The sequence below is a fragment of the Nesoenas mayeri genome (assembly GCF_963082525.1).
Source record: "Nesoenas mayeri genome assembly, chromosome: 1".
In the NCBI taxonomy this organism is placed as follows: Eukaryota; Metazoa; Chordata; class Aves; order Columbiformes; family Columbidae; genus Nesoenas; species Nesoenas mayeri.
In genome coordinates, this window is record NC_137541.1 from 127202420 (window position 1) to 127346598 (window position 144179).

A 144179-nucleotide genomic window follows, 5' to 3' on the forward strand; every position below is an offset into this window, starting at 1 on the left:
ATCCTTAGTGCTTTTATAGGATTTTCAGAAGTGGCACTTAGCTTGCTCTAGATCGGTTTTTATTAGACTATTTTTTAATTTGACTGCTGAACTGAAGTAATAATTTACACAGTTCTTCTGATAGAATGGCATATTCCCACAGTTAGTCACACATATCCCCCTAAGCGATGCAAAACCAAGATACATTCTGATAATAAGATTAAAAAATGTTTCCTTATGATTAAACAGAATTTCCTGCATTTCAATTTGTATTTCACAAAATTTGTGTCCATTGCCTCCCATCCTGTCACTGGGAAGCACAGAGGAGGGCCTGACTTCCTCATTTTACTCTCCCCATCAGGTACGTATAGAAATTTATAATAAACCCCAGAGCCTTCTTTGCCCCAGGCTGAACAGTCCCAGCTCTCTCAGGCTCTCATTACATGAGATATGCTCTGGTCCCTTCATCATCTGTGTGAACCTTCACTGGTCTCACTCTGGCATGTCCCTGTTTCTCTTGTATTGCAGACCATATATCTGGATATGATTAGATTGCAGGTGGTGTCTCAAAGACCCATCCATCCTTTTTCTTACCAAAGGACTAAACAGATACCTGATGGTTGAAAAAGAGACATTAAAAAGCAGGGGGCAGGGTGAGGCAAAGAAGGGGCAATCATAATCGTTAACCAGTGGGATTTTTTTGGATGACTGAACACTTTGCATGAAGATTTTTTCTGTTCTCCCATAAGCACACAGAAACATTCACATACAGACACTCCTACACTTGATTAAAGCTTGGATTAGCACTTTAATACACTGAAATGAATTAATGCAAAAGGTGAGCTTATGTAATATGACATAAAGTATTTCTAAGTAGTAGGCTTTCCCTGAGGACAAAGTTGAAAGTACTACATTATTTAAAAGATATAAAAAGAGTGTGAGACTCATGAAAGAAAATAAGACAAAAGATTTTCCTTAACATAAGGATGGAAGTAATAGAGCATTTGCAGAAACAGGTGTTTGCTTTCTTCACCCAAGTGACATCTTATATTCCACTCTTCTACTCTTCAGAACTACTGATCAAAGTGTGGACTATTGAAATTGATCTGTCTGTAGGATTCAGAATCTGCTACATTGGTTGTGCTGTGTAACAGGACACACATTGAGAATGCATACGTGCAGATACTGTAGGCCAGAAAGAAAGTGATCTGAATATTAGATGCACTTTAGTAGCCAAAACATTTCTTTCTCTGCTGGGAAGCCAGCTGGATGATCAGTGTGTTTAGCAGTACAGAATATGCTTTCCTACTGAGAATATACCAGCTGTTCTGTGCTAGTGGTAGGTCCACCTAACTCTTGCTATGACAGGTTGTGTTTCCATGTGTAATATCTAGGTTATGATAAGCTTTAGAGTCAGATCATCCACACCTTGAGTATAAGTCATCTGTCCGTGCTTTTTGCCAGAAATGTGCCAGGGGCGTAAGTCTGAATAAAAGATGTGGTAAACAATGGTGTTTAGATGTTGCTACTTATGCTTTCCTTCTGTTAAGACAGGAGTTTTAATTTATCTCAGTTTGTTGAGTCACAAATAAATGTGTGACAATTGTCCAGAATGTATATACATACAGCTGTTCCATTTGCTGCAAGCCTCCTATAATATTGGTTTAATTTTATGAACAGCTTGAGGCATTTGTTTAAATGTCTGATACTTACTTTTAGGTTCATATGACAGGGGAAATTTTTTAGTGGAAATTCTGAAGTACTAGTATTAGTTGCTGGGATACAGTTGGCTTGTAATGACTGGTAGGACTTTCCAGGTTCCAGTATAGGTTGGGAAATTACATATTAGAGAGCGGTGTAGGGGAAAGGGACCTGGGGGTCCTGTTGGACAACAGGATGACCATGAGCCAACACTGTGCCCTTGTGGCCAGGAAAGCCAATGGCATACTGGGGTGTATTACAAGGGGGGTGGTTAGTAGATCAAGAGAGGTCCTCCTTTCCCTCTACTCCACCCTGGTGAAACCACATCTAGAATGTTGTGTCCAGTTCTGGGCCTCTCAGTTCAAGAAGGACAGGGAACTGCTGGAGAGGGTCCAATGTAGGGCAACAAAGATGATTAAGGGAGTGGAGCACCTCCCTTATGAAGAAAGGCTGAGGGAGCTGGGTCTCTTTAGTTTGGAGAAGAGGAGACTGAGGGGCGACCTTATTGATGTTTACAAATATATAAAGGGTGAGTGCCACGAGGATGGAGCCAGGCTCTTCTTGGTGGCAAACAATGATAGGACAAGGGTTAATGGGATCAAGCTGGAACACAAGAGGTTCCACTTAAATTTGAGAAGAAACTTCTTCTCGGTGAGGATGACAAAGCACTGGAACAGGCTGCCCAGGGGGGTTGTGGAGTCTCCTTCACTGGAGACATTCAAAACCTGCCTGGACATATTCCTGTGCGACCTCACCTAGGCATTCCTGCTCCAGCAGGGGGATTGGACTAGATGATCTTTTGAGGTCCCTTCCAATCCCAAACATACTGTGATTCTGTGATACATATATGCATTATGTTGTCATAGCATCAACCAGGCATTGCCTGGGGTTGTTATGACCCATATGCAGGACCTAGCACTTGGCCTCAGCCCATTGATCCAGCCTATCCAGATCCCTCTGTATGGCCTTTCTACCCTCCAGAAGATCAACACTCCACCCAATTTGGTGTCATTTGCAAACTTACTGATGGTGCACTCAATCACCTCATTCAGATCATTAATAAAGATATTAAAAAGAGCTGGCCCAAATTCTGAGCCCTAGGGAACACCACTTGTGACCGGTAAACAACTGGATTTGACTCCATTCACCATGACTCTTTGGGAACCTTTGGGCCTAGCCATCCAGCCAATTTTTTGCCCAGCAAAGAGTATGCCCATCGAAACCATGTCGAAACAGTTCCTCCAGGATAATGCTGTGGGAAACAGTGTCAAAGGCTTTACTGAAGTTTAAGTACACAACATCCACAACCTTTTCTTTATCCACTAAGCAGGTCATCTTGTCATAGAAGGAGATCAGGCTGGCCAAGCAGGACCTGCCTTTCATAAACTCATTTTGACTGGGCCTGATCACTTGATTGTCCTGTGTGTGCGACATAATGGCACTCAGGATGATCTGCTCCATAATCTCCCCCGGCACTGAGGTCATACTGACAGGCCAAAGAGTCCTTTAGAAGTGTGAATGAGATGACAAATTTATGAAACAGACACCTCTGCAAGAAAATAGAGGAGTGAACCAGTTTTATTTGTCACTGATAAATGTTCATCTTTCAGAGCTGGAGCACCATACTGTGATTGCAAGACTCTGCCTGGGCTACAGTATTTTAGCAGACAGGATCAAAGTGTGGCTGAGGTTTTTACCAGTAGGAAACACTGTGATAAACATGAGTAGGGCAAAGATGTATATTCAATCATGCAGATGTACTGCGGAAATCAGAAGATGGCACTCTTCACTCACTGTTGAAATTGCAGCATAGCTAACCCTAATGATGTGAACACTTGAGAAGTGAAGAGTATCATGAATATGCATATTCCTCTGTATTTTTAGTTGTTAAATTTTAATCTCAAGAGCATCCTGAGATTGCAAAAATGACAGCTCTTTTTTTTTTTCTCTGAAATTGTTCATGATGAGGGCAACTGAAATATTAGTTAATATTATCTGATTCAAATGAGAACAAAAAATATTTTTAGCATAAGTAAGGTCCTAAAAACTGTCTAAAACATCTGAAAAAAAAGGCATAGGTGAGCATAGACAAACGAGTCCAAAAAGAGGAATGACAGAAGCTGTTCAGCAATTGTGTATGCCAGGAGGCACCTAAACCTCAAAACCTGATTGCATTCTCCTTCTGTTCATGTCAAAAATCTCCTCATGTAAGCGGCAAAGAATTTAATACCTTTTCAAACCACATTGTTATCCAGGAATTAGGAAGAAATGGATCACCATTCCCTGAAAACTTGATCCAATTTGTGAATGTTGCACATGCCTGGTATGCACAGTACAGTCTGTAATGTCAGCTGCTTGTTATACCCTACTGATCGGTGCCGAAATTTAGCCTTAAGTTGCCTTGACACCGAGGGGAACTAAGCTTTTATCCTATCTGTCCCAAGATGCAAAGTAAGAAGGTGCAAGCAGCTCTACACTCCCTGATTAAGGCAGTCCATCATCCATATGAGTTTTTCTTCTGGAGTTTTATCACAAGAAACCAGAATGTCTTCTTACTTTATAAAATTCTAATTTTGATGAAGCTAAATGCATAAATTTCTTGCAACAAACTTTGAAAAGTAAGAAATCACTCTACCACCTGAGGGTCTTATCCAGTAGGACATAGAGACACATTAATTTTCTTACTCCTCTTCTGGTACAGAAATTTTGAATGTTTTCTTTCCAGGCAGCAAGGTGTCTCCTGTTTCTCAAGTAGCTGATAGTCTCTCCTATAAGGCAAAAGATGTGAATGGGAAGGGAACAGAATTTGGATTTTGTGTGAGTTCCCTGACCATTAGACTACTGTAGCCCTCTGTTTTCTTTCAGCATCCCGTCAAGCCTTTTCCAGCTATATGTATAAAAAACTTCATTTTTTTATAACAGGACTGAGAGTTTGAACACTATGTGGGTCCTTTACAGCACACACATGGTGTACCTGCACTAGTGATTTAGCACTGGGGGGTTCCTTTTTGGCACAAATTCTTATTATATATGGATTGGGAATCTCACAGTATCCCTTTGAGGACACCATGGGTGAGATTTAAACAGCTTCCTTCCTGAGGGTACCAAGGCTGAAGGGATGCTTGACTTTATCAAACACAGAGGGGACATGTCAGAAACCATCACCTACAGCAGGAAGGCAAATCTCTTCTGCAGCACTCCAAGCATGCACCACACGTGCCTAGAGCCAGCCACACTGCTGGTCAAGATGTGATGTGGATGTGCAGTCCTAGGATCACAGCGAGCCATACCTCATTCAACTTTGGTCCTTCCCTCTTGTGCCTCAACTGTCAGTAACATATGGAGACCTATCCTCCTAAAACCAGTTGGTTTTCACTTCTTTCTTTTAAGTCTTTTTATCTCAGCTAGAATTCTTCCTATCCATCAGAATGTTTTGTCTTCTCATTATTGACACACATAAATGTAAGCAGATAATGTACAGTCAAGCTCTTGGTTTTGTATTCCTATCTCACATTGAAGCATTTAAAAACTTAGGTTCAAAAGGGCTTAGATTTGAAAATGTTGATTCTGCTCCTAGTTTATATGAACCAAACAGCCACATCTCTGTTTTTAATTTGTAATTTTAGTTCTACAAAGACTTGATTAGAAACTTAATTTTAAATACAGGAAGACTGCTTACATATTAAGCTAAAGGGGCTATCTGAACACATTTAGCTAAATTGTGAGGCCTTCCTCAAGCTTACAGCCTCCAGTTGGCACTTTTAGAAATTGGATGAATAGCTATTGAAATTCAGCTGCATTGACTTCAGCAGAGACACAATAATTTTAATCAGCCAAATATCCCAGATGTCAGATGGTACAAGGTGCTGTGTTTTTTTAAAACAGTTTAATATTAAATATTAAGAAGTTTGCTATGTCTAATGTTGAGAAAATGAACAAGCATACCTTCCGTACGGTAACATTTTGATTATTGAAAGTACCTGTGGTAACTAATAATCTCACTATGGTTCTTATACAGACTTAGCTTTGCTTGCAAACAAAACCAGAAAGATAATAACTTTAGGTCTGAGAAAAACTGAAGTTAGAAAAACAATATTTTCTTGAAAATTCTGTTAATTCTTAGTATCAATATCCAAAACATGGTACACAATGCCCTGTCCAAAGAGGGTTACAGTGTTTCACTTGTAAAACTTTGGTAGCAACATTATTCGCTATTATATTTTTTCTTTTTTTAATCCCTCTTGAACACAAAGAATATAGGGGGGAAAAAAAAAAAAAAAAAAAAAAGGTAAAGGAACTCTCTTATTTCTCATACAAATATTATTTTATAAAAATCTGAACTCATTTAGCAATGAAGCGCAAATAGTAGTAGGTAACATTTTTAACTAGAAAATTAGTAGCATAAAGGAAAAAAATAATATCTGGTGGAAAATATATGCATGTTTTCAAAAACATATTTGTATGTTTTATTCTAAATAAAATGATATCTATTAAAAAGCACAAACAAACAAAAACCAATAACAGTTTAAGATTGCTTTTAGCTACTACTCAGATTAAATATTTATTACTTCATATGAGTCAACTAATGTTCCTAGGCAAGTAGCTATGAGCCACAGAAAGTATTTTATTCCATAAAAATGTTTCACTTTCGTGTTTAAAATCCAGCTTTCTAATTTCTTATTTTTAATTGATTTTTCATAAAGAGACAGTCTAAAAACATTTTTAAAAGTCATCCTGAAGAGAAAAATGGAAAACTTCATTTAGACAATTTGAGAACTTGAAGAGCCTCCCACTGTCCTTATTAAACAACTGAAACCTTTTCTCATAAATTTTACGTTTTCCAACATATAATTCTAAAAAATATTGTTGAACAAACACAGTGGAAACTGTCATTCTTATGCGACTGCAGAATATGTAAATAGATACCATATAAGTGCTTAAGTAAAGAACTTTGATTTCAGTGTTATGACTTAATGATATGGACCTATGTTGGAAAGTAAAATGTGGGAAAGCAAGATGTGTGGTTCCAGCCACTTGGATGATAAAGGAAGATCAATACTGACATGACTATCTGGATGGTCAAAGACATAATACTAACATAATAATATACAAAGGGCCTTGGACAGATTATTTTGAAGTACATTTCTCATAATTGTAAAACGTTATAGCCCAGACTTGCGAGAATAGTATCTCAGGCCAGATAACTGCCCCTAAGTGCATGGGATGTGTGAATGTCCTTGAGCCTGGTCTGTGAATGAGTGGAAAAACAAGTGAGACAAACATCACATGAGTTTAGTGTGTTTTTAATAACAATTAGTGGAAAACCACCTTTTGTAAACATCCTAGTCCAGGCCTGTACCTGTAAATCCTATAAATTGTCAATGGTGAATAAAGAAGGGGCCCAGGTCAGCTCTCTGCTTGGCCAGGCTCTGTGCTTTTTTTCCAGAACAAGATCTCTGACTGTACATGCATCTCTGTCTGCATCCCGGTATGCGTCATTTCTAATCGCCGCAGACCTATGATGAGCTTTTTTAACACTGGATCATTGTTCCTATGGGATTTTTTTGTGGTTTGTCTTTTATGGTTCAGCTATGCTTTTACAGTTCAACACTCACACATCTAGCCCACCACGCATCTAGTTCAAAAGGTCAGAGGTTTCAGTTTTAACCCTATTAGGACAACCACTTTTGAGTGACAGTACGCCTTGAAATACTAGGAATTGGCACCCTCAGACAACTTCTTTTTTTTTTTTTCTGAGCTCTACTGGTGACTATTTCATAATAGATGAACACGTAGCATTATTGCCCTACAGAGCTGAGCTAGCTGCTTTGCTAAGATAAAATATTTTCTAACTTGTTCTTTTACTCACCTCTAAAACCCAAGTACATTTTTGAAGTTGGTAAGTTCCATTAACTATTAATCTTCCAGTTTTTGCCCTCTTATTATTGGAGAGAGTGTATCTTCTTGCCTGATTCTGCTATCTGAAGCATCCTTGTTATACAGCTGGACTCCAGTGTGTTGAGGAAGCTTGGAGCACCACTAGAGGACAAGAGTGCAATTTTGGTTAAGAGTGGTAAAATAATTAATGACTGTGACTGCCCATAGTAAAATTTCAAACACCCTGAGGGTTATTTCTGCCGTCAGCCACAAAAGGATGCTGTTTCAGGGTAAGAGAAAGACATAGACGGAATTATCATCTTTGAAGGTTTTTGTAACACAAAGAAGAGTCAGATAATCACACAAAATCTTGTGAGGAAGACATATGTCAAGACCCTCCAAAACCCTAACATTCTTCATGTAATGATACTTTACAGTGGATATTATCCCTCTTATTTTAATACTTTCTTGTTCAAAATAGCTGGTTTATTTTTAAATATCTACTTTAAAGTGAAAAAATCTATGACTGCTCATCTGATTCACAGAAACCTCAATTCAGAATACCTTGAAATGGGTAGCACCATGTCCTAACTGGCAGTTCCTCCCATTATAATTTTATTTAGTGTTTAAAACTGTAAAAACTACACATCATGTTTTTTCCTTTAGTCGGCTGGTTGGTTTGGTTTGTTTTTATGTGGGTTTGTTTGGTTGGTTGGTTAGGCTTTTTTTGTTTGTTTTCCCTCCACTTTACGAACTTTTGGAACTAAACTTGAATTCTAAAAATTGCAATGAATAATTTGGGGAACTCTTTTAAATTAAAAAAAAAAAATAAAATCTAAGATTATTTAAAATTTTTTTCCATGACTAACATTTTCTAAATTAAATTCCTCTGTCGTGTGAGATATTTCTGGTTATAAATTGTGTTTCTTATTTGAGTCAGTTATGGATATAGAACATCATATTTCCAGAATTTGTTGTCTGGAGTTATATTACAGTACTTTTAAGAGTTCATCTTACGCGACTGTACTATCAATGATTTTTTTTTTTCCCAAAGCGAATGTGCAGTAATTTACAAGAACTGCATTTGTTGTATTTTGATTTTGTTGTTGTTGCAAATAAACTGCACACAGATAAACAGATTAAGTTTTCATTAAATATTTTTTTTGGTTGACTGGTATATTCCATTACAAAATTCCCCATCAAACTAGATTTTCCTGATTAGGTAGTCTTGTACCATATTGATAAACAGTGCATAAACACAGTGATAGATCTGAGATCAGGGAGACTGACTACCAGTTCATTGATCAGATTTTACATTGCTAAAACTCTATTGATGTAGTCGCTTTGTTTGGAAGTGACGTGTAGTAGATGTTCAAGAGACTTGAATTTCAAGGGCAGAGATTTTTGCTATATTCAACAGAACATATTGTCAAGGTCTAAGTAACGTTTGACAAAAACTCTGCCAATCAGCTCAGCCACCAAACAGAAGGCAAGAAAGGTCAATAGACTGACATAAAATCTCTCTTGTATCTGTGACGAAAGAATAAAGTGCTCATTACAGTTGCAATACTTTTTAATTGGTATTTACGGATCTTAGCTTGTTCCAATGAAAATAACTTGGAAACCACCTGCCAGTACATAGTATCTTTTTTGACTTCTTTTAATGTCAGAGGTCATATAACGTTTTTGTTTGTTTGTTTGTTTGTTTTGTTTTGTTTTGTTTTGTTTTTTGTCCACAACATGATTTAAAACATGATTTAGAGCACATTTTGCAGGATTAAGCACAATTGTGCAGTAACTACAGAAAGTTCATCATTTTCCCATTCAGCCCTTCCTATTGTATTCTATCTTTATATCTTTTAAATTCAGTGGTGCTAAGACCCAAACCAAATGCGATCCCCAAGGCAATGAGATTCCTGTCTTCAGGTAGGTGACCCACCACTTGTCCATGCACTGAACTAGCTAAAATTAGCCACCATTTGATGGCATGCTGAAAGGGAACATAACTTGCCTTACCTACACCAGATAGAAGGATTACAGATCTTAGTATGATAGATAAGAAACAATTTTTCCAGTCCATCTCCCTCCTCAATATTTTCACTTCCCCTCCCTTCTGGTGCACTAGGTGAAACTGAAAGTTGTTGTTTAAAGTTGTTGTTTATAGAACCTTTTTGCATCTTGGCAAGTTTAGTGGGGGCAAAGAGAGACAATGATCAGTTGACAAAGCTTCTTCCTTACAGGATGGTAAACAACTTAATGTAGATGTCCCTTTCCCATGATGTAGTGGGTGTGCACTTAAATCTGTATTCTGCCTTTTCTTCATATCCTTGGTACCTATCCAAACCACTTGGCCATTGTCACTTAGTTGTAGAAAAGGGTTTTCTGCTCTGTAGAAGTAATTAAATCCCATTTGGAAACAGAATATTTAAAAATAAAGCCACATTTTTCTGCCACTTTGAAATTCTCTATCCTCTTGGCTTGTGGCCTATGCCTAGTAGGAATTTAATTGGTTACATAATACTGTCAAAAAACAGGCAAGTCAAATTATTAAATATGTTCCCTAGTACTAGGCCACTCTGGCATTTTTATCAAATCTCGGTTTCACGATGAATTGTCTTTTTAAACTAGGAGTCTCACAAAAAGGGTGTGTGTATGAAAAATTGTCATTTTCCTCCCCAAAAAAGCCTACACCACAAAGCTCTCAATGCCTCTAAAAGAACAGGAAAAATATGTGTTCTCAGTCATATTAAATTTGAGAAGTTTCACTCTAAAGAAGTTCAGTTCTCTAGATTCACACTGCAGAAACTTGGCCTAAGTTTGCTAGCAATTTGACTTTGCTGATTTGATTTTCTGGCTATGACATCTTCATATATCTTGTTTGTTTGTTTGTTTGTTTGTTTGTTTGTTTGTTTTGCTTGCCTGCTTCTTGGTGTTAAGTATTATGAACAGCATGCCAGTAATACTTTGTAGCTGACAAGTATGTGTATCTTCGATTCTCGAGTCAGATAAGTACATACGGCATACAAGTATGATGGTAAGGAATACTTACCAATGGAATTCCCTTTCCAAAGCAAAGGAAAACTATCGCGGAAGCGATATCCCATGTTGAAAATTAAAACACAATTAACATGCTAACTATGTCTTTTACAATCATAGAATCATAGATTAGCACTATTTAGTACTATGAAGTACAATTTAATACTAAATAAAGTTGGGAAAAATTATTGAGATACCACCCCACCCCCCATGTTTATCAAAGAAAAAATGTCTTGATTCCTTTTAGACAGGTAACCAAATACAATCCAAAAAGATAAAAAATAATTAATAGCTGGTCCACCAAAATTAAATGAGACGTATTTGGAGACAACATGCAATATTTGGATCAGCATTGCTACATGATGCTGATTTATGAAAACCCACTAAAATTACGGCAAGAAATTATAAAGTTATTTGCTTATGTACTTTCATATGTTTTTGCATGTTTCCTAAATACAAAATAACCATCGGCATATAAGCATAGGCTAATAGTATGAGAATAACTTAAGGTAAACATGCAAAAGAGGATAAGTGACAGTCCACTCCCACTATCTAATTCTGGCTATTCCATGCCTTGGTCTCTATAAAACTAAAGTCTTTATTAATGTGATCACCCACTACTTCTAAAACAATGCAAAGCATGACACAGCTGATAAAGAACAGGCAATTATTCAAATAGCAGCTGTCTTTTACTTAACCACCTTTTATCCAATTCTAAAAAAGGAAAAGTAGCATGTTACTAGCTTTAAGAGTTATGACTACAAATGTAGGAAATAGTAAGAGATTTTTGGCAACATGAATTTTTTATTGGTTTACTATTCATGCAAAATCAAATACATTTTTATTGTTTCCCCTCTCTGCTGACTATAACTTGTTGTTTGAAACAGAAAATCCAGTTACGTGATCAAAATTTTTCTGGCACATTTTGCCTTGGTTTAGGGCATGTTAATTTAATCCTCTTATCAAGACAGATACAATGATGCCCATTCACAATGTATTCATTTAATATACTTCCAAAACATCTATCTGCTCACTGAAAAACTTCTGTAAATATTGTGTTTATTCAAAGTGGTGTTGAAAGATACAGTCTCATTCCAAAGTCTGTAATGAAATAAGATATATTTAAGTCTTTTGTAAGAACAATCTTTGAAACTCTTCTCATGTCTTGAGATCACACATTCAAGTATCTTCTTCAATAATACAGTAAGATTTATCTTTTAAAAATAAAATTTTGCAGTTTATTAATTGCCAGTATATCTTGTCTTTATTTCAAAACTGTCTTTCATTCATCAACTATTAACAACATTTTACAAGCTTAGATGTTACTTCTTAAACCATAAAAGTAGAAGAAAGAACATTCAGATACATAAGCTGATTAAATTTCACAGATTTTTTTGATGTTACATTTTCAGTGCAGCTCTCTGCTACTTAAACAATCAACAGCACTCCTGATGATGTGCAAAAATAAAGTTAATGTTCTTACACTAACTCTCTGATTTTTTGGAACTTTCCAAACTTCAGTAAGACAAGCACAGCTGATTTTGTTCACTAGAGCATATGAAGAAGTGTGAAAAAGATATAATAGGCAGATAAGCCTAGTTATAAGGCAAATCCAAGTTTTCCTTGACTGAAAATGTATGTTGTCTTGCCAAAGCCTGATTTACAAATGAACAGGCTTAGACAAATGAAACACACCAATAGCATAAAGCTTATGCTTTTTTTTTTTATGCTTTTATGCAAAAGCATAAAAAATCACTGATGTTTAAAATGATTATTTGAAATAATCTGTGAATCTTCAATGAAAAGATGTAACTCTGAAACACAAAAGGTTCCACTTAAATTTGAGAAGAAACTTCTTCTCAATGAGGGTGCCAGAGCACTGGAACAGGCTGCCCAGGGGGGTTGTGGAGTCTCCTACTCTGGAGACATTCAAAACCTGCCTGGACGCCTTCCTGTGTAACCTCACCTAGGCATTCCTGCTCTGGCAGGGGGATTGGACTAGATGATCTTTCAAGGTCCCTTCCAATCTCTAACATTCTGTGATTCTGTGAAAGCTCTATTATAGTTCTAACTGATACAATTATCTATTTCCTGAAAGAAGTCACTGAACATGCACACTTCCAAGGACAATAATATGTAAGAGTTTCTAAGCCGTTATTTGTTTGCATACATTTCTCAGTCTTTGCATTAATGTGCAATGCCATACTTGATAAAGAATTTCTATGTCTATTTTATTCTTGATGAAAAAAAGGTTTCATTTTCCTGAAGAATATGCTTTAACATTTTATGTTATTTTTCTCATCTGCCTAGTATTTGGTAGAAATGTGATGCAAGACTTAAGCTGGTCTGGTTAGGAATATTTGGAGCTGGGAGTTCAACTAATGACGTCATCTTAACTTCAAGAAGAATATCTAGTTTCTGTCTAAACTATGCAATTCAATTGCAAAATAATTTCTATCTGCACTGTAGAATATGTTTCATTTTAACACTGTTACTCAATAACCTACTTCATAGCATGAGATACAGTTAAGGACACCATTTTACTGGTAAAACTAAAATCTTCACTATTTCAGCTTTAAGGGACAAGAAAGCTTGTCTTGTCTCATCAATATTCTTGTTCTCTCTGAAATTGTTAAGATAATGAGGCTGAACTAATAAAGATCCTATTTAACATCATGGTAATACTGTCTGCATTGTAAGTGAGTTAATAGTTGCTATTTATAAACATGTACATATGGTTTTCAGTGCCACCATGCTATTAAAACAATAACCTATAATACCAACATCTAATTAGTGTTTAAGTTGTATTTATTTGCATGCGTAATAATAGCAATAATAATACTATATGCCAGAATTATGCAAAAAGTGGCTTTTGAAAATGAAATTTTTGACAGCCCACTTTGAGTAATTTCATGCTGAACCTTCTATCTTGAAAGTTAACAGGAATTTAAACACTAATGACATAATAGTGAGTTTGTTCTGCAGACTTATTTAGCTCTATTTGCTATTCTACACACTAGATGAGAAGTAGTGAAGGAATGAAGAAGGAAGGTCTCCTGCACAAAGGAGAAACAGGTGAAAGTAAAGCAAAAAGGAATGAATACCCACTCAACATATGTCCAGGAAGGTTAAGAAAAAGCCATTCTCCTACCCTCAATTATTTGCAGAATGAGCTTCCCCTGTGCAAATTTGAGACTTATAATTTTAGACAGGGTAGCAGGTTTTCCTACTGAAATGCATGTATTTAAAAAAAAAAAAAAAAAAAAATCTAGTGTTTGCTGGACCCACTCCACCAGTTGCAGTCTTTGAACTGAATCATATTTAGGAATTTTCCTTCTCACTTCCTTCAAATAATAGTAAAAAATTGTCATGGAAATAACCCCATAAATTAATGTGACAAATCAATACAGTTTCTCATGGTAGTGCCAATCCACAATCAACATTCTGCAAATCCATTCTCTGTAATGCTTTTAAGTGCATTTTAATTTCATGAGTCAATAGCAGAAACAGTAGTTGTAAGTGATACCACTGCTGAGTAGAGTCTGAAACTTTAAAGCTAATGACACTGTTGAGGAGATGTGAGTCAAAAATAGTACGGAAATTTTTAAATTGGCTCACAATATGTTCTCTGTGGTAGCATGTAGGTATCTGCCCAATATCAGCTCTCAGTCATGGTGCCTGCAGTAACAACAGTGGGAACTGTTCAATCCCTCGCTTTATCTCTTCTGCTAAATTAATTCTCACTTCTGCATCTGTACATGGTCAGGGCTCTATCTCTGGCTTTCTGTTTACCTATGCTTAATATGTACACAGTTAATCTAACATACTAGACTAGAATTCAGGAAAAAAAAATCAAAAACTAAAGCAAAACAGAGACACAACTTCAATTTGCATAAATCGATCATATTTTCTGAAGCTAAAGAAATTTAAACTATTGTAGGATTCTGCCTATCCTTCCACCAACCCATCCATTCATCTATCCATCAATTTTCTGTTGTCTGTCCCAAAGTTTCTAAGCTGTTTCTTAGTAAAATCAACAGGAAATTCTCCATTGAGGTTTCTGGAGCATCTGACTTTTTTAGAGTCCTTTTCACATTTTGGAGGATAGAGTAGTGAGAACAAACTTTTGAATTCATGGCACAAGGTAGATAAAAAACATCCTTAAACTGAAGAAAATCCCCTGTTTCCCATATAAAGCTGAAAAGTATAAATACTGCTCAGTTTCTTAGGAAAAGAAATTCAAGATCCAACTCCAGAACAGGACTTGTATTTCTAAGAATAAGTACTGAGGAAAAAAGATCACAATGTCACCACATAAACTCCACTGTGAATATTCCTAGCAATTCTGCTGTTTCTCACCTCTTCTCACTCAAATGCAGATGTCTGCATTTCTTGCAGCTAAATTTGTACAGGAGAAAGTGTCACCCTGTCCTTCATGTTTTCCTCTGTTCATGCACACTAAATCCACCAAGATTCAACAGATATGTTTAGGTCTTTCTTTAATAGGGAAGGTACAATATTGGATTGCTTGAAGTTAGAAAGAACAAGCAGAGAAACCATACATAAATGTTTAAATATGGTGAGTCAAGTGGATAACCAGTGTAACACATTAAACTTGTTAAAGGCCTTGGGCAATGTTTGTGATTGCATTCGCCTAGAGAAGTATAAGGAAGTAACCCTTGGCTGACTGCATGTGAGCTGGTGGTGACTCTTGGTCAAAGCTTTAAAATCAAATTCATTCGAAGTTTGAGCAACCTTAGAAAATCTGGTTGCAAACTATGTATTTTTTACACATCTTTCATGTTAACAGGAGCAGCCAGAGAAAGCTGACTGAGGCACTTCATGAAAGGGCTGGAGAATTCTGAAAACATAAAATGACTCTTATTGTAAATGTAGTTTATGAAACATTATTGCAAGACCATCATAGCAAAATGGATCTGTTATATTTACCATATTCAGAGATGAATTCCTCACTGTTTCTATAAAAATAACCTTTAAACCAAGGTATGCAGAAGGATTTCCCTTGCAGAAATGTGATTTTCAGAATTACTATAATTCTACTGACTTGCTTAAAACTGAACACATAACAAGAAATGTTGCCAGAATAGAATTATAAATTGCAAGCAATAACAAAAGTCACAAATATGGCTTCCTGATCATCTCCAAAACCAAGTCAGAGCTAAATTCTGTGACCATATTCAAATAAAAATAATAGTTATTCCCAAAAATTTCATTTATTTTGTTTCACATTAATTATGTGCAGATAGATGAACTGCTATCCTCTCATTATAGTATTTTTTTAATCTTAAATTTGCTCTCTTTTTTTTCCTTTTTTAAAAAGTAAAGTACATACTCCTATGTTTTTCAGTCTATGTGGAGCAGCTAATTTTGTGTAAATATTTTGTTTTTCTAATCACTGGTCCTTTTCTACTTCTTCTGATGTTTTCCACTGTCTTCCTCTCACAGTTTTTGCCTCACAGTTCCAATGCTTATTTCCCAGTTATTTAGAATGTACCCCAGAATAAATTCACAGACGGTTTCTAAGGGATTTATAGCAGATGACTTGAAGTAAGAATTCATGTCACAGTGAGGAGTCCAGAAAAAAGTCAAGTTAATCTGAAAGACATTTATATCCCTGTTTCCTATTTCATTACATTAATCTTTTTAGCTATTACTAATTTTTCACAATTAACCGAAGAACTTCTGCAAAAATGTATTGAGAAAATCAATACTGTTTAATGTTGACTACAAGTAAGATTGACTCTTCAGATTTGTAATAATCTTGGTTTTATTTTCATAATAATACTTATGCATGTTTCTCCCATGTACATTTAATTTTAAATTGCAAAGGAAAAAGATGCATTAATAGAATAACATGGGGTAAAATCTGTTTATAAATTATCTAAGCCTGTAGCAACAGATTGAAATCATGGCAAGATGATTAACTGCTAAATGATTGTTGCAGCAAATGCATATGTCTAAATAATGTAATAAAAAGTGTAATTTATATTTTCATGCTAATTCATGTTTGAGCTTTATAGGTTATAAAACTCTTCAGTCCAGGATATATTGCTCAGGTATAAAATTGGTATTTATTTTTAGGATGAATGTAGAGCTAAAGTGTATGTTCTTCACTCTTGTATAAACAAGACCAAGATTTTTGATATCATACAGTAATGTCATCAAGATCCCCTTGGGAAACTCCACTTCTGATTCTTCCATTGATCCAATTGTTGTAAGAATTTTCACAAAATCAGCTATTTCTGAATATTTTAAGGTCAATGTAATAGTCATGAAGTCAGTTTCTCCTCCGATAAACCTCATCTTTAGCCATAATTAATTAGATGCCCTGACTTATTAATGGTTGTGTTATCTAGACTTGGAAAATAGTTAATCCCTTCAGGTCTGTTTTGCTGCTACCAACATAACATTCCTGGCTGCAGGCAAAGTGCTGATTTTTCTCCAATGAGATCCACAAAGCAAAAAGATATGTCTACCCACCAACCCCCTCTGCTGATAGCATGGAGTGTGGAGATTTCTTCAGCTTTCCAACCCAGGCACCACAAACAGCTCTGACAGGGTGGCATGGCCTTCAGCACCGCCTCTAACAGCTAGCTCCAGCTTGTCTGCTTAGACTTCAACCATGCTTCAGACCACAGCATGACATCATGCTAAGCTTCTGGCCCATAATTTTCACACTGGGACAGTGAATGGACCTCCTTCAGTGCCATTTGTCGGCCTTGAAGCTGGACACATTCACTCTCCTGATGCAGTTGTTGGAGCTCCAATCCACGTAGCAAACACCACCAGGCATGGCTGTGGGACCTCTGCCCCAGCACTCTCGCTCTGCTGGGCAGGGAAGCGCCAAAGATGAGTTTGCACTTGCACAGCGATTCTGCTGCTATGTCACTGGAAGGAGAAGGTGAACTTCAGTCTCCTTCCTCCATTACATCTCACATTTTGTGATCTATATGATATGGGCTTTTGTGTCTGATAAAGTATTCACAGTTGAGCATCTTCCTCTGTCTGCAAACTGTTGTGATCAGGGATGCTTATTATTGTGTTGTGTTGTGAGATGTAGAGACTTCCACTGCAGAAAAGTGAATCTTGGTCTACAGAAGTGCCTCAGTTCTATAACAATCACCTTATTTTACAATTTCCTTAACATTTCTCACCATTTTGCTCACCTTATCTCTTAAAATTGTATGTTTACAAATGCCATTTCTTAGCTTTTATTTTAACAGTCAAGGTCCTATATGCTGAATAAATCTATATTTAGCATAGGCAGACATTGTCGTAAAGCTTGCAGTACATGTCTGCATACAGGTGAGACTTCAGTTGCCTTCAAAATCCTGTATGTTCTCTTTCTGGATGTTGCTGCTGAATTTTAGTGCCCTTCAGTTTGGTCTAAACAGTAATCCTTTAGAGTTAAATTACAGCTATCTACTCATATACATAACATGTTCGTATTCTTCATGTTTTTTAAGAAAAAGAGAACATTTCAGGGGGAAAAAAAAGATTTGGGGATTGAAAATATGAAAAAAAACCAAAACAAAACAAAACAAAACCAAAACCCAAAAATTCAATTTAATAAATAAAAATCCAAATATGAAGACATGAAGAAAAATTTTCTTTATAATTAAGCATTCTTAAGATAAGTCATTTGGAATAATAATAATAAAAAATACAGTTTCTAACTGTGCAGCCACAATTTATGGTTTTAATTTTCTGAAGACTGAAAGAAGCTTATCAACTGAAAATCAATATTGAGCTGAATTGAAGATTTTGTAACTTGGGACTTCTAAAGTTTATTGAAAATGTGCCATAAAAATGTGGATGCTTGCCTAAATTATTTATCAGATAGCAGTTTCTTTATGTTCTTTTAAGTATGGTTGTCTAAAACAGATCAACAACTACATTTTTATTATGCATTTTTAACAGCAGTTCTAAAACACGTTTTGTACACAACTCCAGATAAGACAAAAAATACATATCCTTAACTTTACTGACTAGTTTGAACCTTATTGTATGCACATCTTTTTAGAACCAGGTCCATAATTTGGAGATACCAAGTTAAGGTTACAAAACTGAGCTGAATTCAAGATACATTCACAGCAAAGTATTTGTCTTTAATCAGGTGAACTTCAGACTGAGTGCTGATAGTGACGTATCTATGGTCAAACACATCTATATAACATGTCAATAATGTGAAGTGACTGCATATTGTGACAATACTCCATGAAGGGCACATAGAGCAAGTGTGTCAGCACCCCTGATCCTACATGACAAAACATACAAGTAGCAGAGTGATATGTCGCATACCTTTGAGAGAAGATACGCGGAGGGCATACTACTCAGAGAAGTAAGACTGAAAGCTCAGAGGTTCCATTTCTCCCACTCAGGGTAGGGCTAAGTTAGTCATACAACTGATTGTCAGCACAACCTGCTATAGTGAGCTTTCAAAGCATCATTTCGCTCCACAGATGGAAATTTGGGTATGCAAGCACAGCTTTAGTGCTGATCTCGTGGAACATCTCAGCAATAGCAGCCGTATTTCATCCATTCCCTGGGTGTATGCAAAACAAAAGCTGTTCCAGCTAATATTTTATCAAGAATCATGCTAGAAACTGTTGTACTCACAGTAGCTGTAAACAAAATTTCAACTCAGTTCCAGGACTGAGTTAATTACTGTCTTCCCATGGATTTGCATGGAGTCAGGAAATAATTCCAAAGGGTAAGGTGTTTTGGAAGGATCCTTAGTAATGTTTTATTGTCCTCTTAGGCAATATGCCTTGCAGAAGCACAAAGCTGTTTTGAGGTCTCAGCATTAACATTTAAAAGTTATAGTCACAAGACTGGTTAAATGAGGACTGCTCTTTGAAAGTTTTATTTAATAATTATCAATTGTCCAATAGTGTGATTTTTTATCTGTCTAAAATGATTACATGACATTGGTTTATATAAGTGGTGAAATGAGAGTAATGCAAGAAATCTCATGAATGCTTTATACTGTTGAGCACAGACAGGAATTTCTTATCTGCCTTTGAAAATCCTAGCATTTTGATCAAATAGCTAGAATCATCTCTGTAACAGCACACACTTTCTAACAATTTAGATGATAAGCTCTCTGGGGAAAAGAGAATCTTTTTATCCCACATGTGTACAGGACCTAGCACAATGAGACAGTAAGATTTAATTTTCGCTAAATTCTATTCAGAAAAAATAATTCTTAAAATCATGTGTAGTGCACGTCTGTGAATTTGGATAGGAAAATGTCTAACTAAAAAATAGCAGTATGCTGAAATGTTGTGCGTACTATCAAAGTCAAAAAGTCTGACTCTTTTACAATTGCTATATGCCCTACAGAGGTTTTACTGATTTTATTTTCTTCTGAGTATGCTGTACTGTCTTTAAAGGGTCACAGTGATGCCAGAGAGGGAAAACCACTTTGTAGCAACTCCCAGTTCTCACGGGTAATGCCAATATAGCCAGCCTCCCATCCCTGTGAGGACAGCAAGTACAGGGGACATACAATGGCAAGTGCATGCAGGTTCTGTGGCAGTGAGGTCAGGTGGCACAGTTCTGTTTCATACAACCTGTGAGAAAGGAATTGTTAGGGAATGAGTGCAGAAGGCTAAGGCTTGGCCAGTAGCTACACTAGCAAGGTGAAAAATTGCAAGGTATCATGTAGTGGGTTGACCCTGGCTGGATGCCGTGTGCCCACTGTGACAACCTTGAAACACTCCCCCTATCCTTAGCAGAACAAGCTATGTTATGCCTTAATTGTCTGCTTTTTGTTACTTTGGGAGGAAAAGATAGAAGTCTGTGTAGGCAGACACCTTGTCTTATCTTTCCCAAGGTTTTATGGCCATGGAGGAAGACATCCTGTAAGATAAAGGCAATTAATAGTGTTGTTGTGAAAGGCCTCATGGCCTAATTTGGATGATACAGATGAACCATCTGTCAGACAACCAGCTACCAGAAGAAACCATGAACCAACAGCTACCCCTGACAGGCAAAACAACTCACTTCCAATCAGTACTGTGAACTTTCCACTAGTTTGAAGACCTCAGACCCATTTCCAGAAGAATCTTCCTAATTATCATGAATAGTGAACAGAGGGAGGAGACAAACTGCCCTCTCCTATCTCACATGTAAATCAACTGGGTTATAAAAAGACCTCACACATGATATGGGGTGGTGGCATGTAAATCTTCAACATGTCCCCCCTTCCAGAGATCATCACAGGACCGATGTACCTGTGGAGTGGTGATATCTTACTCTCTCTCTCTTTTTCTGATATCTTAATTTTCCTTATATCTCTCTCTCTTCCTTTTTCTTGAACATATAAAAGCAATATCGTTATAAGTTCTGCTGCTAAAGTCTTGTTAAGTTTTGAATTATAGTTACAAATTGTTGCCAGTCCACCATTTTTAGAAGAGCTTTTTGCTGTCAATGTATCGATAAGTTTTGTGATATTATAACATACTTTTGCCACGTCACTAATCACTGTGATTTGTATTCTTCCATATGCTCTTAGCTTCCATTGTGATGGAAGATATTATACTAGACAATGATATAAAAAAATGTGTATTTACGATATAAATATGCTCTTCATTTTAGTTTTACAGTCTTGTATTTCTGTTGGCCTTGGGAGAGCTGTTTATATTTTACAGTGTTGTGAACAAAACCAGGATGTGTTAACAGTTTAATCATAAATATAGCAACTCACATTCCTTGGTGTAAGTATTACCAGAGGCATATTGTGTGGCAGAAGAGCCTAGCATGTTTTCACTTCACTGCCAAGAAGAGTGCAAGAGGCCAAGGAGGGACAAGAGCTACTGAGCAGTTATCATTTGTAATTGGAATTGCCTGGGAAAACATTATTTTCCCACAAAGTGTTTTCATGAGGACAAGGCCTTTCCTTTTATTTTAGGGTCTGTCAATAACCAACTTGTTTACTACAATGAAGTCATTCAATAATAAACATCATAGGTGTGAGTGTTTTTGTTTGTTTGGTTTTGAAGTTTCAAGGGGGTTGTGGTTTTTGTTTGTTGGTTTGGAGTTTGTTTGTTTGTTGCTGTTGTTTGTTTGGTTTTGTGGGTTTTTGTTTGTTTGTTTTTTCTTTTTTCCTTTCATTAAAATCAATGATCAATGACCAACAAAGTTTCAAGTCTTGTTTTGTGAAACATTACTATCTTGTAACTTTTCAACAAAAGTCTCATGTTTCAAAGGAAAATAGAAACAGCGGGTTCTTTAGAAACTTGGATTTTTCATTTACATAAAATACTGTATGATTTCTCTCCAACACATGACCAAGTACCAGGAAAAAGGTAGGAAACCTACAGAATCCAAATTCAATTAAATTTCCAGCCAAGTTCATAGTCCCAAAATGTGTAGATAGAATGCACTGGAGAAATCTTTCAAAGAAATTGCAGATTAATTCATCAGGCTAGAAGGAACTTATGCAACTCAGTTTTTAAGTAAGTGTGGCTCTCCACCTGGTGAGCAAGAGGTGCATCCCTTGTTAATTAGATTATCATGAAATTTCATGTGTACTGTTTGCATGAATCTCAACATAATGAATGAAAAGCAACTCCTTGTAATTTTCATAATATGAACACAAGCACACTATTTTTCCCTGGGATTTTAGACTTTTGTTTTAATTGCATTAACTTTTTTAATTTCCTGTTCAGGAGTACATAGTACTGTTGGGGTTAGATTCAGCATCCAGATTCCTTTCTGTTGTCGTGGTTATTTCAACATACTTATTGATCCTGGAGACACAGGCAACAGGTGCTGTAAGAGTTGTGTTAGTGACCTCATCTACATATTGTCTGTTATTTTAATTTTGAATGAAGGAACAGAACTGGAAAACATTTTAACAAAACACTATCAGTTTAATATTTCTGTAGACCTTGCTGTATCTGTAAACTGTGAAGTATCTTATAATAGTTGGAGTACAAATCTTAGCCTTGCAGTGTTTAAATTCAGTGTACAAAACTCTCTACAGTTTAGTGATTAATTTGAAAACCACTCAGATGGAAGTTTTAGCTGCCCCAGCAGCCTCTATACCAACATTTCTGTGTTCTTCAGCCCAGGTGGGATCCCTGAGGCACTGATCGGACAAGGGATTATAAGGAACCTCATGAAATTTACAGAGAGTTGCATATAGAAATGCCAGCAATGCACGGCTGGAAAACATCCAAGGTTTCTTTTCTTCTTGATATTTGGAAATAAAAGCAATATTAACAGGCAAACTTATACTACATAAAAATATGTCAGCTGCAGTTTATAAGTAAAAAGATGGAATTTTGAATCAGTACATTTAATTATTTATGGAATCAAAACAGTCTAGATTGATTTTTCAATAATGTATTAACTTACCTGAATGCCAAGAAGAGGAAATGGACCATTCTGCTGTGAAGAAAGCCTTTATTCAATGTCTTAAATGCAACCTTTTATGTTACAGAATACATTTTAATTAGTAACTTCCAAACATATTGTGCATGTGTATTCCACATGACAAATGTGGAAATTAGAGTTTCTTTGTTATGTCAAAGTTTTTTTTTTTTTCCTTTTTCTCCAGCAACTGACAGCTCTAAAATTCATGAGATTGGAAACTCTACCTTATAAAATGTTGTTGTCAGATCATATTAATCAAGTTCACCAATGTAAAAATATACACTCATACTGACACATTTGAGTTTTATTTTTAGATCATCATATGGTAATATAGAAAAAGAAAATAATCTCTTCAATTATCTGTAGATTTATTTATGGATTACTTGAGTCCTTTTAAGAGCAGAATTGAAGAAAAAAACTTTGATTCCAATACCCAAGTATCCTAAGCCAATTCTTGCATCCAACAAATCAAAACCAGCTTAATGCAGTAGAATTTATAGAAAGACAGCATACACTTTAAATTTTCATTCCTTATGCTTGAACCTTATTTGAGTTTGCACAGTCTGCTACAAAATTCTAATGTGATATAAGAGCCTCCTTCTCTTTATGGGTACTAGGAGGCCACAGGTGCATTACGAGTGTGTTTGCCATAGGTAAACATGTTTGTTATGGTTTGAGAGAACTTCATTTCAGGGAATTAGGTACAGATCAGGTACCTGATTTCAGTTGAAGTTAGTTGACCTGGTTGCTTCAGTGGTTACTACACAAGAACACAAGGTAAACCCATTTAAAAAATGCTCGTTTTGATATTTTTTGATCTGAACTTTTCTTTTGTAGTACTAACTATAGTCAGTAAACTTTGAGATTATTAAAATTAAGCAAGAGATCTATCTTCTTCCTGTTCACAATTTCCTGAGAAGAAGTATGATTCTTCAGGGTCTAGTTGTTTTCTTTGCTTTATTATTAATTGAAATATTGTGATAGAAGTAGCCTAGCTTGGAGAAATCTATTCTGTTTCTATATCTAAGCTTTCTAACTACCACTGATTTTATTTAAATTATTTGTATTTGCTGCATTTCAATGGGACTTGTGAAAAATAAATGTTTGTGCTTCCAGACTGACATTAAGACCTGACAAATTTGCAAGTATCCCAAGAATCAAGCTTAAATCCCTCATATGTTGAGATATTCAGGAAAATTTAGGATTTATAAACAACACTGAATTATTCAACTTTTTTATCACTTTTCAGAATGCTCATTCTGATGATGTACATCAGGGGTGTCAAACTCATTTTCACTGGTAGCCACATTTGGCCCTTTGGAGGCAACCACAAGGCTGATGTGTCCCCCACTGAAAATGAGTTTAACAGCCCTCATGTAGAGCTTTCTGAAATGTTGCAACCTCAACTCATTCCTTTAGAATAAGGATGGGTCACATTAATGGTCTTTAGAAGACATTTCTGATGGGATCACCTTGGTCCTATGGTGGAATTCCACTCTCTTTTAATGATGTGTCAGAAGGGGCATATTTTGATCTTCACTCATTCTCTATGTGACAAATGCTGCATTTTATCAGAGAAATCCGAAGGATATCATATATAAGTATAGTAATTCTGGAAACTATGCCACATATTTGCATACAAGGAAACAGGAAACAGAAAACTGAAGCTTCTGATGTTTTATTTCATACCTTGTGATTTTAATCACTGTAATTATATAATAGAAACCATTATTTTCTGTGTTATTTAAAAAAAAAATAAAAATGTTTGCTATTGTTCTTGAGGAAGAAAGTTACATGCCGTTAAGAACTTACATGACCTCTGCACAAGGAGAATTGACAAATTACTGATCAAATAAACAACAGAAAAAAGTTAGTACAAACACTGGCATTTAATTCATCTGTTTCTAAAAATGGTGATTGTAGTCTCTTTTTGTAGTCGTTACCACTAAAAGGAATTAATCCTGTTGCCAATTGCTAACCTAAATATGTGTAAATCCTTTCAGTTTTAGGTCAGTCTGCTCCTCTAACAAAGATAAGAGTGACTTGCAAAACACCTAATCAGAAACTACAGAGACTACTGACCTTGCAGCTTTGACATTTTGAAGGTCACACAATTAGTTGATTCTTGCTTTCACACATACCTTGAGACTGTTGGATGAAGTGTCCTTTAGTGGAAGTTGCTCATTATATACGAAAATGATTATGTAACCAGTATGCAAATGTGAAACCAATTGGCTCTGTAGGGTGTGAATGTAGTGATAAGATTTTGTAGACAATGGCTGTTACTTTTTTTTCTAGCATGCTGGCTTTATTCCAGCATCCAGACTTGCTCAACTCTGTAACAAACAGTATCTCATTTCTATGTGTAAATTTAGCCCATTTACATGCACACCAGGAAAAGAACTCTGGATTTGGGAGAACATTTTTACCTTTTTAAACTCTAATGTTTAACTATTTTGTTAGTTTTATTTGTTCAGAAAATATTGTAAAATCTTATTATAAGATGCATCATGCTTTTTCATAAATAAATGAATATCTGAAATGTTGCTAGATGGTTTATAATGTTTAATCTCTTAGATGAATTGTCAGTGACCTTCACACATGGTCTATTTTCCTGCACTTCAGCTTAAAATCAAAATGTCATATTCTGGAGTAGCTTCTGAGCTACTTCAGTCAGAGAATATTAAGAAGCTGAATTGATTTATTTATAAACTACAGAAACATTGTCCATCAGAATGAGGAGTTACTTTGTCAACCATAGGTAGATTTTTAACCTCTAATACTTTTCTAAATTAATGTACTCTTAACAGCCCAAAGACAAGGTTGCATTTCAAATATGCTGAAAAAGGAGAAAAAAACATAGTATATGCGCATTCTTGTGCTCTGTACTATCAGTACAATTAATATTGTCTTCAGTCTGCAATATGTTACTTACTGGTGCTAAAGAAAATTATGCCTTTAAAATTTTCTCCACTATATATTGCTAAATTGACAATTTGAGGTGATGTTTCTCTACTGGTTTAGATCAGCTACAACTTTATCTGTATTGTTAGCTATTTAGATTTATGAGAAACACAGAAAGTTTCCAATGCCTAGTGCAACTCAACTGATCATTAAATCATACCTCCTACTGAAAACACAAGCTCTCTATCTGCTTTTTTTAACCTCATAAAGTCTGGTATTCACATGATATAAAACCTTTCATGGATATTTGAATATAGAGTATCAAAAGCTTGCTGTTTTTAATATTAATGGACTCTAAACACATACATACCCACTGTATAGTTTGTCTGAGAAAAGTAACTAAGAATCAACTGCTTAGTCCTAGCCTTTGATTCAAAGAAAGGATCTATATTTCATATATATGTATTTCATTAACTTGCTAAGTTTTCATTTTTCGTTTTACTCTTTTGCCACCTTTTATTTCATTCCCACCAATATTTCATCCCTACTCACTCAGGAACCGCGTCTGTCTCATTCCGTGTCTGAATTTCACATAGTACTTGTTGTCTCTACCTGTCTGCCTCCAAGAGTATCTGGAGTGTGAGACAGTATTTACCATTCAGAGAAATAGTGACTATAGAGCACTTTGGAGAGAGTTGGTGTCTATTCATTAGCATGATGGTAAGATTCACACTTAAATAAAAAGGAATTAAAGTCAAAGCATGTTTTTAAAGAGTCTTCACTCATATCTGGATGGTTTAACCATTATGATCTCCAGCCAGCCTTTACTCTGAAACAGGTCTAATCCTGCAGGATTTGTTATCTCAGGCATGTTGGTGAATCAATGCACTTCTCTTTCAAGGACCAGCAGAGCAGTTCTGCCACTTCCCAGCTGCACACAGAAGTGAGGATGTGCCTGGCCCTCAGCTTTCTCCAGACAGCTTGTCTCTGTCCTACATTTTCTAGGGCTCTCACCTGAGAGGGTATATTTTGGGTAGTGGTGTTGAGCTGGCTTCACATTGTGTCCATCAAGATGGATGCCTTGTTGTGGTGTGTCCCAGCAGAGACTCATGGAAGCAAGCCCTATGGGGCACATCATGAACATTGATGTGACTCTGTAGGAGCCAAGCTGCACTCAGGAAGACTGTGGTGCTACATGGCAAATGTTGGTCTTCTAATTACATTGAGACTTACTACTCTGTACCCTTCACCATGCTCACTAGCATGCCCTAGAGTGACTGTAATATCCAGATTCATTCATCTTTTGGGATTTCACTATGTTTAGTATCAGAAAGGCCTATAACATTCATTTTGGAGAGAACAAATTGGGTTGTTAATATTCTCAGACTCTTGGGTTTTTGGATTGGTCTATGGATGTCTTTGTAGAACATTATGTTTCCTCAACAATTACCAATCAAGGCCAATTAGAAATACATTGCTGTGGCTATGTTCCTAATATGAACAGTCACAGCTACAGACTGTTAAGCTGACTATTAAGTGACTATGAAGTGTAATGAGTGACTATTAAGTAGTTTCCATTTTAAGAGTGCTCTTTTTGTCGTGTATTGTTCCCTACCCAACTTTTGTTAATACAATTTATAAAGTTTTTATTTTTGTTATTAGAAAACCAATGTCACTGGATTTTTCAAGATAAACTTATCCAAGACTTTAGTCTCAAAATACATCCTGTAATCTAATACAATAATTGCAAATGTTTCAACCCGTAATCATTACTAGCTAATTATCCAGAAAGCTATGCCTATTATTAAGCTAGTTAATAAACTTTTGCTTTTCAAGTTACAATATTTCTGAAAAGATAAAGAGGAGATCACTTGTCAGTTACATCCATGGGAAAAGTACAATCGACATGTGGAAAAATAAGTTATTGCTAGTTAAAATAGATTTATGTGGTGATAAGCAAAGAAGAATTAAAACCACACCTTCCTTCTTCCTCAGTTTTCCCAGGCTCAACTTCACTTTTTCATCCCACACTCTTCTGCCTCCCCATCCTTGAGCAGTGCATGGGGATGGGAAATGTGTTGTTGTGGACAGTCCATGACAGTTCCTTTCTACCTCTCTTTCCTCTCCATACTTTCCACTGCTCCCGCATGAGTCATCTCCACAAGCTGTAGGTCCTTCATGACATATCCACTTGCTCTTGTGCGGAGTCTTCCATGGGCTGCAGGGTGACAACCTGCCTCACCATGGTCTCCTCCAGAAGCTGCAGGGGAATCTCTGCTCAGGCACCTGGAACACCTCCTCTCCTCCTTCTTCTCTCCCCTCAGAGCTCACAGGGCTGTTTTACATACTTTTCCCCTCACAGTCAGGCAGCATTTTTCCTTTCCTTACACAGACTCTCTCTGAGGTGCTGTCCTCCTGATAGTCCTTGGACACAGGAAAATAATGAGTAAAGTAGAAAGCAGTAGGTATATACTATTTTATGCTGTTAAAATAAAATTAGTCTTTTGAGGCAAAAGGAAGTTTCACCACTCACGGAAGATGCATCTAAGAAGTGTTACACAAAACTGGATAACGACCTGTTCAGGATGAACGAGACTCTTTCTCAGTGTTTGAAGTCTGACGATGAGCTAACAACCATGACAGGTTGGTGTTATGTTACCAGTTATCTGTCCAGCAGCATAATTTTCTAATTCAGTTGCTTTTTCTGTGATATTGAAAAGAATAAAATATTTTTGCCAACTTAAGTTACATTTGGGAAGTTTACGGTCAGAAGTATATTGTAGAAGAATGCTTAAGCAATGTTTAGGAGTTCAATGTTATGTGCCCATTCTAAAAATCATACATGGAAGGGAAAATGACCTCATGAGATCACATATCCCCATTTCCTGCACATCACCAAGGCCATAGGTGTCTAACTAAGCTGGACGACCTATGGTGGTGGGCAGCTGCCTGAGAAGTTCCTGAACTCTATGTCCTCCAGGTGAAAGGAGAGCTGGCCCTTCCCTCATGGTGGCACAGTGCCCCTCATGAAGCTACAAGAGGCTGCCATCAACAGTTCATTGCCTTTACCACAAAATAACATGTCATATTCCAGGTTCATTCTAAGACTAAACTATTTTTCCTACTTACAAATCATAAGACTCATATTTGTAAGAGTCACTACAGCTACAGTATCTTGTCAGTTATGCTGACATTTTTCTAAGAGTTAGAGGACTGTATTTTATATTTCATTAATAAACAGACACTTAGGATAAACAAGGTGTATTTGACAATGTGCAATTTGACTTTATGGAATGATATTGTACTGCAGTTGTAGACTTTACATGAAATTAACACCCATGTAAGAAGAGAAAAACTGCACAGTCATCTGGTGATCTCCATCAAGCACTGACTGAATTTTAGTGTTCCTACTACCTGAGCAAGTTAGAGATTTTCCATCTGTAAAATTCAGAGCAGGATTACTTAGCATAATTCAAACACAATATTCTCCATTTTTATTTATCTGTTTGTTGTTTATCTTTGCTGTGTACTTTGTCCACTCTTGCTTGTCAGACTGATAAATTGGATCTTGATTTCTTCTCTCCACCCTCACTTGAACCAGTTCCAAATGAATAAATCCCTAATCAGGCACCAACTATCAGCAGATTGATGTTCTTCCAACAGCCTACACAGAATAAAGTTCCTAGTCAAGAAATTACAGAAAGGTCTAACACAACTGTACACCAAAAGTAATATTGTTTATATTGTCTGATCTGAAACCTGATTGCGCCTGACATGAACATGAGATAGTTGGCCAGAATTATAATGAAATATTTTAACATAAATAAAATTGTGATTTTCTTGTTATGGTACACTTCAGTGATATAACTGCTCTGACACACATATCAGGAACCATATCTTAAGTTGTCTCAAAGTCTGTTTGCTCCTGCCTCTGCCACAAACGATGACATCGCTCTCCAGAAGCCTCCCCAGCTATGAGCCATGGGAAGCCTGCCTAGCTACAGGCAATCGGGGACCTGTCCTGGGAGGGATCCTGCCTGGCTACAGGCAACGGCATATTTTCCTGGCCACAAGCAAATCACATGCCCCCACCAGAGAATGCGTGGTGCCACACAGAACGAACGTTTTGGGACAGGGAGTATGTGCGAAGGTGTGAACCAAGCACTATAAAAGACCATATGATCACACAGCATGTGTGTGCGAGCCAGAGACCCCTGCCACTGACCGGCCCCATGTGTATACCTCTCAGAGATGTAAGTGGTGGTCACCTTGTGAGTAATGGATGAATTGCTGCCCTGAGATGCACCGCCCCGCCTACCAGAGAAGCAAATCTCCCTACTGCTTGCTATGTTTCCTGCTTTCCTACTGTCCTATTGCTATCTTCTTTACCAGTGTTCAGTAAAGTTCCTGAGTTAAGTGGCTTCTGAACTCACTTGTGTCTTTATCTCACTCCAGGCAATATTAAAGAATCTCTCCAACTCGGGGTTTCCTGGACCAGACCCTAACAACATGCCAGAACAAATAAAATAGCAAAGTTCCTTTGGCTATTGATAAAGTCTGGCTCACAGGTAGACATACCTGAATAATGTAATTATAATGTTTTATCAGGAAAATATAACAGATCAGGTTGGGTAAAGTATCCATTGCCTTTTACAGTATGCATGATGGTTTATGGATCACAAATATGAATTCACAGCTTTTCTTGCAGAATAGTAATAACGATGTATTAAGGTGGCAATAAGGTAAAAATGAGCTCATAATAACAGAGTAATTTGCAGATCATGTAGATAATTATTAAATACGTTAGTCTTGAATTTCTAAGGTAAAAACTACTGTGAGTGCAAATGGTGGTATTGTTATGGTAGGAAGAAACTTCATAAGGTCACAATCATTCTAGCATAGATATTGTATGTATTGTTTAAGAATGGATTATAATGCTTCTCAGTAAAGTGAGGCCAAGATGATTGTTGATCTTTGCTTGACTGAGTTAATGAAAGTAAATCTGAAAATGATTTGCTGAAATTATGCCTGGAAGGTACATTGCTGTGTTGCTTGTCCATTGGTAGCTCATATTGCTTTAGTGCTCTAGAAGTTTTTATGGCTAATGATACAGCAAAGTTGTAGCTAAATGTATATTTATGTGTAGACCATCACTGATATATGTTATCATAATCATTTGGCATATGTATGAGATGTAAGTACATTGGATAAAAAATATGTGCCTATTTTATTACAACTATTGGAACATAAATTGTGCACAAACTAGCTCACATCTTGGTTAATGATAGTGTTATTGCACAATGTAACACAATGAAGAGAAGATGATAAGGGTCAATAGAAGTCTATGGCATTTCATTGCCACTTATCACAGCAATATTTGGCAAGATTCCTTTAATCAATTTGCATGCTCTGTGCCTTCACATATTGCAATGACTGACATATTTTCTGCTCTTAATCCAATATGAGAGGTAAGCTAGAGTTGAAAGAATAGGAATCTGATATGCCTTAATTGTTAGCAACAGTAATTAAAAATTGAAAATATTAAGACTAACATGCAGACTACCATTAATATAGCTTGTTGGAAGTAAAAGTTTGTGAAGCCTTCTAGGGAAATGCAAATGTTCTCTGGAAAAAGAAAGGTCAAAAATGCAGATTTTGTCAGTAAAAGTTATCTTGAATTTTTCACCTTTTTTTCCTGAAAAGATCTACAATATGTTTAATAGTCAATAAGTGTGTTTATTTGTGTAGTTGTTGTAGTAATGAGATTGATTATAGGATAATGTAGGGTAAAGACATGTAGTTGTGGGAAGATAGGGACCTCACAAACTGCCAGAAATATTTCAGTAGTCACAAGGAAGAGCACAAGTGGCATAAAAGAAAAGCAATAAACAACAACATGTTTGTGAAAAAAAAAAAAGTAGATTTTTTCTACCGTTTATACAAATTGAATTTTCTAGGGTTCCTCAGCAGTAGGAATAGATACTTTAAAATAAAAAAATAATGTATCATAGGATGAAAAGTGAAGCTAATATGTCTCAAATCCCTTTTAATATGAACTCCATTAAAATGCATTGTGAATTGCAGTAACAAACCTGGTGAATTTGCTATTTTTTTATCAAAATCAAGAAATATGATATGATTTGCAATTTTCTTTAGAAACAGCTAAAAAAGGCTTTGTTAAAAAAAAAAAAAAAATTCTCAGTACACTACTTACAAGAGTATAACATGCCCTGTAGTAAAACAATGAAGGCAGTATTATTGTATAGGATTTTAAAAGGAAGGATTTCCTTCTCTTGATGTACCACACAAGAGGTTTTAAAGTATAATTTTCCTCAGTCTTATTAATTATTTTTTGATGTCTTCAGAGGACAAAGCAATTCTAATAATAGAGGATGTAATTACGTGTTCAGTGACTATATAATAAGATTGCAGCTTAGGTAAATTTAGGTTATATACAGTTTCTACTTATGAGGACTATTACATTGAGTTGCTCTTTTTCTGGAAAGTCTTTTGCAGAATTTGATGATTCCAAATGTATAAGACGCTCAGATAGTAATTAATTCTAAAATATATTGATTATTGATATTTATATCAGTATCAATAAGATATTAAAAGATTTTATTAAACAATATTGGTTAAATAGTCTTTTTAAGGTTGCTTCCATGATTCTGATGTTACAGTGATCTTTGTATTCATTATATGTAACCAATAAGACTGTTGTAAAAAAAAAAAAAGTATTTGATCAGCTAGAGAAGACTATGCATCAGGGCCTATTAAAAAAAAAAAAAAAAAAAAGTATGGTAATGGAATATCACAATATTAAAAATAAAACACAAGTGAATATTCCAAACCTAGTTGTTATCTTTGATAAATCTGTGTGTCTTACTTTTTTACATGATGTTTCGCAGAATATTTATTTTATATGTGAAATTCAATATTGCTAATATTGGCATTTAAAAATTTAAAATAAATTTTAAAAGAAATAACCCAAATACAAAGTATTTGCCAAATACTAGTATAAAAATTGTTCTGAGAGGTAATCTCTGTTGTTGTGAAACTCCCTATGCAGATCTGTACATAAAGGCAAAGTAATGTCTCTATGTTCTGTTTTGTTAAAAAATCATATAGATGCAGTGACGATTCTCCAGTGTTTAAATGATATAAAAAATAAATTGACTGGGCCAGCAAATACCTTTATGCATGAACAGACATTTTAGGAATCCTCCAAAAGTCAGGTGGAAACCTTAAAATTGAAGCATTCCATCCAGAAGTTTCCTCTTCCATTATATAAAGTCTGATGACACGAAGCTGGGAGGAGTGGCTGATATGCCAGAAGGCTGTGCCGCCATCCAGCGAGACCTGGATAGACTGGAGAGTTGGGCGGGGAAAAATGTAATGAAATATAACAAGGGAAAGTGTAGAGTCTTGCATCTGGGTAGGAAGAACCCCAGGTTCCAGTATAAGTTGGGGAATGACCTATTAGAGAGCAGTGTAGGAGAAAGGAACCTAGGGGGTCCTGGTGGACAACAGGATGACCGTGAGCCAGCACTGTGCCCTTGTGGGCAGGAAGGCCAATGGCATCCTGGGGTGTATTAGACGGGGGGTGGTTAGTAGATCGAGAGAGGTTCTCCTTCCCCTCTACTCTGTCCTGGTGAGACTGCATCTGGAATATTGTGTCCAGTTCTGGGTCCCTCAGTTCCAGAAGGACAGGGAACTGCTGGAGAGAGTCCAACTTCTGGAGAGGGGGACAAACTGGAACACAAAAGGTTCCACTTAAATTTGAGAAGAAACTTCTTCTCAGTGAGGGTAACAGAACACTGGAACAGGCTGCCCAGGGAAGCTATGGAGTCTCCTACTCTGGAGGCATTCAAGACCTGCTTGGATGCCTTCCTGTGTAACCTCATCTAGGTGTTCCTGCTCCGGCAGGGGGATTGGACTAGATGATCTTTCGAGGTCCCTTCCAATCTCTAACATTCTGTGATTCTGTGATTCTGTGAAAGTCACTTACAAATTGTAGGTGTTGCTATGGGTTGACACTATTCTAAGATTTACATATGTACACTCTTTATATGATTCATCTTAATATCACATTGTGAATTCTTCTCTTGATTTTGCAGGATCTCACCTCAAATTTTAGTTCCCTTTTCAGCATCTTTTCTTTATAAAACCTTTTTCATAGCCAGTCCCAATATGCAGTCCTTGAATGATAGCTTTAAATTGCACTAATAACTCTCAGCTAAGACAACAGATAAAAGCTTAAATTATAAATGGGTAAAAGTAATGCATATTGTGAAATTTTCACCTTCCTTAATACACTTTTACTGCTGTAAGTAGCTATTAACTTCACTTTCTTACTTGTAAATGGGTTGTGCAGACTGAACATGAGAAAAACATTTTCCAGGATATTTGTCTGTAAGAAAAGGTTCTGTTGAGTGTATGTGTTTATTTTATTTAAACAATAAACTAATAGCAGTTTCCTGTCTGTACAAAAAATAGGTCAATTATTTTGTTCTTTTAAAAATACAGAAATGTGTAAGTAAATAAAAATGATTCCCAGACCTATAGAGGATATTCTTTTCATATGATCCCATTTTTTGTATTCGGACTCTGAAATACAAAACTGTCTCAAATACCAATACAGTGCACAAGCACTAGATAAGTAGACCCTGAAATACTCACTTACAATTATGAGGTTTGGAATAATTTTGCTGATAATAAAATGCCTCTTTCATCTTTCATTTAATCTGTATCTCTAAAAGCGACAACAAAAAGTCTGCTCAATGGAAAGCATTCTGCCTCCATAGACTAACTATAACTGTTATGTCGTGCCTTATAATTTTAACAAGAATGCAAGAGTGTTGTTTACGTGCAAATTTCTGTTTGTTAATGAAGCAATATGGACGTATTTTCCAGTTTCATTTTTCTTTCAGTTTCATTTTTCTTCCAGTTTCATTTGTCTTCCAGTTTCATTTGTCATGTGAGTTTTTGCTGAGATAGAGAGTATAAAATGTGGCCGAAATGTGAAAATACTTCTGAATATCTGAGACAAACCTACAATGCAAACTTAGTCATTGAAAGAAGAATAATATGTTAGGCCGCGGTCGATGGGGTTGGCTGAAATTAAAAAAAAAAAAAAAAAAAGCCTGATAAAATAAAGCTAGCATCTAGAAAGCAAGAAATAACTCAGCAGAAAAGATGGAATGCCTTATTTTATCAGCATTAGAAACATGGCACTGGAACTTTCTGTGGCAAAACAGACGAACCTGAAGCTTCTTCTTTGGCTACAAAACACCCCACCTTTTCACCCTTTTACTTTTTAACTAGAATAAAGATGCTGTGACTGCAGATTAGATATTGATTACTGAAATAGTTCAAGTTGAGATGTTTTATTTGCTGCTAGAACAGCAATTTCAGGATTTCTTTTTCTCTAAAATTGTCTAGGTTAAGGTGGACTGCCTCATCTTGAAGCATCTTGCTGAGTTGTAATAATCCATTATCTGTCTCTAACCAAAAAGAAAACCCTAATACATGTTCTTGTTGCCATTCTTTTTAGAGCCAGAGAATGTGACATATTGAACAACCAACACTTGTATGAAAGGGTCTAGGAGTAAAATACCTCAGCAATACCTTTTGAAGCTGGGTCAGTTATTTCATTGAAATTGCTTCGCCTCATTAGCATTAAAAAATAATAGAGCTCTTAATGATTGCTTTAGTGAGGTTTTATGTCCCTTCAAGATGTGTCTTAAATATCTTGTATGTGCCACTGTTTATTTTGCACTATAATGGTGGATCTACAAAGTGGAAAGCAGAGGATTCTGAGTAATTTTCTTATTGAAAAGAACTGCCTTGCACTTGCTTCATTAATCCAACAAGAAAGCAGAGAAATAAGATTAATATAAACAATGAGATGGCATTCTAAAATGTAAAATTAGGATTGAAGAGCTATTTGTCAGTCTCTTTCTCCCAGAATGATCCTGGGTTTTGGATGAGAAAGACAGGTATTGCAGTACTTCCACCAAATCATAAAGCCGCTAATGACTGATTGGTACAAGTGCAAACCACATTATCTCGGATTATAAGTGCATTTTTACTGACATACCTCACTGAATCGATCCCTGTACAGAATCTTCAGGAATTCTGCCTTAGTAAGCCTCATCAGATAAGACCAACTATGGATAAGATTGACAACCTGAGAGGGTAATTGGTTAAGTAGTTCCTATAATCTACTTCTTGCAAATCCTTTTTTTTTTTTTTGCCCCAGGATTTTTTTTTTTTTTTTAATGAAATAACTTTACAACTTTTCACAGAGGCCTCATGATGAGGACTACCAGATAATTAATGTGAAAGTTTTAATAAACAAATGTATTTTCATGTGACATATAGGATGCTGGTACCCCTAAAATATTTTCATGAATAATAGTGTCTTCTTTCTGCCAACAAAAGCTTCACATTTTTGTACACTTTAAAGGTCTTGGTGTCTTTAAGCTACTGACATTTACAACTAGTAATACAAACGCTGGGGAAAAAAACATACTGTCAAATCTCAGAGAATGTGGGAATTTAGTTTGACTGTTTTATAATACAAATCAAACTTATTAGCCTTGGATTACATTGTTTAAATAAAATTGAGAAATACAAATAAATAAATGTGACAATGAGAAAGAAATTAATTAAAAACTATTTCACAGTAAACGTATTTAGACAATATAATTTGGGACCTTTATCCAATATAATTGATAGAAAGGATAGGTGGTGTCATAGATAGAGAATATCATGAGGATTTTTCAGTGAAAAAGTAATATTGTTAGTATACATTAAGTGGAAACTTATTTTATTTATATTCCATGTTGTATGTAAAAACAATAGAACAAAGCCCTGAAAAAGCATGGCATGACAGGGAATAGTTAACAGTTTCAATAATCACGGTATGAATTTTAACTTAAAGATATTCTGAAAAAAACAGTCTTTAAAAAATAGCATCTTGCATGAAATACTAGAAAATATTAGGCACTTAAATACTGTGTGTGGTAATACTGAACAAATGAGTTTTCACATCTGATGGGTTTAGAAACATAAGTCCTAGTTCTGCTGTGCATCATTCTCTAGCTCTACTTTATCATATCTAAATTGAGATCTGGTAGTTTAAGTCCAGGTGACTGAACCTGATGACGACAACATTGTTTACTTGAATACTAGTAAACATGTCACACTCATCTGCTGGCAGGCCACAGGGAACACACCATATGTATAGAACCAAGAATTCACTGTTTGCTCAAGTAATGTTTCAGCTCTAACAGTCCTTCTTATTCCATTAAGAAAAGTTGCAGCAACGACACAGTTAAATTCACTACCAAGCCTCAGCAAATCTTCCCAGTACTTATACCTTGCCTCTGGTACTGTGGTCCAATGTTCCCACGGTTTGAAGCTGAAGCTAATGCTTCTGTCTCCTACAGAAAGACCTGGGAGGGATGGCCACATTATCTCCATGGCCATCACTTGCCAGAAGGAGCATGACACTGGTGGCAGTGTCCCTTCCTCCTCAGTCCTGGGGTCCTTTTGGCTTTCTTTTTTAATACATTTTCCTTTAATTTCATATATCCCTGCCTTATCCCTTTTCCCTAGCTACCTGGGGAGAGGTAGAAGATACCAAAAGCCCTCCAATGTCCCTCCACAGCCATTTGCCCAACAGGCACAGTCTAGGTCTGTCATCCCCTTCACCAGTGGCGGTCACGGAGCTCAAGCTCAGACAGGCTTGGACAATGGGCACTTGGCCATGGGGCACCTGGTAAAGCCAGCTCAGCCCCGCTCAGGCCAAGGGTAGCCCAGGCACCCCTGAGACCTGCCACAGCCCAATACCTCCCCCCAGTGATGGCAAGTATAATCATATTTACTGGGCCACAGCCATAAAAGCTAATATGATTTAACCTAATTAGGCTTAGCAATATCTTTGATCTATGGAATTACTGAAATTAAAATATTTGCAATTCTCAACAGTATGTGTTTAGGTTATTATAAATTATTTTAATTAGTCCAAACATTTGAAAATATATACAGCCTTTGATTAATGGCAAATATTGAATATCAATTTTTACATTTCTGTGGAGAGAAAGCTGGAAGAGCAATTTACATATTCATAGAAACTTGCAGCTTTACAGCCTCATTTAAATTTTTACTCAGAAATTACAGGTTGACCCCTGTTTATTTCTTTCAAAGCATGTTTGAGGATGATGATAAGAAGGGGGGAAAGGTACAAAACTGAAGCATCCAAATGGTGAACAATGCATTTATTATTAATTGCATCTCCTGGGACATATACATGATATGTAAATAAGGCTTGTTTAAGTGCTTTATAGACAACAGTTGCAAATATAAGCATCCAGAGTTCTTGCTCCAAGAGTTTTACCTAAGGTCAAACAAGATTTAATCTAGGTTTAATTGCTAAAAAAATAGACCACATGCATTTACCTCTCAGTAGATCTTGACATTAAATATTTTGAATTCACACTGGAGTTTTGCTTTCTTAATCTTCATATCAGCCAAACTCATTTTTTTATAGAATTTTGAACATAATTTGGTTGAATTTTTTGAATGCTCTTTTCTGAGGGTGAATTGGGTGAAAAAGGTTTTTTAAGGGACTAACAAAAGGTGAATACTATAAAAACTTACATGCTAGAACAGTATGCTTCCAGCTACATTATGCTGCTACTGCATGCCTTCTTGTTTTCAGTCACATTTCTACTTCCATTAATTCATGCTGTCACTGACTTGTTAATACTGTAGCTGCATGAAAGAAAAATGAAGAAAACAAATTGTTTTATCTTACAACTTTTTGTTTGTTTCCAGACATTAGGTAGCAATTTGTTGGTAACAAAATGACTGCAGTATTTACAGACATTCAGAACAGATAGTAACAATTCTGCTCTCAGTCTGGAAAACAATTAATTAAAAGGGAAGTATTAACAAAGCTCTCAAAATCTGTTCATTTTCAAGTATGTTGCACCACTGGAAATACTAGAAGGACATACTTGATTGTCTTCTCTCAAATCTAAGGAGTACTAGAATTAGGAGAGTGTCTATTTCCCCCTGTGGCAGTACACTCTCCTCCATCCCTGTCTCTTTCCTCCCACCCACGCTGCTGAGAACTGATGTGTCAGATGCATGTGTGCATACCCCCATGGGGGTGCAGAGGTGCACATAGCCACAGTAGGGGGATGCAGAGAAGCCACAAAGCTTCTAGACTCCCCACAGCCAGATCTGACCAGACTATAAAATGGGACTTCCAGCCGCCAACCATTTGTGGTCTTCTTGGACCTGTGGGTCTGTATGCCAGAAGCCTCCCCTTAAGGCAGGATCACTGCCTAAGGTAACCTCCTGGGATTGGGACAGCCTTGCCGCCTCATTTGGGTGAGTGATAACTCACTAGATATATCTTTGCTTTTTTGTCACTGGACCAGCAAGTGTATTCCATGCTTAAATATAAGCAAGTGTATTTTCTTTGCTTATACAGCAAATGTACTTTCCTCGCCAGACTCAGGCAAATGTATATCCTTAATATAATTCCTCACTAGACACATGAGTGTATTTTTCCTAGATTCAGGAATGGCTCTGGCATTGGTTATTGTGAGTGCATGTATGCACGCTGTGGATCTCCATTATTCTTATTTTGCTGTACCCCAAATAATCTCCTCAAGTTGATATCCGAATCTGTATTTTATGTTACCGGAGTGCTAACTGATGGTATAAACCCTGTTTCTAATTGGTTGTTTTCCTGGACTTTCCCGAGCAGAATAAAAGTCTGTTTTGGACCTGGTTGTTGACATAAAACTAATATTAGGGTCCTTTCATGACACCCTCTAAGCTTTTCTGTTTTCATTCTGGTTCTTTTTGGTTTTCTTTTTTGAAACTGAAAAATGAGGCAGAAGTTCATTTACTCTTCAACCTTGTGGTCATGAACCCAGACAAGGTAGAGTCAGAATTAAGTCACCTGTCTTTCTAGATTAGAAAGTCTTCTGCCCATTTGTCTTGCCCTGGTAGTTGACAGATGATCTCTGTAGAGATATTAAGACATGTTGATGGCATTAAACTTTCCCTCCTGCAGCTCAGGACACACTGTATGCCTGGATAAATTGTAAAATGGATTGGCTTTCCCATCTCATTTCTCTTCTGAATCCATCCAGATTAAAATAAAACTCAGCTGGACCAAAGGTGGGTAGAGTAGAGGCTTTTTTGATGTAGGTTGTAGCTGATATGTTGGGTTTTTTTGTGTTGTTTTGTTTTATTGTTGTTTTTGGTTTGTTTGTTTTGCTGTTGTTGTCGTGTTTTGGGGTTTTGGGGGGTTTTTTTTTTGTTTGTTTGTTTGTTTTTTTTTTTTTTTTTTTTAAAGTAGAGCACTGCCTTTTGTGTTTCTACTTTTTTCAATGGATTTTTTTTTTTTTTTCACGTGCCTACAGTTCAGTCCTGGTTAGGCAGCTCTATTGTTCAAACCACATTATCTTGCAGTGGTGACATGGTAATCTATCTTAATTAACATTTTCATGCACTTTGTCTGCTTTTCAGAAATGTGCTTATGTTACAATTTCTGAATTTCTTCTAGCATACTTGTCTCTGTACACACCTGCTGTATCCTAAATACTTAAGATTTTCTTCTCAAAAGGAGAGGAGGAAGTGCTCTCACAGTGACAGCTGACATGAGCTGTTTTTCAGGTGATTTCTAAGGCACCATGGCAGACAGCCACAGTCTTTCATCAGAGATATACAGAGGAAATGAACTGGTGTGGGAAAAGCTATGGTGTTTGTGAACATGATATATCTGAAATGGTTAGCTGGAGCATGTTCGGTACTCTTCTGCATGGTGAAAGTCAGGTAAAACAAGCCTGATGTGAGGATGCTTTACAGTGGGGTGGGAAGAGAAATTCTGACCTCATTGGAGTTAAGATTGAGTTGTGTACCTAAAGTTCTGCTCAGCACTGCTGCATCATGACAGGATGATGTATTCAAAGTTTTTCGTGCTGCTAAGTAGCTTAACCTCAATGAGTTGGTGAGTAACTCTGCTACAACTCATGTTAATAATATATCTATATGTTGAACCAATTTTAAAATGGTTATTACAATTCACTTATCACTGTGTCATGCATTTGTCTTCCAAATCTTGTGCAAACTCCCCAGAAAAACAAGTGGCTATAACCTTTCCACAGTTCAATTAAAAAAAAATACTGTGTGCATGATGAATTTGATAATGCTTCTTGCTGTTGTGAGCAAAAGAGATTCTGATACTTCTTACATCCATCACTATGAAAGGTTTGTGAACAGCTTTATCACAGAAGAATTAAGATTATGGTCTCAATGTGCCTTTGCAGATAAGATGGAAAACTACATTCTTTATTCTAAGACATTTAGAATGATGAAGTCTATAGTAAAGACTTCCTTTTAGGTATTTAATATTTATTTATTTTCTCCACACTTCCTATGACATTTGAGAGTAATGAAAAAGGAATAGCATATATTTCTTAAAGTAGTTGATGAAGCATATATTTTATTCAACACACAGAAAATGTTGCTTGACAGTGTGTAAATATTGCAGCTTTCTACAAAGAAACTGTATGAATTTAGAAAAGTCTTTCTTTTCAAAACAACTCCATAACATACAGAAGTACCTGCCATCTTCATTTTAAAGATGAAAACTAAGGTGCAGAGTGTGTAGATAGAATAGTGCTTATGTACTTCACACCAAAAAGTCACTAGATAAGAGCTATTTTTTGATCCAGATTTATGATAATTCAGAGCAACATAACCACTGGGTTAAAGAGCTGTGCAGTTTTGTGCTTTCTGTGGCCCAATGTGTAGAAAATTATTTATGATGTCTCCCTAGCCTTACAGTTAGGACACCTTCCATGGAACTGAGATACAGGTCTGATCTGAAGGAGCAATCTAAACCTAGGTCCACTATCTAGAACAGCCAACAAATACCTTTTCATTTCCAAAACCTTTTTTTTTTTTTCCTCAAAATCTCATTTCAGGGAAAAAGACAAACAAGACCACAATCAAACAAACAAAACCTTTGACATTAACATTTTCAGGTGTTGTATGTAATTTTCCTGAAACTTAATTTGCTGATTAAGAAAAATGTTTTAGTCAACCAATTTTGTCTACATCTAGGTCAGCAGGCACATATAGCATATTAAATGAATAGTGATCGTCCCAACGAAGTCCCTTACAATTGTCTTCAACAGGTGCTGGGTTTCATGCAAACATTGACAATGTCTCAGGGCTTTATATCTTTGGGTTCTTATATAACAACCACTTGAGTTATTTGGTTTATTTTAGGAGGATAAATGTTAGCTCTTTCTCTGAGTTCAGTATAAATCATAACATTCTCAACATCATTCAACTTCAGGCAAGATACCTGATGCTTGATTTTGCCTTTAAAAATTTTGTCCTGTTTCAATGTGTTCATTTACTGTCTTCTGATTTTTGTTGTCCTCCAGCCATGAGTTCATTATCTCAGCAAATACACTCTTGCATTTTAAACTTCACTGGATCTTCAATGATTCCTTTCATCCATGTTAAAAATATTAGTTACACTTCCTGCTACGAGTCATAATTCCTCTGATTTAAATTCATTTTGGCACTTATCTCTCTTCTATTTGTCCTTTAACCCTTTTAAGTTGTTGTGCACATTTTCATGTGAGATTAAATGCTGCCAGGCAACAGTGGTTATTTGATTTTTCATTCAGCATCAAGCTTTCTACTTGACTGTTGCAAATATTCAACCCTTTCTTATGAGTCAGAAGATTATAACACAAAGGCCTTCTACTTGATGGATAAAATATTAGTATTTTTCTCAGAATTCAAATAAACTTCCATTCCATATACTAATATATTATAATGAATAAACTACAATTCTTGGAGATTTAGGTGACTGTAGTTTTGGGATAGGTTTTGCTTTTGAATAGTAGTAGTATTTTTGTTCTATTGTTTCTTGTAACAGACGTGACAGGTTTTACTGTTTGCATATAGATTATCTCATATCAGATACAAAATCTGTTACAGAGAATAAGTTATCTTTTCCACAATATAATATTCCTTCAACATCTACATTTATAATAGCCAGAGTCAGAGCACTTTATGTGGTTGAGGGAGGAGGAGAAATAAGTAAAGCTTGACAATTCGTGTTAGAAAAACTGTTGAAGAAGATTGGGCTGCAAATTAAATGTCTGTATGCTTTCTTTTGGATATAAAGAACAGAAAATAAACCTCCATCTGTTCCTCTTAATGATTATTATAAGAAAATAAGAACACAGCAGATAATTAAGATATTTAGAACAATTTTCTTGGTTTTATACAAGGAATGATTTTTATAAACAACATTTATGACTCTGAACCCTCAAGATGGGTCTTATCTTTCCTACAATGCAGCCCCATCCAGGACAGAAGCATCAATATCAATGAGCTGTGAATATCTTAATGTTGTTTCTTTCATACAATTCACCTAAAGCCCTAATACAGAAAAGCAATTCAGAAGGTGCTTAAGCCCTACTGAATTCAAAGAGAACATGGCCTTCAAGAGAAGAACATGCCTAAGTACATTATTGACTCACATCTCCAGACCAAGTCCAGACTGCATGGCCTATGCCTCTGCTGTTCTCCTCTTAAGATGTCAAGAGACAGCACACAGTTTATCAAGAATAACAAAAGTTGTTGTTTCTTACTATCAAGGCTGATTCCTGTCAGCATTACTTACCTGGATACTGAATACCTTCTCATTCAAATTGTTCCTGGGAACTGGGCAAGTTTTCCTGGCAAGGTACCCCCTACCCCTGTGCTTCAGTGCCTCAGCATGCTCTAGAAGACATCCCAGGCTCTTCATCAAGAAGAATTTGCTCTTGTCTGGTTTTAGAGTAATCTTTAACTGGTCCCTTAACAGGAAGCTCAGACTCTAAGTGCATTATGAGCAAAATTTTTTCTTCCCACTAGCTAGTGGCTAAAGTATTAAATGCTAGGATGGTACATCACCACTATCATTAACCTTTCTTCAAGTTCCATTTTGAAAGGAAACACACAAAATTGCATGGCTGAAAGGTAAACCTGGTCACTTGTTAATCAGAGACTTAATCATCCATTTCACAGCAAGGACCATTTAAAGGGTACTGTCAAGCATGTTGACTCTCTAGGCCTGGAGTGGAAGATGGATGGGAGAAAGAGGAAGGAAAGAGCTCTGTACAGTTCAAGTATGTGATTCTTATGCCCGTTAGTGCATTCTTTCATGCCCATTAGAAAAAAGTAGTATTTGCACACGCATAAGAAGTTCCCCTCCATAATGCCCCTGCTTGTCTCTGGGATCTTTATGCCAGAAAGCCAACAAAAAACAATGGGTGAGCTCAGTTATGGACAGTAGCTATGTGCAGAAAATGACCTGCTAAGACAACTGCAGCCTGGTTTCAGTCTAGTGCGACCTTTCAAAAGATTGCAGCGGGGTTTCTGCTAGCAGAAGGAACCATAAATTGAGCCTGTGCTTTTCAATACATCCAATCTGATACAGCTTTTTCACTACTTCTCCAGTTCTTCTGTGTAAGATTTGATTGACATCAGAATCAGATGGGTAGTTGTGGAAGACAGCAATTTCTCTTCCTGCTATTATAGAAATCTGTATGCAGCCACCATTATTGACATCAAGGGCAGCAGTAATTACAGACTAATTATCTGTGCATCATTGTTTGAAGTGGTTCCAGTTGCCTGCTAAAAGGGCTCAAAACCCTTTTATTTATAATTCCTGCATAGATGACAGTTAAAATATCATCCTTACCTTTATGGCTGCAGTAGTGCACTATTTTTGAAGGAAAAAAGAAAAAAAAAGGCAAAAAAAGCAAAAAAAGGTGATGATGTTGGTGTTTTGGTGTTCAAGCCTTCTTGAAGGCAAAATAATATTAGTCACTAAAATAATTCTCTTTCTTCAGCAAATCAATTATCATCAGTGAACAGGTAGACAAACAATAATAAAGAGGATATTCCTAACACTAAATTTAGGAGAAGCCATAATTGCAGTGACTTTCTCATTACCACTTTGTTTCTGTCATATTCCTATGCTGCTCTAGATTTCAGTCAGTTCTCAAGGTTCATGCATCATAAGGCCATTAAAAAAGTTGGTTACCCTCCCATCCAAGTTATGCCTTTTCTGGTAGAAATATTATCCAGAGGAAAGTTTACCTCTCTACCAACGTAATGTAGCATAGTGTAACGTAACATAATGTAACGTAATGTAGCGTAACGTAACGTAACAGCAGTACCTGTTTCCCAAAACAAAATCCAGGTTTTATAGGAACACCATTAAAAACAATAGGCAAAGAGCATTTTTTAAAATATTGCAGAATTAGGAGAGGAAATCAGTACACATGATATGGAGGGAACAATAGAGAATCAAGTTACAATCCATAACTAAGAAAATTATGTAATAAAAAAGTGTTCATTTGGATGTTGGAGACTGGGAAGACAATTTCTACATTAAAAAAAAAAAAAAAAAGTGTAGCATTATTTTAGAGAATAGAGAGGAGATGAATAGGAATTCATTTCCTATTTCAAATAATGATATAGCTGCCAGCATCTTCATAACAGTCAAGCGCAAGAAGAGTTTAAAATCTAAAATTAGCTAAATTTTCCTCACAACAATGATAGCAGGATGATAACACTAGTAGAAATAATAAATGATTTTAAAGACATAGCAGAGAGTAAGGCTGTTGGTCCATATGGATGCTTGAAATAAAATTTGAAGTTACTACCTCCAAAATTTCTATACTTTTAAACAGGCTATTTAATATTCTGCTATGTAAAATTATATGATATGTTAGTAAAATTATAAAAATAGGGTCGCCTGTAGCATTGACAAACAGGTCAGCCAAATACTTTCCTTGTTTTTATGCAATTATTTTAAGGCTTCAGTAAACCTCAAAAAACATTCATTCTTTAAATGTTTACAATTCTAAACAGGATGAAAATGATACAAACCAAAAAAATACTTGTAATATTTTCTGCTGAAGTTGTGATAAAGTCAAAAGGAACTTCAGAAATATCTTTTACTTGCCTCAAAAAATCAGGAAATTAATTGATAGATTGAAACTTTATCTATTGCTATTCCTGAAAAGGTTTCTACATTTCTGCACGTAATCCTGAGCATACAACTTCCTCCCAGGAAACTGACCAGCTGTTGCCTCATATTCTGGGAAATGGAATAACATATTTTCTGCTTATTCCATCTACCTTCTACAACCAATACAGAAAAAGGATTAATTTGCTTATATCTTTCTGTTGGTTTCTTTTCACCTACACATTTTGTGTGCCATGATAGACTACTTTTTTTCTAAGCAGAAACATACCTCATCATCACCCTTTATTTAAATTTTTCTTCTATGACTGTGACAAGAAACCATCTAAATTTCTGCATAGTACTACAAAACTTTGAGTTCTCTTGTTAAGTTGTACTTAGAGGCACAGAGCACACAGGACATCCTAAGTGCCAGCGGTGATTGTGCTTTAAATAGGTAGGCTCATTTCTTTCTTTAAGCAAAACGGAGAAGAACTTCAGTTGAATAAGTTTAAAGGATAAGGGCCTACATTTTTACTTCTGGGTGCCTAAACTCAGGTATTTAGTTTCATATTTTAAAGTTTCTGAATGTAGCTTCTGAGTGACTTCTTAGATACCTAAATATAGTTTCTATACATATAGATGTACTCACATATTTAAGCATGTATCTATATGGATGTCCAAGCATATATATGAACACATAGAATCATAGAATCATTTCGGTTGGAAGAGACCCTCCGAATCATCGACTCAAACCATAACTTAACTCTAGCATTAAACCATGTGCCTAAGAACCTCGTCTAAATGCCTTTTAAACAACTCCAGGGATGGTGACTCCGTCAATTCCCTGGGCAGCCTTTTCCAATGCCTGACAACCCTTTCTGTTTAGAATTTTTTCCTCATATCCAATCTAAACCTCCCCTGGTACAACTTGAGACCATTTTGTCTTGTCCTATCACTAGATATATATATACACACATATATATTTCTAAAAGAAAAAAATCCTGGGCATACTTTCATACTTAAATTCCAGATACCTCTTCAGATCTATGTACAGTAGCTATGTACAGACATCTTCATCAAACATCATGAAAATTTTGAAGTTTTTCACAGAATCACAGAACTGTTGAATTTGGAAGGGACCTCAGGAGGTCTTCTGGTCCAACTCCCCTGCACAAGCAGGGCCACCTAGAGAAGGCTACCCAGGACTATGTCCAGAGGTCTTTCAAATATCTCCAAGGATATTCCACAACCTCTCTGAGAATCTGCTGCAGTGCTAAGTCATCTTCACAGTAAAAAAATATTACTGTATGCTAAGGTGGAACCTCCCTTGTTTCAGTTTGTGCCCACTATCTCTTTTCCTGTCACTGGACACCAATGAAAAGAGCCTGGCTACTTCTAAACCATCTCTTCAGATAAGATACCCTCCTTGAGGTCTTACAGCTCTTAGCCTTTCTTCATAGGGGATGCAGCAGTCCCCTAGTCATCTTAGTGGCCCTTCGCTTGTCTCACCCCAGTATGCCCATGTCTCCCTTGCAGTGGGGAGCCCAGTACTGAAAATAGTATTCTAAGTGTGGCCTCACCAGTGCTGAATATGTGGGAGGGATCACCTTCCCCAACCTGCTGGAAATGTTCCTCCTAATGCAGCTAAGGATATCATTAGCCTTCAATGTGCCTTCAAGGGCACATTGCTGGCTTCTTTTCAAACTGATGTCCACCAGGACCCCCAGGATCTTTTCTACAGAACTATTTTCCAGATTGGTGGCCCCCAGCTTATATTTTTGCATGTGTTTTTTCCTCTCCAGGTGCAGGACACTTCAACTCCCCTTGTTGAACGTGAATTTCCTGTCAGCCTATTTCTCCAGCCTGTCAAGGTCTCTCTGGGTGGAAGTATGACCAGTCATTCCTATCAGTTTTGTGTCATTAGCAAATTGTTGAGGGTAAAACCTTCCCCATCATCCAGGTCATTAATAAATATGTTACACAGTATCACAGAATCACAGAACGTTAGGGACTGGAAGGGACCACAAAAGATAATCTAGTCCAATCCCCCTGCCGGAGCAGGAACACCTAGATGAGGTTACACAGAAAGGTGTCCAGGCAGGTTTTGAAAGCCTCCAGAGAAGGAGACTCCACAGCCTCCCTGGGCAGCCTGTTCCAGTGTTCTGTTACCCGTACTGAGAGGAAGTTTCTTCTTAAATTTATGTGGAACCTCTTGTGTTCCAGTTTGAACCTCTTGTCCTATCACTGGTTGTCACTGAGAAGAGCCTGGCTCCATCCTCATGACACTCATCCTTTACATAGTTATAAACATTAATGAGATCACCCCTCAGTCTCCTTTTCTCCAAGCTAAAGAGACCCAGCTCCCTCAATCAGGACTAGTATTGATCCCTGAGTTACACCATTGGTTAATGGCCTCCAACTAGAATTCATGCCATTGATCACTACCCTTTGGGCCTGGCCATTCAACCAATTTTCAGTCCACCACACTGTCTGCTCATCCAGCCCATACTTCTCAAGCTTCTCTATGAGGATCTTAAGGAACACAATGTTAATATCATAATTAAATCAAGGTCAACAATATCTAGAGCTCTCACCTCAGAGAATCATAAAGTAGCTTGGCTTGCAAGGGACCTTCAAAGATCATCTAGTCCACTGCTGTATTAGCAATGTGCTACATGGTCATTTTCAAAAGTCGTAAGTCTATCACAAGTATTGTGTTATTCAAAAACAATGCTGTTTCACTGACTGTTAGATTTATGGTCTTAAGTGTCATACTTGTTTTGTTCTGTGTTCTTTTGCTTTTTCCTCACCTATTTCTTATTTCTCTTTCCTGTCAGTAACAATATCTCTTGATGCAAACTAGACGAGACTAACAGGCATTCTACTTCTCGACACTGTCAGGGTTTGTGTTCTGGTAAAGTGAAAAGGGAAATTAAATGCACTCAGACTTACAGTATATATTATACTATTTGTGAATCTGTGCAAGTGAGTAAATTTATTGTTTGCTTCTGCCACTGCTCTATCAATGAATCCATAAATTGTACTAATTCAACATGATGCTGGACTGGCTGTTGAGCACAATCAGACTTACAGTGCCAACTTGAGGTTATTTGATGTAATTGGGCAGTACTTAGGGGTTCAGCCCGGCTGCACGCAGACCCCAGTGAAATATTGAGGACAAGCTATTACAGAACGCAAGGGGGCTTAATTTCTGCTAAATTAAACCTCTTAATACAACTCAGGATCTGCACTGCAATCCATTGCTTGGTGTAAATAAGCAAATCATATCTTGCAGAATATGTGCATTCATGTTATTATTGCCTCCAAAAACTTCTATCAGAAGATTTGCATGACCAGTCTCATTTACAAAAAGTTAGAAATAGAGAAAAAATCATTTTAATACAGGAATACTGTTTATGGGTTTTTGCTTAGATATCTTGAGTGTCTGAGAAAACCTGCAACTATCCAAGGTTTTTAAAGCATTATAGCTCCCTTATTTTTAACACGCAAAGGTAACACTCAGATTTAATGATACTAAAAAAAATAAAATCTAAACCATAAAATTTATTTGTATTTCTTTTGTAAACTGAAGAAATAGAAAGTATATATATATAAGACAAAAAAGCTGTAATTAACTCCACCATCTCACCACAAACATATTCTGATAATTCCAATAAGCAATTTCTCTGAGGGCTACAGATCACTGAAATAGCAACTTGTGGTTTAACACTGACTGGCAACTAAGTACCACACAGCTACTTCCTTATTCCTCCACAGTGAGAATTAGAAAGGTAAATTTGCCAACCCAGCCACGTCACCATTGATGTTATCAAAATGTTCCCAGACACAGCACAGTAAGATAATAAGTGGTACAGCAATACAGCAGACAGTAAAAGCATAAAACAGGCACTAATGAGCAAAAGACACTAATTTACAGTAAGACAAACAAGCCCCATGGCAAGAAAGAAAAGAAGAGATAAAAAGAAAAAGGAAAAGAAAGAGGAAAAGAAAGAAAAAAGAAAAGAAAAAGAAAAAGAAAAAGAAAAAGAAAAAGAAAAAGAAAAAGAAAAAGAAAAAGAAAAAGAAAAAGAAAAAGAAAAAGAAAAAGAAAAAGAGAAGAAAAAAGAAAGAAAAAGAAAAAGAAAAAGAAAAAGAAAAAGAAAAAGAAAAAGAAAAAGAAAAAGAAAAAGAAAAAGGGAAGAAAAAAGAAAAAGAAAAAGAAAAAGAAAAAGAAAAAGAAAAAGAAAAAGAAAAAGAAAAAGAAAAAGAAAAAGAAAAAGAAAAAGAAAAAGAAAAAGAAAAAGAAAGAGAAACAATTTTATTTGACTCTCATAACCGTGCACATCTATTTTCCTTCAACCTTTTTGTTAGTTTGTCAAAAACATTTTAGAGATAAGGAGGACATTTTAAAAACCCTTCTTTTCCTCATGAGATCAAAATATGGCATTTGGTATAGTCTTGGGTTTTTATTGCTGACAGATCTATACAATGTCATTGCTCAAATGGATGCTGGGGTGATGTTTTCTTGTTCCTGCAGTGGTGTAACAGATCAACAATAACTACTAACTATAGAGTTTTTCCTTTAGGTATGAATTTCTGTTTGTGAGAATCCAAATTACTTATCCTGCAGGAAATTAGCAGTCTTGCATTTTATACAATATGGAAAGACCACCATCATCTCTCCAAAGGAATCAGAATATGGCTAGAATTGTCTTGTTAATTAAGTTTTGTGAATTGTTCAAGTAGCTAGTCAGCTTTTCGTCAAGATATTATTAGCTGTAAATGTATCTGGATATCTATGCAACTCAGGAATAAGTGCCAAACAGAAATCAGTTACAAAGAAATGTAGATTGGAGGGGATTGGGTGGATATGCTCACACAATAGAATTATCTCAGGAGATGACAGTGTTCGTAGAATATTGAGGAAAAGTGGAAAACAGCACTTCTGGTAGGAAGATTTCAGGACATTCATTCTTCATGTAGATATTTTTTCTTTCTTTTTATGAATTTATTTCAAGGATAAGAATAAATATCCTCCATTCCACTAACACTCTTCTTCACTCTTGAGCAGTTAAGAAAACATCAAAGAATATTTTCCTTTGTATTTCAACACATATGTGTAATAAATAACAAACACAGGCTTGCCATGTGCTAAAATACTCCATTTCCACAATGTAAATGTTCTGCAACATTTTCACTTTTTCCCCACCTTAATTTGCTACTATAGGTTGACACACTCTACTGGAGGTGATGTGTCAGAAGCAGAATTGGAAAGTGCTAGGCAGTCCCTTGAGTTTTTTCGTACTTTTGAATATGCCTACCTCACATGATAAAATATCTTGTAATCTTCATTTTATATGAGTAAAATAATTTTGTTTAATTTTTTTTAGAGAAATATGTCATGCAATGAAACTTAAATTGGCCCACGTGATTACAGTACAAGAACAGCCAACAATTCATTGCTTATGCTTATCTGGAAAAAGAGGACACTGGGCTTAGGGGGACAGTGCATATCGCAAGGGTTAAACAATTTATCTGCCATAGGTACATATTTAAAAGAAAACAATGGGCAAGATTGGCATGGTTTTGCTTGTTTTGATGACAATTTATTAATGTACAGGTGTGGAAAAGCCACTACCTTTATCCCCCCTCTCTCCACCACTTAACTCTTAAACTCAAAAATATATTTTAAGCAAGCTGTCAGAAATCTGTAAATTCACACTGATATTTAGTTTAAATGTTTTAGTTATGGAAGTGACCCAAGAGAGATGACCCTGTAGGTTGTCAGATATTTGCCAAACTAAGGCAAAGCTTGTGGCAAGAATTCACTCTTTATGAGACAAGTAAGAATCCACACCAGCAGAGCTCTTTAATGTATCCATGCTGCAAGGAACTCATCAGTCAGAGTTCACAAACCAACCCTGAGACACAATTCCACAGGAAATCAGGCTTCATTAGTTCTGGTGTTTGTGAAACTGCTTGGCTTGCAAAAGAACTCTAATAAAGCCTAATTGTATCTTCAGTCTTTTAATGAAGTTTCTTTTGGGGTATATATTTGTTCATAAACATATAACATTCAAGAATTTTAACTATTGACACACCATACTCAATATGATATTATTGTTAAAGCCAAAATAATTTTAACTATTTATAATCATGATGTGGTTTGTGTTATTTTACTTTTAAAAACTTCACATCGCTTGAGTCGTCTTATAGAATCATAGAATGTCCTGAACTGGAAGGGATCCGCAAGGATCATCGATTCCAGCTCCTGTCCCTGCATACAACTCCACAGTTCACACCATGTATCTGAGGGCATTGTCCAGTCTCTTCTTGAACACTGTGAGGCTTGGAGTCATGACACCTCCCTGGGGAGCTTGTCGCAGTGCTCCACCACACTCTGGGGGAAGAACCTTTTCCTAATGTCCAATCTAAACCTCCCCTGGCACATCTTCCTGCCATTCCCTCAGGTTCTGTCATTGGTCACTAAAGAGAAGAGTTTGGCACCTACCCTTCCTTCTCCCCTTGTGAGAAAGCTGTAGGCTGTGATGAGGTGTCCACTTCCCCAGGCTGAACAAATAAAGTGACTTTAGCTGCTCCTCATACAGCTTCCTCTCCAAACCCCAATCACAGTATTCTTATAAAAGTATTGGCTTGCTTTTTCTTATGAGAACACAAATCACAGAACTATCCCCGTAGCTTCTTTACTCTATATGCGAGCTAGAATTGAGTCTTCTCACATACATAAGGCTGAATACATCCTAAAGTCTTTGAAAGATCAAGGTCCTTGTTGTGCACAGTACACTCAGGAACCTAAGTGTTAAGGTCCCAGTTTGGGGTATTTCTGTTTTCTTCTGTCAGACTACACTAACAAGCATTTATGTACCACATTGTCCTCAGTTTCCAGGCACCTCCACTTATTTTTAATAGGTAAGAGGAAAAATGTCCAACTTTTGTATTTACTGCTACTCTATGCAGTGAAAACTAAACAATCTCAATTTCTCTAGTTCAAGTAAAAGGAAAAAAAAAAACAAAACCACAACAAACAGCAACCAAAAGGACAGTACAAAGTAAATTTGCAGTCAGATTGTCACACATCTTATATGTCCCCATCTGAAGATATATTGGATTTTAAATTAAAGATGGAGCTTATTTGGGGCTTAATACCCTTAAATGAAGAAATCAACACCTTAATGCAATTCTAAAGTGACGCATCGAATCATTGTTTTGCTCCTCCTGACTAGGACAATGATTAGAACATTTTAGATGTAATCCTATCTAAATTAAGTAATTTGAGCCTGATCAATATCTTCAGCCTGCTAAATGAAAGTATAAAAAAGCAAACCAGCCTACTTTCAAGAATCCTGTGGAAACAAATGTGTTTTCCATGTGTGGATTAATAAGGATGGCCTTCTGGACTGCCTTTTTGATCTTTATCAGGCACATGGCCAGACCCAGAGTGGCAAGGGAGCAGGTTGCACATTCAAATGACCCCAAGAACACCCACACCAGAAGAGGAAGAAATTCTTCCCAGGAACATCATATGCCTCCCTATGAAGAGCTTCTTCCATTCTGTTTTTCTAAAATCGAGATTGAGACTGTTGAGATTAGCACCCGAAGTGCATTGGAAGAGTAAGCATGACATCAGAGAAAAGGGGTAGGTGATAGGAAAGGATTTTTGTCTAATAGTTTTAGCCATGCTACTAATGAGAGTCTTCTGCATTAATTAGACAATTTGGACTGTCAGACTATTAAAAAAATACCTGAACAAATGGGGTGCTTTTGACTTTGTATACATGGCATGTTTTTCTGTTTACAAGATTTTGACTAACAGGAACAGAATTTTATGCAGTGTTCAAGAAATAAGTGTACCAAGGCTTTATATAGCAGCAAAATGACACCATCTGTCTTGTTCTCAATATCCTTTCTGATGATACCCAACATTTTCTTGGCTCTTTTGACTGCCACTGAACACTGAGCAGATTATTTCAGAAAACTAACAGATCACTTTCCAGAGATGAGACTGCCAATTCTGAGTTCAGCATCACATAGACACAGTTTAGGTTATTTTTGCTACATGTGTTACCTTACATTCATCTCCGCTGTAGCTCGTTTGCCAATTTTTTGCTTCTATGTTCCATTTTGTGAGATTCTTCTGACATTCCTCACTATTTGTTCGGCATTTGATTACCTGGAGCAGCTTACTCAACTGCAGACATGGTGATTACATTGTGTACTGTCTTGTTCAGGTCTGTTTTGTAAAGCTATTGAATAAAGACAGGTCCAAAAATGATACACCTGTGATCCAATTCTGACTTGTCCCTGTGATAATATTTGATCATTAAAACTTTCCTTCCTATTCTTAAGGAATTTTTTATCTATGAAAAAGAGATACAACTCCTACATGGTAGCTCAGTTTTTGAAAATTTTTTGTCTAGAACTTTGTCAAGAGGTTTTGAAAATCCAAATGCATGATGTCTAGCTTATGCTCCTTATCCATATGTTTATTGAAGTCTCCTATGATGTCAGCAGGCTAGTGAGCCGGGATTTCCATTAGAAAAACCAAACTGTCTGTTTTCTAACAGACTTTCTCCATAGCCTCTGTGATCATATTCCTGTTTACAAAATCTTTCGTCCTACAAGAGATGGAAGTCAGATTCACCAGCTTGCACTTCCCAGGATACTCTATAGGATCCTACTCTATGGAGATTCTACTTGATGGAGATCTTATAGAGCATCCTTTTATCCTGTAGAGTTCTCCTTGTTTAGATGGGAGTTATGAAGGCAGCCTAGCAGATCTCTGGTACCATGACCGTGTCTAATGCAGATGCAGTTGGCTGGAGGTTCTCTTATTCTCCTTTTGAATTTTTCTAGAGTGTATGGATTGATGTAATTCACTCTTGCTGGTTTATTGGGATCTATCTTGCTTTTTGCATTACTAATCATTATGAAAAAGGAAAAAATATTTTCTGAAATTATGATTTTACATTCTTAGTAGACTATTCAGAAATGCTGGGGATGTTAAAATAAAAGTTAAAATTTTGACTGCTATGATGCCATTTCTAGAAAACTGACTAAATTTCAATGTCATTTTTCTTTAAATATACCACAACCTGTAAGTTTTTAGATAATGTAAGAAAAATGAAGTTTCCCATCTAAATATAATTATTTGGAAGCGGCAATACCGATCATGTGAAAATGCCAGTTTTGTAAAATCTTAGTTTTCCATGTTTTAAAGGAAGCAGAAATACTAGAAATACCTTCAATATTATTTTCAAAACAATTTTCTTGTTTTGTAATGCAGTTTATGATAGAATTGGCAAAATAAAAGCCTAAAGAGACTCAAAAAACTTTCCTCTGAAAATTCCATTCTTCAGAAATTTCTATAGCATTAAACTGAAATAATAGTTTCACACATGCAGAAATCCCAATTCTTACACAGTTCAGCTGCTAGCTAAATCAAAATATGGTGTTATTATGCCTTTTTACTACAATTTCTTTTCTTTTTCCCTCAAACTTTACAAAAATGTACTGAGAGTGATTTGTTGCAAGGGTCATAAGCTCTAAAAACTCTGTTATGGAACGTGGAACAACTTATTTCTTCTGAAGATCAGCATCACATCAGCAATTTGTTTCCCATTTGTGTAAGACAATCCCATTTGATAACATGGTGTAAGGCTTGTAAGAAGTCTTCAAATTCAAATATTTATCAGAAAATGCTTTGGTGGTATCTACAGGAAACTGATTTAAATGATGCATCAATCAGCAAAGTAGTTGAACTGCAAACATAGATGAATATGCCAGAGGATTTTTTAATGTACAAATAATGGTATAAATCTAGTGGCAAAAGCATGATTTTAATAGCATGTGTCAGTGGTTCAATGTGCCAAAAAAATATGTGATGCACCTGTGTAATTTTTAACGTAGAAAAAATGGGGCTTTTAACATCATACAGCATGAGAGTCAGTGAACATCCAAGGAAGGCACATACCTGATGAAAGGTCATAGCTTTTATCTAGGAGACAGAAGAATGAACTATGATCATGACTGAAAGTGAGCTGCTATTCTCTGTGCAGAATATTATTTGGTAAGATTGAGGAAAGACAGAATGAACCAAATCCAACACATGTGAGGAAAATTTAAGGAGGTCACCCTTCAGAAGGTTTTGGCACTTTTTCGTGGAAAAAACTGTTGATGTTATAAGAGATTTTGAGGTCCCTTCCAATCCCAAACATACTGTGATACTGTGATACTGTGTGATTCTTTTTTTCTGCTCTGTTGCTCCCAAGAGAAACTTAAGTATCAAATGCAAAGTTGGAAATGGTTAATGATGCTTTACAGCCTGTAATTTTTTGAAGATTCTCTAGTTCAGATTCTCTAGTTTACTAATTTCTGAGATCCCAAAATAAAGTCAGTAATTTTTGATGTTCTACCTACTTCATAGATGATCAAAGGGAATAAGGGTGGATATTACATTTAAAAAAAAAAAAAAAAAAGAGGAAAACCAAACATATTTCTTTAAAATAATATTTGGATCATCTTCCCCTTCTTTTTTTCTCTAAGGAATACCTGATGAAGTATATTACCAACACTTTACAACATGCAGGGAATTTAATGTGACATTAAGAATACAGTATGAGAAGGAGAAGTTATGTAAATCTATTAATCTGTGAACATTTTTTTTGATCTCTGTACTACCACAGAAAAACAGTAGGAACAGGTCTTGGAAATGCTTCCTCATTGAGATTAATGGAGTTGTATGGGAATGTAATAATAAAAAAAAATCTTGTAATACATTGTGTCTTAGAGTTTCATGCAGCTCTGCACTGTACAAGAAAAAGTGATAAGATATTTGTCTGTCCTAAATGCTATTTTGGTGCTCATTAACACTTCTATATTACTGGTGAGAAAATATGAGAGTCTTAGATGCTTTGGTAAGCTACTTGGTAGTTAGTGTCACATGAAAAACACTCAAGTTTTCCACTATAACGATAGTATATAAAAAGGTAAAGATTAGCATAAGTTTTCTACTAGAACTAAAGTAAAAGATTTGTCATTAATATAAGTAGTCTGTAGTTCGATTGTGAGTTTGGTAGTTCTTACAGAAAAAAAGTCATCAGAAGAACTAGTTTGCACATCCTTATTTAAATTTGATTGGTTGGCTACACACGTTCAGTCGTAAAAAAAAAAAAAAAAAAAAAAAAGAAAAGTTACAAAAGCATCTCAGCATCTCACCAGAAGAACTGGTGTATGGGTTTGCATACTTCTATATCTTCTCTGGCTTTCCCTTTTCTCCCTCCCCAGAAACACAGAAGCAATTTTCCTATGTCATAAGTAGTGCTCTGATATTTTTGATCCCTAAATTGAGCAAATCAATCAAGCTGTTAATTGCTTATTCAGATTCATGTATAATTTACCTGGAAATGCTTATGAGTTTTTTTGATTGCATGTGTGTGATCTCAATGGGAATCCTAGTGAGTGAAACTTTTTCAGCTTCAGTTCCTACCTAAGTACTCTTTCTGATATGAGTGTGACTAGGAGCTATTAAATGTATGCAGTTTCCAATTTATTGTGAGTGTCCAAATGTCTATTTGAATGGACAGGTTTTATTTTCAGTCTTGTTCCTGTGTGTATTTTTTAAGTCTCAAATTCTTGCAAGACCCTTGTACAGTATATGCACATTCATGTATTACAAATACTTAATAAAGTGGAGATAAGGACTATAAAACAACATATTGTTCTCTTGCTAACAGCACCTAAAGATCACTAACCATATCAAGACCTATTGAGACATTTAAAATCGCTCAGCAGCAACAAACTGCTGCAATTTGGGAAAACGTCCTACCAGAAAATAGACTTATTTCATAATAAGAAATTCCTTCCTGACTCTTTCCACTTACAAAAAAAGAAATGGCTTGCCTTAGAACAATTTATGCCCTAAACACAGAAGGGCTGAGACTCAAAGATTTTCCAGCAAGATGCACCTAGTCAATTTCAGCAGGATAAACACTAGATAGACCATTTGGAAAAGGGAACACTTTGGAAGCTAATTGCTGCTGACTTTATCTTGTAAATCTTTTGAAAGAAAATTTCTTACAAGGATTAAAGAGTTTTAAAATCTGAACAGCATTGACGGGTTGCTTTATTAGCCTTTTAAACCCCTGAGAGATTTTCTTTATTTCTGCTAGGGTAAAAAAAAAAAAAAAAAAAAAAAAAAAAAAGTGTAGAAAAGTAAAGCAAAAACGAGGCACAGAGATATGCATCATAATGTGAAACAAAATACAAGCAAAATACAAGTAATGGAAATGGAGTAGGATTGCCCTGTTTGCCTGTCAAATTTGTTTCCTTTTCAGTTTGAGATTTGCTTTTTTCCCCTTCTTACTTAGCATAAGTACAAACTGAAGCAATAAATATCCTTATGCCTGCTGTGCTGTGCTGATTTTGGCTGTAATAGAGTTAATTTTCATCATAGTACCTAGTACAGGATGGTGTTTTGGATTTGTGCTAGAAACAGTGTTGATAACACAGGGATGTTTTAGTCATTGCTGAGCAGTGCTCACACAGAGGCAAGGCCTTTTTTGCTTCTCACACCACCCCACCAGTGAGTGGGCTGGGGATGTACAAGAAATTAGGAGGGGACACAGCTGTGACAGCTGACCAAAGGGGTATTCCACACCATATGATGCCATGCTCAGCATATGAAGTTGAGGGAAAAAGAAGGAAGGGGAGGACATTTGGAGTGATGCAGTTTGTCTTCCCAAGTAACCGTTATGTGTGATGGAGCCCTGTTTTCCTGGAGATGGCTGAACATCTGCCTGCCCATGGGAAGTGGTGAATGAATTCCTCGGTTTGCCTTACTTCTGTGGACAGCTTTTACTTTATTTATGAAACTGTCTGTATCTCAATTCATGAGTTTTCTCACTTTTACTCTTCTGATTCTTTTAATGATCCCAGTAGGGGAGAGTGAGCAAACAGTTGTGCACTGCTTAGTTGCTGGCTGGGGTCAAACCATAACATGTGCATTACACACTGATTTTGGAAGTGACGTTGCAAAGACTTTGGTTCCACTGCTCTGTAACTGACACAATTTTGACATCATACTTTTGATGAAACAGGTAGAAAACAATATTTCTAACTGAGCTCAAATAACAATTTACAATTATTGAAAACTGTCCCTTTTCAATATCACATGTTCAAGAATGAAGGTAAGATGGTATGACTTTGCAGAGAAGACTGTGAGTCTCTGTACACAGGGCTTCCACTCTGACTAGTACTAAACTAGTCTGAAGCATGAACACTAGTGGCAACATAGGACATTACATAAACTGTCTGTGTGTCCAGTCACATTTCATTTCCTTTTATGTGGCAGTGAGGCTAGATTCTTTTTTATGTGTGGATTCTGCCCAACCAAGCATCAGCAATAGTGTTTTTCTCCATTCAGGATTACAGGGTAGCAATAGGGGTTCTCTAAAATACACTACCCAAGGAGATGAAAATATTTGTCGCATTTTTATGTTACTGATTTTTTTATACAATATTTTATGTTACTGAAATTTTATATCACTTTATATCACTTATTAAACTGTCTTTATCTCAACCCACGAGTTATCTCACTTTTACTCTTCTGATTCTCTCCCTGATCCCAATGGGGGAGAGTGAGTGAGTGGCTGTGTGGTGCACAGTAGTTCTTCTGTTCCTCTGACATTCCCCACAGAGTGACTTGCTAATTACTTTTTACATGACACATATGACAACTCATAAATATGACTCTAGATATTAAACTTATAAAATCAATGCTACTGAACACCTGATGACAGCTTTCTGCATTTAATTTGTAACGAATATTTATCAGTTGTTATCTCAAGTAATGCAGTGGTGCTTTTGCTTTGTAATGAAGAACACATCACAGTAGCTCCTCTGACTTCCTCACAAAGTAACTTCCTAATTATTTTTTGACTTTTTATGATTAATAAGAATGGCCTTGAAAAAGAAAATAATTTGCAGCTATCCTGACAGTTAAACCAAATCACAGGAAGAAGCAACATTCAGCAAACGTGATCATATGATTCTGAAAACAAATGTCTTCCATTTGACCTTCTTAATAATAAGATTTTGAGTCCCAATAGGAAGTTTTACCTTTAGTATCTAGACAGTTTTAAAACACTATATATATATTTTTTTCCCCAACAGTACCTCCTACATCATAAATTACATGAACTTTTTCTACTGTACTTACTTTTTCTCAGTACATTCCGGATGTTTTAAGAGAATAGCAATACCGTTTTCCCTTACAGCAAAAGTACTGAGCAGGCTATAGATACCTTACTTTTCCAATTTAAGTTATATATCACAGAAAGGAACAGAGAGACTGCTGAGAAAAACAGAGAACAGATACACAGGCAGCTCAGCAGGGAGATATGAAGATGATATTTTCTAGGGAGAAACAGGGACTGTGTAGCATTTTCAGTAACCTGGAAAGTAACTGAGCTAATTGTTTGAAACTAAGCCTGAAAGAAAAGATCAATTTTTGAGTACAAAGAGTGGAGGGATATTTTTCTTTATAATGTTTTTCATATTGTAAAAATCTTCAATAAGGAAAAAAAAAAAGAAGCTGCTTCAAATATTTAGTTCAAAGTTGATTGTCCAATAAAGCTGACTTTATGGTTCAAATGCATTTTGGTATCTAGTTAATCCCATCTCAAATCTCTGACTAATGCAGGTTGCACCAAATGAACCTTGAAGAATTTCATGGAGCTTGATTCATATTGGAAAATGAACACATTTCTACATCATCATGGGGAACAAATGCAGCTTAGACAAAATCTCTGGCTTCATAGAAATATTATCAGACACAATTTTTTCCTTTCATTACCTTGGAATTACATGACTAAAATATCTAGGTCCAGAGAGATACTGTCTTGTCTGCAGATCAAACTGTTAGCAGTGGCTATGAGGGGTGAGGGAACACAGGGCTGCAGCTTCACCAGGGTTTCCCACAGCCATAAGTCATCAGAGTCACCCTGGGCCTCACATCCTCCTGAAAAATGTCATGATTTAGTATAACTTACAGAACTTCAGATCAAATTGTCTATGTGACTCAAAGTAAACAAATCTTAGCAGCTTTGGGAACCTCTTAAAGACATTACTTGCACTTGTGTTTATACAAAAATAAATATATTTCATTAATGGTATGCAAGATCAGATACAACCAGGGGAGAAAGAGGACAAGGCTCAGGAAAAGAGGTGAAGCAGTAGTTGGATATGCATCAGTTAGTATGTATGCCTGTTTATGAATGTAGAGACCAGCCTTGGAAGCTCTGCATGCAGAGGGAAGATTTTGCTGTTGTTTTCTTGCTTAAATTAAGCTTCCTTTTCAAGTCATTATTTAACATACATAAATTACACACCTAGTAACTGGAAAACATGGAATGATGACAAGCTGATTTGATTTCTTGAAGTTCTCAGAAATGTCTCATATTTTACTTATTCCTTGGCAGAACTTCTTGGTCATTTACTGCATCTAGAGATACCATGTTGGCAAAAAACAACAACAACAACAAAAAACACAAAGAAAACAAAAAAAACCAACCCACACACAAAAAACCCCCACACAACAACAACAACAACAACAAACAAAAAAAACAGATTTTTGAAAGTTATTTATTTTGTTTCTCTCTAAAATATATTCAGAAGAACTGCCTATTTTTTACAATAACTAACTAGTATACAATTGTGTGTGCTGTGTAAGAGGAAAATTGTATCACCTTAATGAAACAACTTAAGAAAAAAATATACTTTCATCTAATGTTAACAACCTCTAGTTACTTTTTTTTAATGCTGTTAAAGGAAATTATAAAATGAAACATTAGAATTCATAAATGCAAAAATTATTTTAAAAGTATTTATAATTTGTAAACAAACACCTTCACATATTTTTCAAACATATTTTATATATAAAATATTGGATTGGATTGTTCAGGTTTCAACTGTTTGGGTTCAATTACAGAATTTAAAAAAAAAAAAAAAAAAAAAAAGAGTTGTCTATACTTTTAAAAAATGCCATACAAATTCTCTGTATAAAATATGATGACATTTAAAGTTACGAGGACAGGAGGCTTAATAATATATTTTTCATTAACTCTTACTGGGGAGTACTTCTTGACCATCAAGAAATCAGGATATATTAATGGACACCTTAAACTGACAGCAACTAAAAATATTATGAATTAATGAAACCTGAAAATTAGTATTTTCTGATTAGATATTAAAGTGATATCCATTTCAACTACAGATAATTTCAATTTAAATAAACAAACTTATTTTAACTTATATTTCTTTTAAACTTACTTCAGCAATAAATTCTCCTGAGAGACATTCGATAGTAATTATTACCTATGCTTTTATCCTGTCATAACAGTACAAAATGAAAATGCATTTCACTGTCTGGCTTGATTAATTTCTTCTATGTCTTTATTCTCTGATGAAGAACTATGTTCTTATGCTTTATTCATATTGATTATTATCTGCTACTGAAAATCCTAATTTCAAATGGAACAGTTTATTTAATAAGTTACTAAGAAGGAACTTAAGAAGAAGGATATTGCAACATTACTGATAGTAAAAAGTGTTAAAAATATATTTTACCATTTTTGCTGAACTTGTTTTTTTTTCTAAATGTTTTCAGGATGAGGGTTTTTTTGTACGTATATATATTATTTCTTAGAATCAAAGAATCATAGAAGTGTTTAGGTTGGAAAAGACCCTTAAGATCATCACATCCAATCGTAAACCTAACAAGGCAAAGTCCACCACTAAACTGTGTCCCTAAATGCCACATCTACAAGTCTTTTAAATATCTCCAAAAGTCGTAACTCAACCATCTCAACATAATGGGGTTCATTTATTTGGAATGAAAATGATCCATAACAAAATTACATTCAGTGTTAAATACAGTTCTTGATATAGGGAGAAGCCATATGTTTCTGATAACAAAGGCCATTCATCATTTTAGAAAATGACTCTGTTTTCCAGTTCTTACTATTAGTCAAATCATAAGTATTTAACTTTTTTCTTTAACCAGGTCTTTAATTTCCCACTTGATGTTTGCCCTGGCTTGAATTTTTTTGAAAGATTAATTTAAAAAAAAAAAAAAGAAAAAAATAAAAGGCAGCAGCTCTCAAAAAAATCAGATCAGAGGAACATATTTTGTTTTGCTTCCATTAAGGATGCTTATATCTATTTCATGGAGAATTTTTAGTCTCTGTGTTTTGAAGCAGGGACTTGCAATATAATTGGAAGGTGAACAGGTGCTTTTTAATAGCTATGTCAAATCAAATTTTTTGGAAGGTATCAATGTCAATAGTTGGACATGGCATCTATAGTGGAAGTTAGGATGAACAGTAGAAGACCGAAAGAAGCTAAAGAGTCATGAGGGTTGGGAGAGGAAATATATTAATACCAGAAAAAAAAAGATCTTGTAGGAGTAGATACTGGGAGCAACAACCAGGAAGGAGATGATAAGGTGAAAGAAGAGTGGGAGAAAGTCAGTCTAAAGGTAAATACAGATAGGTTGTTTTTATTTATACTCCCTTCTTGTCCTAAAAAAAAGAAATAAAAAAAATAAAACCAACCAAAGAAACAAGCTCATCAAAAACCCCCACCCTAAATCAAACCAAACCACCAACAACAAAAAAGTAAACAAAAAACACCCCAAGAGAAATGAACTCCATAATTGCCATATGCCTGCTGACAGCAAACATCTGCAGAAGAGTCAAGGTATGTCTTATCCTGCAGAATTTTGTCAGATTAGAAACATGCCACGGGTAACACCTTTAAGCCTAGTTTGATAGGTGGCTTGTACTGTGGAGCTAAAACCTGATACTAGTGTTAGTTATTATAAGATACTTTTTATTTCTTAAGTTACATTTTAAAAATTTAAATACTACCAAAGAATAATTGGAAGACTAACAACTTAAGATTGCTTTCATACATTTTTCTAATTTTTGAGTGTTTGTCTTAACACAGTTATGATAGAATCATAGAACATCTTGTGTTGGAAGGGACCCATAAGGATCGTCAAGTCCAACTCACTGCTTTTTACAGGACTACCAGATGACTAAGAGCTACATCCAGACATGCCTTCAACTCTGACAGGTTGATGCCAACTCACTGCTTTTTACAGGACTACCAGATGACTAAGAGCTACATCCAGACATGCCTTCAACTCTGACAGGTTGATGCCATGACAGCTTCTCTGGGGAGTCTGTTTCAGTGACTGACCACCTTCTGAGAGAAGAAAGTTTTCCTTACATCCTATGTGTATTTCTCCAATGCACATTCATTCCATTTCCTCACGTCAAGTTTATGGTCACCAGAGAGAGGAGATCAGCACCTCCCTCTCCATTTCCCGCCTTGAGGAAGTTGTAAACTGAGATAAGATCACTCCTCAACTGTCTCCAAGCTGAACAAACCAGATGGCCTCAGCTGCTCCTTGTATTTTTTGCCCTCAAGAACTTTTATGGTATTGGTTGTCCTCTTCCTCTTCTGGACACACTGCTCTTTGTTGTTTTTGGTTTTTTTTTGGTTTTTTTTTTCATATGTATTTATACTATAACATCTCAGTTCATGTTTTAAAAATGAGCACCACGAGTCTTGAAAAAAGTTCCTTTTCATAAGAACTAGAGGTAAAGGTGGACAGAAGACGGAAGATAAGAATTTTTAAATATAAAGTGTTAAATTGAGGGCAGAATACTGAGGGAACAAAAAAAAAAAAAAAAGAAAGAAAAAGAAAAAAGGGGAAAAGTAGACATAAGCTTGGGTGTGCAAAATTTAAAAGGTAAGTGTAATAACTATACCCGTCTTCAGTGCCTTTTAAACCAGATGTGTACCGAGTTGGAAACAAGTTTCAGAGCAGTTAGATTGGGCACCAATGGCAAGTCTAGCCATGGCAGAGTGGAAGGCAGTGTGGGCTAAGGACTTGACTGAGATGTCAACAAACTTATTGTTCACAGATTACAACAGCAGCACTGTATGCCTACTTTGCTATCAGATGCACTGCTGGTTAGCATAGACATATTTTCTGAGAAACTGTAAGAGCCGGTTAATATGATTACATCATTGTGCTTAGTGCTGAAAGAAAAGAACACTGTCATTTCTAATAATACAATGCTGAGAAATTGAATATTACATTCTTAGATGGAACATAAACCTAGCATTCATATTTCTTAAGTCAAACATAGTTGTCAAATTCATGCTTGATTTGAACATGTTGCCTTGAAGGAATGAATGAAGTCTTCTGTAAAATGTCTGGTGCTATGTTACCTAAGTGAACAAATTAAATATTCAGAAAGGTTTGTTCCCTTGATATGTAGATCACTATGGTAATTTCCAAGTGATGCTCAGAATAAACATTTGAGAAATACACTTCTGGACTGGAGTACAGTTAGGTATATCATGGTTTGTTGTATCCTCAGACTGACCTTTTTTTTTGTCTTGTTTCCTCAAACCGAACCTAAGAACAGCACACTGGTTTGAAATGAGACTCCATCTAGCCCAGTGTTCTACCTCCATCTGTGGCTATCAGAAAACACTTAGAAAAGTCTGAAAACAGATCAAGCATCTGCATCTACAGCTTGCAACTATGATAGATTTTGGCAAGTTTCTCAAGGATGCTGCTACCTGCTCCTTGAAAAAAAATCTTTGTATTTGTTTATAAACTCCGAAAAAGTTATTGTCATGGTCCTTTCCTAGGTTAGAAGGAGTGAACAGTGGATTACCTTAGCTCTTCCTGATTTTGTAGAACTTGATTGTATCCATCTAAATCTTTTCTTTCCTAGCTGAGGAGCTCTGGATACTCAACTTTTTCTCATATGGAATCCATTTCATACTTCATTTTTTTGCTGAACACATCACAGTTTTCATATATCTCTTTTGAAATTTATTTTGTACTGTTGTTATTTTATATGTTCGTCTTCAAACTCCACCTTTGAAGAAAAATTCAAAGTGTTTGCAGTACATAACTGAATCTGAAAGACTTGTGAGCAGATAGCAAGAAATTTAAGAACTCTCTGTGTACAAGAATATCCCTTAAAAAACACAAGAATCAATGTGCAATGTGCAAAGCTAGCAGTTCAGGTCAATACTCAGGGAGTATCAAAACATTTTGTCGCTAATGTTGATGGAAGGGGCACAGAGCTCAGTGACTGCCAGAAAAGCGTGGATCCAGTAAATGTTTGGAAAAGCCCTGTTTGTTTTAATGAATTAAAGATGCTTTCTTGCTTTTAAAGAGAAAAAAAAAAAAAAAAAAAAGAAAAAGAAAAAGAAAAAGAAAAAGAAAAAGCCTTTAATTGATATTTTTGTTTTTCTGATACTTAAGGAAAGACTGAAATTATTCCAGATATTATCAAATTTTGGTCTAGATGCAGAAATAAAGAATAAGTTTTTGCACTTAAGTTCAAATAGTATAGGCAATACGAAGAAAAGGTAGAATTTCAGCTGTAAACAAGGACAGAAGAAGCAAAATATAGCTTTTTAACAAAATTGTTACATTAGTATTTTTCTTTTTATTTCTTCTTTTCTATTTTACTATTTTTTACTTTAATATCTTTCATTCATATATATTTCCAGTTTAAATCACATTTACCTGTAATAAGGAATGTATCTATTAAAAAAACCCAAATTCCTTCTTTCTCTTGTCATTCAGAATATAGCATAACTTTTAATATGAAAAATTAATTTCCTATTTACACCAAAATAGAGCTTTGGATGATCTTATTGTGCCTTCTTATCAGATACTAGGTTTTTATTTGTTTGTTTGGTTGTGGTTTTTTTTTCAAAATCTCCTTCACATCTTAGAAAAATAAGAAGCATACATTAGCCTTATTTTCAAGTTATCACACGTTTTATTTTATTTTTCTGACACTAAAAAGAGTTTTTATGATTGTCTTTTCAAGATGAAAAACTGTATACATTTGACTAGCAGCACAATGCATCAGTCTCAGGGATGGCTTAATCATACCAAAGCATGATCTTTATGTACTTTCATCCACGAAAATCATGAATTAATGAGGAGATGTTTGTTTTTCATGAAGTTGACCTTATAGTGAATATTTTAACTTTCAGAAAACTTTCCCTACGCAAATGACAGACTTAAAATAATTATTCTCAGTTGTGCATGATCAATGTTAAAAGACAACTTATTTTATTCATTCAAAAGGTTTTTGTCTCCTTTACCTTTTGGGTAGGTAAAAAGGAGCAAGTTTTTCAAATAACATACATCTATACTTCAGATGATAAACTGAAGAATATCTGTAATTTGATTCTTCTTTAATAATCAAGGCAAAAGAAAGCAACTTCTACTTGGTAACTTAAAATGGTCTTCATGTAGAAGTCTGAGATTGTTTCACATCAAAACAAAATGGTCTTACTGAAGGTGTAGCTCACTTTGTTTTCTTGAGTGGAGAAAAAGAATATTCCTTCTATCTGTCTTTGAACAGCGTGATCTTTGTAGCACTATGTTCCATTTTCAAACAAGACTTATTGGTTGCCGGCTCTGAGATACAATTTCAAAAAAATTGTGTTTGTTGTTCTGTCTCACTTAGGATATTATATTACAATAAAAATGAGTTGCAGTAATCCAATGCAAGGTATCCCAAGGAAAAACTCACATTTCTTCAAAGTGATATTTAGACAAAAATCCTGAAAATGAGAACAGGGGGGCAATGTATTAACACTAAAATAGAACAAAGAAAGATGTTTTTCAAAAGTGTTATTTGTCATCTGCCCAAAATATCTTGTTAGAAATAACACATTGTGAACTTTAGGTATAGTTTCAATGACTTTGCTGATTTACAGCTTTAGTGGACATAATGAATTGGATTATTGAAGATGTAGTTGATTTAAGGGCAATAGCAATGCAAGTGTTTACCATTAGCTGTAAATATACTCTGACTTAAAAGAGTTTAAGCAGCAGACCTGATTTTCATAAAGCTTATTAAATTACATTTTTTAAAAGTCTATAATTAGATTTTTTTTATTTAATATAGTAACCATTTTTTAAATTTTCCTGTAATTCTTTTCCCAATAATCAGCCATGAATTGATTGATCCTTTATTGAGCTACTTCTATACGGGACAGTAGTAGCTTTTGTGAAAACATGGAACTGATTAGATGAGTAGAAAAAAGCATACCAGTTGTCATTAAAAAAGAGGAAATCTATAGTCATATATAGAAAAAAGTTATTTCTGAAAATATGAAAAAAATCCCATAAATATATCACACAGAATACTAGTTTAGTGTTTCTTGAAAGTGTAGTCCTATAACTGAAAGCATTCCTAACTTTCTTTGTGTACGCAGCAAATAAAAACTTAGTCAATTGACAGAAAGAATATAAAATCCTTGATAAAAAGTAGGATTATGTCACAGTGCAGCCTATTGTAGTCCTCACATTAAAGTGTATAGAATAGAGGGAGTGCAGTTCTGCTAACCAGTTTCAAAGCCATTCTATAGCATTTGAATATTCACTACTTTTCTGCATACTGGATGTTTCATTTTCCGTGAAAAATTAGACATGCTTTCATAATACCACAAAATTTAATTTCTAGTTTAATACAACTTGCTGTTGAACTAAATTTAGAAGATTAGCATAAACATGCCTTATCTAAACTTGGCAAAGTAGTTATTTTTGACCTTGGTGACTTTTTTAGAGGCATTTTTGGTACTGACCAATCACTTGCTAGTGAGACACTGATGAATGACCTATAAGAAAGTGAATGAGTGCATTAACTATTTTTTATGAAAAAGCAGATGGATCAGGGAACAATGTTGTGCTGGTTTTGGCTGGGATAGAGTTAATTTTCCTCAGAGTGACTAGTATGGGTCTGTGTTTTGGATTTATGCTGGAAACAGTGTTGATAACACAGGGATGTTTTAGTTATCACTGAGCAGTGCTTACACAGAGACAAGGCTTTTTCTCCTTCTCTCACTGTCCCACCAGCAAGTGGGCTGGGGCTGCACAAGAAGGTGGGAGGGGACACAACAGCTGACCCCAGCTGACGAAAGGGATATTCCACATCATATGACATCATGCTCAGCATATGAAGCGGAGGGAAAAAGAAGGAAGGGGGAGGACATTTAGAGTGATGACGTTTCTCTTCCCAAGTAACCGTTATGTACGATGGAGCCCTGTTTCCCTGGAGATGGCTGAACACCTGGTGAATGAATTCCTTGTTTTACTCTGCTTGTGTGCAGCTTTTGCTGTACTTATGAAAATGTCTGTATCTCAGCCCACAATTTTTCCCACTTTCCTCAATTCTCTCCTCCATCCCACTGAAGGGGAGTGAACAAGCAGCTGTGTGGCACTTAGTTACCAGCTGGGGTTAAACCATGACAAGTATGTGAATCCCGTAATACAGGAAGGGAGCTGTTAGTCGTGGCACACACACACTATTTCTTGATAGTGAGGTTATATATATGTGATTCCATATATATAATATAGTTGTAGGCTACTTCTGGCATTGACTTTACCCAAGTTTTAAATAAAAGCAAAGATTTCAATTGGCTAAGAGAATATACAGCTGCAATACTCCTACAGCAGTGTGCCTGTCATTCTGTCATCTATTAGGCATAAAGGTAACATTTCAATTCCTGTAGTTACTTTTTTTATGGAAACTATTAAATATTTTTTAAATGGATATATAGAATTTAATTCTTATCTGACGTATAGTAAGAAACTCTTGGCATTGGTTTCAGTGGAATTTAGGCTGAATAGGGTTGTAATTTGTGTGTATGTCTGTGTAACTCTGCCAGTATGAAGGATAAATTCAGTGTCAGCTAGACACAAGAGACAGGATATCCAAACTGATTCCTCTCTTCACTGACTTGTATCCCTGTCAAGTCTTGTGTGTGTCTGTTCATCATATTCCTCCCCCATCCTCAGGTAAAGCTCTCTGAGTAAGTGCCTATGCTTGCAAGACAGTTGCATCTATAGTAACTCAGGGGTGCTGAGGACAGAGATGTCCCTTGTGTTGCTTGCTAGCAGCTAAGTACTATAAACAGGGAGCAAGGTCTCCTCGACATGCAGATGTCTGAACTCTTCAGGGCTCAGAAACTTGATTTTTTTTTTTTTTTTCCTGAAAAACTGCATAACAGTCAGACTTCATTTTGATACATAGCAGAGTCCCATCCTACTCAATAACACACTATGTGTAGCCCTTTCCAGCAGTATGGTAAATCTCAATAAATCCCTTTTGTCTCTTGGGAGAACTCTGTAGTCACTGGAGTGAAGACTTGACAGCTGTAGGCACACTCGGTTTCTATTACTGACACTGTTTTACATGACAGCAAATACCTAGGGATTCACTGGGATGAAAATTCACTGGGATTCACAGGCAGAGAACAACTCTCTCAAACATGAGCTATGGCAGCCACAGAAGAAAGAGTCACTGTAGTTTCTGGTACACATCCAACAGATGACTGTGTGTTTTATCTGGGGAATGTTTCATATGGAGATTATTATAAAATATGCAAATAGGTCTGGAAGAAGCAGGAACTTTTCTACTTTTTTTTTTTTTAATTTTCTTTATTTTTGTTTAGGATAAACCAGTATCAAATGTGATCCATTCTATTTTTAAGAATTCCAGGTAAAATATACTTTAAAAACAGGTATGAAGGATATTTTCCTGAGTTAAACTTCTATAAGCTGAGATCATCTGATCGGAGCCAGCTTGGCAGGGCCCGATTAAGCAAAATCTTTGAGGTACAGAAAAGCCTTTTTTTTCTCTCTGATTCAGGAACTTTCGTTTTCGAGAGACCTGGAAGCTCCCGGCAGCCCTTGCGAGAGCAGCTGACGTGGAGTAGGCGTTACCACGGTGAGGGCGATCACACCCCTGCCCCTTGCCTTGAAAAAGCCTCTGGGAGGATAGCGATGCGTGGCTGCCTACCAGGCGCTGGAAGGGGCAATTGGCTTGTGACATGGATTAGTAGCACCCACCCTGTGCTGCTGCAGCAGCAGCAGTGGTAACTTGTGCACTAGGGTGCAGAGGTTGTCACTTTTTGCTTGTTAGGCCCTATTGTCACTGTTCCAGACTGCTACCAGCTATGGTCTCATCCAAAAAGAGAGTTTGTCTCAAAAAGACTGTAGCAACTCAGACTGACTGCCTGCCCCAATCTGTGGCTCTTCAGGTTTCCAGCTGCAGGGAGTGCCAGAGCCTGCTGCTGCCATGTGAGGATGGCCAGCATCCCACCTGTGTGAGGTGTGAGCAGGTGCAAGATCTGCTCAACATGGTCGCAAAAGTTAAGTAGGAGATTGGGACGCTGAGATCCATCAGGGAATGTGAAAAGGAGATTGACTGGTGGAGTAACTCCCTGGCATGCCATTCAGAGAGGTTTCATGGGGATACCCCCTAAAAGGTGATGGACCCCCTGCCCTTTCGGGCAGAGGAGGAAGACCTGAGACAGCCCCTGCCCTGTCTCTGTTGGGCAGAGGTAGGGGACCGAAAAGATGACAAGGGTTGGAAGCTAGTTCCAGTTAGGTGCTGTGGGCAATCCCCATCCCTACCTGCTTTGCTTCCCCAGGTACCCCTCTGTAATAGGTTTGAGGCCCTGGATCTTGAAGAAGAGGTAGGTGAGGATGTGGTGCAAGGCCCGCCTATGAGGTCACATAGGAAGAGGCAGTTGACTCCATGCCTCAAGGCTGCCTCAAATAAGAAAGAAAGAAGGGTAATTGTAGTAGATGATTCCCTTCTGAGAGGAACAGAGGGCCCAATATGCAGAGTTGACCCTCGTCGTAGGGAAGTTTGTAGTCTATCTGGAGCCCAGATCAGGCACATCACCAGGACACTCCCCAGCCTGGTGTACCCAACAGACTACTACCCACTGCTGATCTTCCAGACACATGGGGAGGAAGCTGCATCCCACAGTCTGAGGGGAATGAAGAAAGTTTTCAAGGCCTTGGGACAGATGGTAAAAGAGTCTGGGGCTCAAGTGATTTTTCCGTCCTTCCTTCCGTCCTTCCTTCCTTCCTGTTTTGGGAGATGATATGGGATGAAATAGAAAAATTCAGTCCATAAACAACAAGACTGGTGCTACAGGCAGGGCTTTGGGTTCTTTAATAATGGCTGGTTTTACAAGACACCAGTCCCGACAGTGATACGCGAGAAAGGTTTATCTTGCAGGGAAAAAAAAATGCTGGGACAGGAATTAGCATGGCACATTTGGAGAGCTTTAGACTAAAGTCAAAGGGGGATGGGGTTGTAGTTGGGTTTGCATCAGTGGGGCAGCACTCTAGAGTTGATGAAGGCTGGGAGGCCTCCCGTGCCCCTAGGGTGAAATTGGTGTGGTCGGCTTGCTCTCTGAAATGCCTGTACACCAATGTGCACAGCATGGGGAATAAGCAGGAGGAGTTAGAAACGTGTGTCCAGGCAGGAGATTATGACATCATGGCAATTACAGAAAAATGGTGGGACAGCTCACATGACTGGAACGTGGTCATGGATGGCTATGTCTTTCTCAGGAAAGACAGGCCAGCTGGGTGTGGTGGTGGAGTTGCTCTTTGCATGAGAGAGCACTGGAACAGGCTGCAACTACAATGTACTGAGTACTGTCCAGGCACAGATGAGGAGCGAGTTGAGAGTCTATGGGTAAGAACTAAGGAGCAAGCTGGCAGGGGTGATACTGTTGTGGATGTCTATTACAGGCCACCAGATCAGGGTGAGGAAGTTGATGAGGTCTACTACAGGCAGCTGAGAGCAACCTCACAGTCACAGGTACTGGTTGCCATGGGGGATTTTAACTTCTCTGATGTTTGCTGGAAGGACTACTCAGCCAGCCAGCCACAATCCAGGAGGTTCCTCCAGTGTCTTGACGATAACTTTCTGATGCAAATGGTGGAGGAACCGACTAGGAGAGGTGCACTGCTGGACTTCATCCTCACTAACAAGAAGGGTCTGGTTGAAGCGGCAGAGGGCTGCCTTGGTTGCAGCGACCATGAAATGGTAAATTAAGGATCTTGTGTGGCAGGAACAGAATAGCAAGTAGCATTGCAACCCTGGACTTCAGCAGGGCAAACTTTGGCCTTTTCAGACAATTGCTCAGGGAAATCCCATGGGCAAGGCTGCTTGAACGTAAAGGGGCCAGTAGTTGGTTGGTATTCAGGGACTGCTTCTACCAGGCTCAAGGTCAGAGCATCTCAACATGTGGGGAGTCAAGGAAGGGAGCCAGGAGACCTGCGTGGTTAAACAGGGAGCTGCTAGTTAAGCTCAAGTTGAAGAAGAGAGTTTATAGATCATGGGAGAGGCTGGCCACTTGGGAAGAATATAAGGCTGTTGTCAGAGGGTGTAGGGAGGCAACTAGGAAAGCTAAGGCCTCCTTAGAATTAAACCTGGTGAGAGGGGTCAAGGACAACAGAAAGAGCTTCTTCAAATTCATGGCAGATAAAACTAATGCCAGAGGCAATACTGTAGGCCCACTGACGAATGAGGTGGGTGCCCTGGTGACAGAAGATACAGAGAAGGCAGAGTTACTGAACACCTTCTTCATCTCTGTCTACTCTGCTGGAGGCTGTTCAGAGAAGCCCTGTACCCCTGAGGCCCCAGAGGAAGTCAGGACAGTGGAGGAGTCTGCCTTAGTTGATGAGGACTGGGTTAGGGAGCAATTAGGCAATCTGGACATCCATAAATCCATGGGTCTGGATGGGATGCACCCGTGGGTGCTGAGGGAGCTGGCTGAGGTCATTACTGGACCACTTTCCATCATCTTTGCCAAGTCTTGGGAAACGAGAGAGGTGCCTGAGGAGTGGAGAAAAGCAAATGTCACTCCAGTCTTCAAAAAGGGCAAGAAGGAGGACACGGGTAACTATAGACTGGGCAGCCTCACCTCCATCCCTGGGAAAGTGATGGAACGACTTATCCTTGGTGCGACCTCAAGGAATATCAAGGATAAGAGGGTCATTAGGGGCAGTCAACATGGCTTCACCAAGGGGAAGCCATAAATGATTTGGATGAGGGCGTAGAGTGTACTATCAGCAAGGTTGCTGATGACACCAAGCTGGGAGGTGTGGCTGACACCAGAAGGCTGTGCTGCCATCCAGCGAGACCTGGACAGGCTGGAGAGTTGGGCAGGGAAAAAATTAATGAAATATAACAAGGGGAAGTTTAGAGTATCGCATCTGGGTAGGAACAACCCCAGGTTCCAGTGTAAGTTGGTGAATGATCTATTAGAGACTAGTGCAGGGGAAAGGGACCTGGGGGTCCTGGTAGACAGCAGGATGACCATGAGCCAGCACTGTGCCCTTGTGGCCAGGAAGGCCAATGGCATCCTAGGGTATATTAGAAGGGGGGTAGTTAGTAGGTCCCAGAGAGGTCCTCCTTCCCCTCTACTCTGCCCTGGTGAGACCGCACCTAGAATATTGTGTCCAGTTCTGGGTCCCGCAGTTCAAGGAGTACACGGAACTGCTGCGGAGAGTCCAGTGCAGAGCCATGAAGATGATTAAGGGAGTGGAGCATCTCCCTTACGAGGAAATGCTGCAGGAGCTGGGGCTCTTTAGCTTGGAGAAGAGGAGACTGAGGGGTGACCTTATGAATGTTTGCAAATACATAAAGGGTGAGTGCCATGAGGATGGAGCCAGGCTCTTCTCAGTGACAACCAAAGATAGGACAAGGGGTAAGGGGTTCAAACTGGAACACAAAAGGTTCCACTTAAATTTGAGAAGAAACTTCTCAGTAAGGGTATCAGAACACTGGAACAGGCTGCCCAGGGGGGTTGTGGAGTCTCCTACTCTGGAGACATTCAAAAGTCGCCTGGACACATTCCTGTGTAACCTCATCTAGGTGTTCCTGCTCTGATAGGGGGATTGGACTAGGTGATCTTTTGTGGTCCCTTCCAATCCGTAACATTCTGTGATTCTGTGAAATCTTAAACTGTGGCTTATAAAAGCTTTAGAATCTGTGAAGAAAAAAAAAAAAAAAAAGATATCATCCAGCTTCCTGTGTGGAACCAGGAAACTTTACTGTAATAAAGAAGACCCCAGCCATTTCCCTTTGAGGAGAGTGAGCAGAGGCTTCTGTTAGTTAATAAAAGAGAAAATGAAAATGCCAAATAAAGAAAATAAGTTTATAGGAAATAGCATAGCTTCCTATAAGCACATGCAATGCATGGCTGACTGACCAAAAGTTTTGTCAAGATGTCTCTGCATGTGAAAATCCAAAGTCAAAGATATTTCAAGAAAAATTACAGTTCTGGAAACCTGGATTGGAGGCTTTCATCAGTTGCTCAACTAAATAAAAACAGATCTGCCAAGACTGTCTGACTAGGTGCTGGAACACCCAAGAACCAGTCAGGGTGTCAGCCTACTGATATATTGGTAAAATATTGGGTCACATTTTGAATTTCCAATATAAGAACAATGTTCATCCGTCCTGATTCAGTAGGTACCATTCTACCTAGCAGCAGCCCAGAGTGATCTCACGTAACATTCGTAAAGCCAAGAGACAAGTAGATGTATATTCCATAGAATCTGAAAAAGAGCTAGGGTTAGGTTTCAAGATGAAACCTTCTGGCTTTTTTTTGACTGAACAGTAAGATTTATTATTCTTTCTATGACAGGTGCAAAATAAACTTTTGAGATGCCACACATTTGCCATGAACAATGTGTATATGAACACCCAGGGAGCTTTATAGATGCACAAAATGTAGCTGTGTTGCTTCGAAGAAAGTACCTTAAGTGCAGAGGAAAAGGAAGCATTTAGAAAGTAAGGTCATATTGCCTTTGGATTGATAATATAGAAATAGGCAAGGATTACAAATAAGTTGTTTTTTCCTCAAATGCTGTGTCTAGGAAACATATGCTACTACAAAAACCATTTAACCCAAAGAAAGTAAGGAGCAATGTTTGTAGCATCAAGACATAAAGTAGTAGCAGTAAAAATGCAATTAAAAAGTACTAGCTGAATGGTGTTTGTCTGTAAGAAATGAAATGCAGTGTTCACATGCTGATTCCTCAAAATGCAGAGTAATAAATTATATGGGGAAGTCTCCTTTCCAGATATTAAGGAATCAAATATTTTCAGCTGGAATAAAAACATGCCAAGCAAAGAGTTTTTCTGTAGATATTTACTTTCCTTGCTAATAGAAAAGTACAGAAGCTCCCTCTTCTGTAAGGGAGTTTAAACTAAGGAAGTTGCTGTTCCATTTTCTCCATATGAAAAACAACCCAAGCAATTCTGAGTCAGTCACAGAGGTACATTCTATAGACATCTGTTCTGACCTTTGTAGCACAGGGAGTATGACTATGCTATCTCTGCCACCTGTACCTCAGTGTGGGCCTGAAACACTTATATATTCAAATGAAGTATCTGCTCTAGCTCACCTATGTTCTTTACTTCTATCCATGCTTCACTTGAGCAGCATGTCCTGATGACCCCTTGTCCCCACTATTGCACACTGTTTTATACCTAACTTGTGAGGTCACATGCTTCACCCAGCATGGCTGACCACATGCAGGGTCTGCTTTTGAATTGAAGTAATGAGGGTGAGATCACTGCCTTGAATTGTGAACTAGAGGCACTCTATCCCTCTTATTGGGTGCTTGTAGAAATCAAGCAAGTCACTCAGCCCTCTCTGCCACACCTGGACTAAGTTTGCTTCTGGACTGGCCAATCCTAAATGGATACATGTCATGAGTTCAGCATGCTCACATGATCTCATAGCACTCAGCACTAAAGAGTCAGGATTCAGTTTTAAACCCGAACTTCCACGTTGACACTGGACATGCCATTTAGGTGCTCCTTTGCCCTAGAGTGAGTTTTCACTTGAAGCAGAGTTAGCTATATTTATGGTACATTTTAATTAAGATGTAGGTAGAACAACATCAAAAGCAGAAGAAACTGTTGTACATCAAGAAAATATTTAGGAAATACCATCAGAGGGATAGCAGGTGCTGAACTTTAATATATTATTTTATTGCTTTCTCTGATTGATCAGGAGAGAGAGTTGGCAATATTTGTGTGAGAAATATAACAAGGAAAATTTTGATTTCTTCCCTGACTTTGTATTTTTCTTACCATAAAAGGCAATACTTTCTGCTGAAGATAGAGTGGTCTCACTATATCTTAGACACCAGAGTCCTTTGAATCTCTTGAATGGCATATGGCTACTAGACACAGTTGATCACACTACTGAAAACATCTCACCCTATTTAAGAGAAGGTCCTTTCCATTCTGTAGTAAGATTCTGAATTAATATGGCTGTTATAGATTTGGAGGTGTGATTTGTTTTGGAGCTGTGAAGGAGCAAGTACAATCAGTTGATTTTTAAAGCTTTACTGGATATGCAGCAAACTCTGTATCTTGATTAAATAGGCACTAATCTTATAGGCATACATATTTTAAAATTTGTCCTACAGTTGTAGTTTTACAATCAGTTTATATCCCACCTAAATAAAAGGGGTGAAAAGAATATGATAAAAATAAGAATCTCTCTGATAACTGTGGGTACAACTCACATATTTGTCACTGGGCTTTAAAGGATATATTTTTCAAAAGGTGCATAAGAATGTTTTCCTTGCTTTTATAATTGTCTTTGTTCACTCCTGAGTTAAAGATAAAAAAGAGGACCCAGAGATGAAAAGAGACATACAGTAGTCTGATATTACTAAGGCTCTGTCCACTTTTTTCTTGGTCCAAATACTGGTACACAGAAAGCACAGCATCTCAGATCTATTTTTAAGAACAGAGGGGACTTAAACAAAGCTTCCCCTATGCGTGGTTGCTTTGGATCCCTTTCAAAAGTTTGGTGCAGCTGTAAGGTTAACTCTATGGCAGGAGGCTTTCTGATACAGTCATTGATTCCTTAATTGCCTTAGAAGTGTAGAGGAAATGTGATGTTTTGTGTATATCCCTTACTAGAATGGGAAAAGATATACATGAGTTCTTCGACCATAACACTAGGCTGACCCTTGTTGAAGTTAACTCTTTTGTTATTTATTTAGCTGCAAGGGACACCGGATTAAAAGATAGTGTTCAGTCTCCTCATTCTGTGCTTAGATACTTCTGGCTAGGAACTTTAAAATGTCATTAATCACTGCCTAGTTATGATTTTACTTTATTATTATTATTATTATTATTATTATTATTATTATTATTATTATTATTATTATTATTTATTAAGGGGCCTGATGTATCCTCCTTGGGTTAGCCTTGGAAGCCATTTCTCACTTATGATTACAGACAATGACTTTCTTCCCCAACAGGTTTCATAAATTCAAATATATTGAATGTGAAACATTCAGATAACATTATAATAATTTCCATGTAAATATTTTAAGTGAGATGCTACTCCTCTTATAGTTATTATATATTGATTGAAAATTTGATAGCATCTGATTATAATTTTGTCACCACTGAAGCTTTCAGTGTTGGAATATGTGATATTGCATGTATTAGTAGAAAAAAAATCTTCAAAACTAATATAAAGCCCTTGAGATATATTAATAAATACCCTCTTTAATCTAAATACTCAGTTTTCAGCAAGAAAATTTCAGCAGCAATTTTCACATCGTATTATTATTTATATTTTATCATTTTTTGTTATATATTTTTATTTTCCACTGCAAGAAAATAAAAAGTAATAACAAAAACCCTACACAACAGGAAAGTTTACCTAAATGTACCTGAATCTGAGGTTCAGGACAGGGGCTTGTCTTTGAGTATATTTGAACTGATGAGAATTTTGGTGGTATTCTTCCTATCATATGTAGAAAGTCTGTGAAGAGTTCTTTAGGATAATATGATGTAGTTCTAATATAACTCTTTTGGGGATTTTTGTTGTATTTCTGAAGTTTTACTCCTGGCAGCAAATGGAACCTTAACCCCACTTCTGTTCATTCAATAAAGCATATTAACTTACACTATTTTTCTTTTTTTTTTTTTTAGGGGGAGGGTACAATGGGAGAGGGAGGGAATAATGCATAGGAGTTGAAATCTATAACATGCAGGAGAAAAAAAAAAACAATCAAAACCAATAAAAAACAATCAATCAAACAAACAAACCCCAACTAACCAAAAAACCCCAACCAACCAACCAAAAAAAAAACTCAACCAAACAAAAAAGCCCCCATACAACCACAAAATAACACTCAATTGCTTCCAAATTTTATTTATGGAAAAACGTTTGAGAATGCTAAGTCTTGGAACCAGTTAAGGAATCTTTTTTAAAAATGACTTCGTGTGGTTCCTTTAGAAATATTTCTAGGAAGGGTTGTTTTTACCTGCTTTTCAACAAAATTCTTTGCAAATTCACTGTGTTAATTCTTTTCTTATAATGTAGGCACCAGTTAGTTTCTACATGGCTTAAAGAAGAAAGGGTATGACCATCTTGGTACTTCTCTGGTCCTTTACCTCACATAATTTTAATTTCAAAACCCTTTAAGGGACCAGCACCTGGATAGAGGATCCACCTTGTTAGTAAAAATAATGTGTTCTATCCTCTTCAAATAATTTATAGCAAATTATTCAATATATTACTTAAATATATTGAATAATTAACATTAACCGCTCCTACATACACCCATAGATTCAAAAAACTAGCAAAAAAAAGAAACTTCAGTTAAAGAGAAACTTCTTTTTTTTTTTTTTTTCTTTTTTTCCTTCCCATGGAAGGCCAAGGTTTCTAAAAATTATTTGCTTTTTAGGTGATTTAGTCTGAAAAACTTTTATCCTGGGCAAGTCATGTTCATTTTAATTTTATATAATATGTCCAGGAACTTAGTTAATGGAATATTAGTTGCATTTCCAAATCTCATCTCTCTCTCTCTGGGTTATCAATCTGTCATTCCTGTACACTAATGAGAAAAAGCAAAGGCAGATAATTAATAGATTTTGGACACCATCAGAGAAGAAACAAAATATTTCCAAGGCAATACAATTGTGTTAATATGGGGTCATATGTTTCTTCTTTAAAACAAAATGTAACAAGCAATTTCCCACCCTCAACTAGTAGGTATCAAATAAAGCCTCTTGTCATCCCAGGAGAAAAGAAAGATTCCTCTTTCACAATGTGCAGCAAAAAATGTGATGTAATGCAAATTTTCCTGCAGTTTACATATTAAGATTTTATTTTTCTACTTTGAGTGGCTTGCAATCAATAGGACAGGTTCTTTCAGAAATTCCAATTTCTGAGCTTGGCATTCTAACATAGGACAGGACACTTTCTTCACCTGAGCAGTAACAGCTCAGTTCAAGGGTCTCTTTATTTGGTGAGAATCTCAGCTACAGCACTTATTGCCAGATTTGTGATCTTGACATAACTGAACAAGAAGATAACATTTGTTGAAGTGGTGGGTGCCACAGGGAAATCAAATAAAAGTTAATCAGTGATGCACGCTGCTGAAAATATGATTACAGTTTGGAGATCTGCTGTTGTTCCTGATGCTGCAATCAGATCTCAACCTAAAGGCAGTAAAAACTATAAAAGGGCAACTATTCAGGAACGCAGCTTCAGTTCTTTGTGGATGGATACAGGCAAGTCAATTAGTGTCATCTGTTTGCAAGACACTACTGAAAACTTTCTGTACATAAAAGTTGTATTGCACTGGAGATGCATGTTTAAGAAACATTATGTTGCCTAAGCAAGAACTAATCAAGAAAGTGTTGTACTATAACAGTGTAAAATGCATGTATGCATCGTGTATGCATTTATAGAGGTAAGATATCTTGCATACTATAAATCCGTAATCCAGGTTTTGGTTTTCAGGGTGTTTGTTTGATTGTTTGTTTTGGTGGTTTTTTTTTTGTTTGTTTGTTTTGTTTTGTTTGTTGGATTGGTTTTGTTTTTTTTTTTTGTTTGGTTTTTTTGGTGTGTTTTTTGTTTGTTTGTTTTCTTTTTGTCTGTGAATGTTCCTTCTTCACAAAATTAAACATTAATACGTGCATGTTTATCAACAGATGACACGAGAGTTTACTAAATATTGTTCATGCACATCCTTTCTTTCTGATACTCACATTATTTGTAAATAGACTTGCTTATCTTTTGATGAGGGATTAATCTTAGTTGTTTCTTTAATAATTCTCTAGACGTGTCATACTTGCCATGTCACTAACTGAATAAAGCTCCGAGATCTTCACTATCAGCAAAAATACCTTGGAAAATTGTAAGATGTAAGAAATTTGGCACCTTTGGCACAATATACACAGTCTGTTCTTTGTTTTACAAAAGCTTATTGGTAGTAAACTCAGCATACATTGGGAAGTAATGGCAATAGCGGCCTTGACAGAAAAACAGTATCTTTAAATAGAGATTATATGGTTTTAGGAATATCTGGTAATATTCATTTGAAGGAACTGTTTTTGAGTGACATTGAAAAATGTGTGAAATCTAATATTTGGAGTTGATTTGTATGTTTACCTTTTTATGAGATTCCTTAGAGAGATTTCCTCAATTTCTAAAGCATGAACAATGATTCTTCAACAAAGTATCAAGAAAAGGACTACTATCTAGTCTTTTGAATGAAATTATTGAAATAAAATGTGCTCAGCTGTTTCATGTGTCAATGATGCAGCAGTCTGATCTTTCAAGTCAGATGTTGGAAATAAGCAAAATCATTTTGCTGGTCTCTGCATTTTCATAACCAAAGTATATTTTGTGGTGCAGTCTTGATATTTGCTCTTCCTTTATGACTGCAACTAGTTCTATTTTGAAAAACAAATGTTAGCTTACTCTTTCTGAGTCTTTTTTGTAGAACAATTATTATGGTTTTGAGTTTACTTGACCAAGTGCTCATTTGAAAATTGGAATTTTTAATTATAATTTTAGTGTATTTTTTCACTTACAGTCGTTAAGTATATAAACATATAAGCAATTCAGACATTTCACTAGATATCACAGAAAAACTTGTACTTTTCTGTAAATTGCAGGAAAATGTCAGCCTCTTCAATATCCTAGACTTGATATTTTTTCTTCTTTTTTTTTTTTTTCTGAAGTAATTTTTATTTAAGTTCAACAAGCCATCACAACTTCAGTAGCTTTTCAGTTTTTAGCTCTAAGCTTATAATAAATGCAAACTTGCTATTATTTTAAGCTCTTTGTTAAAGCACATTTTTTAAGATCTGTAACAATAGAATCCACTTAATTAACCCATATTATTCAGTTGCTAGATTTTCAGCTTTCGCAGTTATGAGATAGATAATGGAAATATCTGTAGGGATTTGTGAACATTCTTCCTAAAATTCCTCCTCTGTCATGATGGATGCAATTTATTGTTAAGCTCATTGGTTATTTCTGAGCCTACTATGTTCATCAGCATTTTTTTTTTTTCTCCTGGATTTCTGTATGTATTTGTCTTTTGACTCCCATTTTAAATATTGCTTTTATGGATCTTAGAGTAAAGCATGTGTTTTACTATGATTATCTACAAAATCTGAACACATAAGAACCTCATGCACAGTCTGGTTAGTTGCAAGGAGAGATCAAGGATTACCTCCCTTTTAAAATAATAAAAATAATTATGATAATTAATTAATAATTTATTTTGTTTGCATGAGTAGAATGGTTTATTTAATTTCAGTCACATCCCTGCAACATCATTGCTGTAAATAAAGGGTTTTAAATAGTGCCAACAAAATATAATGAGTATAATTTGTCCCATAGACAACCATAGTAGTTTGGGTACTAAAATCCCAAGAACTTGAGATTTTTAGGCTGTGCACTGGACATGAATAAATCCATATTGAACTTTATAGACACCATTATGGTTTTCTAATCTTGTTTGAGATGGTTCTTTATGTCCCTGTTAATTTTTTGTCCATTCAGTAACAGTAGTTTTTTGTATTTCTCTTTTGAGGTAAACCAACTAACTGTATAATGGTTGCTAGAAGCAGGTTATTTGTCTATGTACTAGGCAGATCTTATTAACAGTAATAAGCAGAGTAATAGATGAAACAGAAAACTTCTCTCTGGACCTCTCAGTGGAACTTGCTCTCAAAATCTCTCAGTCTTTGTAGCAATGTTTTTAAAATGCAATTTTGAAGGGGGGAAAAAAATATTTGGTTCTTTCCTGAAAAAATATTGTTTTGTAGTAAAATAATTTACTATTGACTTGACAGATTTTGAAAGGCAAACTTCAATAATATTGCTTGTGGTTTTGCTGTGTTGGTGAGCTTCATGATTTGGGGATTGTTTGTCAATGGATGTTTTATGATGAGTTGACTTTCTGGTTACCACTGTTAAATTGGAGAGATTCAATTCTATACCAATAATACGTTGCCAATTAACTGTATTTTCACCAGTTAATTCCAGTCAATTCAGGTTTGCACAACTCACATTTTAAGTGGCTTTGTGGTTGCTTGTTTTGAAATCTGCATTGCTACAACAGCCAGTTTAGGATGTGCTCATTCCAAAATGTGGGAATATATGAGCTAACACAAGGTTTCATCTTTTAAGGTATCTATGTCCAAACTTACTTAATTTCTTGAGTTGTTTGCTTGTCTGGAAGTCTACAAAAAACCATATAAGTTGTTTTTACTGCCTTGCTACCACAGAATTGCAGGGACAGAATAGGATATCACAGATATAATTGCTTAACATAGATGATTACCAGCCAGCCTTGAGTGAATTTGTTTGGTTCCCTTGTGGCACCCTGCATATCTGAAGAAGGAAGACGGTTGGCTTCTGTTTCAGATATTTCACTGAGGACTTGTAGACAAACTGTTGGGAAGTTATCTAATTTCTGCTGTATGGTACTGAACCTGCAGTGATGAATTCAGCAGGAGTCTTGCCACTCATTTAGCAAGAATCTCTGTCTCCTTCCAGGGTTCATACACACACAGAGGTTGCAAACACTCTGGTCCCCAGCAGGTGATGTGGTTTGGCACATGCCGTTGCTTTCTTCCTTTACATGAATAGTGAAACTGCAGTGCAGAGAGAGTTCCATCATTGCTTTGCAGAGATCTTAGTGTTACTTGTAGACAAAAACCTATTTCTGTACTGTAAGATAGATCACAGTGGTCTATACCTTTGTTACTCTGAGGCACTTTGTACAAGGTTATCTGTTAAAGTTATCATGTTATCCCAAACCTTATTGAAGTCAATGGGAATTTCTCTTTCTTGAGGAGCTCAGTTATGCCTAGCTGATTTTTTTTTTTCCCTCTGAGTTCCCAAAGAACTATTCTACAGATCCTCTGTGCCTAGGAACGCTTTTATTTTACATATATATCTAGATACAACAAAAAATTTAGAATGTAAATTTCATAGGGTATAAGCATGTGTCAGTAAATTGAACTTCACATCTACTTAATTCTTCAAATCAATTATAATAGTTCAAGTACCTCCAACCTCACAAAAATATACAAGAATTACTTTTGGAAGCTTGAAGTTGACTTCAAATTTTTGAAGTCATTTATTCTAGTCTTTGAATTGCATGTTTAATGATGCCACTTTAGAGTAAATGGAAATGTTTATGCATCAAATTATTTCATTGAACCTATACTCATCTGGCCTAGCCTAGGTTAATGTAGTTTGATAGTCTCTTACTACTGCTACAATTACAAAATTCAAGGGGAACATTTTGTTTGGAAAGACTTTTCCAACATTGACATTTTTTCTGGAATATGTCTTAGAACTAACCTTCATTCAGGAAAAGCATATATATATTCAGTGAAATCATATTTGCAGGAAAAAAAAATAAAATGTCTGCAATGGGACAGACATTATCAAATAATTTTGGAAAAAAAGAATAATTAGCTTCTCCATCACTGATGGTCTCAAATGAAACTCGCTTAACATTTTTGGTATGAGGTATACTAAGCATTATTCTTTACTTCTGAAATGAAGTTCATATCTGACTCTCCATATATGTGAAAGGTAGCAATAAATTGTTAAGAAAATTTAAAACCTTTTGTATTTTAAGATACCCACAAATACTATTCAGCACAGACTATGTTTAATTTACAGAAAAGTGGATACACTGTACATGGGTTTTGCGGGCAAAGATCAACTAACAAAATGTGGTGTAATCCTGATTCTTAGGTCTCCTCTCATAATCAGACATCACCTAAATGCTCAATAAAAAGTATGAAATTCAGCAGTTCCTAAAACAGATGCTGTGTGATATCAGTATTACCAGCTTCATCTGGCACCTCTCAGAAGCTGGAGAGGTGAAATCTGTTCTGTAGCCCCAGCTCTGATGAGCAAAATCAGCATCATCTGTGGGAAGAGGTTTGCTGGCTGGACTCAAGAGATGCACCTACCATGCAGGGTGGGAACAGCAGAGATGCTCTGTTTAAGCCCTCCTGGGCAGTGGCCATAGTCAGTCCATCAGTCATCAAGCCACCCAGCCAAAAACAATTTCCCTGGAGCCTAGGGAAAAGCTGCAATGGCGAAGAGAAGTCCCATTGAATATCCTCCTGTCTTTCTGTTCCAGAGGCATTCTGTCAGTAACTTTTATATTTTTGCTACAAGCTCCATGGTAAGGTATATGTTGCATGTCACTGCTCTCAGTGATTTAATGCATTTGAAAGTGGCACACCATTTGCTATAAATAATCAGTAATTCAGATAACTTTGTTGAAAGTTAAAATATGTGTGATAATGTTCTAGGCTGAAGTATATGCTACTTTCTATTTTCTTTTTTTTTTTTTTTCTCATAGTAGTTATTCTTCCCTCATACAGTGATAAGCTATGATAAAATCCAATTATTAAGTTGGGAGCACTATTGTAAGAAAAGATAAGAGTAGCTTGTTTCTAAATGTTTTGTCCTTTTGCCAGTAAATTGAATTTTGACAGTAAAAAAATTGACATTTCGTGAAATTGAGGTTTAGCCAAATCTGGTATGCTCACTGCATGAGATGAAAGAAATGCATTTAGTGCATTAACTGTTAAAGAGTTTATTTTCATAAATATTTTTTCACAAATATTTATTTAATTTTGAGGAAGAGGTAGGGGACCGGGTTTTTGAGAGGATTAACAGGTACTAAGGTTGCATTCTAAAGATATATTGAAAACTGCACTGAACATTTTGGAAGTAAAGGAAATCCAAACACTGTATATATGGATTAAAGCATATATATATATATTATATTATATAACAATATTATTAAAATTAGGTATGCTGCATTCACACTAAAGGGCTGCATATGCAGCTGTTAATTGTATAGTTCGCCAGTGTTTTAAGATGAAGGCAAATAGCACAAGCTCATTATGTAGCCTCTAGTGCTGAACACTTTCATGAGATATTTAAAATTCATTATTCCATCTGGGGCTCGAATGTGGTGTATAGTCATAGTCTTCACAATACAAGAAGACAAAACAAAATATAGATAAACTAGTGGTGGGTAAATCTCAAAGCTCTGACAATCCCATTTAAAATAAAACAACAACAACAAAAAGGTAAAGTCTGAATAGCTTTCAGCTTGACTATTCAAACCTTCTGGATCTGAAAATCTGGGCACCAAATACTGTGGAGAGCTGCCTGTGTCCAGTTTTAGCTGGATGATAGCAGAACCAAGATACAAGGCATTTACCACACAAATAAAGTGAAAAAATAATCTGATATTTTCCAATTTATCAGGACAGATTAGTTTCCAAGTCAGTTCAAGTAGAGGGGGGAAGGAAAAATGTACACTTGTTTTACTGGAATCATCCAATTAGCTCACATGAAGATGAATTTGAGTTCTAATGTCTGCTGGTATCTTGCCATTTTTAGCAAATGCCTACTTATATCTATGGAAAAAGCAACAGCACAGCAGTGATACTCTTTTATATGTCTCTTACAATCTGAATACAGCAGAATGTCCAACAGCAGAGAAGCAATAATGGATTTTGCAATAGTCAAAATTTCAGCAAGTCAGTTCATGATTTTGTCATGTCCTGATAATTTTATTTCATGCAGCTTATAGACTATATAATACATATGCTTCAAAGCTAGGACATCTGTTGCAAATTTACAAATGTGAGGTAGTTTGCCAAAGTATCTAACAGAGACAGGAGTACACCTGCTGAAACAAGTTGGAAGCACTGAAAATGTACGAACTTGACCTAGGCTTTATGAAACAGAAACACTGACTCACAATGCCAAAAAATAGATGAAATGTCAGTTGTGTAATCTGCAATTTTTTTGATTGATGAACACATCTGCTGGTTTAATATTCATAACCAATGCCAAGTAAATGATGCTTCTTTACAGAAGCTCATTTCCAAAAATGGAAAGTTTATAAAAAGTCTCTCGTGTTTTATTTCAAACAAAACTCCAGTACTACATGGCACATACCAATGAATTTGTTGAACAGGATGATATTGTAGGAGAGAAAAATAGTGAGACAAGCTTAATGAACTAGAAAATATCAGCTGAAGCCAACAGGATTCAGTGATAGCTGAATTCCCATAGGATCAGGCTCTGTGTGAAGGGACAGCCACAGTGTGGAATAGTACCTCATGTCTAATCTAGTCTCTCATAATGGGACCTCTATTATCTGCTCTAATGAAAGATAGATCTATACAGTGTCTTGCAGGCAGATGTGAATCTGCCCTGCCAGTTTGCTAACCTGCCTGGAAGTTGTGTATGTCAGACAATGAACCTTAGCTAATGCACATTGTTTCTCATCACAGTTTATTAGCTCAGATTTGACATTATCTAGTGTATCTACTTTGTTTCTGATTTGGTAGTGGCCAACTTCCAACTGGCTTCAAGTATGGGAAGTTGCCATCATTGTGTTCAACTGCATCTGAGCTTGAAAAGCAGTGTAGAAGCACTTTCTTTCACAAAAAAGAGATAGGTGGTGTTAGCATGAAAAAGTAAAGTTTTATGCCTTACTAGCAAACCATTAAAACAGGAAAATACACAATAAATTTTATTTGAGCAATGAGCACAACACATAGAAGGTTTTTCCAAAGAAGAAAAATTTTATGAAGACAGATTCTCAAGAAGGAAAAATCATAATTTAAGCAATATTTTTCTACATTTGGAAGTGAGATGACAGGCATAATAACACATTCTTGAGTAGGATAAAGACTATTGTTTCACTGAGTGCTGGCAGTCTGGGTCTGTGGATCTTCTGCATGAACTTGAAGGCCTGAAGATGCAGATGATATGAAAGGAAAATGCCTGATACTCATGCAGAGATCTGGATGAAAAATTATAGATTTTTCTATATTAAATCAATTTCTATGACAAATATAGAGTGTACATGTAACGACTCCAAACAACATTTCAAAGATTTTCCTATTGATGAGCTAGGCCATGAAGATATGGCAAGCTTGTGTACCATGCTGTTAAGGCTGCTCAAATCTCTGGGGAGGAATCCACAAATGAGACATTGTTGCAGCTTAGCTAGCACAGTATCACAAACAGGGAATACAATGTTTTTGTTTAGCATGAAGTGAAAAATAACAATATCCAGTAAAAATAATAGGTAAGTTAATGGCATTGATAACACTTTGTAAAGCAACACAATAAATATAGTTCAAAATTCCTACTATTTGCCATTTTTTCAATGTTGGTGTGTATGAGGGAATTTCAAGTGTAAGTAAACTCTTCCCAGAGGATTGCATGCTGCCTCCTTGGACACAGAGTTAATGGCCAGTTGTGCCACTCTGAGTTTGCAGACACAGACACACATACACAAAAAAAACCAGCCCTCCAGTCTGCAACCTGTAGCTGGCCTACATCACATATAAAGTATCTTTTTTAATTTCCCTTTTTACTTGAAAAACATTCTAAACTAATTCTGGAACAGAATAAGCAGATGGAATGATGCAGTACGGAAATGAAGTAGTAAACTCAGACAAAACAATCCAAGTAAGTGATAAAAAGTGTTCATAACTCAGAGTTAAGTCCTCAGCAGAACACTGGGATTCATGGAAGCTTAGAAACTATAGAATATAGTCAACTTAAAGGAAAAAAAAAATCACAATTAAAATATTTCAGAAACCTTTTCCTGAATTTCCTCATTTTTCTATTCCTGGTGGCCCTTTCATGAAAGGTTAAATATTTCAATCAGTTACCATAAGGTAAGCTTGATCACCCCTCATTTTACATTAGACAGCGTCCTCCAACCAGCCACTGGGTATAGGATGTACAGGAGAGAAAGGGGAGGGATGAGGGGAAAGAAGGAAGGCAAATGGATTAAAAGAAGGAAAAAGTATATAAAAAAGAAGAAAATAGGAGAACAAAGTTTACCTTCCTATGGTAATGGAAAGAAAGAGGGAGCTGGAGGTTTTGGTTTCCTTTTTTATTTATTAGAGGAAAAAATCATGTTAACAAGCAGAAAATATCAGAAGCCTTTCTTCTGTGTATGTCATAAATGCAGATTGGAATCCTTAGGGTGTGTAAATTTCTGCAGAACAGGATAAACATAGAGGTTATTTTTCTTCTCATTCACCAGGTAGTAAGCAAGCAAGGTAGTCAGCAGGTTCATCTACTTCCAAGGACAGCTAGCAGTATAAGGAACATTCTCTGACATTCACTTTGTTGGTCATAAATACAGTTCCAGTTTATTGTGAAATGTCTTCTAATATACCAGGGTCTGGCTATATATAGTCTTTTTGTGCTTCTACATTCCCTCTAGGAAGCAACTTCACTTGACTGAATACTTTGTTTTTTGTCATTTCTGAAAGTAAGTTCATAGTGATTTAAGGACGGTAGAGTGATTTAAGGACTGTATCTGTATTATGTCTGTGTCAGGTTTATTTTGCTTTTTTTCAGTCTCATTGGGGGTTATAACTGAATTATGAAAAACTGAATACTATTGTTTTTACTGAACTAATGTTGGTACTACCTTATCATTGGGATTTCCTGATTTTAAGCAGCTACTCTTTTGTGACTCTCTCGGTGTATTAACACCATCCTTTTGTTTCCTGCTTTTCTCTTTTTGTTTTACCAATTTTATTTCTAAGCTTTTCATTTTCTCAGGAAGCATTCACAAAGCCCATTAAAGACAAGATTTCAACAAACTCCTTTAATATAGAAGTCAGTTTTGAAACACTACTGCTAGTTCTCCTGGCTCTAAAACCTTTATACTTTCTTTTTTGGTTTTTAAAATTGTGTCTTCATTTTCTCAGACCCTTGGAGGAAACAAATATTTTTTTTAAAGTTGAGTTCTTTCCCTAAAGGAAAAAATTAAACAAGTGGCTGACTTAGAGTTCTACTCGTAAATTCTGTTTATTTTGCAAATTGCAATATGTTTTTTCCTCATTTCTCTGATTTGTCACATTTTTCACTGTAATCAGTTGTAAATACCACTGCTGTACTTACATGATGCTGCTGCTCATCTGGGTTCTAATTTTCTGTGGTGATGGCTGTGTAGAACCTTAGATCTGTTCAGTTCATGATCTTATTTCTTGCTCTTAGTTTTCTCTTAATGACTAAATGAGAGACTTTTACACTTTCATGCTCATAGGACATCTGATGTGTGACACAAGCACAAAACAAAGGACCTATTTCTTATTGCTAGGTGTTTAAATTATATTCTTCCATATTTTAAGTAAACCTGCCTTATGAGATGTAAAATGTGCTCTGGCAGTGAAATATTAAATCAGTAACTGACTATTTCAAACAAGTCTCTTACCTGTGAGACAGCAATAAAATATTTTTTTGTGTATTGTCTGGACAACTATAACAAATTTATGTACCATATTTCACAGAAAACACATTCCTTTGCACAAGTATTAATAGTATAGCTACAGAAGTTAATACAACATGAAAGCAAAAAGTAGATGTGTGAAGAGGAGAAAATAAGCTTTCAGTTCAGAACTGAATATAAATTTGAATTTACTGTAGGGTTTACTCAGCTGAGAAGGAGAAGATATAGAGGACTCCCCATCTTCTCTCTCCACTTTGTGTGGTGACACTGTTGCATTTCTTGACAACACCAGGGATCCCTCTGGGCTGCAGAAAGACCTCCATCATTACTGAGGCAAAGGGGAGCACTAAAGCACCTCCCCAGCTGAGACATGGGTCCAAGCTAATGCTCCTTCATCCCATCATGTGGTGGATCCAGGTCTGGAGCAGATGAGCATTCAATGAGCTGGTTGAAAGAAAGGATCATAGGGTCAGTAAAAATACCTTACCCATTAAAATGACATCACAAAATTTAGAGTAAATATGACAAAAGAATGAATGGAAGATAGAAAGATAACATGAAAAAAGTAGCTTGAATTAGCATGACTTGTTTCACAGATTTTTACAGTGCCTTGGCTACAGTGATAAAGGATGAGCTGCAGCTCTTATTTCGTGCTTGTTATGCTGACACTGTTGCATTTGGAGACATTTCTGAGATAACCACTGGGGCAATGGCTGGGAGCCGTCCTATTTCTCAGCCCATAACTTCACACTGCTGACTCAGGCAGACTGAAGTTATCTTCATTAATGCTCTAAATATGTTCTACTCTTCACAGCAGGGTTAGTAGTAGACTTGAACATGAAGTGGAGAGAGAAAAGTACAACCAGAACTCACCATAATGTCAAGCTATTCAAGTTTACCATCTAATCTAAATATTTTATTGTACAATAATTCTGATACTGGTATTTTAGTAGCTCAAACTTTTTTTTTTTTTTTTTATTTTTTTTTTTTCCAAACTATTTAATTTGTAATGTCTCCCTGCTATGCCTTACATCTGTCTGTAGCTCTCTTTGGGGGTTTTGTTTGTTTGTTTGTTTGTTTCAAGATAACTTGCTCCTGAAAATCTGAACAGACATTACAAGAACCAATTCAAGACTATTCTAGTTCAGGCATTCTTGTTCACCTTTACAGATCCTTCTCTGTTTTTCTGTGTTCTGACTTGTTCTCATTTTCTCTCTGTGCCTTCGAGTAGCCATGTGTATGTTATGAATATGAATGCTTTAAACTTAATCAGCAAGACTCTGACAAAGTTGGTTTACATTCAGAACACTACCTTCTACATGATCCTGACAATAAAGGATTTTTTCATTATTTTTGCTATAGCTTCTACAGTTTACAACACTGGAGGCAAAGAATGTCCTGAACAACCCCCTACACTGTTTCATGATGTATGGCAGGGTGACACACCAGTAGAGACTGATAATTTTCTCCAGGAGTGAAGTATTTATTTTGACTTCAACACAGTTTGTGAAAGAGCTTTCTAGAGCTCTGTCCAGCAGCTATTTAAAAATGAATATTCTATTTGTCCACAATGGATAGGAAGTGCTTTGGCAGTTGAAACACTAGCAACTCCCAAGCATTCATTGAAGAGATTTGTATGTATTTCTTATGAACATTTATGTAATCTTGAAAAATGTCATTCTGCAGATATTGTTTTATGCCTTTTTGCACATCTGACACATTAAGCTTGATACATTCCTTTAAAGGTGAACACATTTCCTTACTGAATTAGATTTTTCCATCTATATGCTTAATTTAAATTATGGACACAGTAGATGGTAAAATATATTCCAACTTTTAGTCATAATAACTTGATAGCTAGCAGATGCCTCACATGTGAAGCCATTAGGGATGTGTCTCAACAGGGGCATGTCTGTATATTTGTAAATTCACGTGCCAATTTACTTCAACATTATGTTGATTTGGGACATTCTGGAAGGACTTCACTCCGTTACAGAAAAGAAAAAAAAGAAAACACACCTGGCAGTTCAGGAAAGATCGTTCAGATACCATATGCTTCGTGCTATTTAAAAGAGAAATCACATAAATTTCCTTCAGACAATCGCACTGAAATTTCACAAGCTAACAAAAATTTCCAAGGACATATAAATGGAAATATGCATGGTGACTTTCACTTACAGTAAATGCTGTATATCAAAATTTAGCTTAGAGTCAGGCATAAAGTTCTGAACCACTTTACTGCAGTGCAGCACCAGACATGAGAATTGAGATGAGAGAATGCAGTAATATATTTTTTTACTTATTTGACTACAAATGAACACTTATTTGGTAAAATTCATAAAAACCTCTAGCCTCATTTATGTTTAGTTTGAGGAGACAAAAAAATAGTTAAGCTTTCAGAGAGACCAGTTAAGTGATACATAAACTCAAGTTTTAACCTAGGCTTTGAAATGTTACTGAAATTCCATAACTGTATCCATTTCAGTGTTTTAATTTATAAATTATATTTCTTCTGCATAAACAAGTGCATTTAAAATATGTTAATCTAATTTGTATCTGATGCTTATTCTGTGAGGCCCTGGAGACTATTCTGGTTTGCTGTGTATTGAGGAAAATCTTGTTACAGTTCTATAGCTGCAAATTTACCTGATGCAAGAAAGTCTTCCTTAATAAAATGTAACAGGCTCTCATGGCTGTGGCCTCCAGCATCCTTGAAATACAAAATCTACAGTGAAATATTTTTCATTAGAAGATTTAGCCTAAGTAGGTTGTAATCTGACCATGTTCCTTTGGCAAGTGATCTTAGAAAGTCATAGTCATAGAAATGTTGGTTGAAAAGAATTTATAGAGGGCATTTAGTCCAGCCTCCTGTCCAAAGGAAGATTATTACCAACTTTACATTGAGTCAGACACAGCTTTGTCTAACGGAGCGTGAAAAACACCAGGCATGAAGTTTCCTCAGTCTGTTGATGTATCCTGTTCCATTACAGCACCACCTAGTGAAGAAGCTTTGCCAAATGCCTTCTGCACTTCCCCATTTCAATTGGCGACCATTTCCCCTTTTTATATGGGGTATCACTTTGAAGAAGCATTTGGTTCTGTCATCTTTGTGACATCCTTCATATGGCTTTAGGTTGCCATTAAATCAGTCTTTAACCTCTTCTTTGCTGCACTAAACAAACCCTACTCTTCCAGCCTCCATGCACTGAGAGTGTACTCTAGGCCTCCTAACATATTTTTCCATGCTTTTACATAATGTTAAGAACTTCAGTGACCCTTTTAACTCCAATGCATATAATAGGTAAGCCTCACAGAAATGTTATGTCATTTATGTTAGTGTATTTATGCCACAGATTGCCATAAAAAAAGCCACAGGGCACAAAGACTCAGTCTGGATCCCAAGAAGGTGTTCTCATCTATTGCATGAAAGTTGTTGGGGCATTTAAAAAAATCTCTTAATGATCAATTTGTGAAAATAACTATAAATTTTATACAGCCACATGGGAAAACACAAATTAATTTACCACTGAAATGTTCTTAACCAGTTAGATGTGCTCACAAACTGAACTATTGATACAAAAGATTGTCTGTATTAAAAAAAAAAAAAAAAAAACCCAAAAAAAAAACAAACAAAAAAACCCCAAACAACAAACCACAAAAAAACCCCCACAAAATAAACAAACAAAACAAACAAAAAACCCCAAACCAACAACAACAAAAAACCCCCCCCCAAAAAAAACCCCAAACCTACAATGACTATTAAATATGTTTCTTTTTTGTAAATTTAAAAGGAAAATAATGCAAGAGGTTAAAAAAATTGAAAGTAAAAAAAGGATATGATTTCAAAAAAATGGTTTATAATCCATTTCTTCTATATTTTAAAACATGGTTTGGACTGATGGTACAATTTGAGTCAAAGAAATGGTTCTGAAGATTTACACATCCTGTGTGAAACAAAACGAAGAAAATAATGGTATAAACACTTCAACGGGAGCATAGATTACAACTGTTTCCATAATTTTATGATAAAGCAATGATTTTAAGGTATTAATTGGTTTTAAGGATTATCATAGTTGACCAAATTAGTTAAAAAGATTGTAAGGCTGGTCAGAGGTAGATGCAGTTCTTAGGAGTCAAGCAGTAAGTGTAAGTGGTATGAAATCCTTTTCAACTAATGGGATCAAAGTTTTAACAAATATTAACTCAATATTTTCCATAAACTAGAGCTAGCTAAGCTATTTTGAAGACAGAGTTTTGGACCAATTTCACTCACTTTCCTCTTTCTTATCAAACTGATTCCTATGAATATAACTACTGTTCATAATGGTTTGAACAAACCTACTTTCGAATACAGATTGTTTATTTATTCATTATTACTTCATTTCTTTTGTGTTTGATGGGTCAAAATCACGAGGTCTTGTTTATGCTTGGCAACTTGCTGAAACATTTGAAATGAGATTAAGCATTTATGAATAGCAAATATTTCCATTTGCATATCAGTGTGGTTATTTGTACAGAATAGAGCTATTCTCCATGTGTTTGGGACAAAAGACACTGTACCCATTAGTGTCTTGAGTATACCTCCCAACTAATGAGGACTCAGCAAGTACAGAAAACTGCACTATCCTTTAGTTAACAGGGATAAGAGACAGGATAAGGGTGCATGAGACTTCTCCCCTCAATTTCCTTTGTGCTACCATTTTCATGTTTGATACCAAGCGGTTCAAAGAGGACCAGAAACAGCCTGCTAAGATCAGTTCAGAAATGGACATTTCTGAGCCGTTTGCAGTTCCTCCATCTCCCCTGCTTACCCATCTTAGATGTCCCTCCTTGTGGGTTGTGGACAGAGGTGATAACTTGGGCTCTTTGTGACAGAGGAAATCCTGAGATCAGAGTTGTGCTACAGAAAAGCAAGAATAAAAACTATGAACTGGCTGTTATTTTAAGTTCAGTAGAACTGAACCAGAATTAACAGTTTTCAGCACAGCTTGCATGTACAGAAATAGAATGAATATTCACAGGTGTGAAATAGTTTTTTTGGTTATACCTTGCAAGTACTGCACTTAAGGACTAGGTAAAATAATGAGCTGCAGCTGTTCCACACTTGGGAGCTGTTTTGCCTGCTGTGGTATGGGGTAGCAATGGATACAATGTCTCACTGGAGACAGAAATCTGGCTCATTTCTGAGCTGCAGTCTTCCTGATGAAGAATAAATTCTCCTGTGATTATCCTTGCCTCATATTAGTCCATACCTAGAATGAGGATAATCTTGCCAGAAAACCTTACCTCTTTTTTTTTTTTTTTTTTTTTTTTTTTAGAATATTCTTCTTTAATGTCGTATGTGCAAACATTTACAGATGTGGTGGATTGACTCTGGCTGGATGCCATGTGCACATTAAAGACACTCTATCACTCCCCTTCCCCAGCTGGACAAGGGAGAGAAAAAGACAATGAAATACTTGTGGGTCAAGATAAAGACAGGGACAGATCACTCAGCAATTAACATCATGGGCACACCAGACTTGACTCAGGGAAAAGAATTTAATTTATTACCAATCAAATCAGAGTAGGATAATGAGAAAGAAAACCTTAATCTTACAGCACCTTTCTCCCACCCCTCCTGTCTTCCCAGGCTGAACTCCACATTTGATTTTCTCTACCTCCTCCCTGCTTCTGTAGCACAGAGGGACGGGGAATGGGGGTTTCAGTTAGTTCATCACATATTGTCTCTGCTGCTCTTTCCTCCTCAAGGCAAGGACTCATCACACTTTTATTCTTCTCCAGTGTGGAGTCCCTCCCATGGGATACAGTGCTTCACTAGCTTCTCCAACATGAATCTTTCCCATGAGCTGTAGTTCTTTGTAAAATGTTCTAGTGTGTGTACTTTCCACATAGTGCAGTCCTTTAGGAACAGACTGCTCTAGCATGGGTCCCTCACAGGGTCACAAATCCTGCCAGAAAACCTGCTCCAGCATGGGCTCCTCTCTCCTTGAGGCCTCAGGTCCTACCAGGAGCCTACTCCAATGTGTGCTTCCTACTGGGTCACAGGTTCCTTCACACATCCACCTGCTCCAGTGTGTGGTCCTCTGCAGGCTGCAGATGGATATCTGCTCCACTACATGTTCTGCAGGGGAACAGTCAGCCTCACCAAGGTCTTCACCATGGGTTGCAGGGGGAATCTCTACCCTGGTGCTTGGAGCAACTCCTGCCCAAGAAAATAAACTTAGCTGAAATAGCACTTGCACTCTCACCTAAAAATCAGTTTAATATTTAATAGACTAGAATAGGACACATTATAGAATCATAGAATCATTTTGATTGGAAGAGACCCTCACAATTATCAAGTCCAACCATAACCCAACTCTAGCAATAAACCATGTCCCTAAGAACCTTGTCTAAATGTCTTTTAAACACCTCCAGGGATGGTGACTCCACCACTTCCCTGGGCAGCCTGTTCCAATGCCTGACAACCCTTTCTGTGAAGAACTTCTTCCTAATATCCAATCTAAACCTCCCCTGGTGCAACATGAGGCCATTTCCTCTTATCCTGCCACTTGCTACTCGTGAGAAGAGACCAGCACCCTCCATGCTACAACCTTCTTTCAGATAGTTGTAGACAGCAATAAGATCTCTCCTCAGCCTCCTTTTCTCAACAGCCTCAGTTCCCTCAACTGCTCCTCATAAGACTTGTGCTCCAGACCCTTTACCAGCTTCATCACCCTCCTCTGCACTCTCTCTAGTACTGGACATATCTTCTGTCTGGACATATCTTCTATATCTAGGTGGGACCTCACCACTGCCAAATACAATCACTTCTCTAGTCCTGCAGGCCACTCTATTCCTGATACAAGACAGGGTGCTGTTGGCCTTTTTGGCCACCTGGGCACACTGCTGGCTCATGTTCAGACGGCTGTTAATCAACACCCCCAGATCCTTTTCCACCAACTACCTTTCCAGCCACACTTTCCTGAGCCTGTAGCTTTGCATGGGGTTATTGCGACCCAAGTGCGGGACCTGGCACTTGACCTTGTTAAACCTCATAGAATTTACCTCAGCCCAGCGATCCAGTTGGTCTCTCTGTGCAGCCTTCCTACCCTCCATCAGATCAACACCCAATTTGGTGTCATCTGCAAACTTGCTAAGGATGCACTCAATCCCCTCATCCAGATCATTGATAATGAAATTAAGCAGAACCAGCCTCAATATTGAGCCTTGTGGAACACCACTTGTGACCAGCCACCAACTGGATTTGGTTACTTCAAAAATACCCTAAGAGTGATTTTAAGTGCTTTTCAATTTACTTTACAAATTGCTATAGTAAAGTTCATAAGAGTTGTTCTATTTCTAGCAACAGCAACCTTCACACTTAGTAAAACAGCCTAGAAATAAAAAAGCATTCACACTGTTAATGTGAATGCTTAGGATCTTGAAAAGCTTACTCCATAATTGCTGTGCTTAGGAATAATGCAGTAAGTCGGCCTTATAGTATGGGTTTTTGTCATTACTTTGAATAATGTCATATATTTTGTATAAAAAACTATTTAGTTCTCTAATATTAGTACTGTAAAAAAAGGAGCAAACAATATACATGTGCATACACACATGCATAATATGATATATATGTAGCATATACACTAGTTACCAACCCTGTTTTCATTTCAAAATGTAATGTAAAATGCTATCCCTTGCCTATTTATTATTCATCTTCAGTAGCTGCTTAGATATGTCCCAAGTTAGAAAGATGAATTCCTACCAGTGAAGCTTTAATTTCTGTTAAATTGAAGGAGTTTCCTCTTTTGCTAGGTCTCTCTGGCACCGCAGAAATCTCTGTTGCACTGTTCAATTTCTTCTCTACTTTCTTAAGCCCAAGTGTTATGAGGACAGTTAACTGAAGACCATTTTTTAAGCAGACTTAATACTGATTAAAACAATGAAACTCCTGTGATTCACGTGGACTGTACAGGAATTAGTTTAAACTTGTGGGTGAGGAGTACAGAAGCACCACAGATATTTAAACTAACATATTTACTTACAGGAACAAGCTAGGAATGCATGCAGAGTCATTTACCATGGCTAAGCTGATAAGTGGGTTTTGATTAACCTGCAGATGTATGGATATTTTGCTTTGGTGTTCATCATTTTGAGCTAAGTAAACATGCAGAAAGATACACATGTTTCAGCAGCTCTGGAAACACTCTTGTTTTGAAGAAAGTGTGATTCTTTATGGTTTAGTTTCTGCAAATTGTTGTTAGTTATGAGTAAAGATATTTCTGAAGAAATTATGTTCTGGGACCAGGAGTGAAAAAATAAACTCATTTTTATACCACAATGGGTGGATTAATCTGTACATTTACAGTATTTTTACAGTAATATTGAAGCTTACCAGACAAGCCTAAAATGTTGGGCAATAAACCCAGAAAAGTGGCTAAAATATGTAATACTTTCTGTGGGAAAAAGCAATAGAAGACAATAGGGATGCTGGGAATCACTGCAAATGGTAGCAAAGAATCAGTCTGTACTATAGGAGAAATAAGAACCACAAAACTCCATTAAATTGTGACAAAATCGTGACAAGAATATAAGTTACAGTGTGCTACAAATAATGCAGCAGGTAATCACTACATACAATAATTGTTAGTGCATTTTTTCTACTAAAAGCACAGATGAATTAGTGCAGTGATATGCAGCTACATAGTGTTACAAATATCAAACACAATATATGAAGAGTGTGAGAATAATAAAAAGCATTGTTTTGTAAGTAAAAAAAATAAAACCACACAGAGGGTTACAAGAAATTGAGTTCAATTTAGAAAGTTGTAAAAGAGAGATAAATCAAATTTGCGTACTGCACAGGGCCAAACATTGATATGCTACAGTCACCTGTATGGAATGTGGTTAACATCAAGAAGACATAATATAGCTTTAGAACATGCATTTGGACATATTTCTTTCTTCAGAGGCCCCACTTTGGACAGACAAAAGCTGCATCATCTTTGAATGAATGCTTTTAGAAAGGGCAATAGGAGAGAAGTAACTTTTCTAAACTGTGAGCACAGTAATTCTTCCAGTAACCTGTATGCTATTAATTTTTAAAAATGGTATTTTTAGTTTTCATGGATGCACAGAAAAAAATATTCTGTCCAACAGAGCATAGCAGAAGATCATTCAGGAATGACCAGCTCTGGTCTCATCACACTATCTAAAATATTTATAGAAGTAGAGCTAGTCAGAGCACTGCTTTAATTTATACAATAACTTAGAAAAATCTGCAGTTCTTTGAGAGATGAGGTGATTTGCTTTCTACACTTTATATAATATTCATTGTATGCTTCTATCACCTGTTATAAAACTGATCATGTTATATAAATATCAAAGAAGAAAAAGACTTTTTATTTTCTCTAGATACATCATAAATCTGGTTCTTTACAATAGATTTTGTAATTCTGATTTCAGAAGTATACCACTGGATTTTCTGTCATTGTTTTTTATTCAAATCCTTCTTGACATTCAGCTGTTGCCCCTCCTGCTTTTGAAATGTGTTGATTCCTGTCCAAGTGTCTGGTAAACAATACATTTCTCTTCCATGAATACTTATTCAAATCTTTAAAATCTAACTCCTAGTCATGTGAAATGGGGAGGCAAACATTTTCTGCAGCAAACATGATCTGGGAGGCACATAAAAATTTAATAGATGTATATAAGCAGTCTGAATCTTTCACAGAAATAAGAGCTAGCTTCAGAAAACAGAGAGAATTATGTCACAGGCACTGCTTGTCAAAAACTGGCAGGCTTTTTTGTCACTTAGAGAAAACAGAGAAGAAACAAAGGCTCAGTACTATGTACAGTGACTTCCATATACTGGACGTGTAGCCAGCATCATACAGCAGCACACTGAATGGGAATGTTCCTCTATCACTTTCCACAGGTTTATAAGAATGCAAATAAGCCCAGTGCTTCTGAAAATAATTTATCTGTAAGTGTGACAAAGTTTAAGTAAAATACAAAGTGATGCAGAGTACCCTATTAAATTTTACTTGCAAATTTATTATCTTATGCATTCATAAGAGACACTGAATATGCACATCCAAAATTTTGGGCCTGTCTTAAAGATCTATTACAGTCTACATGCTTCAAAACTTGTACTGTACAGTAATAATAGTGAACCCTTTAATAGATTTTCTTGTAACAGAAAAGGCCTACCAGGAATAGCAGAAGAGATGGAGATACTACCTTATGAGAAGTGATTGTCGGACCTCTAGAATGTAAAAGCAGAGCAGGCCAGTCGGCATAGCCAAGGCACTCTCTGGCTTCCCAGGGCATCACTGCTGTGGCTATCTAGCCTTGACAACATTTCAGAAAGTTCCCCTGGGAGCCCATGCCAGATCCCAAATGCTTGCAAATACATTACATACCTTTCTTGTACAGATTTCTATGAGCAGTTTTTGCATGTTAAGCCTAGTAACGTGAAGAAGTAGAAGATGTAACTCGTGTCAGACTGAACAATAAACACAAGAGGGGGAAATGGGTTATATCTCATAAAAGACAAAAGGCGCAAAAACAAATGGGTAAACATTGGCTATTGATACATTCAGGGTTGAAATTCATGAGAGAATTTCTGCAACAGCTTCACAGTTATAGTCCTATTTTCTTTCTCTCTCACAGCAACTGTAAAGACACAGTCAAATATAATAAGCCACCCCCTCCTTTCTACTGCACCTGATGCCTCAGCAGGGAAAACATTGGTGTGCTTCAACATTCAATGGTACTGTGTACTCATGAGCTGCCAGGTGGCTTACTGTCTTCAACCTGATTAGCCTGGAAAAGTCACTTTTACAAATATGTTAAATGAACAAGAGAAAAATTTAAGCCTTTTTGACCTGAGAAAAACTTTCTGACCTGAGAAAAATTGTTTATCTATATTTTGATCAACTTATTTCTGACATTATTTTACTAGTCATGATAAATTACTGAGAATACCAAATTTCAGAGGCTGTCTTCCTTTTACCAGCTGTTTCAGAATACTTATGTTTTCATACAGAGAAAGGAAGCGTGTGTTCAGAAGTCTTATTTCTGCACACACACACACAAAAAAAACCCCTTTAATATTCCAGATCAGATTCATATAGCTGAGGACTGCAGACCTCACCACTCTTCACTTAGGATCTCCTTAGATTAGTCATTGTCATTGAGGGAACTGTCGATTTTGCACATCTGGCTACCATCTACCTTAACATTTCTGCAATTCTTTTCTTTCCCTGTCATGAAAAACCATTGCTTTTGGCTGTCCTGTCCTGAAAACCAGCTTGATATATTTACCAGTTCTGAAGAGAGCTTAGGTCCAACTCTTAATGCTGTCAGTTAGTGACTGATGGTGTCAGCAAATGCAGGCTGTTGATATCCTAGTCATACATCTGTGCCTTGAAGCACTGGGGCACTGTAACATCACTAGGGATTTTGGAGAAGTGGAGGTAAAAAATTCCTAAAATAAAACCAGACCTGCAAACCTTCTTACAAAACTTTGTGATTATTTTCCCCTCCTACGCATTCTTTCATGTCTATATGAAATGAGGAATATACTTAAATTTAATATCAATTTCATAGCTAACCCTTCATTTTTGTTGTTTTCCAATTTGGAATGCACATTAAAGCAAACAGCTTCAGATCTCTCTCTCTGAGCAGTTTTGCATCTAGCATAAACTTGAACCTGAAAGTACAGAAAGATCTGTCAAGTTTATTGTTTTTCCTTTGCTCTGACTTGTGCTCATGTTAAATATAAAATGAGAATTGCTCATGCTAAATATAAAATTAGAATTAAGATCATGTAATTCAAGGAAAAAATGCCAAGGAACTCTTAACAGGCTGTTTATGTGGTCTAAGAAAATGGATTAGTTGAAGCACTTCTTTTTTTACTTCCTAGTATTTTCAAAGATTAATTTGTAAGCAGTAAAGATCAATATACCCTAGTAAACAAATTTACTAATCCTTCTCATTATTCTGGTGTGGATATCTGTGTTATATATGGTGGTATATTTTAAAAAGTATCTGTTTATCTTTTATTGAAGTGAGGAGAGTTTTAGCTCTCCATATCATAGCTGATAGGTATATTCTGAATTTTAGGAAAGGGCTTTAAGTTGTTCTTGGTTATGATCTACCGTAATACCATAAATCTTCCCAGTATTGATTAGTCTCACAGAGCTGGATTTAGCTTCAATGGAAAACTGAGCTATGAAAGGGGTCAGGAGCAGTTTCTGAGATGTAATTACTGTCCATATAATCAGCTGCTGGATACTTTTAAAAGGTACTGCAAAGAACCATATTAAAAAAGGGACACTATATGGAAAAGAGAGGTTATTTACTGTCTTATACTTAAGACAGTATGATCACACAAGTGTGATTGTCGCTACAAATAACACTGTATACCTCCAGCATAGCAGACAAATGCAAATCATCTTCAGTATATAGATCTTCTTCAATGTAAAGTAAGTTATTTGTCTGGTTTGTCTGATATACTTTTTTTTTTTTTTTTTTTTTTTCAGATTCTTTCTGTGCAAATTATGTTATACCTGTACAGCATCCTAGTCAAAATTTACAGAAACCTATGTCTGGGAAAAATAGCCTCTGCAATCTCACCTAAGAATATTGATCTAAATGTATCCTGTTATTAGATTGCTTTCTTTGCCTTACAAGCTGTACATGTATTAATGTTTACAGTTAACCAAAGCCTGTCTGGTCTTCTAATTCCCAAGCAGCTCTTTATTAATGTAAGCCATTTCTGCTAACAAACATCTGGAATGATGTGTGGGTCTTCATGAACACGAGTTTATAGTTTTAAGAACGAAATTATTAATTATGGTTGAAATAAACTTGGGAAATTTTTACTTATCCTCCTGACTAGACATATATTTTTATCTACTGAAACATTATTTTGCACACCAGTAACAAGAAAATTGATGTGATGGAAGCTAAATTAATATTTATCCAAATTAAAAAAAAAAAAAAAAAAAAAGGCGAACTGAAAAAAGCATTTCCTATTCTGTCAGAAAACATATATATATGCAAAACATAAAGTTATATTTTAAAATACATATATAAAACATACATACCTTCAGATTCCATAGAATGAAAACTTGGTTAGGCAAGTATTGTTAAAACTGCCTTTGTTACTAGTGTAAATGTGATCTTATTGGTCTCTAATACAACATGGAGAGTTAATTCTTTAGGTCAGTCTTGGAATTATTGAGATGTGTAGCTGAAAATGAACCATTTTCACCTACTTCAGTTGTGTGGATTTGATCAGCAGTAGAACTCTATTTCAGCAATGACATCATGCAAATGGAAAGAGAAATCTTACTGAAGAAAATGCACCACTGCTAATATGTTGCTAATAATAACTGCTAATAAGTGCTAATGATAACGATTCCAATTCAGTTTTTGGGTCTTATCGTAACAGGCAGTCTACAAAAACTGAAAGTGTCTCCTCTGCAACATTTACTATTAGCCAAGAGCAAAACAGAGAAAGAAAAAAATGGAAAAAAAATCCAGATTGTTTCTTCTTTCAGAGAGAGGAACTGGGGCGTAGAAACTGTCTGCTAAAGTGACTCAAACTGTGAAAAACTGGAAAAAAATGAACCTCTGTCTCCTCAGGGAGAATTTATTAGTTTATTATGCCAAATATTGTAATATTTTATAAACTGACTCATTAAAATCGTGTCAGGCTTAAGGATGAATTTCTATAGTAAAATATTATATCCTTCAACACAGCAACAAAATGCCCTCCTGCTATTCTGTGGACCAGAAGAAATTTTGGGTAAAAGAGACTGTCCTAATGAACTATAACAGACATTGTAGTCTTAATGCATGCATTTGTTAGGAGGTGATTACCAAACTCTGTCAGTGTGTAGCTAAAAGGAATAAATTTTGAACTAACTAGATTTTAGCTCTTACTGAAGTCTTCAAAACTAAATTGTTGTTGTTGGATCTTAAATATTTATCAGCTAAAATTATTTCTCTCTTGAGATGATAGGTCCTGAGTTTTACCTTTTTTATTTATTCATATATGAGGATCTTTGTGAAGGAATTGAGCTTTCTCACTGTGTTTGTACTGTCTTATGGAAAGAAGAGGGAGAAAAACAGCTAGATTTTAACCTTTGAAGTAGCCACTTCATCCCTGGCAATCTTAGAAATGGGGTCTGAAATTAATCCCTTCATAATGGCTTTACTGAGATTTAGTCCCAGAAAATATATTCCTATCAAGACTTCTGTTTTCCTAGAGAGATATCATTGCCATATCTTCATTCTTTCCTCAATAATTAGCTATGCCATGTACCACATTCTTACACCATAACCTGTTTTGAGGCCTTTGATTAAAGTGGTTTTCCACTCCATTATCAGCTTTCAAAACAAATCAGTTTAAAGATTTCCTCATTGTCACATGGGCTTCCCAGTTAGAACATTAGGCCTCATTAGATTAATATTATGAATCTTCCAAAAGGGAATTTCAGGTGTTCATCTAGACATGATTTCACCCTGCCATTTCATTTGCCTGAAATCAGGTCTTTCTTTATTTAAACCAAGAACTTCTTCCCTATCTTATTTAAATCTTTACCTTCTCATGAAATAAATGAATTCTGATCTCTCCTCCTGACTTTGATTTAGTCAATTGACAGCTCTTCTCAATTTTCATCAAGTCTATGACAAAGAGATACACATTTAAAGATAGTACATTGAATTCCTCAATGATAGATAGCAAAGAACTATCAAAATAGGAATTTACTCCCATACATTGTTTTTTCTCTACAAATACAACAAAGTGCCTTGTGCACAGGACTGAATTTCTTTCCTTGAGAGTTCTTATTCCAACACATTACTCACTCTACTTCATGGGAAATGATTAAAAGAAAGATCCTCTACTGTCATAAAACCAATCTAAGTCTTTCAAATGTGCTTTTTTTCTACACCCGTTGCTTTTAATTTTGGACTTCACTGAATATTTTGTCAAAAAAAAGGGGAAAAAAAATGGTGCTACACTAGTAATTAATCAGGTCAAAAGCAAATTGTGTCAGTATTTGATATAAGTATATATTTTCAGTTAGAAAGAAAAGTGAAATTCTTTTTCTCTTTTCTTGGTGGCTAACTATTATCCTCTCTGATAAGCATGTTTTTTAGCCCAAGGATTGTTTAAGAGCTGTTGCAGTTTGGTGTTTACCTACTTTGCTTATGGGTGACAGACAAATGTTTACAAAAGATTCAGAGCATGGCACTCAGGAACTGTGCAAGTTTCATTCTAATCCAAACTTTAAAGTAGGATTTTTTTCTTGTTATTTTTGCTAAAGATATATTTTCTAAAATGGAAGTTTTCAAGGTATCACCATGGTTACGATGGCACTGTCACCAATACGGCTGGTGTACTGTGAGTTGTGTTGGGAGTGTGTCTAGGAGACAGAGACTGTGATGCTAGAATCTGAAAGAAGAACAGCTACATTTTCTGGTACATTCATGAATCCTCCTGTTCACTTTGTGTATTATATTCCAATTGTTCTGTGTACCAGTGTGAAAGAGAAAAAAAAAAACAAACCAAAAACAACAAACAGTAAAATACACTGTTGAGCTTCAGTTCTAAAGCACTGAATGAGCACTAATGACATGTCTACATTACTCAACCCAGGACTGGTGACATCCTTGATAAGTCTCAACTTCTTCTAGATAAGCTGGTGTAGCAATGCCAACACAATGCCTTACTCATGCTGGTGGCAGAGTGTTCATGCCAGCATGGCACACCACATGCCTCTTATTCCATACTAATAAGCTCTAACAGAAACTTCCATGCTGGCAAGGCCTTCTGGCTTCCAGAATTTGTTTAGCTTCCCTAGAGTTAGCTCCACAGTGCTCTGTGTAACAAAAATCATAACAAATCTTCCCACCACTCTTAGAAGGCAGTTGTAACAACCATAACTAATGGCACAATGTACTTCTGAATCTTCTACTTTTTCATCTTTTAGATCCTTTACAAGGCTCTGAATTATAATTCAATAGCATATACCAAACTGTACTTCAGAAAATACTATTTCTATATTCTTTCCACAAGTTCATTTAGGTGATTGTTCTTTTTCCTTACAAGAGCCTCCTCAATGAAAAAAGTTTACACTATTTTGTGATAAACCTGTTTTCTTAGTCCTGCCCTAACAATGACTACTATAGGGCAGGCAGGAAAAGGCATGTCAACTTAAATATTCTTGGATATTTTAGGTGCAAGATATATGCTGGGCAGCTGTACCTTTTCAAGACTAAGGCATGTATGGTTATATACTTAAAAAAGATTTCATCTTTGAAATCTTAATGTTAGAAACTGAAGTCATGCTTATTAATATTAAATGTTGTGCAGCAATACTAGCTTTGGAGAGTACTTCCCATGGAATAATTACTGAGGGGGGCAAATTATTGAAACTAATTATCAAGGATACACTTATTGAGGAAAAAGCTATATCCACATCTTCAGCTGCACGGTGGGCAGGGAATCTGCTCTGTGGCTTCACTCACACACAAACTTGGCCTGCATCCTTAATTAGTAGTGCATGAGGGAGCTCAGAGCAGTATAAGTTAAGAAGATATGGGGGCAGAGTGATATGAATATACCACAGCCAGGCAATGTATAACAAGGCAGGTACAGGAACCAGGTGGGATGACTACTGCCAGTTTTGAAGACAAAGAGGAAAGGGAAGGAAATGGAAGGGAAACATGAAGTAAAACATACACACGAAGTAAACCAAATCATATTAATTCAGTCATTACTGATTTTTAATCTACCCTGAAGACCACTGAGATTGACAGGAACCTTAGACAATTTCTATTATGGAATGTTCATAAGGGGTTGATATTTCTCCGTTGGAAGGAATTTTATGCTGAAAATCAAAGGGATGAACTCACATGAATATGTCTGTGAAAAAAAGCAAAAATCAGAAGACAGAATTTTGAATATTAAAAAAATGCTGAATATTAAATAAATAAATAATAAATTTTGAATATTAAATCTGTCACCAGATAAACTGATTGAAAGGAAGAAAGTCAGGTATCTCTCTTACCTGCAACTCAGACTTTCTAAGTAGATCAGGATAGGGCAAAAACAACCCCAAAACCAAAATTTTTTTTTTTTTCTTAATGATTTTGAAAGACTCTCTTACCTCTAAAAACTATTCATCTGACCAATACAGGGGAAAGATCGAAAGAATTTAGACCCTGTGGCATTGTGGCTCTTTCAATTTGCTTAGCATTCAGGTCAGTTTTTCTTCAGCATCAATCAAAGACAAAGAGACATGGGAGCCGATGGAAGTGGAAAAATACTTTCTGGCCTTAGGCATTTGTTTACTAATCATATGGTATTGCTCAATGAAGTGATTCACTTTTAATGGGTTGCTTAGCTGTGTAGACCAAAGGGAAATGAAAAAAAAAGAACAACAAGAAATAAAAAATAACAATTTGTGTTATAATTACCCCAGTGGCTCTGTGGCTCACATGAAATACTCATAGACAGATCCTCAGCTGATATAAATTTTGACAATTCCACTGAAATCAAAGGAGTTATGTCCAATTACCAATTAAATCTTCAGTTTCTGCTTATCATATTTTTTTAATATAATTTATCATAAATTCAGAAGAATTAATAAATAAGTACTATTATGGGTATCTGTACGTGGTATCTACCATAAAGCTTCTAGATTTGATTTAAGCAGAGGTGGTTATTTGGGGAACTTAAAGGAAAATCAAATCAACTAATTTTGAAAAATTGTGAAAATACTACCTTTTTTTGTTGTTGTTGTTTTCAGCCATAGGATATGGGAAAGAGAATAGGATATAAGATAGAGAATACTGTATTTTTGCTCTTATTTATTTAGTTTCTGTTGAACAGGTGTTTCTGGCTTACAGAAAACTTTTGTGCTAAAGTATTTGCTCTCATTGCTTCAACTCAAGTCTATTTTCAGTTGTCAGAAAATACTCTTGCCTTGTCCATCCCCTCCATGGAAAATTTCAACTTATTAAAAAAAAAAAAAAATCAAATAGAATTTTCAATCCTTTTTTGAAGAAGAGTTGGAATTTTCAGGGAAAAGCAATATTTCCCATTAAAATATTTTTTGTTAGACAAAAAAAATCAACTACATGGTGCTAAATAATTTCAGTTAAAATTTTGCTATGACTCAATCATGATAAGCTGTATAAACTAAAAAATGAACAGTAATTTCTCATTCCAAAGACAACATATAAATATTCATTTTAGCTTTGGGGAGGTAACTTTCTCTTTTTCAATCACAGAATACCTCCTTTCAACAGTTTTATTTCTCCTTTATTTCTGTTGGTTTTGTGATTAAATCAGTGTCATCTGGAGAACACAGTGCTTTTTCTCTTGCATTTTCTAACATGTAAGATCTTCCTTATTTTATTCAATTTTCTTAACTGGATTCTTGAAGTTCACATTTTCCTAAGTGGCACTCACACTTTTTTTTTTTTTTTTTTTTTTTTTTTTTTTTTTAGCCCTAGTACCTGTGAGTTTTATTTATGTTTTTTAATAGACATTTATTTTCCTTCTTGGCCATTAGATAGTTGTACTGTCAACATTGCCTTCATCATGAGTGCAAATGATTACATTTCACAGATAAAAAATGAAAGGCTATTATTCAGTAAATGTTCACTGTTAAAGGCATGTGTTGAATAAATCTTATAATGATTATAAGGGAGCCTAGTAACATCTCAGTAGACTAATGCTTCTTTTATAGTTAGAAGAAAGAAAATATTTGAAAAAAAAATATGAGAACTTAAGCTTCCATGTGGAACAGAAGGTCATTCTGTTCATATAAAAATGAGTAATTGAATAAATATGTTTTCTTGAATTAATTGTTTTGACTTATAATAATACAGCATTATGAGAAGTCAGTATTTATGACAAAAAACTCTCCCTTGTCTTCATATGGAACACAAACAAACCAACCAAACAAACTAACAACAACAACAACAACAAAAAAACAAAAACACACACACAAAAAAAAAAAACAAAAACCCCTCCAAACAAACAAACAAACAAACAAAAATCCTACAATGTGGTGTTCCTACTTCCTCTTTCCTTTTTTTTTTTTTTCTTTGTTAAGTCATTATTTTTCACTTATGCATTTTGTTGATTGCTTCATACAATTATCCAATAGTGTCTGAAAGCTACAGTACAGCTACTCAGTTTTTTAGGATAATAGGCTGCATATGGTTGATACTGGTTCCTTTCAGTTTTTTGTAACTGTGAATGCAGGGCATTGTCTGAAATGTATTAAAATAATTTGAGCAAGTTAATTATATATATTAGATAGATGATATAGACATAGACATAGACGTAGACGTAGACGTAGACGTAAACATAGACGTAGACATAGACAGAGACAGAGACAGAGGCAGAGACAGAGATAGAGATAGAGATGATAGAGATAGAGATAGAGATAGAGATAGAGATAGAGATAGAGATAGAGATAGAGATATATTTTTATTACCAAGAAATTTAATGGAACATGCTAAGTTTTAATGTAATGAGACCAATTATACTAAAAGTAGAAACTAAAAGAGCAAGGGGGCTGTCAAAACAGAAACTTTCATAAGAAGGTCCAAATATTGAAGATAATCATGTTACAAATAAGTTCCTTTCTCTCTATAGCTGTGTAAGAGCAAAAAGCTGATATTTTCATTTTGAGAGCAAAACAGAAGAAAACTGAGGAAAAAATCTTATTATATTTGAAATTTGCAGATGCAATATGCTACATATGGCAGAATTCCATAACTTATCTCTAGTATATACTATCCACCAAAATCCAAGCATATTTATTAATTCTATACTGTCTAAATGCCAGATGGATGCTCATAGTTGTTTAGATTCTCAGAATAAAAGCTGCAGTTCTTACTATATAAACAGAAACTACACATTGTCTATTAATCATGTAATATAATAAAAATATTGAGATATTACGAGTGGAGGGTTTTTTAATGACTGCTATTAGGGGCTCATTCAGTACACTGAATTTGAGTTATGGTCATTAATAAAATCCAATTGTTATCACAATTTCATTTCAGTCAATCTTTAACAGTATTTTCTACAAAACTTGATTTTTTTTTTTTTTAAATTAGATTGCACAAAAACATTATGTACCTTTTTCATAATACTAAAAAAATTTTTTGCATTGATAGCTAATGTTCTCTTATCTGGAGACTTAGTTCAGGAATATGGCTATTTCATACTTTTGAATCTAATATCAATAAAGAAAAAAGTGTGACAAGCAAGGTGGAAAAAAACTATTATTGTAGAAATTCAATCTGAAAGCTACGTACTATAATATTGGTATTTAAATGGCTTTAGAAGCATAGTTTTTAGTTCACAGAGAGAGCTTTAAATGATTTATTGAGCATTATTAATATCATTGTCTTGTGAAAACAAAATGGTCATTTAAGTGCAATGCTTCCCCTCAAGGAATACTCACAAAGTGTTTTGTTACCTCAGATAAACAAACTTTATAATATATTCTATGAAAAACGAGAAAAACATATTCTGCCCTAAATTGCCAAACCAATACAGGCATTCATTTTACAAGAACTATGCAAAACATACACTTCTGCAGAAGATTCATGATGGAGTTTATATGAACAATTGGAACATTATAGACAGAAACACAGGGACACTGGAAGGTTTTATTGCAAGGGATACAAAGGATTTTAAAAACTAACATTCAGGGATATTGTCCTGGTTGAAATGATATAAAAATATTGTACTTATTAAAAATACATTAATTGCACATGCTTGTACTTGCAGTGCGGAAGCACATTTTATGAGACTATACTTCTCTGCAAAATGTTTGGAAAGACATTTTTTCTCTAGTGAAGAGTGATATTTGCATCTATTTAACGTTTTCTTTACACAGCATTTAACTTTCTGAATTGTTGCTATATGAATTGTATATTAACTGTATTTAATTAATGTGTTTCCATGCTCCTGGTTTCAAAATCCAACTTAAGAGAGCTGGAATATATAAACTAATTTATTCTGTATTTTTTTTAACTGCCAAGTTACAAACAGATATATCAGTTACTCATGTTATATGAGACGGCAGCCCACTGTAGCTGCTGTTTCCTGATTTTGAGAAGTGTTCACACTATAGTAGGAAATGAAGTTTACTACTTCTGTTTTCCATGTCCCAGGCACTGTAAGGCAACCAGAGCACAGAAAGCTACATACAATGGATTAGAATGTTTTCATGGTCTGGAAACATAGATATGTGAGACTGTATGACAGCAAACACCTAAAATGAGGTGGCCTGAGAGTTCCTTATGAAATCATAGGTTCAAATTAGAATTAATGAGCAAAACTTCATTAAGAGTTCTAGATGTTTTATTTTAGTAAACTTTCAAAACTGTATTTTCTATAGCAATGGATTGCTAGATTTTAATACATAAGGTTCATTCATTCATGAAGGAAAAGTGTCTGTCTTTGGGTATACTCTTTACAGAAGTATGATCAGATGTATGTCTTCTTTACTGCAGATTCAGGTCACAATTAAGCACAATTAAAAAAAAAAAATCTCAAAGAATATCAGGATTGCAAATTAAAGCCATTGAATATTAGTTAAAACAAGAATTCACCCCCCTGTGCATATCCATAATGACACATACTCCAGTTACACTCTCTCACCTTTCATTTTCCATGAGACTCCCAAGCTACAGCAGATCGTACTCATTACAGCTCCCTTCATTTCACTCCATCAAGATGGGAAACAAGGATAATGACCGCAGACTGGAGTGAGCTGGTGTGTGATCAGCAGAGATTGGGATATGTATTGAGTTCTCATTAGACATCTCCAGTATTAGTGCAGTTAGAGCCTGGGGTTGTTTACACTGCAAGTGTAGAAATGTGGACTAATTCTTTCATTTGAATGGTGGGCAAAACAAACTTGTGGAAGTCCTTCTGAGTACCAGCCATTGTTTGTGTTGAGTGGCTTTGTGGAAATGGTAAATGTGCAGTTGTATAGTAAACTCTGGTAAATATCTTACAAGACAACGAAACCTGAAATTCTTTCTGTGAATAGGTATCAATGTAAATCTAGACATGTAAGAATGTACATTTAGACATCTTTTAGCACAAATGAAAAGGCCAGCCTCTAGGAGCACTTAGCAGTACTACTCGCAAAGTTCAAATATCCTTGAAAAAGTGTGGATGGTCTCACAATTTCCAGTTGCGTGTAAGATATATTTATTGATTGATAAGAACAAAACAATGCATTTTTTTCTAATCTTGTTTTGAAAAGAATGAACATATTGTCTGATTTTTTTTTTTAAATAATCAATCTTAGAGGTCTAAAATGGAAAATATCTCCTGAAGTGCTTTGTTTTGTATAGTTGTAATAATCTGAAAGCAAGAGCTTGTAATGGAAAGTGTAAAATAATATTAGCTGCCTTTAAAGCATTATTATTTAACTGTCTACAAACCTGTATTATTTTGGGAAAACATATAGCTCTTGTTAGAAGCAGCATTGGTTTGGAGCACTGAAAAAGTAGGAATGAACACTTAAATAAAGTGAATAAACCTGTATTGTCAATATCCTTTATTGTATGTACTATACGAATATGTATATGTGGATTCTGCTCTACAATAGCCAGATTGTACTGTTCTATGATTGCTCTTATTCTGATGATTCTGCTTCAAAATTTATGTTGTAGAAATACTCATCATGTAGAAATAACTGAATTTGTGCAGGAGATACAAAGCTGACTTTTGACCACCTCTGCAGTCTCCATTTATGAGCCATTATCACTTTCAGGCAGGACGAAGAAAACCTCACTCTCCATCAAACTTTTGTACAGTAGGAAAACATGGTAATTGAACATACAGAAGTAAGAACAAAAAATCTACTATTGACAGAGAAAAGACAGAAAACAAGCTAATATTTAAATAATTGTATTATATGCGTTGTGGCATACTGCCAAAGAAGAGTGGTTTACATAGAAGTCTAGTACCAAGAAACAGAAAGAAAATGCAAAATGAGACCTACTGGCCTCTTGGCAAGTTGCCTTGGCATCTGAAAATGTAGGTAGCAATCAATTTTGAGTGGGTGATTACCAGACTCTCCTAAGTGAGAGATAAATCCAGTTACTCATTACTCTAATAAGGAAGAGGGGAATCACTGGAGAGGGAGTCTTGTTGAAATGTTCTTTAGTACAAAAAGTCCCATTGGCATGGGATGGTCTGCATTGCATAGCTTTTTTATTAGATGAGAATTCATAATATCACAATCTATCTTTTATAGATTAATTATCAAATTTCTAAGAATATGGCCAAACTTTAATTTTATTGAGTCACTGAAAGTTGTATGAAATTTCCTAATCATACTCTTTTTTTTTAACCAGGTCAATTGCACATTTTATAATAGTAATTATTTCAAATGAATACTAATAATTCCATTTCTCCATAGCTAAACATATTTTTATAGCCATGAATATGCACAGCTGTTACTTTCTGCTGACAATTTTGATACTAATGGGTCCTGTGTATTAACAACTGATTTACTTCTAAGTGCTGAAATACAGCACTTAATGCACTATGGAGAAATACTTAGTAATCTGTTGACAGCCAAGTGGCTTCTAGTCATTTTATATGCATTTTTTCCGTTTTTTATCATCTGTGTCTATATAGACAAGTACATATGCATTAAAAACCTAGACAACAGCAATTTTATTACAAATATGAAGCAGATATTCTCTCATAATACTCAAATAGAATTAAAACCTAAGTATAGCACATGTTTTCTGAAAAGCTAAGCTTTAAGAAAGAAGATATGACTTCTTTAAAAAGCAGGTAATGTTTTCTGAAAAACTAAGCTTTAAGAAAGAAGATATGACTTCTTTAAAAAGCAGGTATGTTTTCCTTTCTTATTCAGAATTCCTATTAAAGTCAATAGGAATAGAAAAAAAGGTGAAAAGATTAGACAAACAGGGTGATTGAAATAGAGTGATGCTGAATAGCTGAATGTATTACTGTGTTGTTCTACTTGGCACAAAGTAGCTTTGCACTTCTTCAACGTCTTTTGTAATATCTTAGGCTTGTCAAAGTACTAGAAAATAATTTTGCATTTAACCTACAAATATAAAAGTGGGTATACTAACAAAGACTCCATAATCATTTACTGCAGTGCTAGGTTATGCTCATGAATCCTGAATAGTGTAAATCTACCACGCACAGAAATGAATTTTCCTTTTTTTTTTTTTTAATTTTTATTTTTTTAGTATCTTATTATACCAGTAGCACAATTATGCTATGTTACCACTACATTGTAGTTCCACTGTTTTGGAGTTTTGCTTTGAAAGGCATGCCAATGTAATGGAAACTGAAATAATTCATTATAGTACATTTGCTTTGGTACACTGATGAAGATATACACTGGGTACTGCAATACTGCAGAGTGTTCTGTGTCTTGCATGAATGGTGCCACTCTCTACACAGTCCATGGTGAGCACAGGCTTTGGAGGGGTAAGAGTTTTCCTGAAGCACTTCCCAGATACCAGAGTTCAGCACTAAGTAGATCTAGCCAACTCTGACTGACTAGATCTATTTGGTATTAGCTAGAAAAAGAAGAAGTAACAGGCTAAGAATACATAACCACTGTTAGCTTCTCTCTTTTGAAGCATATTTGGGGTGAGAGAGCACAGTGACAGAATAAGAACTGCTGTGCTGATTCGAATGAAAACTAGTTAATTTTCCCTCATGCAGTTAGAAACCTTTTTTTTCCATAGCTAGCAGGGTCATTCTTTGAACTTAGTTTGAGAACACAGTGATAATAACCCAGGACTTTTAATTACTCGGGTCTGAGACCCAAGAGTGGTTCTAAACTCTACCCACAGGTGTGAGGCATCTGGGAAGGCGGCATAGATGGGGCAGACCTTGACTGATATACAGACTGATCAATAAGAATATTCCATGGTATTAGTGGTATGCTTCATGTTTAAGGAGATTTGGGATCTTCCAGCTAACATCTTTTCCTCATTCAGTCAATGCTGCTTCCTGAGACTAGCTGCTTGGTGTGGATGGAGTTCATCAGGAATTGCATTGAGTCTCTTTTATTTTATTTTCTATCAGATATATATATATATATTTACTAGTAATGTATTAGTTTTTTGTTATTTTATTAAACTGTGTTTATCTCAATCCAAGTTTCTCCCTTCCCTTTTGATTCTTTCCCCTATTTGGGAGTGGGATAGGGGGGAGTGAGCAAACAGCTATTGTGGTCACATTGCTAGCTTAGGTTAAAACATGACAACTGCAAATTTGCCTTAGATATAGAAAAAGTCAAGCGATCCCAGAACTTCTATCCTGCACATGTGGGACAGCAGTGTCAAGCAGTCTGTAACAGTTTGGCAGACCTCAGCATACCAGACTGGGCAAGAGATGAGCAGCTCAAAGATCCCATTGACCTGAAAACTTCAAGGACATTTGCCCTGAGTCAGGATAGCTTGCTTGGTACATTTTTCTTGAGAGGCCAAATGGATGTAGATCCTCAGTGCTATTTTCACTGCTTGTGTTTCTGAGAAGTACAGAATAATTGTTTGGTGTCTAATTGCCTAATGTATTAAATATTTGATCTTATTCTGATGATTCTGCTTCAAAATTTATGTTGCAGAAATACTCATCATGTAGAAATAAATAAATTTGTGCAGGTCTAAGAAGCTTACACATGAAAATTGTCTCAACAGTATTGGTATTAACTGAGTCAGAATCACTCATCTATTAGTTTAATATTCTTGTTAAATTCAATCCAGTTTGGTTATATACCACTTTTCAAGTTTCCTGCCTTTCCTGACAAACCCAGGTAGTTCAGTTTCAAATAGTGAAGCTAGGACCTAAGCTCAGGGTGTCTGGCATCACTACATCACCCACCACGTAAACAGTAGCCCAAAACTATCGTGATCCATTACTTTCAGTATCCAGCACAGATCATTTTGTGTATGAAAAAGGAATCATTTGAGGAACTCATGAGCAGTTCTCACCTCATCTGAAACCAGGAGAAGTCTGATCCTGATAGCAGTACTACACTGACTACCAAGATTTTGCCAGCACAGAATCCTTAATGTCTTCCATAGATAGCTTTGTTCAGCCAGTTGGCATACACAGGAACATTATATAATGCCATGTAACACCTACCTTGGAGCACACTCTGTGTAGAGACATCATCTTCACAGGCAATTGATGATCTTGATGACTACTTCTAGAAGATAGGATTCTCCATCTGAGAAAGGACTGGAGAATATCCTCATTGGTAGCTTCTCTTCTCTAACATGTCTGTGAAGTTCTCTAACACTGTCTACACAGTGTCTCACTTGGATACAGCTACAGTCTTGAACGTCCCTCCTGATACCTTCCTCTAGAGTCCTATTTCCTTTCTCTTGTAGGACATCTTTAGTGCTTGCCACTTTCTGCATAACCATGATCCTGCGTGTTTTACTTTTTGCCTTAGTTATTATCACACCGGATAGATCCCTTGAGTTCCTTGGACAAATTCACGGCCTCTGAAATTTTTTTTATCTCCCTTATCTTGACTGAACATACTTAAGGGTTCCTCTGGTTCACAACTTCAGAATTTCCTTAGATTCCAACAAATGTTTATTTTCAGCTGAGTGCCGGTGAATCAATGCCTCAGCACGAGAGCAGACCAATGGATATATGCAGGAAAGACTCCATGATCCCCAACATTTTTCCTTGTGCCAGCCATCTTCAAGAAGAAGAACAGTGGTTTTTCTGTTGTTGCTTTTTTGTTGTTGTTGTTGGCTGTTTTTCATATATACCCAGACACTTCAAGCAGTTTAGCAAGCACTGGACCACCTCATTTTTGCGGGACTTCAAGGACCATATGGTAGCAGAACCAAACCTACAAATGCTTACTAAAAGTTTAATAATTTATTATTTCTACAGATTGCTTGATGCCTTTAGTCCTAGTTTGAATCTGCTTGACTTTTGTATCACCTGTTTAAATTATTCTGGACTCTTATTAGCTATATGATTTCATGTATTTGTGTTTCAAACAAAAAGTACACAGTATTCTCTGAGGCTAGTATACATTGCTGCCAAAAAAATAATTGATAGTGACAGTACAGAAAAAAAAATAATAAAAAAAAAATTATCCATCCTTTCTTGATATAGAAAATTGTTAACAGATATATTTTATACTTTTATGTCATGATTATCTGAGAGAGTTGGGGTAGTTCATCCTGGAGAAGAGAAAGCTCTGGAGAGACATTACAGCAACATTTCAGTACCTAAAAAGGTAAGGAGGATGGGGACTGACTCTTTAGCAGGGCCATTTGTGCTAGGACAAGGGGTAATGGTTTTAAACTAAAAAAGAGGAGATTCAGGCTATACATGAGGAAGAAATTTTTTACTATGAGGGTGGTAAATTAAGGGAACAGGTTGTCCAGAGAGGTGGTAGATGCCTCATCCCTGGAGACATTCAAGACAAGGCTGGACAGGGCTCTGAGCAACCTGATCTAGTTGAAGATGTCCCTGTTCATTGCAGGAGGGTTGGACTAGTTGACTTTTAAAGGTCCTTTGCAACCCAAGGTATGATTCTATGATTTTATGGTTCTATAATGCTTTCTTTGAAGTCATTTAAATAGGCAAATAAAGAGGAAAATTATAAATTTTAATATACATAAGTATCTGACAAATACACAGATAGTCCCTCTTTGAAAACTTGGTCTTTGCATTTCTGTATTTGTTGATCTTGTTCCAAAAGTGCCATTCCTTTGAGTCAATACTGCTGTTTATGATGGCCTCTTTGTTATGCCAAAGGCAAATCACCATGAATATCGGACAAAATTTTTACAATCATCTGCCACAGCAATAATAGAAATAAAAAAATACAACACTTTGTGTAGTTTGTGTTTTGTTTGTTTGTTTGTTTGTGGGTGTTTTTTTTTTTTTTTGTGGCAGTGGTGGTATGTTACATCTTTATCTTAATATTAAAAAGGACTGAGGTTTATAGTGGTTTGGAATTTACAATTTTTTTTTTTTTTTTTTTATGGTTATGAAATACCTTAGGTGTGCTCCAGCATAAAACAAGCCTTAAGAACCATTTATAGTATTTCTGTACATATCATCCCTTAAACATAAACTGTATGAGTATTGCTTCAGCTTGTACATCAAACTCATCTATAGTTTCTGAACTACTACTTATTGGAAAATTTGCATTCAGGTAACATTCTTGCCTACTTGAGGTATATTGCTTAATTTCTCCTAATGTAATGACTCTGATTCCAGATTTCCTGTTAATGGACTTTAATCTAAGTAACCCTTGACTGGAGTATTTATCATATGGAACCATTAAAGACAATTGGCCCTTCCATTGAGGTTCAAAAGATGAAAAGATTCTTTTTCCTCAAAAGATTCTTTTTCCAAAAATTTTTATACATGAAAAATAACATATATATTTACACATACATGCATGTGTTTATATACACAGCATATATAATATGCTCTATATACAATATAAACTGTATGCTTTCCTCTTTTTCAACTTCATTTTATCCAGTGTAAATATATCCAGAACATTGCATGGGAGACAGCATCAGTATTTTTAGAATTAAGTTTCTTATACAATTAATAATATAGAATCATAGAACCATAGAATCATTTAGGTTGAAAAAGACCCTTAAAATCACAAGGTCCAACCATAAACACTGCTAAGTCCACCGCTAAACCATGTTCCTAAGCACCAAATCTACATGTCTTTTAAACAGTGCCAGGGATGGTGACTCAACCACTTCCCTGGGCAGCCTCTTCCAATGCCTGACAACACTTTTTGTGAAGAAATTTTTCCTAATGTGAAATTTTTCTCAATGTGAACCTACCCTAGTGCAACTTGAGGCCATTTGAGGCCATTTCCTCTTGCCCTATCACTTTGGAGAAGAGACCAACACCCTCCATGCTACAACCTCCTTTCAGGTAGTTGTAGACAACAATAAGGTCTCCCCTCAGCCTCCTCTTCTCCAAGCTAAACAGCCTCCGTTCCCCAAACTTCTCCTCAGAAGACTTGTGATCCAGACTCCTCACCATCTTTGTCATCCTTCCTTGGATGCACCCACCTATATTTGTTTTTACTTTATATGCACACAAATAAATTTGATTATATACAAACTGGTATACATTACTGATATATTTGGCCAGAAGCTCTTTTGAGGGCTAGAATAGAACATCATTATATTTTGTCTTAAATCAATTCTATTTGATATTATGTACATCAAAATTATGAACTCTACGTGAGATTAAGTATTTTGGGAGGGGTATGTCCAGAAGTAATAAAAATGATGAAAAGAAGTGCTCTATCCTTAGTTAAGTTATTCCATTTCTTAATTTCTATCCTTTAAAAATAACTGTATCCTACTTCTAAACAGAATTCTTTTAGCAACAAATTCCATTTATTCTCAGTATAGTCATGTTTTTGTCCCAAGTAATATACAGTGCCTCTCTTTTGGGCACTGAATTGACAAGAGGACCTAATTGCCAGAAGAGTCAGAGATAAGCACTTAAATATCTTAAAAAATCATAGATTCTTATATCAGCTGGATTTAACTAGGAAAATTAATGGACTTCCTTTAGGAGGCATGGGGGAAAGAACTGGACTTTTTTTGAAATGGAGTTAGACAGTATTTCTGAAGAAAAAAATCACATGGCATGAGTACATGAGAAATAGCTCACTAAATCATGAGACCCTTATGAATCTTATTTCTCATGAAAGACTAGTCCAGTCAAGATTCCTTAAAGGAGCAGTTAAAAATCTGTTCCAGAAGTGTATTGTAGATTTCTGAAAAAGTGCAAATCCTGTCCCATTTACAGGTGTGCATCTAGGCTAAGTACTTCATCGAAGTTTTGGTCACATTAGTGAAAATGAAATGCAGGTTTGGCTTATTTCAAGGAAGAACTGCTGTAGAAAGCATAACTAAGCCACGGGCACCTATCAAAAGACAGACCAAAATCTACCAGGAATATTTATGAAACAAATCAAGATACATTTGCTAAGCAATTATTAACTTACTCACTCAGAATTTAGGATAAAGTGCTTTATAAATTGAAAGGAAAATGCTTTACTTCTACTAATCTCCTTCAGTTGAAGCCACTGAGCCTTGCCATTGGCTTTCCATAGCAGGAAAACTCATCTCTCTAAATGTCTCTGATGCCTAATGTTGCAAAGATGTAAATTAATAAATGAGCATTTATAAAAGCCTTCACTTACTAAGTGCATTCATTGAAATGCTGAGTTCACTTTGACTGACAGGTATGTACCTAGAAAAAGCACTGTTTTATTAAACTTTAGAATATTTAATTAATTATTCTTACTTGCAAATGTTTGAAAATGAAGTGCAAAGTGCACTATACTATTAAAACAAGCATAAAAGCAACAATGTTTGGTTTAATGAGCTTAGAAGGCATTTTGTAACTATGCAGGGCAATCACTCATAACACCAAATCTAGAGAAAATCAAATGAACTTAGTAGATTTAATGACCTGTGAATAAATCACAAAAAAAAAAAAAAAAAAAAAAAAAGACTTGTAAGATCTGTCATAGCTAATTTTGGTTTTAAAACATATTTTATTTTCAGATTCTGTATTGAAGATGTTACCATGTTACCACTTATAGAGGGCTTTTTCCAGAAAGATTTCACCTTTTTGTGGCTCTAATACCCTGGCTCTAATACCCTGGACACAGAGAACTTTCAAACTTTTATATCTGAGTGTATGCCATCATCTTGCTTGGATGTTAGGGCTAATGCAGCTCACAATTCTTAATGGAACAGGGACAAAATGAGCATTGGAGACCCTGCTGAGCAAGCCAGCAAAAGTTAAATGTATCTGAAATTCTAAGTAGCTATGAAAAGTGCAAGTTAAAAGCCTGCTGTTTTCTCTTAAAACAGTACAATGTGTAAATTAAGCTGTACAAGAAAGGGATGACTCTTGAGAAGCAGCTTGGGTTCTCTGTACATATAGATGAATTGTTAAGCTGTACTGGATAATTTTATATGAGGGAGAGAGAGAGGAAGATACCAAAAGAGATTCAATTATTTCATAGTGTTAACTCATTAAAGGATGTTTTTGTCTGTAATTCCTTATCTGATAGCAATGTAGATATCACCATTAAATAGTACACACAAGAGTAAAATCATTGACATACAGAACTACTATCTATGCTTTCCTGCAAAAAGCACACAGAGGATTGTGCTAGCAGGCATCTGAGTCTTAAACTGGTCACTTCCATTCATTGCTCTGAAAGACCTGAGGGAAACCCCAGTATAAGCTGAATAAGGGATTTGACTTTGCTAGTTGCTTACAAGAATAGTCTGCAGAACTGGGATTTTCCAGCCCTCTGACTAACTGACAAATAAAACAACTATCTAAAACTCTCCACAGAATTTGTAATCTAGTATTTTTTTTTTTTTTAAATTTATATAGAAGTAACTTTTTTCAGTCACAGATTATACTGAAGTTGTCTCTCTGTCACTATGTTACTGTGGTCCATGAAGATTTGATCTAAGATGTTTCATGATTCTGTGTAGATGTAAAAATTGGAGCATAAACAATTCTTCAGCAAAGATTAACTGTTTTCTTTTCACTTTGATGTGGTTCATGGCTATTATCCTACTCCTGAATTATGTTGACACTTGCAATTTGTTTTGTATAACATGTAAGCAAGTGTCTAAGTGCAAGTAGCTTTACTGAGGTTCTATTAAAAAAAATAAATAAATAAAAAGAAGAATAATTTTGAGTTCTGATCTGGTTTAGTTGTCATATGCATATTTACTGTAACAATTGCATCTGTTTTAAGTCAATGTACTACACTTATATTTATACTTGAATTTTGCATTTCTCCTTATTACTGAGATATTACATTATGTTGCTGATTAAAGCTCCCATGAAGGTAAAGTGTTATGGTTTGGCTGTCTTTGAGTGCACACGGAGTTCTGACAACACTGTTGTACTGCCAAATCAAATGTAGGATGGAGGTCCTCTCTGTCAACAAAAAGCCATGGATGGAGAGAGCTGTGCTGTTCAGTGGTAACTGATACTAGTACCCATGTTACCAGTCAGGATGATGTGTGCCACAGTCATTCAGATGTAAAATTTCAAAATATGTCTTGTCAGTTTGAAAATTTAGGTTCATTTTACCCAGTTAACAGAAAACACATACCTGCCACCAAATGAAATAGCCCCAGTCCAAAAGATTTCTACGTGTCTCTGTCCCTGCCTTGTATTTAGAAGCAACACCCTCTGAGTTCTCTCAGGGGAAATCTCTACAACCACTCATAGCTCGTAGTCATTTACCTCTGTTTTCAGACATATTAAGCTTGAGAGGCAAGGATCTAAATATTTATTTCTGTGTTGGAAATCTTACATAATTTTGCAAGTTGCAATTAGATCCACAGACTGTTCTCAGCTGTTGAAGGTCCCATGTTCCCTATTACAATTTGTGCCTGACAAGTAAAAATTTGACAGAATATTTTGTATCCTTTTGAAGACTGATGTTTTTCAGAATTATTCAAAACACCAGCAAATGTATTTTAGCCACTGATTATATCAGTCTTATCTATTTACATTTTTATAATCAGCTATCCGAAAACAAATGTATGGACTGAATGAGTGCATTATCTAAATGGGCTAACTCTAATTTCTTTTCTTTGACTTATCTTACCTAAACACTTACACAATTAAATATCATCTAACTTTTTAACAAACAATCTCAATTACATCTTTTCCTTTTAGAGCTTCTTAAACTACTTCTTCAAATATCTTGTGTGTTGCATGTCTAAAAAAATGTACTGTAAAATCAAATAAGATGGTAAACTTTTTTCATTTGTATTTATTCAACAATGTCTGGCAAGGACCCTTTTCAATTCATATTCATTTCATTTGCTGAAATTATCTCCTCTACCCTCCTCAGATGAATCACCCATTCGTTCTGAAAGAACCATCTCTAAAATTTTTACAGTTCCTTTTATCGTTCTACCATATGGGAATCAGTAAAATTTGGATAACCACAGAGCTGGACTTAATGTCTACATAGGAATCAGTACCTGTTTTAAAATGAATTTAAATGATATTAAACAAAATTAAAATTAAATCATTGTGTGAATGTGTAATTCTGAGGTCAGGATACATTGACCATAGACTTATACAAGTTTTCTTGGAAGAATGGAAGAACCAGAAGAACGAGACAAAAATGTTGGCATTCTCAGTGGAGAATGGGAAGAAGGGGAAGTAGGGGCAGATTAACAAGAAACCATGATTATGGCAAGCATTAAAATTCTATGTTTTCTTTAGTGGAGTGACTCACAGTTTTGTTTTACCCTTACCTAGAACAGGCACACACATGTTTAAGTGAGGTTCTCTAGAAAGGGTTATCCAGGCATCTGAATCTTAATTTTGTTCACTGAATGCTTCTCTTTTTAATCACAAGTGTGATATTTCTGTTGTTAAATATGGATAAGGGTCAGTAATAGATTTTAAACCAAACAAAAACTTAATGAGAAATTCTGATATTTTTCCCCGAAATTTTCTTTGCTAATTTCATCTTTACAGTTTCATTTTTCAGTATTGTCACCATCTTTATTTACTAATGCTAGACTGTTTACCTCACAGGCATTCTCAGTCATACTAACCCATTAAAGAAAATGTACAAGACAGACTGTCAAAGAAAGAGAACCTTTAAAGGCAACAGGCAGTTGTTTGAGAGGCAAATCAAATTGTATTTGTTTTCATCAATATCGCTAGCTGTTCAATTAAATGTGAAAATTCTTTCATGAACAAAATTGCATTTGAACATGATCAGCTTGATTTAAGAAGGATGATGAGATATTGCACTGGCATTGTACTAATTTTATTGCTCTACAGGCAGAAAAATGACAGCAAACACCACCAAAAGAAGATTAGTCATTTTTTTTATAACTTCCTCTTTAGATTTCAATTAAAACTTAATAGGAATAGACAATAAACAAAATGGTTATGAATGTCCAAGAGAAGACTAAGGTCAAGGTATTTGGATAAATGAACCTTATCGGATTCAAATATGTAGTATCCTTAATAATCATTATACTTCTATTTAGTTAAAATCTTTAGTTATAATAATTGTTATTTTACTTTAACAGCACTGAATACCCATCATGTTGAGAGCATCTGATATATATCCTCTTCTGAAATGTATTTTCTGTTGCATTAAAGATACAAAAAGGAAATGGGGCTGTAGGATAGGACTTAAACTCATTCCTTCCAAATTCTAATTCCTATAATGGATTTTAGATTTGAGATTCTGATTAAAAGTCCACCTGAGTAATCTAAAACCTTTGCATCAGCCTCTTGAAAACCTTCCCATGCAGCTGCCTTAGCTGCAGAGGTTGCTTTAGGAACGCAGATTCCCAAAATGACGACTATTACAGCAATTCCTTAAAAGATTCAAGACTGTAAAAAAAAAAAAAAAAAGAAAAAAAAAAAAAAAAAAACTGTTGACAACTGTTGCGTTCTTGAAAGCAAACCCCTAATGAGAATGAAACAAAAGTGAGCAAATATATACACATTCCGCAATGAAACTATTAAAGCAAAACTTTGGTTTTTTAAATCACTCTTTCCAATGTTGATTCACTAGTTTCCTATTTCTAAAGTCTTACATGTCCTTTTAATTATATTTTCTTTTTTTTGTTGTTAGGGAGAAATTAGAGGTATTTTTACTCTCCTCTATATTTCACCATATTCTTTCCTTCTGTTGCCTTCTTCAAATACTTATCCAGATTTAGTAAATTTATTTATCTATGCAGAAGCAAGGCATTTAGGAATTGTCAATAAAACGCTAGGTCTAAAAAGCTGTAAATGACTTTCCCCATATGGTTATCAGGTCCCTATTTTATATTTATCCTTCCTTTCATTTCACAGTTTTCCTCTGAACATTACTGAGTGGGGGGGGTTGTTTTTGTTTTGCTTTGTTTTCCGATAGGAAAAGAACAGAAGGGTACTTCTGACAAATGTAAGTCTCTTCTACATAAATCATAACTATGACCTGCTTGTGTAGAATCTTGCAGTCCTTCTGAACTTCATTGAACAGGATAACCAAGCAAAGACAAAATTTTGGATTCAAAGAAAGCTTGAAAAGTCAGTCCCAATGTCTTTCTTTCTTTTGTTGTCAAACTTACAGATTAAAATTATGATTATATGTAAGTTATTAAGAGCTCCACCATTGGGTTCAATGTATTATGATTTTACCCACAAGTTTTCTGCAGCCTTATTTCCCACAGTTAAGTGCCTAAGGACAATTGTTGTTTCTCTTAAAAAAAACTTAAGAGACAGCCAACATATCCTAGCAAAATCTTTCCTCCATTTTAAACACAATCAACCAAAGTCTAACCAAGCACATTTCTGTACATTTTCATGTACCACTGTTTTACTTCCTCTGTATAGATCCTCTGACAGAGCCAGGTGGACTCAGGCTCTCTCAGGGTGGTAAGAATTACTGTTCTCTGGATATGAGATAATAGTGCCCTTGAGCTCTGAGAAGAATGGACCTAATTAACCTCTTCGTATTGTTTCTTTGCCTTCTGCCAAGTATTCATCTGTATGACTTAAATTTGATTAGTTTATACCTTCCCGTACAACTGTAAAGCTTAGTCTGGGTGGAATGCTACTGTACCTTCTGACATTTATGTGCCTCTCAAAGACAAGATGAATTTAGAGAGAATTTCTGATACATCTGTTTTCACTAATATACTTTCTAAAGCCTGAGTTGACAGCTGTTAATGTGAAAAGTTAAGGAAATTTTCCCTAGCCTCTGCTTACAGCTTGGCTGCTCTAATGCTGCCCATGGCAGTGGGTATGATGAGAAAATAATTGCTTAATTTATTTGCTTGTGTATATAGCTTCTGGGTGATGGTACACATCTGGCCATGATTTTTTCCTTATTTCATTTCTTCAAAGAACACAACACAGCCTTACTCTAGGTATGGCAGAGGATAACTATGATCACTAAAAAGCGTTTCCCATCTTCAGCCACATCAAGTATAACGTGACAGCAGAGACTGGTACAGCTACAAGACAAGCAATTAACATCAATTAACATGTAATGATGCATACATTTTTGAAACTGTAATCCTTCTACAGAAGTGAGCTGCAACATGGTACTTTGTGAAGTGCTAAGAATGATTCTACTACTTTCACAAGGTTCAACAAGGCCAAATGCAATATCCTGCACTCAGGTTAGGGCAACCCTTGGTATCAATACAGGCTGAGGAATGAAGGGATTGAGTACAGCCATGCCAAGAAGGACTTTGGTGTACCAGTGGATGAAAGATTTGACATGAGTCAGCATGTACATTTGCAGCCCAGAAGGCAAATCGTATCTTGGGCTGCATTAAAAGGAGCATGGCCAGCATGTCAAGGGAGGTAATTCTGCCACTCTACTCTGCTCAGTTGAGGCCCCATCTGGAGTAACATGTCCAGCACTGAGAGCTTCCATAGAGGAAAGACGTAGACCTGTTGGAAAGGGTCCAAAGGAGGGCCGCAAAATTATCAGAGGGGTGGAACACCTCACTCATGAGGAAAGCCTGAGAGAGTTGGGGTTGCTCAGACTGGAGAGGAGTAGGTTCCGGGGAGACCGTATTGGAATCTTTCAGTGCTTAAAGGGACTTATTAGAAAGCTGGGGACAGAGCCTATTACAATAGGACAAGGGGTAATGGTTTTAAACTAAAAGAAGGGAGATTCAGGCTAGACATGAGGAAGAAATTTTTTACAATGAGGGTGGTGAAACACTGGAACACATTGCCCAGGGAGATGGTAGATGCCCCATCCCTGGAAACATTCCAGGCCAGGCTGGACAGGGCTCTGAGCAACCTTATCTAGTTGAAGATGTCCCTGCTTATTGCAGGGGGGTTGGACTAGATGACTTTCGAAAGTCCCTTCCATTCCAAACTATTCCATTCCATTCCAAACTATGGAAAGTCCCTTCCATTCCAAACTATGATTTTACAATTGTATGATCATGTCCTGTTGCCTGTGTAGCTCATTTGGACCATGTGCTCAAACAAGTTAAGGAATACATACGAAATTTCTGATGTAGCAGACAAATGAAAAGTTAATCCTCAACTTTTGGCTCCTGGAAAAGTATTTTTAAAGACAAAATAGCTGTACTTTGTGATTCCTAATATATAGTAGTCCCCCCAAATTAGGATCACAGATTAATATGTGTTCCCTTATCTATCCCTGCTGAGAGGTATGCATATCAAAGATGGACCCTTATCCTGGCCATAAATTTGTGTGTTAACTGAAGGTGCAATACATGAAACTATTGATACCAGCTGTAGTGAAGGTCAAAAATTATTTTGAGTTTGGTGCAACTCCGTGTAAGTGTTGTTGACAGGGACCATGGATGGAGATTACAAGATGTAACAGAGCATAACCCCTTTCCTCATAAAACTGTCCTATGTGTGCCTTGGACTGAAAAATGGTAGCCTCTTGTTGGTATCCTCTTGCCAAAATATTTAACTGAGATCAGTGAAATGGGTTCGTGGTACTACCACCATCAGTGACTGTAACTCAAAAAGGTTGCCTTCAGCATCCTGAATTTGAACCAACACTGGTCCTAAGATGCCTGGCAGCACAAAGAAGATTGTCTGCCTCCTACTACTTGTATTCCAAACTATGATTTTACAAGATGCTACAAGGTGATCGCATCTCTGAAAAACTGTTAGTGCCTTCTTAGGAAACCTGCTTCCACATGGCAGTTCACTCAGAGGGATAAGCTGCTCCTCTCTGGTACTGCTTCTGTGCTGGAATTTGGAACACACGTTCTAGGAAAAAAAAAAAAAAAAGAGACTTTAATAAAAATGTAAGAATGAGTTGGGTGGTGATTAAAGGTTTGTTAAATTTCAAAAGTAGATTACCATTGTTTAGAAAATTTAAGAAAAGGTAAGTGGCAAAGATGAACAACTGGATGGTCAGAATGACACAGAGGTTTGTAGGGACCTGGCAGTGGAAAACAAAGGGAGGATGTAGAACTTGAACACTTTTACAGTATGAACCACCTGAAGCATCTGGGATCTCTTAAGGATCCCAGAGACAGCTGATGGTAAACAGGTGATGTGAAGGTACTGGGCACATGTTGGGGGGCTCTCTGGAATGGACACAAAAAGTTCCTTCCACAGGCAATTTAAATCAAATGCATCAAAACCACTTTGAGACCAAAGAAACAATAGAAAACAACTGAAAGTCATATGGGGTTTTTCTTAAAAAAACAGTTATTGCTCTGAGTTAAGTTGTTAAGATCCATCTGCTCTAAAAGAAATACAAGGAAGGGAAGCCCACAAAATGAATTTACAATTTTATCTGAATTTAGAGTTCTAAATGAATTAGCTAAATTTTGAACTTATCTAAATGACCTGCTATTAATTTAAGTAAAGTAACTTGTATATAAAAAGAAAGTTAAATTAGTTAAAAATCAAGTGCGGTAATGACTGTGTGAAATGAAAAAAACCCAGCATGTTCTAACATGGAGCTAATATGGCCCTGATACAAAAATCCCTCTTCAAATATCTAATGCTTTCAAGGTGTGAAAGGAGATAAGTTTTTTATGATTTGCATAAGAAAAGTTTATCTGCAAGATGAAAATAAAGGGAAAAGAAAAATATGATAGACTGTTTATTATATTCCAAGAACTGTGTCCCTTTCCCTCCTCAAGACACTCCATCAGTGTTTTTTGATTAGCCAGAATAAAAACTTTGCAATTTCTGAAATAAATATCTTTTGTGAAAGCTAAAACTTGGTGCCAAATAATCATTCTCTTTTTCTCTCTTGGTATATATGGTTGAAAATGTATTTCTTTGCTAACTAACAAGACACAAAGCTAATTAGCTTCTAGACAAAGTGAGTAATTAAGAAACCTTGGTGACAAATAGTAACAACTGGTTGTAATGAATAATTCTCTAGCTGTATTTCTTACTAATTAAACTTCATGAACGGAATATTAATCTGTAGGTAAAATATTGTTCATTTTACAGCTATAGAAGGTGGTCTATGTTCTCACTTATAATGAGGCAATTCATCTGATATGCAATTAGCTATTATCAATTTATATTGGCATAAATGTAAAGTATTCGACATGGCTATCAAAAAAGGCAGGGTACAAAAATAATGCCATATGAATAGTATACATCAGTTCTGGAATGTAAAGATAAAGTTTTACTTTCCACTTAGTAATGCTACCACAATCCAAATATGCTCCTTTCACTTTGATTCTTTCACCTTTTGCAGTATTTGAGGGCAGTAAAATTCTGAAGACAGAGGGGGCGAAGGGGTAAGGGGTAAGGGGGAAGATATTCTATTACTTTTTTCCTAGAGAACCATCTTATTTCGTTATTGAGTAATATCTAGATTCAGGGAAAAAAAAAAAAAAAAAAGGAGATCATCTGTAAGAGACACACATAGCCCCTGGAGATAGAATTCCGGGGCTTTTTACTCTATGGTTTGGAATCATAATAGCTAATAGTTCTCAGCTGGGATATGGGGAAGCCAAGCAGTATGCATGTCTTAAATTTTTCCACTCTCTAGAGGAAAAAACATAAAATGCCAGCTCACCAAATGAGCTGATATGTGATTTTCTGAAGTATTAGTTTGGTCCTATAAATTAGAGGAAAAAGACACAAATAGGCTGAAGAATAAAGGTCACCTTGTTGGCCTGCTTCCTAGTCAGCTATTACAATTATTCAAGGGCATGGCACTCCATGCTGCCGTTCTGAAGCACATCTTAAATGTAGTCTTGAATTATTTTAGATATAGGCACCTAACCCCTACTTTAGTCACCAGAGTTTTTTATTGGAACTATTTCTGGATCTGTGTAGCTGACTGGGTTACAATTATTGCTGCTAATCTGATCCTAACTGAGTTTACTGTACACCTATCACCTAGGAGAATTTTATGATTGGTTGCACAAAGAAAATGAACATATTACATTTTTGACAACATTTTAATTACATTTTAAGTAATGTTAATGTCCATCATATAAATACAGATTTCCTGAATGACTTTGAAGAACAGCCTCTTGGAAATGTTACAGCCTTTTTAAGACTGTCAAGAGTACTCTACTGGATCTTAGGATAGCATCTGTTTCCAAAAAGGGTGACAGGAGAGAGTCACACAGTGAATGGGTAAAATCAAACTCCTATATTTATATAGAAAAGAAAGTCAGAGAAGGCACAGCTAGAATTCAAAGGCTACTGGTTTTATTCTGTCCATTCAAGGAAATTACCTTATCCTGTCCCCTTCTTGGGGGGAGGATGAAGTGTGAAGTACAATTATTTGGAAATACTTTGTTAAAAAGTAATGCAGTATAAGGTAAATGAGCCGAAAAAGAACAAACACAAAACTGAGCAGATTGCTCTGTTTTTCACAGTCCCTGCAACTCAGAAGAATAACAAAAAATTAAAAGTCATTAGCATGAAAACTTACTGGTTTATCCTATTCAAACATTTCCATAGTACACAATAATACTACCATCACTTACTTCCTGCTGTCACTGATACTGAAGACAATAGTAGAATAGAATAGTTCTTCCTTCTAGAACTGCTTGTCTATGAAGGTCTTAAATTTTCCTGGGAGAAGAGTTGACAAAATTGTGTCTAATGCTGAAAACTCTACTCTTCCAATCTCATCACAACTGTGGAATTGTTATTGGTTTGTTCTCTTGTCCTCATTCCAGAATTTATAATGCTGACAACAACACACAATATAGTCTGTATGAGTTAGGCCTGAAATTATTTAATCTTTTGTAATTAGAAATGTGAAGAAAAAAACGGATTTTCATCTAAGACAGGAGAATGATAATCTGACTCCACAGGTGGACATAGTAATTAGGATCTACATATAGATCTTTAGGCACCTAGTTCTGCAGATAGGCACCAAGGCTCCAATCCTCAAAGATACCTAAATCCAACCTAAAATTAAACGTAAGCTTTTAAAAATTTTTAAAGAGCTAGGTCATATTTATATAGAAACTAGTAGAAGTATCTTCCACTTTACTTTTAAAATATCCTGTATCCAAACTAGCAGCACAACTGTCATCCTGAAGATTATGAAATTCCTTAATTCTTAGATGTTTTAACTCAGCTGCATTCTCAAAAATTAAGGCAATTGTTCTTTGATCCACCTCTCTTTTGTCAGACTATTAGGATGTAGCTTCATGTTGCTCAAGTTCATAGGCAATTCAAAGTGCCAATAATAATTCCAGTGAAATTTATGGAATATGTCTGTTCAGATGGAGTTTGTGGGAAGAGGATGAGCTCCAGAATGTCAGATAACCAGCAAAGGAAACTGCTCTGGAGAATCTTCTGCTGGAATTATGAATCCAGCACTGAATCATGAGGTCAAGGTCACACTGGCCGTGTCGTTTTTGTTTTTTTTTTCACTTTGAATTATTTTTGCTTCTTCCTAGTCCAGTGGAATTTATATTGGATTAACAATAATCATTCTGAACTTTGGCATCTACAAAGTTAGACACTTGTATAGTACAAAGAAGTATTATTGATAATACAAAAACATGAGAAATGCAAATTGATATTGAAGCTGCAAAATGGTACTTGATCAGTATTGAAATGTGTATGAGGATGTGCAAGCCATATTTGTTTGTCAATATTACTGTGGCAAATACAAACAATTTGCCACAAAAAATTGCTCACAATTATTTTGTTTTCTCAGCACTGTGAGGACACTTTTAGCCCTGACTGTCCTGTTCCAAGACCCTTTAGGGATTTCCCCACCTGCCCATGGCCCAGGAGCCCAAGGCCATCAGTCCCTGCCCCAGTGATGCCACAGTACCAGTCCACTGATCACACATTTTTTTTAATTTTCACAAGTGCTTCCATTCACACTCTTACGCACAGAACAGATTTACATAGACAAAGACACTATTCCTTGATTCCTGATGTCTGCAGCAATCACATGTGTAATAAGTTGTTAACTGAAAGTAGCTAGGCATTTTCATCACTTATTTCTCTAAATCTCTGTTACGGATTTGGTACCCACAGTAATATGCAGTAAGATTTCCAGCTATCTCTGTTCTCTATTTTCATTTCCTGCAGAAAAGTCAATCAATATGATCCACTGTTTGCCATGTTTAATTTATTCACTTTGCAGTTTTTCTTAGTTCATCTCTTCCTGTGTTCTTACAGTAAACAGAACAATTATTAATCTCGATAGGAACTCCTACTGTAATGTATTTTTCATAATTGATACTAATTTCGTACTTCTTTCATATTACTTCGGACCTGTGGGAGTGGAAGAGGACAAACTTTTTAAAAGTTGCTTCAGTTAGGGGGAAAAGATATTATTAGGGGATAGAGTTTAAGACCCAGTCCTACAATAATCACTTTGAAATAGCAATAATAAAATTTCACATTGATTCTGAGCTTTCATTAAATTCTGCACACCTCATTCCCAAAGAGGTAAACTGGTTACAAGTTTGATGAAATATATATCATACATTTTCATTATCTTACTTAACAAGCACTAAACAGAAACCTAGAAACCTAGATAAAAGGACTACAGGCGACTGAGAAGAAAGTTAACGGCTGTCCTTAAGCCACATTCTTCTCAAATCTGTTTAGGACTGTAACACAAATCTCAATGCACTCAGTTCATCTGAGTTCATGAAATGGTGAATGAGAAACAAGAACTCTGCATGCTGCCACAATAGCACACGGCTTTGCTTCTTTGAACCATGATAATGAAAAAATATATGCTCTCAGTTTCCTACTAGTCATTGATTACAGACTTCATGAGCAGAGTGGTGGTAATCTTTGCATGGAGTTGAAAACAGGTCAAAGTAATACATTTAAGTGTAAGAAAATCAATGCTGATTTAGTCAGTTCTAGAATTTCTGTGAAGCTTCACCTGCAAAGAAGCAATGAAGTTTTACTTAATGTGTGTGATAGCAACCATTTTGAACACGAAGAAATGTGCAAGCACACACAAAAATAGACAAAGTCATTAGATGACAGCACGATATCTAGACCAATGAAAGGCCGAAGGCACTAAAGGGTTGATCACATACCCTTGTTTCTGTCATAATAATCACTCTTATGAAATAAAACTATTTATGTGACAAAATGGAGAAATTATATTGGACAGAAATTCATTGCTTTTTTGATGGACTGGCTGAATGTTGATTAATTATTACCAGATTAAAAAACTGAAGTGATCTTGCTCTTCAGTAATATGGTAAAGAATGGCTTTTATGAAATACGTCAAATCCAACATAAGAAGATGCAGTATCTGACAAAAATATATCCAAGATTGCCCCAAAGCCATTGTTGTAAAAAGAGTAGCAGAGGCAATACTATCATTGCTCGGTTGTGTCAATAATATAGACTCCAATTTACTGATGTTGGTATGAAATTACATTGTGTATTTCTGACAGTACTTTAATATAACTCAATTGAATGATGTAGAGATCTAAATTTGATTTATCCATTTACCACAGATTTTACCAACAGTAATGTGCTAATCAATTTTTTTAAAACAAGCGAACAAACAAACAAAGAAATGAGCAAACCACCAACCAGTTAACCAAAAATCACAAAAAAAATCAATGTTTGTATTTTGGAAGATCCTGAAAAATGCCTTCTTGAGAGTACACTTAAAGGCAGACTCCCCTCTGCAACCTGAGTTCTAGATGACATCAACATGCTTTTAGTGATGAGACATTCAATATGTATTTGCTGTTTATGATGCTTATCAGGGTATTAATACCATTTCTTCTAAAACACTATCACCACTACCTTATTAACAGGCTGATGTGAAGACCTTTTGTAGTTCATGTCTAATACTATAGGAGCACAGGCTTCAGTTGGGAAATTTTAAACACTTATTTGGGAAAGGAATTTATTGTCTAGACTGAGTATGCAAGGTATAGTATCTGGTGTTTTCACTATAATGTTTTTTTTTACCTTTAAAGGTGAAAGCTTTCTCTTCACTTTCTGGATATGACTCCAATTAACTAACTATGATAGTAGGTTCGAACACATATCTGGAGATAGACTTGGAGCCTTAGATCATTTTTACTTCCCTTTTTATATTCTCCTTTAAGCTGTCATCACTGTTGCTCTGAAAATTTTTAAGTGATATGGTACATATATTTTCAGAGCATTGACAGGTTCTGTTTTAGAAATAAATATATTTGGAAAAATTAACCTCAAACCCTTCACAGACTATCGATAGTCAGACAAGAGAAATATTATGCCAGGTGCTTTATTACTGCTTTATTTTTTTATTTTCCTAATGTCAAACAAAATAGTTGGGTCAGTAGGTTCAGGAAAATTGTGACATTGTGTGTTCCACAAATTTTACCATAAACCTTGTGTCAAAAGGGAACATGGGGTCAGAGTTTCCTGTCCTCTAAGTGACTGTAAATTTGCTAATGTCATGGAAAAGGGAGAAAAACTGCTTGGAGCAGATACCACCAGAACTAGGTTCTGGTGCACAGAAGTCTTAGGAGAACAGGCTTAAAAGCAGGATCCCTGCAAGGGCCTGCATTAAGGCCTGAGGATGAGTGAAAGGTGGGGAGAGAACGAGACCGAGACTAGAACTTGTAGCCTCACACCCCCAAACACTGCCCAAATTTGAAAATCAGGAAAATGACACTTCTTATCTTCAATGGAGGGTTATGAATCATAATGGATGATCCACCCATTGAGCTACAGATATACATGCCCCAATACCATCTAATATATGAAGAAAATCTGTTACATATTTCTAGTGCTGCTTTTCCTATATAGGATATAAACTTGTCATTGTGAATTGAGTTTTGAATGAGGGAAAGTTAGTAGATATGAAAGGAATCATCATGCACCGTGGAAATGGGAGGCAGAACGCTGTGTCAAATTTAATCAGAGCAAACATACTGATGTAACCATGTGAATACTGCAAATATGGCTGATACACATGAAATACTATGTTTAAATATTTTATCATTATATTACCTTTACAGGAATTTTAAAGGTCACCTTGCTAAAGACTTCTTGTCTCCCAGCTGCTGTCTCTTCTTTTCTTTAGTGGTTTTCCACTTACTGGGGGGAACACTGGCAATATTGAGAAGTGTCTTTTTTATCTGGAATGTGATCTTCAAGTGAAAGTATGTGCATTTTCTCCATTGATTTTTGAGGACTGGTAATAGCATTACAGCAGTCTAGAAATACTGACAATGATAAAGTTATTAATATGTAGCTATATGCATTAAATACATTGTAGATGAAGGTATTTATTGTAATAACTACTTCAAAAATTTAAAACCCTTTCGGAGTTTGATGGATGTCACTTCACTGCAAGTTTTCTTGAAGCTTTCCTTTCCTTTGTCAGATGGATACATCTTTCTGCCAAAATTCTGATCTATTTTTGGAGTAGTGACAGACATACAATTATTAAAGAAGTTTATCCATAAGGTTCTAAACACACTCTGTTATCCATGCAAGAGTGCATGCCCTGTTGCTGTAATCCTGCAGAAATGTTACAGAGAGGTGAGGAAAAGCATCCAAACTTAACTTCTAGAGAGTCTAAATGATGCTTTCAGCCCAAAGAGGCAGACTGTGGATTGTGGATTTCCTTCCCTGCTCATTTCAAAAGTTTCTCCATCCTCGGATGAGCTATAGGCTCCCAACACCCTGTCCCGTCCCAACAGATGGGATGCGGGATGAGTTAACTCTGAATGCGACACACACCCTGACTCAACAGATGAGATCAGGTGTGAGTTAACTCCGGGTAATTCTGCGTGGCAATGCAAAGTGAATGACAGACAGTCACTCCGGGGGTCCAATTATGAATTTACTAAAAGCACATGGTAGTATACAAATTACAGTGATTAGTGACTTGGCAAAAGTATATTATAGTACCACAATACTTATCAATACATTGACAGCAAAAACCCTTCTAAAAACAGTGGATTGGCAACAATTAGTAAAGTGTAATACAAAACTTAACAAGACTTTAGCAGCAGAACTTAAAATGATATTACTTTATATGTTTAAGAAAAAGGAAGAGAGAGAAGAGGAAAACTAAGATATCAGAAAGAGAAAGGGAGAGAGACAGAGAGGGAGAGTAAGATATCACCACTTCACAGGTAGATCGGTCCCACGACGACCTCTGGAGGGGGAGACACGTTGAAGATTTACACGCTGCCCACCTGTATCATATGTGAGGTGGTTTTATAACCCAGTTCATTTACATGCGAGATAGGAGAAGGTGGTTCTTCTCCTCCCTCTGCCCACTCTTCATGCTAATTAGGAAGACTCTTCTGGAAATGGGTCTGGGGTCTTTAAACTAGCTGAAAGTTCAGGGTACTGACCACAAGTGAGTTGTCTTGCCTGTCAGGGGTAGCTGTTGGTTCGTGGTTTCTTCTGGTAGCTGGCTGTCTGACAGATGGTTCATCTCTATCATCCCAATTAGGCCATGAGGTCTTTCACAGCAACACTGTTAATTGTCCTTATCTTCCAAGGTGTCTGCTTTCATGGCCATAAAACTTCAGGAAAGATAAGATGAGGTGTCATCTATCTTCTCCTCCCAACGTAACAAAAACCAGACGTTTAAGGCATAACAAGGTCTTTGTTCTGCTAAGGATGGGGGGAGTGCTTCAAAGTTGTCACACACCTTCCTGCAAATCTCCTTGCTACATCCTTCCTTCTCTCCACAATGTTATTTTCCTTGAGCAGGATCAAATGATTCTGAAAGGCAAGAGAAACCTCCCTCTCTTTCCTGCAAGTTTCATCTCATCACATCAGTCTGTCAGTAGAAAAAATACCATGAAAACCGAGAAAACACAAACAGAACCCACATTGATCGCCACAATGGTCGTCTCTGAGTGAGGAAGGAAGAGAAGTGAAACAAATTGCTAAAAGAAGCAATGTTTGCATCTTTGTGACTTGCTACCTTGTGTTCAGCAGTGTACTCTCTCTGTGACTGCACACCTGACAGGTAATGCCACGGTGACTGGGAAAAGACTGGGCAGAGGCTTGTGTAGTAGCAGATTTTAGTGTAGATGTAGATAATAATAGTTTGTTGAATTGTGTTTTTTTGTATTTCTGCTGATTTTGTGGGAGATCCATGGAGACCTACTGCTGATGAAAGGCAAGAAAATACTTATATTTCCTGTCACAGAGGGACCCTGAAGTTAGTTTTAGGCAGACAACCAGGTCCAAAACAGGCTTTCATTCTGTCTGTGAAAGTCCAGGAAAGTCCGGGAAAACAACCCGTTAGAAACGGCGTTTATACATTCAGTTACTCTGGTAACATAAAATACAGATTTGGATATCAACTTAATAAAATTATTTGGGTACAGCAAATAAGAATAATGGAGATCCACAGAGTGCGTACACATGGCTCACCGAAAACAACGCCAGAGCCATCACAGTATCGCAGTATGTTTGGGATTGGAAGGGACCTCAAAAGATCTTCTAGTCCAATCCCCCTGCTGGAGCAGGAACGCCTAGGTGAGGTTGCACAGGAACAGGTCCAGGCACGTTTTGAATGTCTCCAGAGAAGGAGACTCCACAACCTCCCTGGGCAGCCTGTTCCAGTGCTCTGGCACCCTCACTGAGAAGAAGTTTTTTTCTCAAATTTAAGTGGAACCTCTTGTGTTCCAGCTTGATCCCATTACCCCTTGTCCTATCATTGTTTGCCACCGAGAAGAGCCTGGCTCCATCCTCATGGCACTCACCCTTTACATATTTATAAACATTCATAAGGTCACCCCTCAGTCTCCTCTTCTCCAAACTAAAGAGCCCCAGCTCCCTCAGCCTTTCTTCATAAGGGAGGTGCTCCACTCCCTTAATCATCTTTGTTGCCCTACGCTGGACCCTCTCCAGCAGTTTCCTGTCCTTCTTGAACTGAGGGGCCCAGAACTGGATACAATATTCCAGATGGGGTCTCACCAGGGCGGAGTAGAGGGGAAGGAGGACCTCTCTCGATCTACTAACCACCCCTCTTCTAATACACCCCAGGATGCCATTGGCCTTCCTGGCCACAAGGGCACAGTGTTGGCTCATGGTCATCCTGTTGTCCACCAGGACCCCCAGGTCCCTTTCCCCTACACTGCTCTCTAATATGTAATTTCCCAACTTATACTGGAACCTGGGGTTGTTCCTGCCCAGGTGCAGGACTCTACACTTTCCCTTGTTAAATTTCATTAGGTTATTCCCTGCCCAACTCTCCAGCCTATCCAGGTCCCGCTGGATGGCAGCACAGCCTTCTGGCATGTCAGCCACTCCTCCCAGCTTAGTGTCATCAGCAAACTTGCTGATTGTACACTCAATTCCCTCGTCCAAATTGTTAATGTATATATTGAATAATACTGGCCCCAGTACTGACCCCTGAGGCACTCCACTAGATACCGGTCTCCAACTAGATTCCGCACCATTGACTACCACTCTGGCTTCTCTCCTTAAGCCAATTTGCAACCCACCTCACTACTCTATTGTCTAGACCACACCTCCTCAACTTAGCTGTGAGGATGCTGTGGGAGACTGTATCAAAGGCTTTACTGAAGTCAAGGTAGACCACATCCACCACTCTGCCATCATCCATCCATCTTGTTACATTCTCATAAAAGGCTATGAGGTTGGTCAAGCATGACTTACCCTTGTATTTCCCTGACCTCAGGGAAATACACCCACGTGTCTATTGAGAAATTATATTAAGGATATACACTTGCCTGAATCTGGCAAGAAATTATTAAAGAAAACACATGGGCCTATGTTTAAGCATGGAATGCACTCACTCGTCCATCAAGGAAAATGCTAAGTTATATCTAGTAAACTATCACTTATCCAAGCGAGGTGGTGAGATTATCCCAATCCTGGGAGGTTACTTTAGGCAGCGATCCTGCCTAAGAGGAGGCTTCTGGCATACAGACCCGCAGCTCCGAGAAGACCACACACAAAAAGTAGCCTCGAAGGGACCCCATTTTATAGTCTTGTCAGATCTGGCTGTGGGCAGTCTTGAAGTTTCACGGCTACTCTGCACCCCCCTACTGTGTCCCCTGGCATGTCCCCTCCTCTCTCCTACAGACTCTAGCCTGGGTCTCACAATAAGAGCCATTAACTTGCCCCATTGCAGGAGAGGGGGGGAGGTGTTGGGGAAGAGGGAGGTGTGTACACATGCAGCTGCCACATCTGTTCTCAGCGGAGGGGCGGGCTAGTGGGAGAGTGTACTGCCACATTTCTGTGTCTGAGTTGCTTCTTTTGTAAATACTTGAAGGTGGGAAGAGCAGCATTGAGACCTCTAACTACATATAATATTTTTCATGTAATCCGTAACTGTTCCTCTTTTTCATTTCCTACATTAGTTTGCTTCTGAAAAGACTGTGCTAGGTGTTCACTAACATCTAAGGAATATTTGAAATCTAATTTTTCCTTTCTTTTTTTCCCCCTTTTTTATTCAAAAGTTGCATATGAGAACTAAAGACAAAACAAGACACTGTTTTTTGACATTTCTCAGGGAAGGAAATCATGAGTTATTGCAGGAAAAAAAAAAAAAGGGTGAATATATGCAAAGTGAATTTGTAGTGGGAAATTAATTACTTATTCATTTCATAATGGAGATGAAATGTTACTCCTTTAACTGCACCTTTTAACAGTAAACACATTTCTAAAAATGAAATATTTGACACTTTATTAGGTATTGTTTTTGTTGATAGCTACTGTTGTAATGGAAGCGATATTGAGAATTTTACCATATTCATTGCTGCTGATGTTGTTTAAAACACAGTTATTACAAAGGTAATGATTATGTTTATTATATTATAATTAGAACACCCATGTTAATTATATGGAATGTTATCTATAGATATGCACTGTGAAACTGTGTCTTGTAATAGGCAACTGTTTATTTATGAAAAATGCAAATTAGCCATTAGTCATTTTTTTATGTTACATAACTCTCAAGTCAGGCAGTAGGAGTTCTTTAAGGAAGAAAAATAAATAAATCTGGAATGTGCAACTGAGTATAGAAAATATTACGTACTGTTTTTATGTAAAGACTGTGCAACATGAATTCACAGTGGCAAATACTTTCCCATACAAAAAGTCCTAGTGACTTCGGTGTGAGAAGTTATCTGAGTAAATGACCACAAACATGAAAGAAGGTTACACAAAGTACATTTATATGTCTGTATTGCTTATCTTGAAAAAGAACATCAGCTTTCACGAACAATGGGTTCCTGAACAGAAATGCAGAAGGCATATTCAGAGCCATCGGTATCCAGAAAGGATAGTATCCTAATCCATGTGTCAGAAAAGTTGTAGGAAGCCTCTAGAAGTTTTACCAGGGCAATAAGCCTCCTATGGATAAGGCATGTAGTGAGTCTGAAACTGACATAACATCTGTAGGTGTATAGACACATTTCTCATATTTCAATGCCTAATAATAGATGCAATATGGTTAACAGCATAGCACAAAGTACAGAGAAACTAATTTCTCATGCAAGTGATCTGCAATGTGTAATCAGCTTCATATTTCAGTGTTTGGATTACATTGTAATTCACAATCATAAAGGTGAAAATAATTCTGTATTTGCACGCAAAATAAACTTTGGTTTACTATGAGGGCAACCAGCTGGCAGTCTTACAGGTGAGATGCCTCCATAAAGTTATTGAAAAATAAATTGAAGTGAAACATATATTCCAGTAATGAGAAAAATATTTCTTCTGTCCATGTAATCTTAAATGAAAAAAAAAAATTTTTTATAAAACATACTATAGGAAAGAACTATAAACTTTCTTCAGTTTGGGAAGTCTTTTATCAAAGTCACTACCTGTAAAGGTCACTAATAAAGTGATTGCAATACACTTTGTTTGACAGATTGAATCGGGATTGTTGTCAGATACAATGCAAGAAAACTATGCTCTTTGGTTTCTTCTTTCTCTCCTGAGAGAGATTCAAGACAGCTTATTTCATCTAGCATACTTCTATATTTGCACTCGGTCTATCAGTCACGATGTCAGTGACTATGTTGTGCAACATTTTTCATTCCTCCCTTGAACCAGTCTTTAGAATTGTATTTCTTTGTCTCTATATCAGCACCTGGTGACAAGCAAGGGGAAGATAGATATATATCTTTCTTTTCTTTTCTCTTTTCTTTTCTTTTCTTTTCTTTTTTTCTTTTCTTTTCTTTTCTTTTCTTTTCTTTTTTTCTTTTCTTTTCTTTTCTTTTCTTTTCTTTTCTTTTCTTTTCTTTTCTTTTCTTTTCTTTTCTTTTCTTTTCTTTTCTTTTCTTTTTTCTTTTCTTTTCTTTTCTTTTTTTCTTTTCTTTTCTTTTCTTTTCTTTTCTTTTCTTTTCTTTTCTTTTCTTTTCTTTTCTTTTTTTCTTTTCTTTTCTTTCTTCCTTCTCTTCTCTTCTCTTCTCTTCTCTTCTCTTCTCTTCTCTTCTCTTCTCTTCTCTTCTCTTCTCTTCTCTTCTCTTCTCTTCTCTTCTCTTCTCTTCTCTTCTCTTCTCTTCTCCTCTTCTCTTCTCTTCTCTTCTCTTCTCTTCTCTTCTCTTCTCTTCTCTTCTCTTCTCTTCTCTTCTCTTCTCTTCTCTTCTCTTCTCTTCTCTTCTCTTCCCTTCCCTTCCCTTCCCTTCCCTTCCCTTCCCTTCCCTTCCCTTCCCTTCCCTTCCCTTGCCTTCCCTTGCCTTCCCTTCCCGATTTAGCTTCAAATAAATATACTGAAATAATAGTAAGGTCTAGGAAGAATGAAATTGTAATGACAAAAGATTTCAGATGTAACAAGACAATTTACATAGGAGGTTTATGTACTGTAAGGTAAAATTCTGGAGAGTGTTGAGCATCCTTAACAATAATAAAAATAACTAGGATGCTTGAAGTGTTCTTACTATTACTCAGGAAATTATCAGTGCTCTTAATAATGCACTAATTAATGTTTGCAAAGTGCTATCAAATTCCAGATGAAGGTTGTTACGAGTAAGTAAGCATTATAAGGAAGATAGTGTGTAAAATATTTTCTTTAAAAATAAAAATTCTAGCTGGATATTTCCCAGTTTCATTCATCAGAGTGTTTTCCAAATGTAGTAAAAAAGAAAACTTATAAGAAACTTAAAACATTTTATAGTATTATTTTTTCCCCTGATTTTTGTTAGCAGTTTATATCACTAGATTCTTCTTTGTGAGGAACGCTATGAAAAGATCAAAGAAATTTCAGTTTGAAAGAAAAACTTCTACCTAAGTTGTGAGGAACAGTCCATGACTAAGGTTCTGTCCATAGTTTTAGAGAGAAAATTTTTCTTCAGATATTCCAGTGCAAGATAATAGCCATCACATCCTAATCAGAGGCGAATCTCAGTCTGGAATGTGATCTTTAGAAAAATTATCACCATAAGATATTTGAAACAAGTTTGAACAGGTCATATATATGTCATAAAGTAAAGGTTAAAAGAAGAATTTAATGAAAATGAGGAAAATCAGCAATGCATACACCTGGTTGTTTTCCACCTCACACCCTTAATTCTTCAACACTCCTTGTATTTTAAATAAGGAACACCTTCTCCTTGGCCTGTTTTGTTGGCGTTTCCTGTTTCTCTAAAGGTCATTCAAGAATAAAATTATTCTCCTTCAAGCAGTTTTCCATCTTAGTAGTAAAATACTCAAATAATTCTTAAATTTTATTGTCCCAGAAAGGCAAATTTGAGAATAACGTGCTCTAGTTTCTAAAGTAGATCTGTTGCCTGGAGAATGAGATTTTACTCTTCTTATGATCTAGAAATGAGAAAGCCATGTTTTTTCTGTTCAAGTTAGAAACACAGGTCTTTATCAGTTTCTGTATCAGTTCCAAATCATAGTAAAATGGTTCAACTGAAATGGGAAATTATTTTTAAGTTCCTCATGCTACTAGTACCTTTCTTGCTCAAGTTGACAAATTAAACAGAAATATAACACCATATTGCTATTTATTAAACCTGCTCCTTTTATGAAAATTTGCAAGTCTTTTTGTCCAGGTTCACTAGTAAAACAGCCTGAAAAAGTTAACTTCCGTGTTTGTAAAGTAAGCAAACAGTTTAAAATGTTGTATTAAAAATAAGCTTTTCAAATATCAGTTCATGTTTATACTTTCATTCCAGTTGATAATATAGTATTCTTTCAGAGCACTAAAGATATGTAGCATTGTTGTAATGTGAAGTACTTTTTACTTTCTTGCAATAAAAGATCAGGCACATTACATTACTAGTCAACAATATTATGGCTCTTTTATTGATCTCAAGCAGCAAATACTCCTCTCCTATCCTGAATAAATATAAATAACATGGTTATAAATATGACCCTACACAAGTTCTGGAGTTGTATTGCATTCTTATATGTAAATACAATGTAAAAACATATTAAATTCTGATTTGCAATTGACTTTGTATGTGTGTTTATTGTATCACTACCATATCTCAAATGAGACCAATGGCAATTTAGACAGCTAATAAAATAAATTGGACTCTCTAAGTCCTAAAAAACCCCATAAATCACTTCTTAGAGGTTTATTTCAAATAATTTAACTGATTTAATTAACCCCAAAGTAAACACACTAATTAGGTACTAGT